General features: G+C 44.3%; 1 protein-coding gene across 1 annotated transcript; it reads left to right on the top strand.

Annotated features, from left to right (window-relative positions):
- The first annotated feature begins 34,892 nt into the window (after positions 1-34,892).
- JAG2 (jagged canonical Notch ligand 2) lies at positions 34,893-103,250 on the top strand. The gene is made up of 26 exons (XM_054634979.2): positions 34,893-35,294; positions 35,578-35,901; positions 60,776-60,830; positions 67,446-67,700; positions 68,438-68,498; positions 79,135-79,265; positions 79,653-79,772; positions 81,677-81,790; positions 82,633-82,746; positions 83,309-83,422; positions 83,949-83,995; positions 84,270-84,443; positions 86,819-86,969; positions 87,240-87,404; positions 87,964-88,077; positions 89,088-89,201; positions 89,567-89,680; positions 90,621-90,737; positions 91,388-91,415; positions 92,265-92,350; positions 94,522-94,635; positions 94,841-94,956; positions 96,177-96,422; positions 96,857-96,988; positions 98,005-98,161; positions 100,956-103,250. The coding sequence occupies exons 1-26, from the start codon at positions 34,950-34,952 to the stop codon at positions 101,426-101,428; spliced, it is 3,981 nt and encodes a 1,326-aa protein (XP_054490954.2). The 5' UTR covers positions 34,893-34,949; the 3' UTR covers positions 101,429-103,250.
- The last annotated feature ends 40,929 nt before the right edge of the window (positions 103,251-144,179 follow it).

Genomic DNA, 144,179 nt, shown 5'->3' with positions numbered 1-144,179 from the left:
CAGGACTGTGTGAATTTGTAATCAGGGCTGTAGACCTGATTTAAGGCCCTATAATATGTATCTCACTATCACATCACAATGCTTTGAATTGAGGAGCTCCAAGTATTGTGTTTTCATGCATATAGCTTGCATCTCAGATAACTCACACCACTGTAAAATAACTGTCCTTTCAAACAAGTCCTTGGCTAATCTGCAGCCTCAGATAACCCAGGGGTCATCCCAGAGTATCAGTTATGTGTGTGGGACCACGAGGACAGGGTGGCAAGAATCCACTCCCCTCCTTCCCCAAAGCCTTCACCATCCCTTCCTGCTCCCACCTCCTTGCCACAAAATGCCAGGATTCCTGCAGTCCCCATCTCCCTTCCCATGTGCAGCAGATGTGAGATGGGACAACAGAGCCAACAGCATCTCAAGCTGCTCACAGCTACCTTCTGGTCCAGTTTTGTTTCTGCATGTAACTGGTGCTGAGCATGGACCATTCCAGGGGCTCCAAGGGACAGTCGGGGGGGTGGCAGCCTGCAACTGCCAGCAGCTCAAGAAGGGAGGGTGGGGGAAGATGGGAAAAGTCACAGGCTGGGCCCTAAAACTGTGCTAAAAAACAAAATAACTCATTCTTTATTGCTTGTGCTTCCTTCTCAGAGATAACTCTGTCCAGATGATCTTCCTGAGCATTTTTTTCATTTCCATTCAGAGTGCAGACAGTGAAGCCTTCTTGATGCAAATTTCCACTCCAGCCTACAGAAGCTTGGCAGAGAAACTGAGCATTTACAGGGATGCTTGCTGCAGCCAGGAGCCTAAAATTAGACTTTTAATGCCACTGCCAGCACCTGAGAGGTGACCTGGTTTTCAGAAATGGGGAGAAATGTCAAAGCCTGGTCCATGTATGGCTCAATGCTCCATGACAGCAGCTGAGTCTGCAGCTGCTCCAGATCAGCTGCTTAAAGCCTGGTCTGTGGCAGTCAGGTCTGCAGCACAGAAAACCCAACTGCCCTCTCCTTAGGGGACCTGCCTGCAGAGCTGTGTCATCTGTGGCAAATTTATTCACCCACCTTGCCTCCCCCAACCCCTTCTCACTCACAAAAATGTCTGATCATCCCTTTCTAGTTCTGCTGTTGAACAATATGGCACATAGGCTTATTCTGCTGACAAGGTAATGGCATGGTGTATTTGTAAACATCAGCTCATGGGTATTTCCCAGGCTATGGGGTCTATTTAAAACCATAAAATGTATATTCCAAATGAGCCAAAGGAATAGCTCCCTGCTATGTGACAAGACAGTGTCACATAAAACCTCTTTTAAAATGAAACCTGTGTTTGTATCAACGCCCTTGCACGTGCTGCACCTTGGGGCCTGTTTTTTTTTTGACCAAGGTCATCACATGAATTATATCCTCATTGCAGGGTTTGTTAGAAAGGTCTTTGAAAGCAGATGGGATTGTGAAACACTCCTTTACTACACCTAATGCATTGCAAATAGCAGTGAAAAAACTGACAGCAGGCTGGAATGCTGAGAAAATTGCTTTGCTAAACTAAAGTGTTTAAAATAAACTTTAATGTTATTGATTTTAACCCATGTCGGGAAGCTGAAGCAAGAAACATTCTTTCTAGTGTAAATGAGTTCAGCTTCAAGTCTCTGTAAAATTGAAAAAAGCCACAACACAGGGAGTAAGAATTAATCTGTGAAAAACTGGAGATGTGTGAGCACGTCAAGAGAAAATAAACACAGGCTGGGCATCCCTTAACACTTGCTCTGGTTTTATTATTTTCTTTCACCAAGAAATATGAACATCCTAGCTAAGGCTCTGTGCTCCAGCTGGATGAGGGATGCAAAGGCAGCCAAAGCCTACTATGCACTGTCCTTTGGGCAGGGAGAGCCTCTGAAAAGCTTGTGCCAGGCAGAACCAAAGGGCCTGGAACTGAGCCAGGAGCCTTCCAGAAAACATGTTTTAGAGACATCTCATTTGGTTTCCATTACAAAGCCACCTCCATGTCTTTGGGAGTTTCTGTAAGTGCCACAGGGAGATGGTGTTCCATGGTTCAGGCACTGAATCTGAGCTGGCACAAGCATGTTCATCACCAGGGAAGGGCAGTGGGGAAGGGGCAATGCTGAGATCACATGACATTTTCTATTCAAGCTGTGAAATGAGAAATCAGCACTTTCTGGCCTTCATCTCCTCCCAACTCATCCCCATCTCGCTGGGGATGTGGGAGTTGTCTTTGCAGCACTGCAGAGAGGGAGGAACACCAGTGACAATCTCAGTCAATGTGTGAGGTAAGTAAGTGTGGGGGTGAGGCTTAGACTGAGCTGTACCAGGAGTTCCCCAGCCCGGGGACAGCCCCAGGGCCGCCGGGTCCAGCAGCAAGCCAGGCGAGGAGAGGCAGTGCTGGGAGCAGCTGAGGGAGGGTCAGATGGCCCCGGGGAGCAGTGGACGGGCAAAAATGGACAAAAAATGGGCAAAAAATGGGCAAATGGCTGATGGGAAAATAGGCAAGAAGTGAACTAATGGACAAATAGGCAAGAAATGGGCAAATGGGCAACCAGGCAAGAAATGAACTCATGGGCAAATGGGCAAGAAATGGGCAAATGGCCCATCAAAAAATGGGCAAAAATGGACAAAAAATGGGCAAATGGCTGATGGGCAAATGGGCAATAAATGGACTAATGGGCAAACGGGCGTGGTGTGTGTGGTGCACAGCTCACCCTGCCCTTGGTCCAGCAGTTTGTAGGACAGTTTGCAGGACAATTCGTAGGGCACTTTGCAGGACAGTTCACCTGGCAGTTGGAGAAGGGCTGCTCTCTGACTGTCCCAGAGCAGCCAAGAGAGGCAGCAAACAGTCTCCTGGTCTGGAAGGATGAGCATGAAGAGCTCCTTGCAGCCCATTCCATTGGCATTCTCAGTGGAAGCTAGCACAGGGCAGCTGCCCATGGATGCATGGCTGAGGACTGTGCCACACTGGGATGAGAAATGGGCCTGGTGGGTCAGGCTCACTGAACACCAGTCCTGCCAAGCAGAGTGGAGGGCAGCCAGAGCCATCCCTGGGCACTGGGATACCCCCTGTGCTAGCTGTCTATGTCCTCTGGATCATCCCTCCTGCCCCATCCTGGCACTGATGGAAGCCTTGTCTGTTTCTTATATAAGCAGCCAGTGACTTGCTTTCAGGAGTGAGAGTGAACATATTACACTCTTCCAGGAGCTTTTCTACTTTTCAACCTTCCTCTAATCCCATACCCCCTTTCTGGCTGGGCAAGTTCCATTTTTGCTCAGGGCTTTTCTTGTGGCCATCCACCTCTATTCGATGGTGACCCAAGCTAAACATACAACGTTTAAAGAGCCAAAGAAACTCTGGGAAATACAGCCTCCTGTCTGGGCCATGTCACAGAGCTGGGCTGGGAGTGAGGTCTTAGAGCTGACCTTGCATTTGAGAGTTTAATGCCCCATCCTGCTTCATGGCCCAGTCTCCTTGCAGGGGCCCTGAACTGAGAAGAGGATCAGATTTGAAAAGGCTGCTTGCTTGCTGCTTTTTCCTGGAAATTTCCCAGCCAGCTGCTGCTGTGGCCTTGTCTTGTTTGGCTCACAAGGTCTGATAGGATCAGAGCCTGAGATAGTACCCAGATAGGCCAAAATGACTGGTATCACCTGCTCCTTGCTTGTAGGAACAAACTCTCTAAGACTTAATGGTGACAGGTCTGTGAGGTCCCTCTTTGGTGTCTCTCTGGCTGAAACACCCTTCTCTGCAGAGAGGATGTTGCCAACACATCTTCTGGGTCTCTCCTTTCAAAAGAGCAGAGAATAACCCTGCATTTATCTCCAGGCTTTAATAGACATTGTAATGCAAAGCAGCTGCTCAGCCCCTGAGGGATCTGTGCTCTCCTTTTGGCTCAGTCTCAGGATGTGAAAGCAAGATAAAACCAAAATCTCCTGATGAAACCTCCCTGCTGGACTGAGGAACTGGGGACCCATGGTGGGAGTGCAGGACACCCAGCCCCAGCCCCATCTTGGCTTGGGCAGCACAGTGGTGTCATCCCCTGTTGTGACTTGATCTCTCTCTGCCATACCTCCACTCCACTTTCCTGCAGCAGCTGAAGCTTTGGTGCTTTGATTTTTGCACATACAATACAACCATGCTGGGTATTAGATCCTTCCTCAGGTCTGAGTTTTTAAAAATACGTATCAGTGTGCATAATTCCTGAGAGCCTGTTTGTGTTGGATTATGGGGATGTTTGAGGGGATAATAACAACAACAACAACAACAACAATAACAATAACAACAACAACAATAATAATAATAATAATAATAGTAATCTCAAATAAACTTGTTTAGGATCATGACTAGTCTGTGGGTGGTCACTGCAGTCAGGGCCCCTCGTGACAACATCCCCCCCATCCTGTCCCATCCCAGAGTGTGCTTGTGGCTGTGGGACTACCTCCATTTGGAATCAAATTGCCAATTGTGGGCCAAAAATGGCAGAGCACAGCATAAAAAGAGGGTGTGATTTGGCCCTGGAGATGTATTTTTAGACTTTCTATTTTGGACTACTCATCTCTAGCATAACATCTGTTGGATCATTTTATAGCTGTGATTGTTTACTGGTGACCGGCTGCCACTGACACTGCAGGGATTTGATAATAGTAGTTTTTCTGTGGATCTGTGGATATGTTACTAGAAGGCAGCAGGGACTGGTGAATGAGCTGTGTTTAAACACCACAGCAAAGGGAATAAATTTTTAAATCAATCATTTTCTTGCTACTTGTAGGATTGTCTTGCCTGCAAAAGACAAAAGAAGGGATTTTTACACTTATGTTTGCTGTTCAGAGATTACCTTGAATTTGACCCTTCTGCTCAGTTTACTTTGTTGAAGCTGCTGAAATTGTCATGTCCTAATGCCACAGAGTCAATTAATCCCAACTGCACAGTTGCAACTCTGGCCAGGGACTCCATGGTTTCTGCACTGTCGGTTCCTGTGAAAGCCTTATCTGCAGGGCACATCAGAGAAAGGAGAGTGATGGGGTTTTAAATTATAAAATTGTGGTTTATTACAACAAAAAGGAGAGATAGAGAGGGAGAAAGGAAGAGAGGACGGGCAGTTGCCATGAGAGGAGAATCAATCCGGGCAGAATTTCCAGCAAGGCACATTTAGAGGCGGTGTGTAATTGAGATTACATTGATTTTCCTCCATTTACTGTAAGGTAACTGCGAGTGAAACTGTAACAGGAAACTTAGAAATGCTCTTCACAGAAGCTATATTTAGGCAGACACACTGACATGATACCACTGAATAAAATAAACATGCAGGAGACAACCAGTCCTGAGAGACTTTCAGCTCCATCCGCCTGACATGAGCAAGGGGAATGCATTATTCCCAAGCCATCTATGTGACCTTTACAGTAGGAACCTATAGAAGCCAGCAGGCTGCTGGGCACCTTGGGTAAACTGGGAGGCATCTCCTTTAAGCACAAGGGTTTTGCCCTTCCCTGCTAAAATAAAATGCCTGCTAGCTGGTTTGAGCACAGCTCCCCTGGCTGCTGCTCCCTTTTATAATGGGATAATTTATGACTTGTTGTCAACAGAAAGAGCAACAATTTGTTTGCTGTGCAGGCTGGAAGAGATGAGTTTTCTCAGAAGTCTGGGTGATTTTTGGAATTAGGGGGCAGCTGCTTCTTTAAAGTCCTTGGCATGGTTTCCTGGGTGAAATTAAGCCGTGCATGAGGTACAGCCTCCTGGTCTCACTGATGCTATCACAGTGCACACAGGGCCTGATTTTATTATGGGGCACCCAAAGCTTTATCCAGTTGTCTATGCCAAATTCCCTATTGCTCCTTTACCCTTGGCAAGGGACACCATTTCCCAAAAGCATGGCTCCCAAAGTCCCAGGGGAAGAGAGCAACCCTGTGCCCCAAGAGCTCTGATGGATTTCAGGTCCTGTTAGGGTCGAGATCAAGCATGGAAGAGTCACTTAACTCCCCTGTAAGAGGGAGGGATGATACCTTCCCTCCTCCCCATCTACACGTGACACACACTATGTAAATATTTAGTATTTGAGTGTACTCACGCTTGCCGGAGCAACACAAGTGAATATCAGATCTGCAAACATTAAATCCAGGAATGCAGCTGAGAATGCTGTTTATTTTTATCAGCTAAGTGCACACCTTCTCCCCTTGGCTGCAAAGACTGCTCTGTGATGGGAAGCAAAAGCATAAAATACCTGAAAAAATTTCAAGTTATTTCTCCTTGCACAGTGTCCACACTGAAGTTACCTTCCACAGGCTTCTCAGCTAAATCAACTCTGAATCAATAGTCTGCTTCTGCATCTGGAGGAAAGGAGCAGCAGCAAATCTCACTGCTGATACAGCAGCCCAATATCTGTATCCAGCATGCCCACTTTGGCACCAGACCATAGGGTGACTGATGCACTAAAGGTAGAGAAATTCAGCAGAAATTAAACCCTAATGAGTTGCAGCTCATCATGTGAGATAAGATGGGCAGAGTGCAAATAGGCTGAATTTCTGATTAGAACCAATTCGGCACAATAGGGCTGGGGGACTACAATAAGAACTTGCACAATCCAGATTCTGGAACACTATGCTTTATTGAGAAAACAGGAAAGCAGGGATAAAAACACTAACTCTCCCTACTGAGCATATCTCCACTAACTGCATAGTAACTACTTATCAGTTGCTGGGGGATAAGTGCACTATCTACATATTAACTACTTAAACACGAACTACTCCTAATATATACTAACCTCATCAGGTGTGAGCCCCCACAAGCTCAGCTCTGTGTGTTGGGACTCCTCTCCAGGACTTTCTTCGTCACAGCATTGTTTCCTTCACCTTTTGCAGTCTCATCCACATTGTTGCTGGATGGATCTGGCCACTGCTCTCTGGCTCATGGCTCCTTTTTTGGAGGAGAAAGCACAGAACCAAGAGCAGGACCAGGCCTGCAGCAGTGGCCCAGAGTGGCCATTGCTGCAAGGCAGCCCAGAGCATGACCCCCCAGGAGCTGCCACTCTGCTCCAGGTCGCACAGCAGCCGAATCCTCTGCCACTCCTGGCACTCACACACACTTCCATGCAGACATGTCTTCCTCTCCAGCCCTTTCCCCACCACCTGTGCATACTGGATAGGGCTGTGCACAAGCCAGACCAGGATGATGATGGCCGCCATGGCCTACAGGGCAAGGGACACAAGGGGTGAGGGATGAGGATGAGGCTCTGAGGGATATAGGTGGAGGGGAAGTGGCAATAGGAGCCTCAGGGAAGTGGGGGCAGGAAGGAGAGAGAGCCAGGCAGCTGGCAGGCACCAAAGCCTGGCCACTGCCACTGCCACAGCCACAGCAGCAGCCATCCTGAGCTGTGCCCAAGAAGCTCCTGCCAGGGACTGGGTTCTGGGTGCAAGAGGGGAAGCACTCTCTCGATGCCTGAGTTTGTGCTCTGGCCCTTATCCAGCACAGCCTCCAGCCTGGCACAAGGGACATCACAGACAGGCCAGCCCTACCCTTACTGCCACCCCAGCTCAGCCCCTCACAATGGCCTGGAGCACCACAGCCCTGACAGCCACAAATGCAGGCCCACCACTCCAGACTGGGCACCCAGGGCTTTCCTTTCAAAGCAGGATGAAGCCCCCATGAAACCTTGTCAAAAATAAAACAGTACAATGTGACCCAGGGATGCTTTGCTCCTTGACATCTCCTGCCGTGAGACAGGATTGTTTCCCTTGGTGCTGATGTCTGTGCTTGTGAGGGTGCTCTTGGACCTTTGATACAAGGGCCCTAAGTTTGATGCAAGGCCCCAAGTTTGATACAAGGGCCCCAAGTTTGATAGAGGGCCCCAAGTTTGATACAAGGGCCCCAAGTTTGATAAAAGGCCCCAAGGTTTGATAGAAAGGCCCCAAGTTTGATAGAAGGCCCCAAGTTTGCTACAGGGGCCCTAAGTTTGATAGAAGGCCCCAAGTTTGATAGAAGGCCCAAAGTTTGATACAAGGCCCCAGGTTTTGTACAAGCCTCAGGAAGCCACTGGCAGAGGCAGAAACATCTTTGCCACCTCTCTGGGACACTGCAGCACCAGAAGTGCTGCGATGCAAAAGGAACCCACTGACAGGGAGCTCACAGACACTGGTGGCACCTGGATATCTTTGAACAGGGAAAGGGTGGCACCACCAAGAGCTGATGTGATGGGGCACAGTGCTGCAGGAGGGAATTGGAGCTGCAGAAGGGTGAGGCAGGCGTAAGGAGCCGCGGACACCACACAAGCCGTCGAGTGCCATCTGCTGCTGTCTGGAGATGATGTGAGCTCTGCGAAGGGCACGACACTTAGGGGTCTACCTAATATGGAAGAAAAAGCAGGAATGAGCTCAGTGGTGCTGCATCTGCTCTCCCAAGCTAAGGACGAGGAGGGAAGGGGTCTGGCAATTGTATAGATCCACCAGCTGGCTCAGCACAGTCTCAGCACAGACATCAGCCCTGCCCCAGCTCTGCACAGGAACATCTTTCCCAGTGATATTTTTCTTGCCACCAGAGCTTAATAATGTTTTGAGGTTTTTGGAGACAGGTGTCTGCTGTCCTTTCTCTCCTCACTGCAGAGCTCTGTGGTGACATTTCTTGCTGCTGCCTGGCTGGCTGGTTGTCTTGGCCCTCCCTGACACCCTGCAGGGCCTTTGGCAGTGCAGAGTGCAGAGCATGGCTGGCAAATGGCTTGCAGGAGCAAAAGGGGATCTACAGCTCCCCAAATAAGTGGATTATGCCATTTTGGTCCCCATGGACCAAACCCAGATCCATACAGAGTGATTCTGAAGCTGTTTCAACAGCATTACCTACTTGCACAATCCTTCTTTGCCTCCTCTGGATGGATGGAGCTGCTGCACCTGGATGTGACCTATGGGCCACCAAAGGAACCTCAATGGAAAAAGGATGTTCAACACACAGGTGCCTTCCCTCCTCCAGCAGCCCACAGCTCCCCAAATCATGCCTTGAATCATGGTAGGGTTTTGCCAGAAGACAGAGGGAGACCTTCAGTAGCAACCAAGCAGAGAAAATCCTCTCACCCATGCCTGACTCAAGGAAATGCAACTCTTTACCTTGGCTTCCTTCCTGCTTGACCTTCCCCTAAATGCAAAGTGAGGTCCAGCTCTGGTGTCCATGCCTTGACTAGAGGCATGGTGAGCTCTACCCACAGGGCTGAGGCTGCTGGATTACTTTACTCTCAGGCAATGCTTGAGCTGCAATTTTTGAACAAGTGCTGCAGCAATTTTTTCATTACAGCATTGTGTGAGTTGGCCCCTCCTGTCATTCCCTTAAGAAAGACTGACTCAGGAGGAGAGCAGGTTCATTTGTCAGTGGTGTAACAGCTGCAGTTAAACACAGTTCTCATTCCCACTGTGCAGCTGACCAGCTTGTTCACAGGCCTGACCTGACCACCCAGCCACGATGCCATTGCCTGAACTGTGCAGTGAAAACTGTGATTTCTGAAATGTGGATGCATCACAGAAATTATGAGACAGTTTCTGGATGGAAAAAAATTATGAGACAGTTTCTTTGATTTTTTATGCCAGAACCCACCTTGTGCACTGCAAACCCTTTTCTTCCTCATTGAGAGAGAAAGCAAACAGGAAAATTGCTTTTTTTCCCCCACCTAGATGGGTCTTTGGATGTTGTGAGCTACATCATGGTGTAATTTCCCTGACCCCACCAGCAGCAGGACAGGCCTGGGCAGAATCCCTCCCCAGTGCTGGGGATGGGGGATACCAGAGGAGCAGTGCTGGGGCTGGGTATGGGGGCAGGGGTGGAGGGACCAGCACCTGCTGCCTCTGCCAGCAGCACCTGCTCACGTGTGAGTCAACTGCACGGTGGGAGGCTCTTGAGAGAACATAAGAAGGAAAGCAGATATTTAAGAAATTAGTCACAAACATAATGGCTCAATCAAGAGCTTGTTGGAGGCGTTTGGGTGCCATTTCACCAGAGGCTGCTCCAGCCACCTGGGCCAAGATGTGGGGATGAGGGGTCTTGTTCAACAGCGTGGCTGGTTCTTGACATTCCTGCATCTCTCCACACCTCATCCTGTGCCAGCACTGGGGAAAATCCCTCCTGACACATACCTGCCCGTATAGCGTGTCTGTGAGCCAGCCTAGGAAACTGATCCAGCTGGAAAATAACACAAGGAAGGAGAAAAAACCCCCACATTTTCCCCACAACCAACTCTGATCCCTGACATTGTCCTCACCAGACCCCAGTATCCTTCCAGAAGCATGGCCAAGAGGATGGAGCAAGAGGGAGGGAGGGAGGGAGGAGTGAGAAGGGATTTTTTGGCTGAAACTCAGCATGGCCAGAGATAATGAGCTCAGAGAGGCAGGTTGTCACACAACCCTGTACCAAGCTGATACCTGGATCACCATGCTCATCCATGTGGGCATCACCTTGAGGCCACCAAAGGCTCCAAAAGGGACAACACAGGGGTGGCCTCCCCTCCCTTGTACTGCCTGATGCTCCTTTAGCTGTTGCTGTTTGTCATAACAGCAGGTTATATTTGTATTTATAATGACAACCTGGGTACCTTGGCAAACCCAGGGAGCAGAAGGATGAAATGCTGAAAAGCATTTGATGTTCATACTATTCATATTTGGCAACTTCAGTGCAAAATGAATATTAAAGGTAAACCAAGTGCATGTACTGAACAGGGAAGGAAGGATTATTGCATGAACAAAGAAAATTCAGAGGGAATCATGTGAACATAAGAATTCAGAAGCTGAAAGGAGTTGTATTAATAGCTGTCTACTTCATTTCAAGTTCTGTCTGGAATATATTCTAGTAATAGATAGGAACAGAGGCACACTGCTATTAGTTAATTTAGTCAAAACATTTCTGCCGAGACATTTTGGCTATAAGAAGCTGGAAATTTTACTATAAAAAGTGCTTCTATATTCTATAAGAGAAACTAGGTTTTCCTGAGGAAAGCCAAAATGCTTCACTGCAGCTAAAACTTCATTTTGTCAAAAAATATCTCAGTGGGAAAAGGGCAGGAAGAGATAAGGAGAGGATTTTCTTAGTCTGCTCTAGCCATTAACCACTTTGAGGCTTGATATCTTGATTTCATGACCTCTAATAAAAAGTTAAGCTACAGGACGAGTCCCTGCATGGTGAAATTATTTTTTTCTGAGTCTACAAAAGGCTTCAGAAGATGTCTGGCACGATGCAAGAAGTTCTGATAAGAGATACTGTCAATAAATTCCCAGCTGCATTAGGATGTAAACATAAAAGACAAGTATTACCAAAAAATAAAATAAAATAAGAGCATTTATGTTAAGAGCATTATGTTAAGAGCATTCAGAATAAAAAAAAAAAAAAAGAAGTTGGTGTAAACAAAGCTAGAGGTTTGAATTAGGTCCCTAGTTTGGTTAGTCCAGCTACTTTGATCTGGCTCAGGCACTGAAAGCAGAATCTGGCTTTTTCAGTGTACACTTAACATTTGATTATCAGGTCTATGAAAATGTGCTATCAAACTTAAATTGTTACTTCTCATGTCTTGCCTGAATGCAAACCCTTTGCACAAAGAAGTAAGACTCTGTGGCTACATTTTCCTTACAGTAAAACAAACGGGAACAAGGAGGGGATAAAAGCCACCAGCAAAACCCACTCCTTCTGTTTAAAATTATAGATGTAAGCAAAGAGCCCAGGGAGCAGCCCATATTAGGCAAAGTGCACTCTTTTCTTGTAAAAAGTTTGAAGAATTGAAGGTCTGCTCTCCCCACTTAGGACCGTCAGTGTGCGCTTGTGTACTGGGAATGAAAACAAGAGGAGATGTGAGGATACGGCAGCGAGAGCAGGGGCTGTCAGCTCCCAGCTGTGGGCACTGAGAGGAGGATGGGCTGATGAGACCTGCACAGAAGGAAATCATGAGGCCACCTGGGCTCCAGAATGATCCCCATGGCCAAACTGGGGTCAGCATCGCTGCTGCACTCGCTCTGCCACCAAGGGGGACCCTGTGCCAGGGCAGCTGCAGGGAGAGCCCCATCCCCCAAGTGGCTTGTGCAGCTTGCCCAGCTCTGTGCTGCTGGTGTCAGTGATGGGCCATGCTCAGCCCCATGCCTGATGATGCTTTGCTTGGAAGCACCATCAGACAGACCCAAGACAGAGCACTCTGTTGTGATGACCAAATCAAAGCTTGTTTTAGCTCTGAGAGCCTCACTGAACAGCACAGCGCTGGGTAACCTAGTGAGGACATGGCGAGTAATCCACCCTGTCTGGAACACTGTGTAATGCTACACCTGGCTCAGGATCCCAGGTAAGGCTTCTGCCAGCTCTGCAGCTGAAAATGTGCCTTCTGGTATCTGGTCTCTATCAAGCTTCAGGGATCAGATTGGTTTATGAACCTGCTTATATTAAGAGCAAACAATTTATCACTGCAGATTTTCCATGGAGTTGCCTCACTGTTCCTCTGGTTCCACAGCTACCTGCCCCCAAGAGCTCAAACCTCAACCCTTCTGGGAGCTGTGCAGCATGGGGTGACTCTGTGGGTGCCTCTCCCTCCTTCTGCCCTCAAGGCACAACTCAGATCTGGCATTTTAAACCTTACTTTTTAATTTTTCTGTCATGCAAGGTGCTTTTGATCACAAACATCACATAAAGAGTCCTGGTGTATAAATGAGTGAGAATGGTGCACTCTCTATGCTTTACACAATTTCTTTCTTTACCTGCCATGGCTTTTGGGTTGGTTACACCATGATCAATAAGGTGTGTTTTGTTCCAGATAGACTCCACATACCATACCATGTGTTTAAAATTGCTGCATCAACAAATCAAAGTAAACAACCTTCTCTCCCCTGTGAGATGATGAAAAACATAAATTATGTAGTCTTTAAACAAATGGTAAAGAGTTTCCTTATTAGGCTTCAGGGTCCTGTGTGTGTATATGCCCATTGTAAAATCCTTGTCATTCCTGGGTCTGTAGGTCTGTATAATGTTCCTCACAGGTTCAATTGAGTGGTCAGCATACCAGGCTTGGACTGGGGGATTTGACATTGACACACACATACACACATCCATGTACACACACACACACACACATATATATATATATAAATTACAATGTAAAAGTTAAAATCTCTGCTGTTTCTTTAACAAAAAATTTCTTGATGGTGAAAGCTTGTCTTGCTTTCAGGACAATTTTTTCTTCCATTTCTCTTCTGGAGCATTTTCTCAATTTTTTGGTTTGCATAAAATTATCTCTTACATTCAGCATTTTGCTTTACCAGGTAAGAAGAACAGATCATCCCTGGCTGGTTACACAATGCTCTCCTCCCCATCCATGTGAGATCTAGCCCACCTCCATGTCCCATGACCCAACCACATCCTCACCCACTGCCCTTCCCAGCCTGCCACCTTCTCCTGGCCACAGCCACCAAAGCACCTGGAAACCAGGAAGGACCTTGGCTGAAAAGTGAAAAAGGACACTGAAAACACTGACTAAAATTGAATCAGCAGCTTTGCTCAGTCTCATCATGGCCAGCTGGGCTCTGGCAGACATCTGGGTGAGGTTTCCAGGGACAGTGGATGGGAAGAGCCCTGAGGTGCTGTGCTCACTGCCCCAGGCTGGCCATGGCTGTGACCATCACCTACCTGAGAACACCTTCAGGTTACAGCACCAGCCATTCCCTTCATAAATAATTTTGCTTAAACAAATAGCACCAAGTTAATTTTACTTGTTATGGGAATTATCTTGAATAAGGCAAATACTGAGGTTATCACAGAGATATGTCTTATCTAAGGCAAATGGCAATTTTTAGGGGGGTCATCACTGTTGACTTATTAAACATGTTCCTGATGGGATGTCTGCCATGTACTTATCCTTAGAAATGGCTCACTTTTTCTGAGTAGCCTTTGAGAACTAGAGCATGTCCTGGTCTCTTGCCCAACTTCTATTTCCCATGCAATTACCTGTTATCTCAAAGCAAATGTGCAACAGAGGAGGAGAACCAACAAGAACTCTCCAAACTGAGGTGCTAGACCACAGCTGAGCCTCCAAGTGTTACAGCAACACAAATAAGAAGTCTGTGTAGCTAAATGGACTGGATATCTCACCATCCTGGCCATTCTCCATCTCCTTTCTACAGAAGCTTTCAGCCCACCATTCTGCCATCTCATTTGAGATGTACCTGACATTAGACATAGAAAATCTTTCAAGTTATTTTAACTGAGTCAATGAACAGCCAGCCCAGGATCAAACCAATGAACTGCAATCTGAGGATAATCTTTTTCTTTCCCTCTTAATTCTCATGGACTGTTAAGGAACAGTTCATATCTTTGAAACTATAAATAGGACTGGAAAACCAAGTACTGCACAGGTAAATCAGCAGCTTTAAGGATGTCTTTAACTACATCAACACCTCAATTTTCATGAGTCATTCAGACTTTGCAGTAGCTGAGCAGGTTGCCAGCATTGAGGAGCCCACCTGCACCTCCCTGAGAGACTTGGTGATATTACCTCTTTTGGAAAGCTGAAAAAATGAGAAACTGGGACATTAAGGTCAAAATTGCTACTTTCCAGTTGCTAAGAGTGCTCAGCCTGAGATTTTTCTGAATGTTCCATGTTTCATAGCATCAAGCAGACTGTGGTTGAACATAAAGACTTTGCACTGCCTCTGAGCATTCAGACATCAGAATATCTGAAGTATTAATGCAGAGCTTGTGCCCTTACATCCCTGCTGAAGCACAGCCAAATCAGTGGATATCTCCCACCTCTCCACTCCCTTCCCACATGAGGTGCACCTGTGCATGCCTGTTCAGCAGACCCACAAATGGACAGGAGAGACAAGAGGACAAAAAGAAAATGATCATTTCCATCCAGGGACTTCACCTTGGCTCCTCATGTGGAAGGCACTCCGGTGGTATAAAGTGTGGTGGCAATGCATCACAGTAAAAGAAATGAGTGTCTCACACTGTGCACAGAAAAAATAGAGGAATACACCAAAAAAAATGCATGTGAATAGTTTGCCACAGCTTGTGCAGCTTGCTTGAGGGAGGTGCAGGGAAGAGATGATTTCTCCAGCCTGGTGTAGGAACACCCTCCTCAGACCATCTGTTCTCCCTCATCTAACCCACCACCTGCTTTCTTCAGCAGTCACTGAAAGAGCCCCCCAGAGCCCTGTGTGCTCTCAGTGAGCCCCCAGCCCCTCCTGGACTGCAAAGACTGAGAGCTGGAGGGAAATGGCACACAGAACATGAAGAGTGTTCCACCTCCTCTTACAGCTGGATCCACCTTGTGTCCAGGAGAAAACCAGCAGGAAATCACCTCTGTCACTGCCAGAGCAGGGTTTGCCCCTTGCCAAGCCCCCAGTTTGGCTGCCATCCCCAGGCTGTGGGAGAAACCAGGGAGTGCTTGGTACATGGACACCAAGGTGATCACCATGCCATAGGAGCAATGGCCATGTGGGAGACATCCCAGCTGCTGAATACAGCCTTGGCCAGATGGAACAGGGCTTGATGAAAACAAGTCTTTGAGTTTAGTTAAGGAGATTGATTTCAATTAAAAGTGTGTTTTCTAAAGTGATGAGTAATTTGAAGGTGATTTTGGCTCTGATGTCTCAGCACATACTGCAGTTGACTTCTTTAACTCCCTGCTCTTTAAGCACATCAAGGTAAGACTATCTGTAATTTTTTCCCTGATTTTGGCACTATCAGTCTTTCCTGGTGCCACATTATTTTTATCTGATTACTCCTAATCAGATGTCCCTACCCATGGCAGGGGGGGTGGAATGGGATGAACTTTAAGGTCCCTTCCAACCCAAAGTGTTCCTTTATTCTATGATTCTAATTTTACCTGTCCCCCTGGAGTATCAGCCTTCACATCCTCGCCCTTGGCTTTGAAGCAGAAAGGTTAATTATCTGGAAAAGTAAGAAAAACTTATTTACTGTGTAAAAACAAAGAAACAAAGCAGCTCATGCAAGGAAAGCTGGAGATAAGCATATAAAAATCTTAAATACCTGACATTTTACCTGAGTTGAGATTTTTTTGCCTCAGCTAATTCAATGCAGTTTAACATAACATTAGGGACCTGACTCCTGTTCCATTTATCTCACTGAAATAAAAAAAAAGAATAAATCCATTCTATTCCAAGGAACAAAACCATTTTAAAAGGGCTGGAGGTCACCAGTAGGCGTATCAAATCCAGGCAAATTTACATGGTGTAGGAGTCCCCAGCTTTTGAGCCACAGTGTAGCTATTAAGTGAAGGATCAGGGGTTCATTATATTCATCTGGCACTCGGTACAAGGCAGCAGGTGACTGGGGAGCACGTTTCAAGCAATCACTGTGAGTCAGATTTAACTCAGCTTTCTTCAAGGGCTGCTCACCATCATCTCCCACAGAGACCTTTTCAGGCATCAGGGTCAGGGGAACATGCACCAAAACACTCCCTCTCCATGGATAGAGGGATGGGGAGATGGAGCAGGAGGTTGATGCCTGCATGCCCATATCCAGCAGGAACAGGCTGGGCTCTGCAGGAGGCAGCCCCTCCATGGACCAGCAGGGCTTCAAAGCCCCATTTCAGCATCTCCTACCCAGGGTGGGAACTGCTGCCCATCCCTGTCCTCCCAGGACTGCTCTTGCTGGAACAGCACCAAGAAGTAGATGCTGTTTACATCTCCACTTCCTCACTCTCAATCTCAGGAGGGTTATGGGGTATATTTTGCTTTGATGTGCTGTGTTCCTGAGGTGCATCCTACATTTCCTGCTCTTGCTTTTGCCTATGCATGCACTGCCTGTGTGGATACTGCCTTAGCTTTATCCCAGCTAAGCTTTTTTATCTGGACTCTACTGTTTATTGCTTAATACATCCCCATATAGCCATTTGGATGATGAACACAAGGAAGAAAAGAAGTAGAAGGGCACTTAAAGTAGATTTAAAACTTATTACAGTAACCAGCAATTCATGCCAGATACTATATAGCCAATGCACTGAAAAGGATTTCAAACCCTACCATAACCCAGAGATTTCAGGCTGATTTTTCTCTCATTCCTCTATTTATCATTAATAGCTCAAAATATGCTTTTCAGCATAGAGGCCTGTACGAGTGCTACTTTTGCATATGGGTTTAAAGAGAGACCCCAAGTACAAGTGCACAGTTCTCCCGTGGAGATGTGAATTTGCAGGTCTGTGCTTCCAAGCAGGTCCCTGGCAGTGCTGGAGGCTGGGGGAAATGCTGTCATGAATGCTCAGGGAGGAGGAGCAGCACCCATGACCCAGCAGTCTGCCACAGAGAAGAGCTGCTAATGGCATTTCTTATCTCTTGGCAAAAGCTGCTGCTGATTCTAATTTCCATTTCCACCCATTCCAACCTCCTATTAAGCCATTTTGTCTCCTGCAGCAAAGCAGAATAACATATTTGTGATGCTGAAACACAGTCACCTCAGTAGCCAACAAGGAAGCCCCGCAGTGCAACTTATTTAGAAAGTTATTGCCATTATTTTGAGATGTTCTGGTATTTTCTTTGCTTCTTCCTCACTCATCCTTCTTCAGCCCTCTGTTTTTTTTGCCACAAGGACTGCTGTCATAATTTCTAATTTCCACCACAGGCAGAAGCACCTGGAGTGACCAGCTCTATCTTGTGTGTGGCTCAGCCTGAGCTGACACCTGCACCATCAGGTCACAGTGCTTCCTGCACAGTCATGGGAGGACTTGGAAATAGTGAAGTATTGCTGTGTCCAGTGTTCAGATCTGGGAACAGGGCTGACAGTCCCAAATCAGGCACAGTACCTCTCCAAAGTGCTTTCTGAGCCCAGCTTGCAGACCCTGCCTTCCCAGGAGGTCCCCAGAGGGAAGCCAAGGGCTTGCATTGCTTATGCTGCAGACCCATGTCAGTGTTGTTTGGTGGTGAAGTCACGTGTGCCAGCTCAGTGGATGTATGGAATGGTGAGAGCTTTAGGAAGAAGCCTTTGGGGTGATGGTGACTCCTTATGGTCACACTCTTGTCACTTCTCCAGCACTGGGTGAGCCCCAGCTGTGAATCTCTCCATGTACCAGGTTTTCTTTATCTCCCACAAGGTGTGTGCAAAAGACAGCTGTCCTGGTGCAGCAGCACTGCTCCTTGCTCTCCTTTGCTGGGACAGAAGGCTGGCAGGTGGGCTTGGCTGCAGAGCCAGGCTGGCAGCCCCTCACAGGGCACTGGAGTTCAGATGTCTGTTCCTTCAGCCTGCAGTGAAGGCAGAGCCTGTTTGCAAATCTGGATTTCAGCAGGGCCCAAAAAGTCACAAGTAAAGACATCCTGTGGTTTAAATAGGGCATGTCTGACTTAAATGTTCTCTCAGAAAGGAGTTTAGCTTTTCATCCTTCCTCCATGAGCCAGAAGGCAAGGACCAGTCCCCTCCATCTTCCCTCTATTGTGCAGCCCCCTCTGAAAGATCATCAGACCCTCAGGGATGTTTATTTACACTGGTTATGGGCACATCTTGAACTCCTCACAAAAATAAATTTGCTGTGAGTATTATAAGTTAGTTGGGGATTTATTTTCTTTGCAGCCCAAAGCCCCACCTCTCTGGTGTCTGTGTTGGTTTGAACATGACTGGAAGGCCTCGTGTCAAACTTGGGCTTTGAATAGGATCCCACAAAGCATTTGCTTCCTTCAGACCCCAAATGTGATGGCGAGTGCCCAACAAGTGAGTCAGTGAGGTTCTGTGAATCTGTTTATCAGACAGCAACAATCATTTGTGGAAATGTCTTTGGTAGCAACAGAAGAGTCTATTTGATGGTAGCACTGACTAATGTAAATGAGGATTAATTAATGTTTTCCTGCAGTGATGTTGGCACTGATAGTGCCTTATTCATGTAATTTAATTTCTATTGACAGGCTGCTAATGGAAATGGATAGCAATGGTTGTCTCTTCCATCAGGCATGCTCTGCCACAAAAATAATTCTCCAAACTGGCAGTTGGACTCATTCATTGCTGAAAACGTGAGGCAGTAAAAGAGGATGAGTCAGGAATGGGAAACAAAGCAACTTATTGTCTCATTCACAGCAGTCGACTCCCAGGTATTTGAACCCAGATGAATTTGGGGGTTTGGGTCTGGTTTGGGCTTAGCTGCCTGTGAAGCCCAGCTTCAATTTAGCTCCAAAACAGGGACATGCAGCTTCACAGTGGGAAGGAGCATATCCCAAGTGGGCAGGTGGATGTGCCCACAGTCCCACAGCTCAGGACACAGCAGGGGAGAGGCTCAGCTCCTGATGTCTGCCAGCCCAGCACAGGGGCAGGGAGGAAGGGTCTAGCAGGGTTAATGTGCACCAAGCTGGGCCATTCCCTCCCCCTGGAGAAATCCAAAGCAGTCTCTGCTGTGAACAGGGCCCCAGAAAGCCACCAGTGTTATTCTAAGACAATAACCAGAAACAACTGCTGGTGTTAGGAGATGGTTTGAACTCAGCAAAGACTCAGGTTGAGAGACCTCTATGGATTGAGAAAAACAGTCTTCTGGTTTCCTTCCAGCCTTCAATTCCACAATGTCCTCAATTGCTCCCCTCAATGTCTGGAAGCGCAGTTGAAGAATTGCTGCTCATTAGAAATCATAGATATTGGAAAGCAGAAAGAAATACTCCAGTGGAAAAATATCTTCCCTCCTAGCTATGTACAAAATCTAATTGTTCTGGGTTAAACCATGACACATTTTTTTTTCAGTTTAATTTAATAATTTTGCATATTGCTTATGTGTTGAGTAAAGATATAACTTTCAAGTCTCCTTTGCCCATGGGATGAATTTCTAAGGGACTGCAATTTTCCCCTGTATTGAGGAAGCTCCACACAAGGATGACTGAAAGGTCTCCTGGGAAACTGGGAAATTACCATTCCAGCAGAGCCTGACACATGCCATCACCCCTCTCCTTGCAGATCTGAATGGCAGGGAACCATCTTTCAACACCTCTGCATCTTCAAGCCCCACCAAATGTCTGACACTGAAGAAATTTTAGCTGTTGAAGGTCTTCCCATGATCACCCTGAAATATTCATGACCACATTTTGTCATACTCTTGCTTATATCACAGTCAGTAGAAAAATACTTTGAAATGTGCAACGTGCCTGTTCATAATAAGTGGTAGGGCTGGAACAAGAGCAGCACAGAGCAGCCTGCCATGAGTAGCCTGGAAACAGCAGCACCTCTGTGAGAGGCAGCAGCAGCAGCCCCAGGAAGAGCCCCATGGCCAGCAGCTGCCCCACAATTCTGCCTGTCCCCACATGCAAGGGCCTGCAGCTCTCCCTCTGATCTGATCACCCATTCACCTGCTCCCCATTAGCATTTGCTTAATCCTCATGCCTTCCCTGCACTCCATCCTTGTCCCTTCAAAGCAGAGCCATAACCTCTCCCCTCCGGGCATGCTGCTGCTGCTCTCCCATTCTCTGTCCAAACTGGAGGCTTTAGTTTGATACTTCTGCTGTGGTCTCATTGCAGAGGGAGTGAGGAGAGTCTGGCACCTTGGAAAATGAGGTCTGTGCCAGCTAAAGTCGAGCATCCAGGGAATACTGAAGCTGTGGGGGGCTGTGATGCCCAAGTGAATCACAATGGTACCCTCTACATCAAAGTCTGGGTGTGGGTGAGATCAGCAGGGCTCAGAGCTGTGGCCTGGCTGGTGGCAGCAAAGCTGCAGTGGCTCAGCCTGCACGAACCTTCCCAATGGCCTGGTAGCTGAACCCATTGCTGCAGTCTAATTTATTCCCCACTGCCTTCTGGGCTCTCTCCTTGCTGCTTTGGACAGGGAGGAGGCAGCCGTGGGGATCAGACTCCCTGGCTGCCGCTGTGGCACACTCAGATGAGGAGCCAAACTCACTGAGGGTCCCCAGGAGGCCATCCACACCAGGCTGGGATGGTGTTCCCCATCCCTTCTCCCACTGATGCCAAAACAAAGATAACTGTGCCGAGGTGGGGAGAGGAAACAACTCCCCAGCCCCATGCTCAAGGCACCTTTAAGGAAAGCCCTCTGCATTTAGAATTGAACAGATGTGGCAAGATTTGGGGAAACAGAGACAAGAGCACAGGGCTTTCTGCCTGCCATTAAACAAGACCAGGGCTGTATGGAAGTATAGTGACCCTCATTAGACAAATTCACATGGTTAGGGAAAACAGGCAAGTTTAGAGCTCTAACATCTCTTCTTTGTGTTTGGAAAAGAAGGAGCAGTTCCAGTCTAGGTATATCTGAGCACAACTTATGGAGTTTAATTTTGTTAATTACCCAAGGTAAGTGAAAAAAAGGGTTAGCACCTGCACAGTAGTGAGGACTGTTTACAAGGTGATAAGGTTAGGGGGGAAAAAAAGGCAAAAATTACTGCCTAAGGAAGGGAGAAAGGTTAGTTCAAGGTATGACCTGAGGAAAAGTGTTAATAACAGCATGCAGAATCCTCAGCCTTTTGCAGCCAGCAGAGCTGTGGGGGCTGGCTCCCAGGCTCACCTTTGTCTCAGAGGTATTTCTCCCCTCTGCCCTCCCTTCCTACAAGCCCCTGCCTGCACAAAGTCCTGAGCGTGCCAGCTGTGACCGGACACCTCTTGTGCTCCCTAAGGGGCAGAGGGGATGGTGTTTGGACCTGTCCCTCTTCTGAAGTGCTCTAATTAGGTGACTGCAGAAAGTGACTTCAGTCCACCTCCTGCTCCCTCCCTGCCTGGGGCAGGGACCCAAGCAGCAGTCCTGGCCCCTTTTGGAGGGAATGCCAAATGAGGAGGGCACACTAGGACTTCTCTTTCCTCTTCCATCATCTTACAGCCATGCACTGCAGCTGCTGCCTGGGCTGGGGTCCTCACTGCCAGCCACATCCCAGACCTCAGGGGTGCTCTGGCAGCAGGCAGGGGCAAGCAGCAATTCTATCCAGATTGGAGGCATGCAGGGGGTGTGGAAGAGTGGTCAATGCATTCATGTTCTGGATAGAAACTCCAGTTGTGTGCCATGGGATGCTGGGTACTCAGTGTGCAATGCTCCCAGTCCATGCTCTGGCCATGCCTGCATGTGCTCCTTCTCCACGGATTTGGCTGTGCTGAGAAATCATTAGTTGATTTTACAGGGCTGCCTGAAGGTTTTGTGACAGGGGGACACCACAGCTTGGAGATGTGCATGAGCAACAGCCTGCTCCTGCCTGAGCAGTGGTGGGTGCCCAGCAGCACCCCTGTGAAGGTGCTGAAAGCCATCACCCCAACAGAGACACTGCTATGGAGGCTGGACAGCTGTGGGGTGGGAGAAGAGGTTCAGCTGTGGTGCTTCCTTTTATTTGTACCCCTTGCTGAAGAGCTGACAGCAGCTCTGCAGCAGGTGATGCCCCACTGGAAGCACAGGGCTGCCCAGAGGCTGGCAGATGCCACACTGCTGGAACTGAAATAGCTGCACGGACAATGGGATATGTTTTCTAAAAGTCACTTTTGCACTCTTAGGTGGTTCTAACATTTTGGGTATTGACAACCATCTTAAAAACCACTCCCACATATTTGATCCCTGAGAGACTGAGCACTGAGCCTCTATCTGCAAGCTTCAGGATTTTCTGCTGGGGTACCAATAATTTATTCCCCTGTGCATTTGCTGCTTGGTAAGCCCATGAGCTGACCCCTGTGAATGATCATTTAGCTCATCTGTCAAGGGCATGTGACTCAGGACTCTCTTTTTGCTGGATCCATGGAGAGCACGTAGCAGTGTCTGACAAGCCTGCTTGCTGATCTTCTGATAATAATACCGTGTCACCCTGCATCTTCAACACTCCCATCCCACACAGGCTTCCCGTATCTGTTTCACTTACAGAACACAGTAATTATGTGTGCCACATGTGAAGTTACGATGGCAGCCCAGCATTGTTCAGCTGGCAGTGTTTCAGCTCTGGTTGTAGTCGACTCTTGCTGCCCAAGAGGTAAACAAACAGCCTATTTAATGAGTACCAAATTCTGTCAATGCTGGTAGTTGCTATGGTGAGAATTCCCAGCGCGACGCTGCAGCCCTTGGTCACTCCAGGCAGAAAAACGTGGGCGTTTCGGATCACAACACTCTGTTTACCAAGGTAGGTCTGACATGCACAGAAGGGCAGGGGCGGAGGCTGCTGGGACTGGGAGCCTGCTAAGGAAACTGCCAGAAACAAATACTCATGGATGGGAAGATTTAGGAATAATCAGAAAACCAGCTCAGGTCAGCAGCGCCGGATTCAGCGCTGGCTCAGAGCTGCTCAGTTGTCGTTGCATTGGTATTTTTCAGGGCAATCCGGAGCATGCAGGGATCCAGAGCACAAAATCCCTGGCCACAGCAGTCAGCAAAGGCACCAACCAGCAGCTGCAGATGGAGAAATATCTGTGCTTTCAGCCCTCGGGGAAGGCTGTGCAGAAGAGATGAGAAGGCTGATAGCACTTTGCTTGATCTGCCTGCTGCATCCTCGCTGCTCCAGGAAGATTGCAGGCTCTGGGGCTGTCAAGCCGTCAACTTTCACTTGGTTTGACAACAAACTCACTTCACATACATGGTTACACTTAAAGAAAATAAGAGGAAGAAAAAAAGAAAGCTGTTGGAGCAAGCAATGCCCACAGATGCTTCCTAGAAGTAGAACGTTATTTTGCGATCTGGCACCAACATTTTAGCAGCCTATAAAAGGTAAAGTTGGTACTACAGCCAGCCATTTGTACTGTACAAATAAGAGCTGTGAATATATTCTGGAAGTAATGTCAAAGAGGACCAGATGGGAAATGAGCAGCATTCATTCTAATTTAACAAAGACAGCTAACCCAGAATATGCATTAACATGTAGCATTTTTCATCTGCCTCCATTCAGAACAGATTCTCAGTAACATTTCCAAGGAAAGGAAATTGAAGGAATACTGACTCCTTGGTGAATTACTGCTCTCTCATAATTGGAGAAGTTTGGCATCCAAAGCTAGGTGTAATATGTTTTCCCTGGAAATGTATGCAAAGACACAATACACCCACAACCCCCTGCATTCGGGCGTGCAGCCAGCTCTGTGTTTTGGTCCATGCTGGATGGATCCAGGGTTTCAGAGGCCTTGGGCACATTGCTGGCCTGCAGAGAGAGGTTTCACAGGGCAGGGCAGTGAGGGGAGGCTGTGCCAGGTGTGCAGAGGGTCTGATGCCACAGCTGGAGAGTCTCTGTCCAGCCCCAGGTCATTTTGCACATTTCAGTGACAGCAGGTCTGATTCCTCGTTTCTTTGCATAAGGCCAACATGGCTTGTGGGTGACATATGCTTTAGACACATGCTTTGAGGGCTGAACCCAAATTCGAAGGCTAACAAATCCTAGATGTAGATCTAAAAAATGCAAGCTCGTTTTTGACTCTTCCAGGATGCACTGAGTAGGGTGAGCCTGTTTGAGGGAAGGGATCCCAGGATACAATATGTTGAAGCATTCCTTCATGTGTTTAGGAGAACCTCTGATCCTATTTTTAAACAAAGCACTATTTCCATTCCCTCTTTTTTTCTTCCTTAAATATTTAGAAGGGATTAACCACAGAAAACAAGCCACATCCTGAACTTCTTTTTTCCAGCATAAATTCAATCTTTTTATTCAAAATTGTTCAGTGCTGGAACCTCTCTCAAATTCCAAGTTCATTTGTGTAACATTTCTCTTTTTGAAGTCCAGAATTGCCACAGTTTCCTCAAGCCCCCCATCCTGACACATCACAATGCCAAAGTTTTATGCCATTCCACTCAGTGGAGCTCTGCATTTAAAACGTGCCATTAATTTACAATGAACAAACAGGTATCAGCTCTGTTCCACAGCACTCTTCCCTTGCCAGGGAGAAATGCATAGACACAACCCATGCTGGCTTCTGGAGCTTTCTGCTGCTCAGCAGTGTTTTCTCAATATTTTTGGCATCCCCTGGGCTACGTTCTGCCCCATGAGTAGTGCTGATCCAATCCTGGGGAGCCCTGCTGCAGAGCCTCTCTTTTAATAAAAGCAAGCAGAATGGAAGCCTGAAAACCAGTTGAGGTCAGACCAGATCCTGACCACCAAGTTCCTGTCTGACCTTGAAAACCTGATAGAAATGCACAGCTCTGGCTGCAAGTTGACACTGTACACAAAATGCTTTTTGTATGGCTGCTGTGCCTGGTTTAATGCATCCCTTCAGTCCCTCAGCTTTCTCTATGCAGAATCCCATTTTAGAGAGACTACATGTAACTCCTGGCCAGTGATCTGCATCTGCACAAATCCTAGCTCTCTCAGTAATACTTACAGTTTGCCCATTTGGTATGCAAAGAAGCCACTTTCAGAAGCAGAATAGGATCTCCAGCTTCCCAGGCTAAGGTTTGGTCCTCAATCCCAGGGACAGTTGTGCTGCTTTGCTTGCCAGCAGAGCCTGTGCACCACAGACAGACCAAACCCAGCAGCAGCAGTGCCTGGCTAAGGTGTGCAGCCAGCACCACATCATCCCCACAGAATCACCCCAATCTCTGCCCCTGCAGCCCCTGGTATGGGGTCACTGCACTGCCATGTGTGTGCTGTGCAGTTTGCTGGGAACAACACAGCAGAGGCTGCTGGAAGTGGTGGCAGCCTGTTTGACTCCCTGCTTCATCACTGTTTGTGTGCTGGGCAGGTGCAAACCTGGTTGTGGGTGAGGGAAGTGAGGCACAGGCTGTGAGGCTCACCTGTTCATGGCTCTGAGAGTTTTATAAAGCAGCTCTGAACAATATGAGACTGCTGCTGTGTGAGTATTCCAGGCATCATCACCACCAGGAGCCAATACTGCTGGAAACAAAATCTTAACCTGCAGTGCAGTGCACCAAATCCTCTACAGCTCACAAGCTTTCTTTCCTATGCTTTCAGCCTCTGCAAAGCTAAGGTGCAGGTTGTTCCCTGTTCATTAGGGCTGGAGTAATGACTTACAATGGCTCCTGAAATCCCTGGCTAGGGCAAGGGAAGCCACATGAATTTTATAAGCAAGAAAGACAAATAATCTTTCTCCCTTCCTCTAAAATCCTCCCTCCTCTCCCGGAACAAACACACCTTTTAAAAGGCTTTTAAATAATCTCGTGTTCCTTAACAAAATTACAGCAGCAGTTTCCTCCTTTAATAGCACTCTTCTTCTTAGTAATCTTGTTTTAGCTACAGTTTTTGATGGTGAGTGCTAGTAGATGAATCATCTCTCACCCCTCTTGGTTATTTTGCCTGGCTTCAGGAAGAAGGAATTCTGTTTTGGAAGGAATTCTGTTTTGGAGCAAAGTTTCCTGTTCAGAAGAGGAAGCTCCATTTATGTGTGCTTTTAACTAGGAGTGATAAAAAATTTTATTTGAATGGTTAATTGGGGCATAAATAGATGAATTGTGAATGGCAATCTGAGCCATCCCAGTGATGAATTGAGCTGTCTTCTGCAAGCTTGAGGTCTGCTCTGGCACATCACCTTCTTATGGAAAGTGCTGGAAGGCACTGGCTGAAGGGAACAGAGACTGACTGAGTTCCCAGTGTTAATGCAGACAGGGGCACAAAGTATTTTAGTTAAAGAGCTGTGATAAGGACAATCACTTCTCTGACAATCTGTCATAAGAGAAGTCCTAAAAAGAAAACTTTTATAAAGTTTATTTTGCAAAACATAAATGGCTGGAGGTGTCAGTGAGAGAAACAGAGGATTGCACAAACATGTAATCAGATCAAATTGCACATTGAAGAGCAATTCAAATAAGTTCATTAATAACTGGAAAAAATGATAAGAATGTTGTAGTTATTGTCCTTTTTTTTCTCCTTCTTTAAATCAGCGTCACTGTGTAAGTGCACTAACAGATCCTTGCACTGGATGAGCTTTTCTTGTGCCTCTCTGCTGCTGAGGCTGGACTGGCAGGATGCTCACACTGGGACATCCCCAGGTCATGTTCAGCAGTGCCAGGTACAGATCTGCATTTCCTTAGGTCTGACTGCTCTGGCACAAATTGTCTTACAGCTGTCTCTACATGACAGAGGATGCGAACAAAAAGTAATTCCTCCTCCTCCTCCGATGCTGGGTAGGTTTTCCATGTCACCAGAAATAATGAACATTATCAGCTGCTGGGAAAGAGCCTAATATCAGTGAGGAGTGCATGAACCTTGCTCTGCTGACAGTGAGTAGGATACTCTCAAAGAAGATGGAATCATAATTTTAAATACTTTTAATTCCCTCATCTACCATACTCTCCATTTTACCCACATTTTGGTTTAACAAGGTGTGAGCTGGTCAAACCCAGACACATGACTAATGTGGAGAAAGGACTACCTCTGTATGAAGAGAAAATTACCATTATATCTAGGTAAATACACCACAATACATTGCACCATAGCAATTTATTGCATAGACAGATGTCTGATTTCCTCCCTACTCACTGAATATGTTGTTTCCACAGACACAAACATTTTATTGCATTTTCCTGAATTCTTCCACCTCTTAGCAGAAAAACAGCATCTTCTGGTCAGCGAGAGTTTCTGCTCTGACCAGTGGTCCAGACACAGGAGAGGGATGTCAGACCTCCCTGGTCCCACAACAGGTCAAAGATGCCAGTGGCTTACTCTAAATCTAGATTAGGTTTCAATTAGATAAACTGTTAGCTGTATCTTGGGTAATTTCCTATGATTTTTCCACAGCAATCAGAGATCTGATGTGTTGGCAGTTGTCTAGACTCAGCATATCCAGAGTGGTTTTCTTAACACCAGTCAGGCTAATTCATGGATTAAAGGAGGAAGGGAAAATTCCTTCCATGAATAAAGCACTCGCTATTTTGGTCACGAGTGGCATCAGCTACTTATAACTCTATTCCTGGAAATGAATGCATGGCTGTGCAGGTGGTTTTGGCTTGCTTGAACCTGGATGGATGTTCCAAGAAAAAGAGCTGGTGATCAGAGCTAGCATGGAATGCAAGACAGGAAGAGCCTCTCTGTGCTCTGACCTGCTGGATTAATGAAACCAGGATCCACAAAGACTGATTGCAGAAGGGAGCAGGTAAATACAAGCATCAAGTACTTGGGCAGAGCCACTATAAATGAGGGGAAATACCATTACTCATTAGAATATCATTGGAGGGCTGCTGAAGAGGATAAGAGATCATCTGATGGAATCATACAAACAGCATAAGGAATAAATAAAAAGAGATTAAAATCTTGATACATAATCAAAATGAGAACTAAGTTTGACCGAAGAGAGGAACCACTTATATCATGCAAGAGGAATGCAGCTTGGGTGAAAATGACCATGAAACAACATAGTTCACAAGCCTTAGGAAAGGAAAAAAGGAAAACAGCAAAATAAATACAATGGACTTCCAGAAACCATATTTCAAAAACCTCACAGTACTGATAATAAGTCTCAGAGAAAAGAGAATTCAGGAAAGTTTGCAGAACCTTAAAGGAACAATGGTAAGGGCATCAATTCAAACAATCCCAGCAGAGCAGGGAAAACAGCTTTTGTAAGAAAGAAACTCTTTTCTTAAAACATGACCACTTCATTGACCTGTAAAGAAAGAAATGGTTTATTCAGAAAATGGAAGAGAGATTCACTGGCATGGGAATGTAAATGTATAAGCTGAAAATGTAGGGACCAAACAAGAAAAATCAAGATCTAAAAAGAAATACAACCAACAGGTTCGAGAGCACATCAAGAAAACATAAAATACATTATCAGGGACAAAAAGGCCTTCTATCAGAAGAAATATCCAACAGGAAAGTAAAGCACCTGCCTTCTTCACCACAGCTTTCAGTAAAAAGACCACTTGTACCCAAATGGTTTGCACAGATGGTGCCATGGATGACAGGAGAACATCTCAGTCTAGAAGGAAGAAAGAATAAGCAAAGAATACTTGCCTTGATTACATCTAATGTGCTTAGACTGCTTGTTAAAGCAATCTCATGGCTGTTAACAGCTCTCTGGGATCCCACAGAGCACCAACAAGGTGTCAGAATACTGCAGAAGTGAGACATAACTCCTTTTGGAAAAGGGAGGAGCTTAAGAATATGGCCCAAGCCAACCCCATGGGAATTTCCAGAGAAAACTGGAATAAAGAAATGCTGTTGAAACATCTGGAAAATAACAAGGAATTGAGTAATTGCTAACACAAGTTCATTAGACTACCTAGATATTTTTCCTAAAGCTCCAAGACTAAAAGATGCTCAATAGATGGCAAAACCAAACTGAAGTCAACAACACTGTGCTGTTGCAAGGAAAAAAAAAAAAAAAAGAAAGAAAAATTTATTTAAGCAAGCATCATGTGGCATTTACAACCAGGAGTGATTTCTGCCTGGTGTGTGATGTGTTCCTCTCATCTCATCCAGTGCTGCAAAGGTCTCACTGGAATGCTGTGTCCAGTCTGGGGCACTGGATTTTAAGTTAATTGAGGAAACAGGACAGAGAGACCACAATAGGACCACACAAATGATGAAAGGTCTAGAAAATACAGTCAACAATCATGTAAGACCCAAAAAAAAAATTATTTCAACTGTAGAAAAGAAACATCAGAGAGAGGCACAACACTACTCTTCAAATACATAAAGGGTAGCAGCAGAGAGGAAGGGAATTTGCTGAGCTCCATATCCATTGCAAAAAGATCAAGAAGTGGGATCAAAAGGTAGTAATGAAGCAGCACGCATTTTCTGATGGTTAACCATTAGAACAGGCTATTACAGCTAAGAAATTTCTATCTGAGGATGTCTTTTAATCACTTATTATGCAAGAAGCAGGCACTGGGTTTTCCTTCCTTGGAAATGGGATAAACTAGACAGTCTCTGGATATCCCTTCTGACCTTGTTCTCTGTCATTCATGCACCAGGAAAGCCATGGGCAGGTGTTTCTTTGAGGGTGACTGCAGTGACCCTGAGGAGCAGAGGCTGGGTGTGGGCAGCAGACACAGCACGGTTCAGCCAGTTTAGAAAAGGTTTCTCTGAGGGTCTGTCTTCTGAAAACCCACAATGAAGATAAAACCACTAGGAGAGCAAGAACTTCACTTTTAAGGGAGTGGATTGTTTCATAGAAGTCAGCTGAGCTGGTTTTCTAATTTTTTTTTTTCCCCAAGTGACCAGTTCACACCTCCACCCTCACCCCAGGTGTTCCCACTTTAAGCAAGGCTCAGACACGGGTGGTGGTAAGTTGGAAGTAACTCTCAAAGGCTGTGTTCAGTGGTTCTCCTCCACTTTATCAATGCTGGTGGCCTTTAGTACCCAGAGTTGCACAAACTGTGTCCAACTGTCTTCTTGGGCCAGACCCAGCATATGCTTCTCTGGCAGAAAACCAGGCCCCAAAAGCAGAAACCTCACCAGGCTGCAAAGTTAAAATGATAGGAAACCACCTCTTTTCTGCTCTACAGCCCACAGAGACCAGTGCCAGATCAGAGCTGGGCAACCACTGAAATAGCAAAGGGTGCTGCCAAGATCTCAGCTCCTTTCCTGGCACAACTTCCATCAGGAATAACTTTACTTTCCTAGTCATAGTCAGGAAGGAAGACAAATAAAAGCACTACCTTCTGCCTTCTCCACCTGGTCTTGTCTTGGGCTGTACAGGCAGCTCAATCCTAACTAAGAGAAGCCACTCCCAGGGCTTATACTGGATAATATTTTAAATCAACATCTTTGCAGTTTAGATCTGGTTTGCTTCCATGAAGAGCAAGCACATGCATGTACACCCTTATTAATGACATTACACAAGACATACAAACTCAACAGGAGTCTTCTGTCAAAGTCAAGGGACAAGACATGTCCTTGTCTGCCAAGCCCAGAGCAAAACTCAAAATACCTTGCTCCAGTCAAGTTATACAAAGAACAGAAAAAGAAGATTCTTCTCTGCTAGTTACCATCTATCTCTGTTCCTCAGCAGTATTCTCCATCCATATCCTTAACCCTGACACACAAGGCTTCACATGGAAAAGGAAGGAGAGAAATTAATTCTTCACAGCTGGTTCTGTCCTGCAATGCCTTGCTCTCAAGGACAGGCAGCTGTAGCCTTTCTGGCCACAGAGGGAGGGTTAACTCCTACCCTGCCAATTTTCAAATGGATAGCATCCAAAGTGATCTTGCCCTTAACTTTCCCAAGTGGAGACATTCTGGCCTGGGTAAGTGAGATGTATGTCCATGTCCATATGCATACAGATAAATGGCATTCCTGTACCTCTAGGGCACATGGATAAACCCTACCACTTCCTAGCTGCTGAGATCCTCCAGGGATATTGTATGCAAATTATTTAATGAGCATACTTCCAAAGGATTTGCATGCAGGCATAACCTTAGCACAAGTGCAGGTCTAGAGCACAAAAGCTAAAATCCTGGCCCAGAGGGCTGGGAAGGAGGAGGTGTGGGATGCTGGGATTCCACCCTGCTTGGGGCTGGCAGTGAGTGCATCCCTCCCCTGCCAGAGGGACCAATGTTCTCCAGTCCTGTCCCCTGTGCAGGATGAGTAACTGCTGGCTGTTAAAGTCAAACTTGAGTTTTCTCAGCCTTATTTTCACCCCTCTGTCATGCACAGCCCCTGGTTCCCACTTGCTACCATCATCAGGAGTTGCCAGAGAAAAGGAGCAAAGGAACAGCAATGGGAGGATATTTATGTTTTTTTAATCTGGATCTTGGCAGCCCTTGTTTTGATGAGGAGGGAGCAGAAGTACAGCACCTCAAAGCTCGTGCTCAACACAGGGAAATTTATATCAACTCCCCCTGAGCACTAGGCAGGTGCCTGCACGCATGGGACTGCATGGACAGCCCCGTGACCCAACACAAAGGCACAGGGACCCTTCTCTGGGGAAGGTGAGGGGACAAAGACCCCGCAGAGGGGAAGGAAAGGCCTTGGCCTCCCCCACTGGCAAAAGGATGGCTGCTGGCGCGGGGCGCAGCCAGATGCAGGATGGCCGAGGGAGGCGGCGGCTTGGGTGACAGCAGCCTGGGCTGCAGGTGTGTGTGTAAGAGGAGACACTTGCTTACACTTGGCAGCCCCGGGAGCATGCAGCTGATTGGGAATGAGTTATGGAGCCAGCCGCCTCCTGCAGGCTCGCTCACAGTGGGGAAAGCCGGTCCTGGGAGCTGTCCTGCAGCAGGAGGAGCAGAGCAGCCCAGAGCCCGGGAAATGCTGGAGGAAAAGGGGCAAATCCTGCCACTGCACTCCTGGATGCACTCCTGGAGTTTGGTGGCCTGCTGGAAGCGACCAAGGCACCGAACTTCATCTCTCTCCAAAAGCCAGAAGGAGGCAGCCCCGGTGGGAAGGGAGGGACAGTTCCAGAGGCTGGACTTCCCTCCTCCAGGGCTGGTCACACACTGGTCATTTGATGCACATTCTCCAAGGGATGTCTCCTCCTAACCGTTCTCAGCATTCACCACCAGATCTGGCCACTAGGCTTTTTTAAAAGCTCAAAGTTCATTCGCTAATAAATATTCTTGCTGCACTACCTGAAAACCATCACTATCTTTACATAACTGCAATGAAACTGCTTTCCATACCTGAAGGAGAATAGAGTGAAATTCCACAGCACTCAAAAAATAATAACCACAGCAAGAGAATGAAGGAGTTCAGGCTGAAAACGGGGCTGCAGCACCAAGAAGAATAAAATGAAAATTTCCCCAAGCAGAGAGAATGGCCGGAAATAGCTGCACCTTCCCTCTCTGCTCCTGTGAAGTCAGGTTACAGTGAGAAAAGGAATTTTAAAATGGCACCAGAGTTTCTGAGTACTGTGGAATATTTACAAAGGCAAAACCAAAGCAAAAAAAAAGAGCACACAGTGTGCTCAAGGTAACAAAGAAATTCTGTGATACAGCAGGTAACCGAGCTTGGCTCTGTAGAGACTGAGCATATGCTGTAACTACTGGATCATCTTTCTTCTGTATTACATTTGCTTAGCTTGGTGATAAAAATATATGTCTTCCTCCACAGGCATATTGACCACATAGTGCTGAAGGTAGATTGTGAGGTTTTATGTTTGTTTATCATGATACATGCAAACAAAATACCTGTCTTGCAAAATATTTTGGCTGCCATCCACCACGAAATAATCTTTAGGCAGAAAGCTCATCTAAGAAACTCCTCCTTTTCAGCCACCAGAAAGAGTAATTAAAAAACTAAAAAGCATTTGCCCGTCCATTTGGAAGCCAGCGAGCAGCTCAGCTGGGCAAAGAACATGGCTTGGTGGAGTTTCTGATTAACAAAATGCAGCAACTTTAATAGGAGACTTCAACCCAGCATAACAATCCTCCCTCAGCTCTCCCCACTTTCCCCCGCCGCCTTCTAAAGGTGGTTATCCCAGAGGTTATCTTAACCAAAAAAATGCTTGAATGCAGTTATCTTGGGAGGCACGGTTTCAAAGAGAGGACACATAAAATAATTAAAAGCAATATTCACCTCTCCACTTCAGAGAGCTCCTGTTTGAGCTCCAGAGGGATGAGGGGGAAAGTAAGGGGTGCTTCCTAGAGAGCAAGTAAGGTGAACCAGGACAGCAGAGGGGTAGGCTCAGGACAGTGGGGAAGATAGGAAACTGGAGCAGATTGTCGCCAAGTGGGAGACGTGGTGGGGAAGGAGAAGCAGGTCTGTAGGTGGGGAAGCAGGAAAGCAAGGGGAGTGGGGCGGACAAGAGGATTTTGGAGAGCGGCTAGCCAGCTGGCACACACATAGCAGCTGCTGCTGTGTCAGCCTAGGAGAGTAGCTGCAGCTGCACGCTGGCCATGAATAGCAGAGGAGCAGCGTGCCGGCTGGCTGCTGGAGGGATGGGGGCAGTGGGGCGCTGAAAAGGCAGGGGGAGGCTCTCTGAAAGCTTTTCTGCACGGGCAACTTGACAGCCCTTTGATTTCTGAGCTGTTTGTTCTCCAATTGTCCACTCCAGTGGATGATCAGTACGAAAGAGTTAAACGGGGAGAGGAACAGTAGGAAAACTTAGGTCCTAAATGCAGATCTGCAGGGCTTTGATACTGTATCCATAGCATGCAGTTGTTTGTATGTATAGCTTTCATAGTTGTCAGCGGGGATCAAAATCACAGGGTGCTTAAACTAAAGGAGAAATCTCCTCGCAGTTACCCTCATATTGCTTGAGCCACCACTGGAGGAGGACATGATCCAGCACTTGGCCATCTGTTCTGTGCGCCGCACATGTCACTCTGCAAGCCCTCCCGTGTGAGCTCCTGCGGGGCTGTGGGTTCACACACCCTTTGTGCCTCCCCACGAGGATGGGTGCGCACACCCCGTGCGCTGTGCCACAGCCATATGCGGTTCTACATAGCTGTGGGTGCGTGCACCCCACACACTCCTCTGGGGCGGTGGGTGTCGCCAGCCCCAGTGTTCCTCAGGATCCACGGGTGGGTGTGTCCGCCGCACACACTCCTCCACAGCTGCGGCTGCACACACCGTGCGTGTTCTTTCACTGGCATGGATGATCCCGTGCTCTGTTCTCCTCCATGGCTACATCTGCACATACCATGCACCTACATCCCTGGAGGCAGAGCCAACCATTGCCGTCGTCCATGACTGAGTGCACGCTGCTCCTGCACAGCTGTAGGTGATCTCCCCTGAGCACCCCTGCACAGCTGTAGGTGATCTCGGCTTGAGCACTCCTTTAGAGCTGTCGGTGATCCCACCCTGAGCACTCCCGCACAGCTGTAGGCAATTCCCTTCCAAGCACTCCTGCACAGAAGTACCAATTACTGCGTTATTGGGGTACTCCCACCCCAAGCATTCCCTGACTGTATGTGCTCTTCCATGGCTTTCTACACACTCCCTGGGCAGTTCTACACGAGCGTGGGCGCACACATCGCCTGCTCCCTCACAAGCAGAGGCGCACCCACCCTACTCCTCCTCTACGCATCCCGTGGCTATTCCTCCAACACCGTGGGCTGCGTGTCCACCCCCCACCCGCGGCTGTCCCGCATCTCTCATCCCCCTCCAGCACCTGGCGGACCCCGCTGCGGTCAGTGCAGGGCGGAGCGAGAGCCGCCCGCCGCCCTTTAAGAGCCGCGGCGGGAGCGGTGCTGGCCCCACCCGCCGGCCGCGGGGCCGGGCCGTCCCCCTCATTAATATGAAGGCGGCGGCCGCGGCGGCGAATGGGTAATGAAGCTGTCACTCCGGCACCTACTTGTTGGGTGTCCGCGGAGCCGAGGCGCACAGAGGGCGAGCGGAGCCCGCGGGAGGGGAGCGGCGGCGGAGCGCTCCGGGCGGCCCCGCCGGCAGCCCATGCCCTGCGCCCCCCGGCGCGCTGCGGGCGGCTCCCCCACCGCCCATGCCGCGAGCGGCCGCCGGTCCGTGGCCGGTGGGCTCGGCGGGCTCCTCTGAGGCGGCGGCGCGGAGCAGCAGCGGGAGCAGGAGGCATGCGGGGCGCCGGCTGGCCGAGCCGGGTCCCCCGCGCCGCCGCGCTCGGCCTGGCGCTGCTCCTCGCCTCCTGCGTGCAGGTAGGGACGGGGCGCGGGGGGCTGCGCTCCGGCCGCGGGGCGCCGCGGCTGCCTTCTCCCTGCTCCCTTTGCACCTTGCTCGTTTCTTATTTGTGTTTGTGCCTATAGTGCTGTGTGCGTGTATGTATATATATGTACGCGTATGTATATTGCCGTGGCGGGGTTAAACCCGCAGCCGGCGAAAGTTGTCGTGGGGAGCCGGGGACCCGCAGCACCGCGCTGCTGGTGCTGCCCCCGGCCGCGGTAGTAACGAGGCTGTCTCCTCTTCGGTTTTTATTTTTAGGTGTCCCGGTCCACGGGCTATTTCGAGCTGCAGCTTAACTCGGTGCGGAATGTAAACGGCGAGTTGTTCAATGGGGAATGCTGCGATGGCATGAAAAGCCCCGAGAACCTGGACTGCTCTCGGGACGAGTGCGACACTTACGTGAAAGTCTGCCTCAAGGAATATCAGGCCAAGATCACCCCGGTCGGACCCTGCAACTACGGATTCGGATCTACCCCCGTTCTCGGTGGAAATATTTTCTATTTGAACAGCAACAAATACTCCCACCAAGGCAGAACTCCCGAGACGGGCAGGATTGTTATTCCCTTCCAGTTCGCGTGGCCGGTAGGTTTTTAATCGTGCTCTCGTTATCAGCCCTTTTTTGTGTGGCGTTCCCCCGCGTCCGCTCCCGTCGGTGCCGCTCCCGCTCCCCCGTTATTGAGCGGGGCCAGCTGCCGGGGCGCTGCCTTGGGCGCGGCCGCCGCTTCCCGGGGCTGCGGGGCACGGCCGGCGGCGCGGGGAGCGGGGGCGGCTGCGCGGCGGGAGCCACCGCGGGCGGTGGGCGCTGCGGGAGCTCCGGGCTGGCTGCGGGAAGAGCCGCGTCCGGTGGTGGCCGGGCCCGGAGAGGCTGGAGGCAGGAAAATCACAATAACGGGGAGAGCCCCCGCGTCCCCGCCCGCATCGGAGCCCGACGGTGCGGCCGCGGCGCGCTGGGTTCGGTGCGGGGCTGCGCCGGCAGGGGGCGCTGGCGGCGGGCGCAGCGCGCGGGGCGGGGGCGGGGCGCGCGCCGGGGGGTCCCAGCACCTGCGCGGGGCGGGGCCCCCGCACCTGGGCCGGGCCCGCGGCCCCGGCACCGCCCGGGCCGAGCCCGCCTCGAACCCCGACTCCGGCGCTGTGCCTGAGGGGCTCGGTGTGCCCGCCTGTGCGGGACCCCGCGGCCGCCCCCGCTCCGCCCTGCCTTCCGCTCCGCGGCCTGGGGCTTTCAGCGTGTCGCCCCCGCAGCAGCGCGCTGTCCCCTCAGGCCGCGCCGCCTCGTGCGCCGCACGCAGAACGATGCGGGCTGCAGGGGACCTGAGGCACCGAACAGTGTGGGCTGGAAGGGACCTTAGGGGGCCGGCCGGTGCGGGTCGGAAGGGACCTCCGGGACCGTCTCGTTCCAGCCCCGCTGCCGTGCGCAGGGACAGCTTCCGCTAGCCCGGGGTGCTCAAAGCCCCGTCCAGCCTGGCTTTGAACGCCTTTAGGGGATGGGGCATCAGGGGGCTGCAGGCAGTGCTGGTGTTGTCCTTGGAGCCTGCGTGCATCCTCCTGCTTTTGGGGGAGCTGGGTGCGGACAGCGCCCGGCGCTGGGAGCGGCCGCAGGGAGGGAGGCAGGGAAGGCTGGGCTCCCTGCCCGGCTGCAGGCAGGTAGGATCCTGCAGGGAGTTTCACAGCTGTTGCCCTCAGCCCGTCCAAGTGGGCCACGGGGTGGAAGCTGGCAAGTTGCGAGGCGCTGAGGAATGGGGATGGTGCAGTGCCCCGGCTCGGTGGGGAGATGCGTATCGGAAGCCTCGGTACCTGCGGGTTGCGTTTGGCACCCGCTGACTAACAGATGAAATGGCCCTTGCTGACCTCTCAGACTGTAGCTGGCGGGATCTCACTTACTTAAAGAACGCCTGCTAGGAATGGTTAGGGACAAAAACGCTTCATTTGCATTTCAAGCTAAAGGAAGCCAGTCTACATAAATCATTTCATTTTCTGTGCTACCAGGGACCCTCCAACCTCTGATGCTCATGCCCTGCAATTTTAGGATTGACTGAGTTTGCTGCAGTTAAATGTTTAAAAATAAAGAAGGTAGAACTGATAAATTTTTCCATGCAGAGGTACTTAAGTTCTGGTTGCCAGTTTGGGGTGTTTTGATGGCCTTTGTTGGTCCTGTGCCCTCTTGAACTTGGAAATGTTCCTGTTAATGGGTATAGTCTATACCATAAACCCAGGGCATTTAGAACTGTGTTCTTAAGTTATAAGATCAAAGAGAAAATTAGGATTCTTTCTCCTCTTTATTGGCCGTTTAATACAGACTTGATGAAATCGTAAACTCTTCAGCAGGCGATTTCAGTAACGTTAGCACCTCAAACTTTGTATGTTATCTGCACGAGGAAGTAAAGGTAATTTAACTCACGCTTTTATTTTGCCAGTTTCTAGTATTGCTACTTGAAACACAAGGAGAGTTTGATAATCCTTGCACTGCAGGTCCCTAAGCCCAGCCTTCTTTGAATTTTTCTCTGTTGGAATAAGCACATTCTTACCTTGCAGCTGCCGGATATTGTCCTGTGCTCACCCAGTCCCAAGTAAGGCCTGTTTGACCTGCCTCTTGCAGGTGAATTAACTCAGTGTCCCCAGCCCACACTGCCCTGTCTGCTGCTGTTTCTTGTACTGTTGGCTCCAGCATTTAGAGGGAATTGAAATACTCAGGGTATTTCTTTTTTCCACCATTTTTTTTTCCCTGCAGCTGTTGCAGAGTGGGCTGTAATTTACTTAAACAGTGCCACTGCAGTCTAGTGGGTGGTTAGCTGATTTTTGGACGGTTTACTGAATACTCTCCCAGCCCACCCTGGGTTCTAAAAATAAGCTGTGGAGTAGTTTTACTTACAACAGTCTGTGGATACACCTATGGAAAGAAGTCCCTCCTGTATGTTGTAGTTAGATCTTGAGCTCTGTGTTCAGTCTCTTGATGGGGAATACAGCATCTTTGTCATAAGCTGTGTAGGCTTTGCAAGGAGAGGCTTAATTGTAGTGCTGGTTTATCACGAGGGGGTTTTGAAGTAGATTGAGTTCCTGGGTTAGGTTTCAACTCCCTGGGGTAATTTCTAAATTACTCTCAAATAATATTCTTTCTCTATTCAAGTTTGCAACTGAGAAACAACAATATGGGCATAGTCTTTTCCTATGAATTTTATTTTTGCTGTACAACAGTAATTAAGTTACTGTTTCTTTAATATGATGGGAAGGAGCAAGAGTAAAGAGCATTGGAAATTGTGTCCTTCACTTATGAAACAAATTTGCTTTGGTGTTGGCAGTGAGAAGAGGATTTATTTCAGGAGCTCTAGCTTGAATTTTTAAACTCCATGGTAAGGAAAACCAACATGAGTATTTGCAGAGTTTTTGGTGAACCTCACCTGAATGGTAACTCCCTCACTTAGAGTTATAATACTGTAATGCAGTATTGTATAAATTGCTCAGGGTGGGAGGGATTTTCTTAAAGTATGTGTGATACTACAGTGTCCCAAGCTAGCAGTAGCTGTAAAGCAAGTAATTTCTTGAAGAGTGATTTGTTTTGTTTTACTGATTTTCCTTTTTAATTTCATGAGGTAAAATCTTTCAGTTTGGACAACTGTCTCTTCTATAAAGTTGCAGTACCAGAGTTCAGCGACTTCCAGTGTTTGAAACAGTGTCAGTTATCCAGCTTATTCCTATTTCCTGTCCTTTTTTTTTTAATATCATTAGTCTGATCTCTGATTTGCAAGAGGGAGCTTGGGATACTGCCAGAAAGTTCTTAAAATTGCTACCTTGGGATACATCATCCACAGAAATCTGGCAGTGGGAGAGGATGAGGAACAGCTAGAACAATACAGCTGTCTTCTTCACCCACCTACCTCACATTTTTTTCTTTGCCTCCTGCTGTAAAACTTGAAGCTTAATGCTTGTTTGTGATTGTTAACAAACAAATGATGCAATTAAAATTTATGTGCGACTTTAAAACAAAGAAGACAGAAGAATTCAAATAGCTTTGAAGTTGATTCTGATCAGTTACAGTTTAGGCGTGTTAGTCTTGAGTATTTTTTTTTCCCCTAGCACAAAGCTGTTTGTTCAGACACTGAAGCTTCACAAATACCTGACACATTAATATTTATCAGTAGCCATTGGCAGAATTTTAGATTTGGGGTTAATTGAAGGTTGCTTCTGAAGATGATGTTTTAAAGTTGGTTGTTCTGTGGGATGGGTTAGGTGGAACCATTTCTTGTACTCCTTTGCAAGATGCCATGAAATGGAGTTGTGTGTGGTTTCTCCCTCCACCCTTTTCTTTCCCTCAGGGAATTCAGAGTTTTTCCTGTACCGTAAATGTTGGTATGGCATCCATGACTTCAGTTAATTAGTCATATAGAGGAATTGTTCTGACTAGTTGAGGATGCTGAAATCATGTGTTGCAGTATGTATCATTGGCTCCTCTCAGCCCCTCTGTTTTTGAGATCCTGCTGTGACTGACAGCACACCCATGGGCACTGTATACTCTGAGCTCCCCAGGTCCACTTCAGTGTTCAGGGTCTTGGAGATAAGCAGAAACAAGCATTTGCACCTCTCCTTTTCCTTGGTGCTTAGCTAGGACTCTGTAACCAATCTGAAGGAGAGATGGTAGAGGTTCAGGCAGCAAATTGCTTGGATAAAGGGTGCCTTCCCTGCTAGGATTAGGCAACTAATTGATTTTTTTAATTTTTTAGGCACTTAGTGTTTCTTCCTATTTAGAGTGTGACAGTAGCACCACTCTGTAACCTTCTGAAGTAATGTTAACTCTCAGGTAGATAAAAAATTGTCAATTTTAAAGTCCAGGCTGTGAGTTTCATCTGTGTGAGTCCATGTGTAGATCTTATCCAAATACCTGGAGGGATTCAGTCTTGATCTAAAACATACACAGGAGTGTGAGCTATCAAATATGTAAAGCTGTTGAGAGGATAGCTTGGCTGCAGCAGTAAATGTTAAATTTCTTAGAAAGCAACCTGCCCCTTCCCCTGCCAAAACCTGAGCAGGAATACTTGACCTTGCAGCTTTTATTGCTTAATGGGTACAGCATTCTGCCTGGCACTTTCTCATGTTGTCTGGTTAACTGTAGGACTCTGCATCAAGCTCTCCCAGTGTTTTTAATTTGAGAGATGAAGGTGGTTAAGACATCTAGCCTTCAAGCTCATTATCTGGGATCCTTGGTGCCTCTAGGGAACCAGATAGCCTGGCTGTAGGAAATGCTATTGTCTATTTTTGTTTGGCTGGTAGACCCACAGTTGGTCTACCTCCTGTCTCAACACAGCCATCAGTGCTCTCTGATCAGGATCTTGAGGCTTTGTAATGAAAATATCCTGGATTAGATTACTCTCTGCTCCCTGATAGAGTAAACATGCATCCTGTCATCTTGGATGACAACCCATCGGGACAGATATGCTTAAATTAGGCAGGTTAAAGTTAGGCCATTTAGCACTGGAAAAACTTGTGCTTGGCTGTACCAGAGGAACAGTAGGTATGTTTTTTCTTGTGAAAAAGATTACAATCAGGAGAGACACACTGCAAGCTTTACCTGTAATTAGTTGTTCTTTGCTCCATTAAGACTCCTTCTTTAGGAAACTGCTTGCAAAAGCACAGTTCCAAGCAAGACCTGAGGGCAGGGAGTAAGAAGTGAGAGCAAGTGTGAAATGTGAAAGCAAAGCAAGCAAATGTGAAATTCACCTGGTTGTGATGGGCTGTGATGTACATGCATCACACCTGGTTAGCTCAGGAAATCAGGATGGAAAAAATAATCTAGTTGGTAGCTGTATATTCATGATCTATGTAAATGTTTAATGTCTTTTTTACCAGTAGCCTTTTTTCCCCAGGTGGAAGGCTTTGCTTTGACTTTCCCTCCCCAAACTTGGTGCATGCTTCCTACCGCTGCCTGGTGGGCTTGTCAGCAGACTCTGGGCCTCCTGTGGAACTGCCACACCAAAATATTTCATATTTTGCCAAAACACCTGCAGTCCTTGTGCTCATAAAGCCTTCCCTGGTTGTTGCAAATCATGAGCAAATACACTGTGAATCAGAAAACATGGATCCATGTTTCCTCACTTTTGGGGAGGTAGATCATGGAATTTATATGCTTTCACCTGCTCAGTACTGCATTTGCCTTGAAGCCTTTTTGATCAGAAACAAAAGATTGAGGAAATGGTTTATTATAAAAATGATATCCCTTTGGTCTCAAGTGACACAAATGCAAAAGGTAGTTTTCAGGTTTTGTTTTGCTCTTTCTTAAAAGAAGATAATGAGATGATGTTTTAGAGAGTGACTTCAGCAATGCTGGGAAGTGACAACTCCGGTTGATTTCAATAGCAGCTGCAGGTGTCACCTCTAAAAAAGAACCAAGGCCTTAATGGTGACCACTTCAGAACCACTCTTTGAAAAAGGGATTTATTATTGGCATGCTGTGTGTGCCAGCAACTATTTGCAGCTTGCCCAGAATAGAAAGTCTAAAGACTTAAGTTTCATGTAACTATAGGAAATCTGTCTTCTAATTTTAAGCAGAAGTGCTCTTTGCACTCTTAATCTTTCATGCATTCATGTCACTAAATCTAGAATTTCTTATGTCTTTGAAATAAATATGCCTCAAAGGACAGTATTCTGCTAACTATTTAAACTTTATACCTTGAAATTCTGGGGGTTTTTTGAATGTCACAGAGATGGTCAGATAGTAAAGAACACTTCTATTTATACTCCTTGAAAGTTTCCTTAAATAAACATGTGCTTATTTATTGGAAACACTGAGGCTGAAGTCAAAACTTGCAGACGGAGTCCCTCACCTCCCAGTCACTGACAGTGTGCTTGTACACCTCTTGTCAGCTTTCTAATCTTTATTCCAGAAGGTGCTTCAGGCAGCCTATCTGTGAAATGCTACACTCCTAGCCACACAGCTGGTGTGGGCATTAAATCTTTGACTGAAAATGGAATAGGTATTAAAGTAGTCAGGATTACTCTTACACGAGAGGATGTGAGGTAGAAGCAGAGTATGTTTGATTCACTGCAGTGCAGTACAGGCTTTGTGTCTGGGCTGTTTAAAGATGTTCCAAATGCTGTTTTCTCAATTTAAAAAAATCTGCATAGGAAAGGTTTGCTAGAGACATGACCAGTTGTAGCTTTATCCTTTAAACAGTTGGGTTTATCTTGAACGTAGTTGGGGTGAAATTATAATTGGTTTATGTTACATCAGACCTGTGATATTTGGCCTAATTAGACTGTGTTCCCCCTGTATTTTAGGTGTTTTGAGTGATCCTGTGAGGCTCAAGTGTGAGTGTAGATGTTGAGAGGCTCTGTGTGGCAGAAGCTGCCCTCTGTGTTTGAGGCCACTGCTTGTATTTCTTTTGCAAATGCAGCTTGCTTTGGGAACTATTGCAGGTTTGCTGTTTTTCAGTACAAAAGCTGCAAAAAATTAAGCTTTTGTCAAACAATTAATACTGTGGAACAACTATGTTTTCTGAATTTAGAAAATGCCAGAAATGGTCTCGTGAATTTTTAGTATATTTGTTAATATGTATTTCTGTCACAAAGCTTTATTTGTATGAAGGGGGATTTGAGACAGATGTGTAAGGTAAATAATTTTGTTTTTTAACTTTAAAAATTACTTTTGTCCCCTGTGGCCAGCTCTGTTGAGTAATGCCTTTGAGTCATTTCATGTAGGTGAGATGAGTGGAATTCATCTTTTTTTGTATAGTCTGACTCCTTTGCTTGTTTTTCCTCTAGGTGTTGCTTTGTGTTGGCTCTGAAATACATGCTATGGGTGTACTTTAAAAACTACCCTAAGTTCATAAAGCAGCTATGATCACATTGGATACTTAGTCATCTGCAGAAGCTTTAGGTTACTGTGTGCCAGAAAGCTTCCCTCCCTGCTCTTCTGAAAACAGGCCCAGTGTTTTGTCAACTCTCTGTGGGCCCTGCTTGTTGCCTGCTCTCTTTCGGAGCTGCTCAACCTGTAGAGGAGACATCATCAGAAAGTGACCCTGCCTTTTCTGCCAGCACACCTATTTGCTCTCCCTTGTTCCTCTGCAGTTCCAGCTCAGTAATTCTCTCATCTGGAGGGAGCTTGAGAGCATCAGCTGGGAAGGAGAGAGGCTGCTTCAAGGAGTGAGGAATAAGGATATACTGCCAGTGCTTCTCACTCCTTGATGCTTATTCATTTGCTTACCTGAAGGAGAGTTGCTGCTGTTCCTTGGTAGTAATTCCACTATTCCCTCCCTCTCCTGTACTCTGCTAAACCTCTGATGGGCTTTTTGCTAGAAATCTGCTCTGGCTCTGGTCAGTGGGTGTCTAAAACGGGTCAATCTCCGGTCAGAGGTGACTGCTGGAGGCATGTGCTGTGTCCATTCAGTGCTTTGGAGCTGTTCACAGGAGCAGGAGGTGTAGCCTGACCTCCCCACCCTGGCCCTGCTCCCAGGGCTGGGGAATGAACCAGTGTGGGTTGGTGAGAGCATCTCTGCCTGTTCGTGTTAGACACCACTGACCTCCTGCCCCTGGTGGGGCCCCCTGGGAGCTGCTCCTTCCCCTCTGTGCACCTGAGCAGACCTGTTGGGAGGGACACAACTGGGGACAGTGCTGTGATGGCTCTGGTGTAGATCACCTCGAGTCAGGGAGGGGTGCCCATCCCTGATGGAACCAGTCTTTGGTGCCTTTGCTTGCTGTACAGGAAAAAATAGTCTGTATAAATGATTGAGTGCTGTCTTCAGCAGTCTGTCATGTGCCCATTGGTACTGCAGACAAGCAGCAATGCTAGACTAGGACTGAACAGATGAGTTTATTTTTTGATTACTCCAATGCTTTTGCTTTTTTTTAAATTTTTTTCCTGGTCTGATGGCCAGACTCTGCTTGAAGGTTAATTTTAGAAGTCCAGTGTATATGCAACATAGTCGACACATTTCAGTATCACCAAAGACTTAAATACTATTTAGCTCTGAGAGAAATGCTTGCTATTTACCTGAAATGTCACTACCACTGTTTTTAATATTAACCAGTTTTCCTGTTATTATATTTGGGGAATGATTTACAGTAATAAAGTGTTGTTTAAGAGTTGAACTATACCTTATGCTCATTTGTTAAACCATTCCTAAGGGTTTTCTTCATAGTTGTAGCAAGCATTTAATTTGTATATAAAGGAGAAAAATGAAATATTTATTATGACTGTTTCAGATGCTAAATAAAGTGTAAAAAACATATTTAACATGAGGATCTTCTGATAACAACAACTCTGAATCATGTAGTAAGCCTGGATTTTATCTGTGGTTGCAATGACTGTTTGCTTCTCAGTATAAAGCTACATTAGATGGAAGGGACAAGGCATTTCAAGGCTAAATGACAATCTTAGTCTTACTTGATTAGAGGTTGCTAAGAAACAGCCTAATAGTCCTTGAGTAACCAATTATATGCCCCTAGGACAGATGCACAGGTGCTCATTCTCTGAAGTTGTTTTTTTTTTTTTTTTTGGTTGGGTTTAAATTTTTAAATCTGAGATAAGGCTGGAGTATTAGTACACAAACTGCAATCTGTTTACATCCTGCTTTGGACTTGAAAGTCCTGATTATATATATCTTGCTCCCAGCAGGATGTGCTCTGGTGGGCTTTGTTTAGTATGTTACAATTTGATTATTATTGTTACAGTGCTTCTTCTAGTTCCACATAGTCCACTGTGTCTCTAGTCTCTCCAGTACTTTCTAGTACTGTGAACATATCATCTTAAATAACTTTAAGCATATAATGTTCAAACTGGATAAATTTTACATTTTCAGACTCTTAGTGAATCTTAATACTGGTGCAGTATCCTATGGTAGGTAGAAAAATATTCTTACCCCTTCATGCAACTTGGAGAGAATTATTGTATGAGCTAACAGTTAACTAAAGCATCAAATAGGGTTCTTTCCTTTTTTTCTTGCTTTTTTTTCTTTTTCCTGAATATGTATGATGCTGTTTATAGCATTGCAAAGTTCAACAGTCTACTTTGCAGAGACAGAATCTACACTTTTAATGTAATAGGTCCTGGATTCCAGCTGGAGAACTTAAGATCTAATTAGGGAACTTGTTCATACTTGGAAGACTTGATTGACATATGCTTTAAGCAGTAAGTTGAGAAATATTTAAATAGCTTAATTATTGATCTTCAGTTAATTTACTGGAGTAGAAGCTTTTTAGAGTGTGCAATTTTTGATACTATTTAGTGTTCTTCCTACTGACTGAGGACAATTTTAACAGCACTTGTCTGGTAACCTGTGCTACTGCTTAGTAGTTTTAGCTGCTGTTCCTTTCTTCTTTTTTTTTTTTTTTTTAGTAGTGGTGATTTTGACAGTTCTGACTCTCTTATGGTACAATGTCATGATTTTCCTTGTATCACAGCATGGAATTTTTACTGTAACTGGGCACATGTAATCAGCAAAGTCTAAAAGTCAGACCATGCTTACTTAGACTGTTAAGGGCAGGTATATCCATGTGCTGCCCCTCAGTGTGACTGGTTTTTGTGCACCACAATGACCTGATAGCACCCCTGTGTTGGTTATAAACTGTTGTTGAAATCATATGTTTATATATAGGCCCAGAATATTTTAGTGTTGTGTTTGGCTGTTGGGTACCTTTGTAGAACAGTATTTTTCCATGATTCATCCACACATATTGGTGCTTTCTCCTGTCAGAAAGTGAGGAAGGGAAGGAAGTGGGGAAAATGAAGTGTTTGGACTTGCACAGACATGTAAGGTGTTGGTTGTCAGATATTTAGTGCTCCTGCAGTGCCTTCTGATGTTTGCTGTTCAGCTGTGATAACTTCAGGGTTGTGGGGAAATGACCAAGCTATAAACCACAAATCTCTTATTCTGGAAGAGGTGAAGGTAAAGTGGTTGCCCAAACCCAGCTGGTGGCAATTCTTCAGAGGTTAATTTCTAGAATTCAGATTCCCTTTATCTAAGACTGTGTGTCCTGGACTTGGACTGAGGGCTGTCAGAATGTTAATTGTCACAGGCTCAGGCAGAAGTACAAACTGTTGTGTATCACCAGAGCTTCTCAAGCTGCTCGTATCTACTCCCAGATCACTGCAAATGTAAGGTAAACAAAATAAGCTTTGGCTGGAAAGATAGTCTTGGCTTGTGGCAGCTTGCTACCAGTGATAATTTGTTTGTCCCTAAGCCATTAGGATGGATTTTAAAGATTTGGTACTCAGTGAATCTTCAGCTTGCCAAGGAATGTGGAGAAAGTTGGAACAGCAGGGAGTCAGTGGCAAATGAAGTGCTGAAACTGTAAAGTAGTCACTGGGACATATTTTTGATTTATGGCTCCAGCTTTGAACTTAAAAAATTACTGTGACTTTTTTTAATGTTGGCCTACTTTCCATGGCTTTGTTGTGTTCTCTATTGATACTCATGCTTATGAGGAAAGCTATAACATTGTTACCCACCAGAGGAGCAACTGGGGGTCAGCAATGAAATAAATTTGAAGACTTGCTGACATAATCTCCCTTTCATAGCTTCTAGATCCATGTTAGTGGGAGAAGGGGAAAAAATAGACAAGTGTTCTGAATTTACATGCTTAGAGTAAATTTGTAGGGCCTGTGCTTATTTTCAAAGGCTGCTTCATGTACTTTTCTATCATTGTTACAAAGTTTTCCTTCCAAAGGTGTTCCCATTTGTGGTTTTTGTCTGATTTATAATAGCATAAAGCTATATCAGATCCCCTCCAGTTTACATGAATCTGGAAGAGATTATTGGATATTGAAGTTCTGATGCTGCTTTGTTGGGATTGATCATGTCTTGGTTGTTGTATATTCAAATAGCTTGGAATGATGGGCTACATATGCTATTTTATGCTGTGTTTCTTTGCTGCTGTAAGCAATTAATTTTTAATAATAATTAAATCCAGTATAGTGGTTGGTGCTGCAAATGTGATAAAGATTTACTGTAGCCACAAAGGACTGTTCAGAAGATTCAGTCCTGCTGCTGAGATATGATTGAAGCATTTGTTTCAGGGATGTGTTTATGAACTTAGTTTTTTTCACAGCTAACCTCTGGCTCTACCTTGTATATTTAACTGTGTGCATAATCCCTGTTTAATCCTTCATTCAAGTTCCTTGTGTGTGTTGATCTACATGAAAGAACTTGCACCCACTCTTGGAATGGTGACTCTTATTTTTCTGCTCAACTTATTCTTGTAAATTTACAGAGAACTAAAATAAGGTGTTTTATTTCTGATTGCTTCCCTGGCAGCCTCTTTAGCATGTGCAGAAGTTGAAAACGTCTGAGCTGGTGTTTTGCTGGGGGCTGAAATGAAGGACAGCTTGGGTGTGTTGTCCCTTTCTTTTGCATTAATGACAATTCTGTTCCTAGCCATGAGCAGTTCTACACTGTTTGGTAAGCCTCTTGTGGAAATGTGAAGTTCAAATTGACTGAAGCTGTTGTGTGACTCAATGTAGCAATAAAACAGAGACAGACAGAACCACAATATTTGTGTTTCTTATTGTTGAGAAGGTTTGTGGTGATACCTGTGCTCAGAACCAAAGCCATGGGAGGAAGAGAATGGATTTTGTTTAGGGTTGCATGAGGGTTTGAGCCACCAGCTCACAGCCATCACTGTGGCTGGTGGAGTCTTTGTTTCATGTCCCTTTTCAGCTGTGGCTGCTGCTGCCCAAGGAGCTCTGGAGGTGACTCAGTTGGGTAGGACTGATGAGGGAATTGAGGAGGACTTAGAAAAACAGTGCCACAATCTCTGCTCCCTTGGGAACAGCGGTTGAGTGTGGGCCTCTCCTCTTCCAAAGGCAAGGCATCCAGAGCTCATTAGCTGGAATTGGTTTTGTGGGCATTTGCTTTTTCAAAAACGAAGGGAAAGATTGCAGTGCTATTAGCAGCTGACATTATTTAAAAGGGTTAAGATTAAAACATTACTCTGTCTTCCTGGGGTCTTTGCATACATAGAACTTGGGGGCATATCTGTTTTTTTATATATTTGCTTACCTTCTTAGTATGCATATTTCCAATACAAAAGAGTGCATGCAGGTGTTCTGTGTTTAGAACAATAATTAAAGTATGTTATTACATAGTTAGTTTAATTCCCTCTTGACTTCAAGTTGAAATTATAATGATGCATGGCTTCAAGTGCCCAGAGGACACTAATATCCATGCCACATGGAGTGCAGAGGGGAGGGGAAGAGCAGTATTAATTACTAGTTCATCTTTGAATTCTAAATATTAGCATAAAACAAGTCTTGCACTAACCATTAATGGGTCTTCATGGTTGTTACATACACTTCAAAAGAGACAATCTAGCTATGCTTTCATTAATGCAACAAGAAAGTGTGTGTATAATGGGCTTAATTTATCTTGGACTTCTTCCAAAACTTTAGGAAAAGAGTAGGACGTGGATACTTGGTTAATATCAAGTTTGTCTGAAACAGTTCAAAGGTGGTAGCAAGGCTGAAAGCTTCCTCTTAAATCTAATAGAGTGATGTTCAGATGGTCCCCAAGTGTCTGCCTGGTACTGTTCTTGTACGTGTCTCTTTATCTAAAAGTCTTTTTTCTTTGTTCCCTAATTTCATCAATACTTTCTTCTGTTCTTTGCTATTGGATTAACTGGGTGGGTTTCTGGAAACTCCCAGTGCCAGCTCCAGCTGTGGTGGAAAGGACTGAAGCATAGTAGCTGTGAAGTCACGAAAGTATCTTAAGATGTAGCTGGATTATTTTCTGTAACATAATGATTGGGCAAAATGTGTGTTGATACTTAATCCTGTGATCCTCTATCTAAACCAGTGGATTCTGATTTTTTTTTTTTTGGTCCACTAAAACTGGATACTAGCAAACATCTACTGGAATTGCCACTCTGGTGCTGCATGTAATTTCTGATTTAATTTCATTTCTAATCTCAAAAATCAACAGCTTGTGTTCTCCCTGAATAGGATGGAAGGCTGTTATTTAAGATTCAAATATGTTTTCAGGATTGATGCATGTGGAGTTAATTTCATTTTCCTTTCTGCTGCTTTTGCTTTACAACTCTCAAAAAGAGAAATGCAACTGGGGGATGTTAACTAGGCTCTCCTGTTGGAGAGAGAGGCAGAATACAAACTGTGGTATTTGTTTGACAGTTATCAAGTAGGCTACTAGGATGTTGTCTCTTCCTTTTATATGGTTGTAGTGTTCCATACCCAATCCTATTGCTCTTAAAATAGTGTTGGTAATTGGCTGGCTTCTCTCTAAAGGTGTAGAAGAATATCTTGCTAATGCTATTTTATATTCCAATATACTTTTAAGAAACCTCACTGGGACAGGCATAGTAACACCCATATCAAAGGATACCCAAATATTTGTGAATTTTTAATCAGACTTCACAAAGGTTTAGTGAACATAGATGTCTTGGGTAAATTAGCAGAGGAGTGCTGTGCCTTTAGGAAGAATGACTAATGATTCTTCTATAACTGTTTTGTATTCTGTGCTCATCATTAGCTCTTACCAACTACTTGAAACAAAGCTAAGTGATGAGCAGGGTGGCTTAAGACTGTTTTCAGGTGGATTTTACCTTGTGTACATGTTATTCTTCTCTATGGTGTTGATTTTTCTTTCCCAGTGGCGCAATGTCTAAACAGAGCATTGCTGCTGGGGCTGGGACAAGCTCTCCTTTTTTGAGGCGGTTTTCCACATGCCTAAAGCTTTTTATGGGATGCTAGACTTCTGCCCAGCAGATCTGAGGATCAGCTCCAAGATGCTTTTGCCATGGTTTTTGTTGGAGGTTGGAACAGAATTGGTGAGTTGGGCTTCCTTTCTTTACCTGGGAGAAAAGCAGTTTCACAGAGCTTTCAAAGGCTATTGAGTTTCTGTAAGTTTTTTCCAGGACTTGTTGGAGACCTGCAGGAGAAGGCCTTATGTGCTTACTGACAAAAACTTAAAAGGCATTTTTTTTACTTACTGGGGAGTGTGAAAAAGTTCAAATGAAAAACATTACCAGCAGTTGGTTTACCTGCATATAGGTTTGGCTCCAGAAGACCTGTGATGTCTTAATTCCTGCTTCTCTACTCCTGTTTATTTTGGTCTAAAATGTGTTTCCTTAGGTCACTAAAGATTCTGATCTCTGCTCAAATTCAAAATTTGTGTTGTCTGAGGCCTGGGCTGAGCCTGTAGCAACTCCCAGGCACAAATATATTGAGGCCCAACCAAATGGCTAAATGATGTTTCTACTGTTTCCATTTATCAGGAGTACTTCAGGGGTCCAAGCAGAGTCTCTAGAAACATCTTTTGGAAATCTAGCTAATTAATCTGGTTTGCTCTGAAGAGACTGGTTCTTCCAGGGGTTTGTCTGGGCTCTTGTGTAATGACAAGGATTCCATGTGTGATTTTAAGTTGTGTTTTATGGAGAGTAGTGTTGCATTTGGGGTGGTTCAATCAAGTAAGGGAAGTCCTGTATCAAGTCTGTGAGTGTTTTTTACTTTTTATTCCCTTTCATCTTTTAAGTCCTAACAATTTTAACTGTTATTTCCAGACTGTCACAGATGCTCTTGCCTTCACAGCTTCTGTGCCAGTCATGCTAAACTAATCTTTGCCTTTCCTATTCTATTCTTCCCTTAATTCTCCCTGGAGAATAAAGATGCTGTTTTGTTCCTTAGGCTGGTTCCTGAGTGGCTGAGAGGCCCAGCTTTTAATGGGGGAAGTATTTCTTGCTTACTCTTCAGCTGGTATGGAATAACATGTGTGGCTGGTGTGACACTTGGCTCAGTGACACACGTAGACAGTGCAGAATCACTTTCTCAGTGGAGGAAGGTTAATTAGGAATAGCACTAGCCTTCATCTGTGCCACATGGAAGCCAGTAGGGGGTTGGTTCTGGCTAGTGTAAATAGAATTGCTAAAGTTTGGAGAGGAATTGTGAAATTATTTCAGTTATTTTTCTGTGTAAACCTTGGTTTACCAGTCTTCTCCAAAACAAGTGGTGTCGTTTTTTTCTTATAGTTAAACCAGGATTTTTGTCACAAATGCACTGATGAATTTTTGTGTGAAAAATTGCTATGAAATCATTAAGCTTTGTATTTCACTTGACACTTGTCAATCTTCTTCTAGTGCAGTAAGTGCTTGCTGTATTTGAGCATTTCTGTTGTCTTGCCTTGAATGACAGTATGTTCTGCTTTGTGTCACCTGACTTAATCACTATTAAAAGGCTGTCTGGATTACCTTTTCCTCAGGGGAAGTTTCAGAAGCCTACAGTCTTCTAAATCTTTATTCTAAATAATAAGATCTCCCAGTTAGTAGATGTAGCTCAGCTTGTCTTTTTTATCTGAACAGCATTTGTTGCATTCACTGCAACAGGTACCTGACTGAATAGCATGCATGGGTTGGTGCTTTCTGCATTTGTTCTATTTCATGTGACATTTCAGTGTTGCAGAAAAGAGAATCTTGATTAGATTTTTCAATTATGTCTTCTTCTGTCATGGTTTTCAATCCAAGATAAAATTATAAATTTGATTTAGAATTGTGCTTTGTTTCTCCTGACTTCCTTTTCTTCCCCAAACACTGCTTGGTCAAAATTTTGATTATCCTGGGATGGATGGTAATGGCTCAGGCAGGTGTGCAAGATTCCACAGTGTCATTGTTTTATTAATTTTAACACTGTCTTGTTTTAATGTCAGCCATCAGAAAAAGTGAAATGCTTGCTTCAAAACCACACCTGTACTGGAACTGGAGTTCAGGAAATTTTAAAAATGTTCATAGGAGGCTAAGAGCAAGAATGTAGAAAACTGCTTGTCATTGTGCCTAGCTTTGTTTTCAACCTGAGAGCCTCTAGAAACAGTTGTGGTTGGTCTCTCCAAAGTATTTGTGCCAGTTTGCCCTTGGACCCACAAAACTCTTAAAACCACTTTTCCCTTGGGCCACCTTTGTAGCGTTCAAGTTCTGCCTAAAATGCCATCTTCTCTGACTTCATCTCTTCTGGCCATGACTCCTGTTAGCTTCCCTTCTTACCTTTTAGTTCTTGCCAAGACCATGGAAATAGATTATCTACTCCTGTCCCATCCCCAGGGCCTGCTGAAGCATTTAGCCTTCTGCCACATACTCCTGTTGTGTCTTTTCCAGGCTGAGGACTTTTGGCCAATTCTTTTATTTTTCTCATGGAAATAACTTGATTCTTTGATCCTTCTTCCATTTCTCTGGACCTTTGATTTCTACAGTCCTCCTCCTGGAAGATTTTTGTTTTTCTCTAACTTCTTTTCCTATCCAGGGTGCTCTTTTCAACAGACTTCTAAATATTAAGTAGTCAGGACATGGAAAAGAGTGGGAGGCAGATCTCTTTCTGTGATCAAAGAACTTGTGCTGAGTTTGTGAAGGGAACTCGCTTAGCTGGGAGAAGCTGCATGGCTTTGGTGGATTGAAGGAGTAGCTGGTTGTGGTTATCAAAAGATCTGTTTAGTGAAACCTTGCTTATCAGTGCACATTTGCACAGAAGAACAAGGTCACAGGTGTCATTAACCCAGGGTTGTGATGGGCTTTATGAAAATTAGTTTACATTCAACAAGGTTGGAAGTTAAATGAGATTTGCAGTGCTGTACTCCTACTATAGCAGAATTCAACAAAGAATTCTGAATGCTACCAGGGAAAGAGATAAGAATAAGAAGTTGTTTAAAGACCACCTGGAATGTCATTGTTCTAGTAACTAGAATAAAGTTACTGGTCATTCATCTAAGATGAAATTGATTATTTTTTCATTAGCATTAAACTTGCTTAATCAGTTGGGAAAAAAAAAATCTTTCGTCCTTGATGGATTGATTAGTTTTATGAGCCAATACTTTTGTTGAGACTTGTGTCACAGAGGAGGTGCCTAGAAATGGCATGGGCAGAAGGCATTTGCAGTAAAACAGAAGTGTTTCAAGAAAACTGACAACTTATAGCATCAATTGCTATTAAACATTGATATTCTTGTTTCTTGCTGGAAAATATCAAGAGAGGCAAGTTATAATGAGAGTTCTGAGTAGCTGAATTTTAACTGATTGTTTTGTTTTGTTCTGAAAGTATATGGAAAACAGATGATTTCTAAGTCAATCCTATGGTGTTTGCTGAAATTTAAGTGGCCACAGTTGGCAGCTCGGACTTCATAGTTGGAACTTAATCTCCCTGAACAGAGCAGAGATGTGTACATGCTGGAATCAGGGGAAGGGGGATGGATAGGGTGGGGATGAACAGCAGACAGCTATAAAAAGCAGAGGCAAGCATTGCTGCTGTTCCCTTGGACTAGCATTACTGCTATGTGTGTAATGGTGAAAGGCACTGCTTTAAAATAGGGAGGGGCTCTTCCAGGAGCTGAGAGAAGTCAGCAGATGAGCTCTTCTTCAGATGAAATCCTCCCATGACTGCTGCCTGGTCACATCTCCTGTGGGTTTTTTCAATGAGAAGCTGATTACTTGTTTCTGGTGCTGTGAAAACTGTTCTTGGGGTGCCTGTTTCCTTTTTCCTCAGGGATGCTGCTGCCCTGGCTGCAGCAGCTGTCTGACAGGTGCTATCAGAGGTCAGGGCCAGTGCTGAACCAAATGTGCCATCTCTGATTTGCCATTTGTCACAAGGTTGACTTGGTTGAGATCTGCTTTGAGTTTCTGTCTAGAGTGCTAAATTACAAGAAAATTGTGGAATCTTTATTCCCATGGTTTAGCTTCCCATATGCAGATGGATCTCCTGAGGGCTCTCATTTTGCTTTTATGTGGTCTGAGGTGACTGTATTAATGACCTGCCTTGAGGAGCTCCAGTCTGTCATGGCATTTTGGGCTTTTGTGAAAATGGTTCTGTTTCCTACAGGCAATAGTCAAAGCTAGTATTTAACTTGTGATGATTTTAAGAGCTCCACAGCCAAAATGTTTGCTGTTCCTTGATATATAAAGACCCCTTCACACTGGGAAACTCCTGCTGCATTCTGCCACTGCAGAAGGATCAGAGTATCTTCTGAAGATCTTACTACAAATGTGTTCTCTGGTAAGATATGTCAGGATCCTGGTGGTTTGATCACCCTGGAGAGAAGCACACTGCTCCTGTTTTGTAAAACACTAGGGACTGCCAAATAGGTGTCGTAATACCCCTTTGAGTCCCTCCTTCAAGTTGTTTTATCTTTCAGATGCATGCAGCTGGTTGTTGATAGGATTACCTCCACCTAGTTGCTGGGTAATTTTCTTTACCTGAAGTGAGTCTCTACCTGGGTGTTAAATTTGATCTATTAACTCCAGGACTGACTCTTATTCACCTGTTGTTTTTATTTGTGCTCTTTTTGCAATGAAATTATCTTAATAGTCTAGATTTCCCTCTGCCACCCCCACATGCACACACACATACACACTCCTCCAGCTTAGGTTTTGCTTAGTTTGGTGGAGGAGTGGAATGAGTGTTCAGACTCATGTAGGAGGAGATATCAGCCTGTTGTCTGTTAACCATGGCAAAAAATAGCCCCTCTCACCCCTCCCTGGTTTTGCAGACTTCCTAAAGATTGTCAGGTGGGGCTAATTCACAAAGAGCTCCCCTCACACAACAGTAGGGCTCCAGAGTTTGTAAACATCATCTTGCTTTTGTGACTGGGCCAAGAGGAGTATAACTGAAGTAATTGCTCTCAAATAGAAAACTTGAACTTGCTCAACTGCTTTCTGCTATCTGCTGCTGATGTTTGCAGGACTCTAACGCAGCTTTCCATTCCTAATAAGATGGGGTTATTTGGCCCTGGTTTCCAACAGGAAGATTTAGGACTCACTATGCTTACTCCTTAAATGAAAAATGAAGATGTAAAGGATGGTCAGCTTTCAGATTTTGGATGGTGACTGGTCTCTGAATTCAGCAGAGAAGCTTCTTGCATGCAAGTGGCTGAAATATCCTTCAACTTTCAGAAAAAGCCTTCTACCCTGTCCCTGGCCCCAATCCCCATGTTCCCCCCTGAATGGGGATGGTTTACTCCTTCAGTAAAGGTCCCTATTATGGCTTTATAATGTCTGTTTCTAAAAGATAAACCTGCAGCCCTTAAACTTGTATTCACTGTGAGTCCTAGATCTTCTCAGAATCTTTCTTCATTTTTTTCCTTATTCACTTTCCACCTCTGGGTTATTCATGAGGAAGTTGTATGAACTTGCTGCAGAGTTCCTGGGGAAGGAAATGGAATATGCTTGCCTTGAAGTCAGCTTTTTCCATGGCAAGCAGACTGCCTGGGGGAGGGGGAGAGGTGCTGAAACAAAAAAAGAGGGGAAAGCCCCCAGACCTGTGCTTGTCTCACTTGGCTCAAAGTTTCTTATGAAAGCAAGTGTGAGAATTGACTGTGCTGGTCAAGACTTGGTGGACTTGGCTGTGAGAAATATTGGTGGTGGCTTGTTCCAGAAGTTACAAAAATTAACCTGCAGTAAAACTAGTGATATGCTACACAGTGTTTGGACATTTGAAAGGTTTGAGTACACATGTTTCCTGTGCTTGATTGAGGTTTGAAAAGAAACAGTATTTACTGGAGATGACACCCTGCATTTGCTGTGTGACTGTAGAACAGGAAGATAAGGTGGGCTTGGGATTTGCTTAGGAGCAACACTTTTTTCTGCTTCATAGCTGATTCTTAAAACATATTTCTGTGTAGACAATACAATCAGTCCTTTGATTCATGTGAAGTTAATAACTTTTTGCCTGTTAGCATAAAAGTTACAATAGAATGTTATTGATGCAGAAAACTTCAAGTATTGATTTCAGCTCACGCTTCACCTTTGGCATTTTTCAGACTGTGGGTTGGAGACTCTTAAGTTCTATACCTGACTGAAAATGCTGTCACCAGATTGATCATCTCTCTTGGGATGAAAATTCTGACATGACTGGTTTGCCAGAAAAAAACCCCTACCTTTTGAATGTTGATTTGCAGATACCAAGGCGATAGTAACAGTTCATGAAAAGACAGTGCCAAACCAATATTACAGGTCTTGTTTCCCCCCTCCCCAGAAAGGAGGTCTCTGGGATAGTATGGGGAGTGTTTTGTTTAGTGTAAACAGAGGAATAATGCTTTGAAGTTGCTTGTGTCAACACCAATCCTGAGGAAAAAAAAACACAACTGAGGCAGCATCACCAGGATCAACAGACTTAATTTGTATCTTTCCAAGCTACTTGGCATATCTGTTTAGTTAACTCCTACGAAGTGCCTCTTGCATAAGCTGTGCTCTTCTGCAGAAGTGCACTGATGTTTTTCTGCCTTGTAGCCTTTAACATCTTCTGAGTTTTGATGTGATGAGCACAAATGATGATGTTGTGTGTTTAATTCTTTCAAAAAATCACCAGAGTCAGTAGATTCAAGTCTTGTTTCCAGTGCTGTATGTTCCATACCCCATCCCCTCCCCCTCAAATCTGTGCCATGGTCACTTTAACATTTTTTTCTAAATATTTTGCTAATACTGGTTGAAATGAACAACAGATAATACTTCACAAAGCTTTTTGTAGAGATCAGAGCAGACTGGAATATACATGTCCTGCTGTTCTATTAGCCTAAAGCAAGAGTTGTGTGCAAGTTAAAGCAGAAGGTATGGTGGTGTGTGTGTGTGTGTATTATGTGTCAGGCTTATGATTTTGGGACATTTTTAGGATACTTGTGTAGTGTTTTTTTTGTTAGATTTGTGCATGAACTTGAGCATACTTACATCAACAGTCTCTGGAGAACATGTTCTTAAATAACTTTCAAGCGAGTCTGTTCATATTAAAGATACATCAAAAAGCCAAGACACTGCTGGATGATGTGAGGGGTTAAATATTTGCTGTATAGGTACTCCTTGGGTTCTGGACCAGAGCTAAATTAATGCAAGTTCAGTTGCTGATTTCTGTAAGCACAATTTAAGAAAGATGTCAGGTGTCAATGTCTCTGCTATAGAGGAGTTACTTGCAGCTGGTATCAGTGGATGTGGTGGTTAGTTTGTGTTAAGACTTTCTGTAGAAGAGTGCAGATGTGACTAATGTCAGCTGATGGTAGAGTTTTCATAAAATGAGTATGGCCAGTGTGAAGCTGAAAATATGCTTTAAAATTTATATGAATTAGTGTTATTAAACTTCAGTTCTTACTCTGGTTATTAGGTAAGGTTACACTCAGGGTGAGTATATGGATGTTAAAATTTCCACTAATAAATCATTTTAGTAGTAAAATTGAGCCATAACTGGGAAGCTCTCAGTGCCACATATTACGAACATATTTAGTAACACAGATGCTTTTTTGCAAGTTTTCAGCTGTCATTTTACAGTGAAGTGCAAAATTCAAAGATGTGTAAGCAGATCTAGTGCAAGACTTGGTACATGTGGTAGTGGGAAGACTGGGTTTTTTGAACAAGTGGGTTAAGGACCAGTTTTCTCTTTTGAGGTGCAGTAGTTATGTGATGATCCATTGCACTACCACAGGGAGGAATTCCTCTTTCAAGTTATTGGCCAGCTGGAGATGAGGAAGGGTGACAGGTTGGGTTGGTAACCTTGACTATCTTCTCTAGAGGTAAAATAGCCATAAAAATCAGTTTTACAGCTGCATTCTTGCTATGTCTGTTTGGGGCTTTTAATGGGTGACTGTGTAACTCATCAGAGCAGAAGTTGCACAACTGAGAACTGTCCCAGCTGAAACTGACAGTCCAGTAAATACACATTTGTCTATCAATACTGTGTAATGTCATTTGATTAACATCTCTAATCTCCTGCAAGTGTGACTGCAAGCCTTCCTGAAAGGTTACACTCCAAATGCTTGCTCATGTGTGAACAGCCAAGTGCCAGCCTGGTCACCCATAGAAGTAGACACAGGGAAGTGAAAGGATTTAAAAGGCTTTGTCTTGTCTTTGCTGTGTAGGTTCTTTAAACTCATTACAGGTGGGCTGTGGCTCTTGACCTGAGGGAGGATGGTCAAAGCAGATGCTGGGGACCAGGCCTGTGGGACCTGGGGCTTACAAAGCCACGAGGAGGCAGCATGAGCTGTGTGGGCTCCTCCACATTTTGGAGGAGCAGCTCTGCACCAGAGCCATAGCTGCTCATAATGTGCTATTAAGTTTTTATAAGATCGTAAAGCAGTATTTTCTGCTCCAGAGACTATGCCAGCTTAGACATGAGGTTTGCCACCAGAGCTGTGGGATTTCTTGTCTTAAGCATCTTAAAATGCTTATTCATCCTGATTCACACTATCCAGCGTGATCATGCTGGAACAGTGCTTTGCATGGAACTCTTTACCCATCAAAATTCTTTAGCATCCTGAGCACAGATACAAATCTGCTTTCAAATGGTATGATGGGAAAGCATAGATGACTGGTCTGTTTCCTAAGACAGCAAGTCCATCTTGCATTTTTTGCTGCCTTTTGTGGGCAGTCAGATGTAACAGCCAATTTGCAGTAGGAAAGACCAGCCCTTATATAAGTAAATGGACATCTGAAAGCACTTGAGCACTGGTCTATACTTCTAATACAAATCAATGGAACACAGGAAAACTAAGGGATATGTTAGAAGGTAAGTAGTTAAAAGTGGAAGATGTGGATAACTTTGGACTTTGCATTGATTTGCAGAATTTTGGATTAGTTAATAATTTTGATACAAAATAAGGAGACGTGCTGTTGCCAGAAGATGATGTTTGGGCAGTACTATATAGAAATTATTTTTTCAACAATTCAATCTATGGGTGTTTTTTTCAGGTAGCAGATAGGATTCTACTGTACTCTGAAAACACTACCTGCAACCCCTCTTCCTATCTGCTTCCCTAAGTGTTGAGACTGGGGAGTGCAGGGATTTGGAGGGTGAAGCTACTAAAATGCTCTGCTAATGTTTGTCTTTAAAATTGGGTGGAGTTGAGCTGTGCTATCATAACTCAGCAGCAGAACCCTTTGCTTTCTCAACTCATCTCTCAGTTGTTCATTTGCAAGGGCAGTACAAGCTCAAGTATGTCTCTGTCCAGTGTGGTCACTGCTGAGCTCCCTTTCCCCTTCCTTTCTTTAGTCTAATCTAAATAGTCACCACTAAACCTGTTTGTTTCAGTGATGTAAAATCATCTTCCCTAGTATATGTCTGAACCTGAAAACACAGTAGAAAAACTTCTTTTCAAAGGCTGACTTGTGGTTTGTATGTTAATGTAACTGAGCAGTGGAAAATAAGCACTCAAGTGCTTTAGTTCTGAGTAGAATGATCTTTGCTGTAGTCATGGAAGACCTCAAACAGAGAGCCCTTCTGCTTGGGGTGCTGCACTGATCCTATTGTTGCTGCTGCTCTAAAATGGGGAGCTTTCAGTGTTATGATCAACTCTCCTTGGTGTAGAGTTGGGGGTTGTGTAAAGTACATAGGGAGCTATCTCAAAATAAAAACACACTTCTCTTGATGTAAAAGTAAACTAATCCTAATGACCCTGTGCAAGATGGCTGAATTCTTACATAATCCTCTTCCAAAGAGGGTCCTTGCAGTTTCTTGGCTGAATGTCCCCATACCCATGTGGGTTTATAGATCATTAGGCTGTGAACTGTGCACACACATCAGGGCTTGGCTCTGTATGAAGATGTGTATAGGAGGATTTTAGGATAGTGGTGCAATAACTCTTTTCTGTTCTTGATGGTTTTTCCATGATTTTGAATATATGTAATCCTCTCAATCTTACTTGTAGCACTTGGAAACTATCAAAGCTTAATGGTTTGACAGCTATTCTTGTTCAACTCAAAGCACTTAAAAATTACCTGTATGCATAACTTTTTTCTAAATAAGTTTAGTATTTGAATATTAACGTCTGCCCTACATTTTTGATCATAAACCAAGAAAAATGCCTGAAGCCTTAGTTTAGTGAAGTAAAGGCTTCTTGTTTTTTCTACATCATTTAGGAACTGTCTGAAATCATGGGTTTTTTCTTTCCTCAGGGAAAAAGTACAATGCCAGGTGTGCTTACTGTAATAATTGTTTTTGCTGTGTCTTTTGTAGTTCTGTTTTTATGCTACCCTTTCATGAGAAAGAAGTCTAAATTTCTGATGGATGCAGGGTGAATTGTGTGTTTCTTCTTTAGATATGTTTTTCTGTAAAACAGATCTGGTACAGACTTATCTTTCACATGCTTTCTAAAGGATGGCTCTCATTCCGTTTTAGGGGAGGTGGTTCAGTTGTTTAAGTTTTAAATATCCCAGCTGTTTCCCAAGGTTCAGAACCTCATTTCATTTAAACCTTTTAGGGCTGCTACTGAAAAGGGTTACTGTGGCTAAGCCACAGTGGGAGGAGAGTAATAATAATTCAGTCCTTGATATGTGTGTGTGTGCATGGAGTGTTTTTGTTTTGCTGGTAGCATGGATTGTCCCACAATTTCCAATGCAGCTATATTTCATGCTTTTGAGAAGATGCTTTCAAGGGCTTTCACATGACAACAGAGAAGTGAAATTTGCTACTGGTTTCAGCTAGATTTCTTGTAGCAGTAATATCTGCTTATTTCAAATCAGTTTGTCTGGTTATAAGTTTTTTATTACTGTCTAACTGGTGTCTTGTTTTTTTTCAGAGGTCGTTCACATTAATATTAGAAGCATGGGATTGGGATAATGATACAAAAGCTGGTGAGTATTTATGTAAAGCTTGAATTTGTACTTATTCTGTGCTGTATTTGTGCAGACTGGGGAGGGGGGAAATTGTATCCTGCTGCAATCAGCCATCCCTCCAGATCAGCTCTAGGCAAAGCTGTTGTCTGAGAAAAGGGCATGTACAAATCCAAAGAGTGAGTATTGGGTTAGGAACTGTGAAAAGTTATTGCTGTATAGGAAAAAGAATGGACAGTGTAACAAAAGGGTGTAATTACAATGACTTTTGATAATTAGTTCAAAAAAAAGTTTATAAATCATGCTAGGCTTTATTTTTTTAGAAAAAGGAAGATAATTTGTAGAGTTGCGCTTCAAATTCTCCTCAGTCTGCTTGTGATCACGCTATGCAATAATTTCCATGATCATGTGAGCAATTAAGCACTCTTGCTCCCCATAAGGAAAGTGTACTTCATGTTTTTGTTGAAATTGTTCTAAATAATGGGAGGATCCATTCTCTGTTTCTCCTCAAGTACTGGAGCTTACCTTGCATTTTCAGTCTGTAAATGCTAATACTCAGTGTCAAGGCAGGGTTATGGATCTGAAGTGAGAGCAAGATTATTTTGTAAGTATTTCAAAATCATATCAAGGTGCTGATTGCCATAATGCTGCTAAAGCAGGACTCCACCTTGAACCTACTCTTTGTAAATGGTTTACAAATATGTCCTAAAATAACCAATGCTTCTGGCTACAAGAGAAAAATGTACCTCAGGCTTGCATTTTGGTTATTGATGGACTCTTTCATTTCAGTTGGAATCAATGTAGGGGAAGGTAAGTGTTTGACCATTAAGATAGTGAAAAGGTTGCATATGTCCCAAATCATCATCAAATTCTGTATCAGTAATGATGAGTTTTAGTTTAACTAGTTCCTGAACCCTTCTGCTATTAGAGTTAACCTTGTCTTGTTTAACAGCTCCTTTAGCCTTTTTTCTATTGGCTGTGTTTTCTTTACATCTCTGTTAATGTTGCTGCAGCCCTTCAGCTGAGTTTGTCCACAGCCTTCTTGAATGGCACTTCCTAAAGTGGGGCGTGGTATTCAAAATGAGATCTCGTGTGCTGAGCAGAGTAAGCCCAAATCTTGAATAAGTTTAGATATCCTACACAGTAACAGATTGGAGGAATCCTCTTGAATGCTTTGCTTAAAATACACTATGTGATGTTAATTAATTTAAATGGTTTTCAGCTTTGGAATAGTTTATCTAGGTACAGCTAGTACAGCAAATATTAGAATATTCATGCCCTAGTTACAGAGGGCAAATCAACTCATAAGATTTTGTAGAAAGGACTGAACATGAAGAGACAGCCTATCCTGTAAATCATCTGTATGCATTCAAGTGCTGGATTTCATTTTTTAATGAGCTTTGTAATAAGTAATAGTATTGTAACCATTCTGTTAATTTCTTAGAATTTTCTGAATCCTCTTGCAGATCTGTAGCTTTAAACCCCAGATTTCTTTTGAATACACTTGATAAGAAGGCAGTCATCTCAGGCTTGTGTTAGGTCTTTGTTATGCTTTTTAGCTTAACAAGCTCTAACAAATCTCTTTACTTGCGTTCTTTTTTTTTTCCCCTGAACTTGAGGCCAACAGGATATAGAGTGTTTTCTGGAGGCCCAGTGTGCCATCTCCTTAAATTAACAGTTTCTATGAACTGTGGGAGAGTATATAAGTGTCAGATTACAGTTTAGCTCTATGAGAAACTGCTGATGGAAAGTGAACTTCCCTTTAATTTAGGCTGCCAGAGAGAGGTACTGCAAAGTTGTATTGCAGCTGAAAGCTTGAAGGCTTGTCAGGTGAATTTAGGAAGGCTTTCTTGGCCTGTAATTTGGCAGAAGACTAGCAAAGTGCTTGTCTTGGTTTAATGTTTCTCTAGTCAGTTTTCTGGTTCTGTTATAGAGATGTGTTGCTTTGCTGTGCTTCAATTTAGATTTGCATATAAGATTCCTGGGAAGAATTCCTTAATGCTGAAGGTTTTCTGGGTTTTTTTTTGAGGGATCTTGGCAGTAGGTTTTGCCTTGTGAATCTGTCGAGACTCAAAAGATGCTTCAATTCAAAGATGTATTTTTTCAAGCACCACTCGACTGCCAAACAGACACAGATCAGTAAAAATTCAGATGTTAGAGAAGAGGAAAGGGAATACAGCAGCTCCTCCAGAGAAAAGACCATATCTGGTCCTGGAGGGGTGAAGTGAATGTCTGTGGAAAGCTTAACTCCCTGTCAATCCTGAGTGCTGTGCTGATCTGGGGATCAGGTTACATGTATCTTCTGTTGCTACTGTAAGATAGATTAATCAAAGTAATTGCCAGAGTCTGTTTATAAACTGATTAATTAGTTCTAGAGTCAGGTTTTGCTTTCCTTTAATGGGGATGAGTAAGGCTGAAAGTTAAAAGTAGGGTCTGTGTTCCAGCTTGGACTCTAAAGTGGGTATTAAAAACCAAAACAACAGCAACAACAAAAACAAACAACAAAACCCAAACAAGACAACAAGCAAACAAAAAACCTCCTCTAAAACCTAGAAAGAGAGGCTTCCAGTGAACAATTTGAAGGTTCTAGAGCATTAGTCATTGTTCCCTCCCTGTGTCCAAGCATCCTTCATTCTTCTTGCACTCAGTGAAGGCAGGGGGACTCAGAGCTGACCTGTGAAGTTCCATCTCAAGAGCAAGTCTGCCACAGCAAATGTTTCCCCTGTACAAATTCCTAGAGGGTCTTTCACCCCCAATTCCTGAACTGCTGGTGTGTTTTTCTCCTCCTGTGTGCAGCAGGGTTGGCTTGGGGGTAAGCTTGTGGCAGTGTAGTGTTACCACTTGTTTGCTTTGGGAGGGTGGAAGAGGGGGAGAGGAAACTGGCTTAGATACAAAGTCACTGCAGAGGGCCTGCTCACTGTCATCTGTCAGCAGTTCCACTTTCCAGGTAAGTCACTTGACCTGGCAGACTTCAGCAGAGCTCTTGGCAATGCCCAACCCAGCCCTGCCTTGACAAACAAGCTGGCATCTTCATGTAGGAAGTAACTTTTTCCATTTGATTCTGTGTCTGCTGCAGGCATGCAGTGGTTGCTTTGGTCCTTCCCATTAATCTGTAGGAGACTCATCTGTCCATAGTGCTCCAAAGATATTGCTGAAGAGAATGTGCTTCCTGAGATGGGCACCTCCTGCTCCTTTGGGTGTGAAGTTCATGTGATGTCACTGTCTTGTTCCCTTACAAACAGCTACCAGCATCCCCTTTTGTACAGCCCTGTGGGGAATGTCTGACCTCTGCAAAGGTTGGGATGCTGATGGGCAGTGTTCAAATTTGTTAAATACTCTTCAGACAAGGCTTTCTCTTCCAAAAATCAGATGGTCTGGGAACATTAATTAAAGAACTACCTTTTAGGCATCATCTCCTTTTATGCAAACATCTGTCTCACTATCTGCTATTCTAGAGAGGCTTGTAGAAAACTTGTTAATCAAGGAAATTGCTTGGGGGCTGTTTTTGTGTATGTAAGTTTGAGTCATGAATGATGCTTTTTTGACCAGTAACCAGAGAAATTCAGTTGTGCCTTTACTGAAGGCTAAAAGTAGTAAGTGTGAACCCCTAAGGTGAACTTCTATGGCAAAGTCAGATGCAGGCAGCAAACTTGTGTCATCAAAACAGTTAGGTGAGAGAGACTGAATATCTTCAGACACGCTTTGGTATTGTGGGGGAGGAAGGAGAAACCTTGACAAACACGTTCCTCCCTGTGTTTACAGATCTCTCTGGAAGATGCACCTTCCTATCTAGGATCAGTGTTAAATTTGAAGTTAAACAGAACTCTCATACTTAGTCTGGTATTTAAGAATTTAGTATTAGAAACGAAATGGCTTGGAGCTGCTTCCCTCATGCCTTTTGTGGCTCAGGGTAAATGATTTGGCTTGCTTATTCAGGCTGTTAAACCCTACTTACACTGATACAAGCTTGAGGAAAAACCCTTAAGACTCTGAATACATTCCTTTTCAGAGGAGCTTGTGAAGATAAAGTTGGAGTGTTCAAAAAGATAAAAAGAGCACTCTTGGGTTATTTCCCCTGTTCTTGACCCCTGGTATCAAGAGGTCTGTTCTGCATAGGTATATTTGCAGTAGCTGTAATGCTTGTTCCAGTTAACTGGGTCTGATGAATCTCCATTAGCCTGAAGATGCCTGATAAGAATTTTATTATATGAGCCACTCCTTTAATCTCAGGACCTGTTCTTCAGTCCATCTGATGCACTTAGAGGAAACACTTTCACAGCAGTGGCTGCAGCAGCTGTTTATAAGGAGCCTATGTTGCTTTTATAGCAGGAAAGCAGCTCTGTAATATATATTTGCTATTTGTTTAATTTTCCTTGACCATCCAGTGATTCAGCATGTTTTCCTTTATAGTTTCTCCATAGTCAATGGAGGAAAACAAGATTATTAAAGGATGCTGAGATCTGCTCGTGGAAGTGGTGGTGTCACCATCCCTGGGGGTATTTGAAAGATGTGTAGATGTGGCAATGGGGGACATGGTTTAGTGATGGCCTTAGCAGTGCTGGGTTAATGGTTGGGCTTTGATGACCTTAAAGGTCTTTTCCAACCTAAAAAATTCTGTGATTCTAACTAATCATTAAACTTTCAGTGGTGACTGGTGTGATAAATATCCCGTTGGTCAAAAATAAAATGAAGGCAGCCTTTTCTATCTTGCACATGGTGCTGGATGACAGAGCAGCTTATGCACAGGAATGAGAGTTACACTGAGGCCTATTCCTCTTCTTTATCTTGGCCAGCCATAAGATGTTTCGTGCACTCTAGTCCAAGCAGGCATGACTTACAGGTTATGCATGGCAATACCACTTTTAATAATAAAGCAGAGAGATACTGTAAGATCTTAAAAACTGGAGTACCTTTCAATGCTTAGTTAAAAGGGATTCTTTTTAAGTTCAGTATTGTTTTCATTTCAAGAGGAAACACTTTTATAGAAGCCAGCTTGGAAAAAGATGCCAAGAGAGCAAGATACTTTGGAGAGCCTGATACTTCTGTAATTATTCTTTTCTCTTAATATTGCAGCAGCTGAAAACACTTTGCTAAGAAATGCACAGGATTCCTCTAAACTGTCAATAATGTTCTGGTTGAGAAACAGTCACTCCTTGGGTTTTGTTTTCTAAACATATGAGGGTAATGAGCTCTAGAAAGCAACTGGGTGGTAAAATGGATTTGCTAAAGGTGGTAGCTTAGTATTGCTTGCTACCAGCTTGGCTCGTTCTATATTATTAATAATTTGAACTTCAGGCTTTATCTCACTATCATCTCAGCCTCTTGCTGTGTGCAAGTTTTTGGTTATTCATTTCTTTTAACATGTACTTTACAGAATCTTTATTTAAAGAAAATGGGGGCTGAAGCTCTGAGCTGGTAATATTATAGCTATTTCATAAATGTGTATGAAATTAATATGTTCAAGTGAAGCTTCTGTACCTTTTTCTCATCCTTGAATAGTGTTTGTAGTCAACTTGCAGTCACCCAGAAAAGCTGTACAGCAGGGTGGTAACAGATTTGAATGAGGAACTCATTAGAAAACTCCTGCCACTGGGGTTGCTCACTGTCTGCCCTTACCCTCCCCCTACTGAGCTTTGCTTATTCTCAGTATTTGCTGAAGCAATTTTGTAATTTCATTGTACTGGCTATAATTGTCTCACCTCCTGGTCTTGAAGCTTCTATACAAAGAATTACATGGATAAAGATACAAAATGAATATTTACGTAAATGAAAATGCTTTGTGTTGGCAGTTTCTGTAGTGTTACAGCCTGGAATCCTCTTTTCTCCTGGGATGTGTAATTCTTCATGCAGGATTGGCCTCAGTGAGTGGAGCCTGGCAGTAGCAGAGCTTCTGCTTTCCATGGGGACTAGGCAGGATGCTCACAGAGTGTGCTGCAACAGGGATCATAGTTATCAGGAGTTTCCCTGGGGTTGATGATAAGGAGGATACAGAGCTGGGAATGGCCCTTGACACTCCTGGGTTCACTTGTTTATTTCTTCTCAAAATGTCAAACACTAGCTGTCTAGTGTTCTATGGGATGGTTGTTAAAGGTGTTTTACCTTTATTGTAGAGTGAATAATGAAATGGAAACAAGCTAGTTTATGTATATAATGCAAGCCTACAGGAGCATTCACTATTGCTCAGTGATTTTGCAGCAAATTGAATATATTGTGTTTTGCTTTATTTTTTAAGTGAAACTCGCAGCAGAGAACTTTATCTCAGCTATGAAATTATGCAGATCTTGCAATTTTATAAGAACAAAAAGGAGGCAAGAAGAGCCTCAGATCAAGATAAAGCTGCTAGTTGTCAGCATGTGGGTGTGGTATGTTTGGCTGCCTTGAAAAATAAGCTATTTCCTATGGATTATGTTCCAGGGTTTTTTAATATTTCCTTTGGGACACTTTTTTAAATTGGCCTTCCTGTAATGAACTTTGCAAGGCAAAGGAAAATTCAGTTATACAGTAGATCTTTATCATCTTAACGTTTTCTTTGCTTGGTTTTCCCTTAACCAGTTGAGTACTTCTGATTGGATTCCACATGTCATTGTGTGCTATCAAACTTAACCCCCTGTTGAATTTACCTTTCTTTCCAAAAAGGTGAAAACTTGTTAATAGAGCGAGTGGCACATGCTGGCATGATCAACCCAGAAGATCGATGGAAGACCCTGCAGATCAATGGTCCTGTTGCCCACTTTGAAGTGCAAATAAGGGTGAAATGTGATGAAAATTACTACAGTGCTCTGTGCAACAAGTTCTGTGGCCCTCGAGATGACTTTGTTGGTCACTACACTTGTGATCAAAATGGAAACAAAGCCTGCATGGAAGGTTGGATGGGAGAAGAATGCAAACAAGGTAGTAAAACATCCTTTTACTAATTGATTTTATTCAATGGTGGTATTCTTTCAAAGCAAAATGAGGCATTACATCTGTTAATGTAAGATTTTATTGAAGTGATATCATCACTCACAGAGTAGACTTCAATCCTGTAAAAATGCGCCCATAACACTGTTTCTGCAAATGAAACAGTTTTAAGTGTAAAGTGTGCAAAGCTGAAAGCTTTTTGATGGTTCTTAATGGGAAGAGAAATTCAAGTGTAGTTGTGTCTTTTAATGTACCACTCAATCAAATATCTCAGCATTTTACCTCCAGTAATTAGTGCTAAAATTATTTAACATACTCTTCTTTCTGCTGAGGGCATTTTGATTTTGTGTTCTGTTCCTTTTCAGTAAAAAGCTTGTTAATGATGGGAAGGACTGTTTTTACAGCTTACTCAAGGTCATGTATCACTTAAAGTTTGGGATTTCCAGCATAATACTGGTCTTATACCAGGTTTTAAAAACAACTGCATTTCATAAAAGCTTGAGTGCTGACACTCCTGCTGCAAAGCTTTTTGGCTGTAATGGTGCTGTGTTCTGTGAAATAATTCTCTGGAAAGAGCAACTATTGGAACATGGCAGAAGGCAATCTGCTTTGCACACATAACAGACAGGCTAAATGACAGGAGCCCTGCCTGAGGAGCTCCAGATTGCTGCTGCACTAATGGGTACCTGGCTGCCCAGACTGATGCCCAAATCTTTTTGTGTCTACAGCTGTGTGTAAACAAGGATGTAATTTGCTCCATGGGGGCTGCAGTGTACCTGGGGAATGCAAGTAAGTCTGCATGCTTGAGTATATTTTTTTGGGGCGGGGGAAGCACTGATGTCTCAAGTATCCTCATTGTATATTGCTACTTTCCAATAAGTCTACTTTAAAATGGAAAAATTCTGTACAAGAACATGGATGGAAATGGGTTTGAAGTAGATGTCATGTGTCTAAGAAATGCATATACTCTGAACTGTTTTGTGATGCTATGCTATTTTTTGCCTATATAGGACTAAACAGATTTGCTTCATGTAGTTCAAAATTGTGCCTTTATTGAATGAGAAAATCAATATTTTTTTATTATTTTCAAAATCTTTAGGAGTTTTAATCTCTATATATTTATTGCTCTCAAATGGAAAGGGAAAGCTGGCTCTTTGGACTGTTAGATGGGCAAATGCTCAGAGTCCTCGAGCACTCAATATACATTTTGATCACCAAAAAATAAATGTTGCTTTTCCAAGAACAAAAGGGCTTTAGTAATAATAGAGATACAGTAACAACCCCAGCCTAAACTTTCTACCCCAGGTAAACTTTTGGTCCCTAAATGTGAGAGAACAGAGTGGAATGTTCCCTTAACTTTGTGATGCAGCTGAAGTAGACTGTGATAGCAAGGGCAGTTGATTGTTTTCCTGTAGAGGTTCAGGCATTCAATGTAGTAGGTCAAGGGGAAGTGGGTGTTATTTTTACTCTGTTGAAGAAATGGGACAGGTCCACTTGCAAGTTTGGGATCCTGTGTAAGTTGTTGAATTTATTTGTGGTCAGAGTGGTATGCACCATTGTAAGGGTGGATTCACATGGTGGTTCCTTATTGAGTTGTGTTGAACCTGCTTGATTGGAATGATGTCAAACTGAGCTGTGGCTGCCAGAACCCCTGAGAGCTGACAAATACCACTTTGTGACAAGCTGTGACAGTTTAAGGCAATTTGGCTTCATCTTTCTGTCTACTGTAGCCTCCACAGAAGTGGCAGAAATGGGATGCAGATAGTCCAGCTTAGCTGGGCTTAGGGTTGAGCTGGGCTTGAGATGCCAGTTCATGAACTGTGGTAGGTGACATGTCCCATCCTGCTGCAGAGCCTCATGTTTTTAATACTGGGGGATGGCAGATAACAAAGCAAACCTTAAATCCTTGCAGCACAGAGTGGTTTCTTACTGCCCTGAAACTTCCATCAGATGCTGCTGACTTCTTAGAAGGTTTGTTGTGTTGTAGCACTCTGGTCTGACTGAGAGCAGTAAATTTCAAGTGCAATGCTTCAGTTTGTGTGTGGTTTCACTTCTCAAGCTATAAAAATTCCTTTAATTTTTTTCAAGGAAAATGTTTAAATGATGGCTTCCCTTTTGTGTAAGAATATTTATATATAAAGTTATTTGTCATTTTTCCATATCACTAAGTATCTTCCTTGTGATTTCAAGTATCGGGGGCTCCTACTGCTGTTGGGTATTTTTTGTTACAAGTAGAGTTATTGTTGAGAGCTGGGCCAGTATCGTTTCTGCCTGAAGAAGAAACACTCCTTCCCTTGAGCCTTCCAAGAATGCATTTGTTCCCCTTGAGAGCCTATTTTAATGAATTTTGATTCATGTAAGGGTCTCTGGTGTCCTGTAGGTGTCAAAGTAGCATCCTAGGAGCCTCTGAATATTTGCTTTTTGAATGTAAGAAGTCTTTGACTAAATACGTAAAAGAAACAGATTCAAACAAATACAAAGCAGTACCTTTGGTTGAGGTTTTTTTTTTGAATGGGGGTTGGTGTAGTTTCCTTTTTGACTTCCTTTTCTCTGTGATACCAGCTGTATGTGAGAAGGCAGAAGCTGGAGAGGAAGAGGGAAGTTTCAAGAAGGGAATATAAAACCTTTCAAGCTGAGAGGCTGGGTGCTGTTACCTTTTCAAGGGGGCTGTCAATAGGTGATCTCACATGGCAAAGCCTTTTCTTGCAGCCTGGAGCTGATGGGAAGAAGCATTTGGGGTTGTAAATGCAGGTGTTTCCTTGCAACCCACCCAGCTAAACTGAGCCCACAAAAATAACCCTGAATCTACTGAAGAACTCTGTCCAGGTATCTCACTATTGTGATGGGTGATTCTCTCACCTGAAAGAAAGTACTGAGGGAAGGAATAGTGGATTATTGTGTGCAGTTTACCTCATTTCTTGATGCCTGTCTGCTCAACTCAGAGCTGTGATCAGCAAACTGAAGGACAACAGTGGCTTTTCTCTGTGTTGCCACTCTTTATAATATTGCAGAGAGTTCTTAGCTGTATCTTTAATTGTGATTTGGTAGCTGGAGTGTGTTCACACACAAGCTTTAGATTGTGTTTTTAAGTATTACTTTTTCATAGTTATTAGACTATATTGGAAGTGTTGCTTGTAACCAAAATGGATAATACTTTCTGTAGAAAAATGATGCTGGCCTAAAAATAAACAAGGCTTACAAACATGACCTTTATCTTCAGCAGTACAAAGGAAGCTGTTATTTAAAAGAAACTGCTATGTTTGGTGCTATTGAATTTTAATCTAGATTCCTTCATCCTGGTTTCTGGACAGCTGCCACTGTAATTTAACAGGTGAAAACAATGTCCTTTTTTAATTCAGAAAGAAAATGAAAATGTGAGAAAAAATATGGGTGTGAGGTAGTTGGGAACCAGCTGGTGCCAAAAGCTACTTAATTGCCAAAACTTGCAGTGCTGTTAGTAAATAGAAAAGCTGGAAAATGGCTTCCATCTTCAACTTGCATAAATGTGGAGGTAACTTAGAGGTTCCAAGGCTTCAACCAAGGTCTCAAGATCTGTCCTCCATCTTTTATGTTCCAGTGTAATTTAGAGTAATTCTTGGATTAAAAGTACACTACAATCAGAAGTAGCTGAATGACCTGAGACTGTTAATAGAGGCTGTCACTTGTTCTGGGTGTGCATCATCTGTTGGTCAAAGTCATGCACCTATATGCTTTGAGAAAGTTAGTGTTGAGATGTTTTTCCATTTCTTCTGAGTTTACATCAAATGGAAAATAACTAGGGATTACCAGAAATCTCAAAATGACCTGGTGTAGGAAATGCTTTTGTGGTGTGGCTGGGTCTAGGTGTTGTGTTTTTGTCATTGTAGAGGCAATTCAGCAAAAATAAAAGTTTCCTGAATAAAGATGAAAAAATACATCCTTGAGGAAATCAAAGGCAACTTAGCTGAATCTTGCAAGGATGGAAGAATGCCACCATCCTAAAGAGGAAAGAAGCCAGTCTTTACCCACAGTGCATAAAGAAAGACAATAAACTTTGGTCTGTAGTGGCAGGTTAAATTGTCTTTTTTTTTTTTTTTTTTTTATTGATTTCACCAGGCCAAAGAAGTAGGAGGGATTATCAAAGACACAACATTGCAGAGCCTTGATGCTGGTACTCTTTGTATGTTTTTGCATCATTTAAAGTGCTTTGTTAAATCCCATTAAGCTGTCTGGAGGAGAATGAAGTTTGATCTAATGGCTCATATCTGGCTTGGGTTCAATGACCTCATGAAATTAGCAGAGTTGAATGTAAAGAAACCACCAGTGACAGTCTCTTTCCTTGATTAAAACTGCTGAGCTGGGTATGTTTGGTACCACTCATAAGCTGTCACTAGGCTTAACAGCTCAATCTTTCACTTCCTTGTTATCCAGAGTGGTATGGCTTTGGTTGAGGTCCAGATAGGCCTCATATCTGGCTTACATTGTCATAGCCCTGCCAGGATGTGGTATTTTCAGAAGTCTTTCTACTTTTCTCATTGCCTTTGAATGTTGGTTTCTCATCTGAAAACAAAACAAGAAGAATTGAATCCCTAACACTGCTCAGCTGTGTTCTGCAGCCATGGTAAGAGCTAGGTTTTGTCCTGGGAAATGCCAGTCTTACTTTCCACAACTGATACAAAAATTTGTTTAGAGTGAAATGAATTAGAAATGGGATCATTAATAGTACTCTAATGTGAATTCTGTGCAAGGTGGACAAAAGCAAGTGTACTATTTTTAAAGAAATTTCTAAAATAAGTTAAGGTTTGTGTGGTTTGAACTGACTTGTTCTAGTACTATATGTGACAGTTTTAGTTTTACGGTTTTGGTGATTTTATATTTGTTTGGTTTTGTTTAAACATGTACCTTATCTTTGCCCCATGGAAAAAGTTTTCTCAAGCTTTCTGTCCAGTGCCATGCCTTTTGTCGTCCTTGTGTTCCCCTTCAGCAGTCCTGCAGTGCCTGCAAGGGCTGTGGGCATCTCCCAAGTGATTTTGCTCCCTTCATCTGTCACTTTACAAGCCAGACCCTGCTCAGCTGTTATCCAGTACTTTCTTTAGAGATGCAGAAAAGCTGGAGCTGCAAAATGAGCTACAACTACCTGGAGTATTGGTGGTGTAAAAAGTGTTCTAGTGAGTCTTTGTTAAATCTTGGACTTCTCAGAGGCTATCCAATATCACTGATGTCTCACTTGTGGTTTGTGATGGTTGGGTGGATAACATGTTTAACATCAATGCTGGGGAACTCTGTCTAAACTTTTTATTTAAAAAAAACCCAGCAGCTGGATTCTTGTAAATTCATTCTTGGATATAAAGTGATCTTGTGAGGCTTTTCAAAACAGGTTGTTATTGAAAGACTGTAGAGGACTAGCAAAAGGTCCTATGGAATTGAAAGAAAGGAATAAAATTCCAACTTCTAAAAATTGGGAGAAAGTAAGAGGTGGGGATCTCTCACAGGTGTTCCAGAATGGAATTATTAGAAATCTCATAAGCTGCTCTGAGCAGTAAACTAGAAAAAAATTTTGTTTGGACAGTGTGCTTAGCTGCTTTGGCATCTGACCAGCTCAATTCCAGCAATGCTGGGCTGCCCATGTTCCCTAAAAAGTGTGAGGCTGCTGTTTGGCTCTGCAGGAATGCACTTGGTACCATGACTGGAACCTCTCCTGTCTCCTCTTTAGTGTAAAAGATCCTATCACAGCTTCAGGTCTCCAAGGTCTTGTAAAAGTCTTACCATTGCTGTGTCTTTCCTCATGTTGAGTTCTCCTGCCTGCTGTTACAACCAGTGTTGCTTTTATTTATTTTTTTAATGTCCTAGTGGTGAGCCCTTAGGGAATGTTGGCAAGCCTTTCACAAGTAGACACCTTAAGTTAGACAAAGAATCTCATGTTTTGCTTCTTTATTGGTCAAGGAACTGAGGCTTGCTCTGCATGAGTGGGTTGGAGGGTATAGAACATATCCTAAAGGTGGATCTGCATCCAGGAGCTGTGAGTGGGTGTGCAGGAAGTAAAAACATGTAGTGCTTGAACTTGTGTCTACAGCAGTGTGGGGAGTGCAGCTGAACTAGAACAGTAGATCAAAGCAGTGCACAGAACTCAATATCACACTCCAAACACTTCAGGACTTTAAATTTTAGACTCTCTAGTCTGTTCTTGTGGCCTGAATGCCTGTTTGCAGCTGGAACACATTGGGTGTGCTCCTGGCATACATTGTCTGATGTTACCTTAGTTTAACCTAAGAGGAATCCAATTCCTTTGTTCCAAAACAGCTCTGTGATGTGAACTAACACACCAGCAACAGGAATGATCAGGCAGTTCACGTAAAAAGCATGTTCCTGGTGTGAACTAATGCAAATACAGGCACACCCTTAGAGCCACTTATGTAAGTTAACTGAGCAATGTTTTGGCTAAAAACTTTTGAACCATCCCCTCTTTTAACTTGTTCTCAAAACTCTACAAAGTACTGGAGTGAGACTGTTAGCTTTCAATAACTTCCTTTATTAAAAGAGAAAAATGTTTGTAGGGAAAGGTTTATATCTTTTGGTGTGATAAGAAGGCTGGGGCTGAGAGGAAAAGATAACAAGCTTTCAGGTAATTAATTATTTGAGCTCATTAATGAGTATGTTTTCCTTTGCTATTCACAAAATTATCTTGCCTATTTTGAAGGTAGGAAAGTGGGCAAAGTGTTTCTGTGACAAGTTTTAGTGAATGAGTACTGTACTGCTTATTAACATTGAATCCAGATGCTCAGAATTGTAGGATCTAACAGCTGGGCAATATTGCTGCCTGCTGTGCAACAAGTAATCTCCTAAAAGTTTAAACAGACTTTCTTATGGTTATTTTAAGTAAATAATTAATATAAAGCTATTGTTCTGGCCTATGCAACACCATCCTGTTCACGTCACTAGAAAATTTAGTGGTTTTCTATTTAAGAGGGCTATTTTCCCCCCACCCCTGAATGATGCATTTTGCTTCTGCTCTTAATGTCACTGTTTTTGCTTTGTTTTCCTGTATTGAGTGTTTTGGCCCTAGCTTTCACTTGAAACATGATTGAGAGAGGCTCCTTCCAAAAAGTCTGCTTATCAAAAGGTGTAAGAATACCTCACAATGATGTTGTCTTCTCTCTTTGTGTGATGAGCAGTATATCAGTGAGGTGTAACCTGTGATATTTAATGGCTTGAACCACAACCTCCCTAGGATTTTTTAAAATTTATTTTTAGGCCCCATATTCTTGCATTGACTTCAGGAATAGATTTCAGTTTGGTGGTTCAGGTGTATTAATGCATGAAGTGCTGACAAAGCTCTGTAAGTAGGTGTAGAACAGTAATAATTTAGGTATCCTCTCATTCTCATGAATTACGGAGCTTTTTTTTTAAGGTTAACCAGCATAGATTAATCATTGGATGAGGTGTGCAATATGAAGTTTCTCAGTTGAACTTCCTGCACAGAAGGATCAGGACTCTCAAATAACCAGAACTGGGTGAACCAGGAGAATAAAGCATGTATGAAGATAATACAGAAGAGCTGAGTTTAAGCTGACCACTGAGGGCATCCTGACTTTCTGCTGTGGTGGCAGAGGCATCCTCCTTTTGGATAAGGAGAAGTTAATCATTCAAGGTGCTGAGGAGCCATGGTTCACAGACCTTCAGGATCTGAGTACCTCTCTTCACCTTTCCACATCACTTCTATAATTGCCACTGTAGGATTTGACATAAATTTATGAAGTTTGGGCAACATTTCCAGGGTCATGTAGTCCCCTCTTTGCCCAAGGAGGTCTAGTTAGACCCATCTGGTTACTTCCATCTGGTTTGGAAATGTTCAGTTTCAACCTCGCTCTTACTAAATAATTATAACCAACTTCCTCAGAGGAAAGCGAAGGCTACTGTCAGCTTTTTCCTTAATTATATCTCTTTCAGAAGAACATAAGGAAAGTATATTTCTGTAGAAAAATCCTGTATTTGACTTGATAAGTTTTGTTTTTTAATGACCCAGGAAAAATAAAAACCCCAAATGTTCTGTTTCATGCTTTTTTACCCACTTTCCCCTCTCTCTGAGTACACATGTGCCTGTGAACTCTGTGTGTTCAAAGTCCTGACTTTGAACTGTGTGTAGTGATGAGTGCTTTTGTAGGATTCCCTGATGTTAAATTTACCTCTTTAAATGCACTGAAATTTACTGTAGAAAGTCCTTTCTCCTGAGATTTAGCTGTTTGAAGCCCCGCTGAGCTGAATTATTGTGGCTTTTTCTGCTTGACAATGACAGTAGTATTTTTTTCTGCACAGTTGCAGTTTTTCTAATCTGACGATTGAAGGGTTGTCTAGAATTTTTGCTAATGTTAACTCCTGCCACCCCCACCTCCAGCCTTTTGTTTGAATTCTTATTTTTCTGTTGCCCCCAGACTCTCATCTAAGGAAAATGGAAGCTGTGAAGTGTGCCTGTAGAATTACCAGATCTCTTCTCCAAGTTGTTGGTTTCAAGATAACCAACAATTGTTCTTCTCTCCCAATTACACTCTGTTTTAGTTGTGACCCAAGGGGATGCTTTAGTCTGGGAGCAGATGCCTGTGCTTCAGCCTTCCATCAGGAAGTTACTAAACTGTAACAATCTATTTATGGTAGTTTCTTTGTACTCCTAATAACCCAGCAAGGGCTAAGATTAAGCCAGGTCTGATTTTTGTTTTGCGTGTGCTGGATTGTGAAGACAACTTTGAGCTGATGAAGTCAGCATAGGGGAAGGACAAAGGAAGTAGAATCTTGATTCCAATAAGAATTTTCTTTGTCTGTTGAACAATGAGAATCCTTATAGATTCTCTATATTTGGCTTTCTTATTTTGTCAGATGTGAAAAATTTAGAATTGCTATTTAGTTGATTCTTGACTGGGATGGGAGGGCAGGGAAGAAGTAACTTTAGCCCACTATTAGCTGCACTGACTGTTTCCTTTTGGTTTTTGCACAAGTGATTGGTACTTGAAAAGGAATTCTGGTTTGAATTTTTTGGGGTTTTTTTCCTAAATGATGTTGAATTTGTGTTTGTACCATTTGGGCTTCTCATAGTAAATCATTAATAATTTTCATCTTTGTTTTTTTTTCTTGATATTTTTATCAGAAATGACACATCCGTACCCATAAATGACAGAGAACATACCCATTTCTGAGTTGGTTTACCTTTATTGATCCCATCTTGCTCTTGGGGTGGGCTGAGATCCATATCAGCATTATCTTTTCAGAAGGAAGTGGAATTAATGCTGCTCTAGCACCTGTTAATGTAGGATGCGACCAGACTTCCTGTTCAAGAGGAAATCCTAATTTACTCTTCCTTGTAAACTGAAGGCTGATCAGCTTACCACATAGTAACCTTTTGACTTGTAAACATTGTGTTCTTTTGGACTGCTTTTAGCCTCTAGAAATTATTTCCCTCAGGCATGGTGGTAACTTTAATGCTAAACTTTGACTGTGTTGAATATCATGAAAAAGCAGCAATTTTTTTTCTGCTGAACTAATTTTGATGTCACCAAGCATACCTACAAACTCAAGTAGGTGCTTAAGATGCCTTCAAGTTCTAGAAGATGGCTGTATTTTTCTTTGCACTCTTAAGCACCGCTGCAGTGTCAAACAAAGAAACTTGTTATCCATGGGCTATGGAGAATAAATTGAGTTACTGTGATTATTTGCTTTGTGATGCAGACTTTCAGCTCTTGAAAATGCTTGTTGTATGTGGGTGGGGAGTTGGCTCTGGCTGGGATAGTCATGGTGAATCACTGGCAGTAGTGCCAGGTTTGGCATGGATGAAGATTTGGGTTGGGGCCAGTAAAGTAAGTTGCAGTGCTTTTTTTATTATTACCATCCTCTGAAAAGATTTTTCTGTCCTTGAGGAGGAAGGAAGAGATCAAATTTAGCAAGAGCAGTATTTGTTTCCTCTTGCTGCTGCTGCAGCCAAAGAAAGAGGCTTCTAAAATATGAGTGTTCTCCAGGCTTCTGCCAGCCCTGCTCAGAGGAGCAGTTGAGGCCTCTGGACTGGGTTCTCAGCTGAGGCTCTTCTTGGAGATCTTGGAGCTTTTCAGGGCAGGAGCAGGTATTGGGACAAGAGCTCAAAGTAGCTCTAGAACTTGTATGAAAAGAATGGTCTTGCAGAGACTCTGCATCTAGATTCCTTACTTCAAATGTAAACAGTAAGGGATTTAAATACTGTCCTGCCATCACAGCTTGATCTGTTCCTCTGGGGATTGATCCAGGTTACTGAAAGTGGAAGGGGATTGATTCACAAGGAACCAAGACTCCTCATTTATACTTCTCTTCCTTTTCTTCTCTCACTGCCCCCCCCAAAGACTTAATTTATTTTCTGCTCTTTTATACTATTTAAATCATGTGGACAATAGAATGGTAGTGGCAAATCTAAAAAATGTAGTTTAATTTCTAATGCTTTTTTTTCCTCTAGGCAATAGGGCTGGACTGTTATGCATGTGCCCAACTCTCATTCAGTGTGATCTCTTTGTTGCTCGTATGTTTTTTGAATTCTGTATAAGAAATACACTCTTAACAGACACAACATTTCTTTTGTTTGCCCAAAAGAGCAAGCTTATTATTTCTTGGTACTTAAAATATGTGTGAAATATAAATATGTTTTAAAAAATCACCCCCCCCCCCCTTATTAGTTCAGATTTTAATACTTCCCTGTATCATAAACAGTTGCTTCTTTTAGTGGAGTTCTGATACAGATTAACATAAAGATACTGGTCTCAGAAGAAATCTTGTGGGGAAATTTCAACTCTAAACCAAATGAATTATTAATGGCCTTTGTTTCTATTCTCACTCCTCCTTTCTCCAAAGAATACTTTTTCCATAGTGCCAGTAGAGAACACTGACAATATAATGGAATAAATCTGTGAAAAAAGGTTTTTTTGAGAAACCAGGCATTGAGAAAATTGTCAAGACTGCTGCCTTTCTGGCTGCCCTGGCCTTTTAAGGCTGTAGCACTCTAGAGCAAATTGGCTATTATCTTGAAATCTCTTTTCACAGAAAAGCAGAGTGCTGCTCAATGCTGTAAGCCAGCAGTCTCCTGAAAATCAATTTCAGCTTTTTGTATCAATCACAAGTTTTGTCCTCGTGTGAGATGATTATGTGAAGATGGGACTTCTTGTGAAAGACCGACTAATTCATGTCCAGTTCTCATAACGTGTACTGCTTGGTGGTGTTTGTTGCCATTGTGTGTAACACATTTGAGCAGGATGAGTTCCCATAAAGGATGTTCAACAGGACTAGTTGTGTCCCTTCTAAACAGGATAAAGTTTTGTTATCTGTTGCACATTGAACAGTTGGCCTTGTTCTTGGGAATGGTAAGTGTAGTGTTGTAAATACATGTAATGCTGATGATGAAGCATCATGTTGCTAACTTTTAACATGTGAACTTACATCTTAGGTGTCATTATGGTTGGCAAGGACAGTTCTGTGATGAGTGTGTCCGCTACCCAGGCTGTGCTCATGGGAGCTGTAATGAACCATGGCAGTGTAATTGTGAAACCAACTGGGGTGGCCTGCTCTGTAACAAAGGTACTTAACATTAATGTACAGGAAAAATAAGTTAAGTTGCATGATTAACTGATAACTCATTAACCCCTTTTCTTTTCTGCTAGTGTGCAACTACCCGAGTGTTTCTGTGCCTTAATTCTCGTGTGGCAGATGGTGCCTAGGCATCAGAAGTATAGGAAGTTCAAGACAAAAGGCTTGGAATTGTCCTGACTCTTCTAACTCCTGCAGTTGTCTCTTGTTCATTCTTCCCTGTTCTGTGGATAGTTACCAGATCACAGGCTAGCCACTGGAATATGGGGATGATGTGGGTTGAAGGATGTTCGAGCCAGAAAGGCATCTGTGTGACTGAGTAGGGACTGAAATGGTGTGATCCGTGTTCCCTGCTGACTGGGTCTTTTCTCTGTGCAGATCTGAATTACTGTGGGAATCACCACCCGTGCCTGAACGGCGGCACCTGCATGAACACGGAGCCGGACGAGTATCGCTGCGCCTGCCCCGACGGCTACTCGGGCAAGAACTGCGAGATCGGTACGTGGGACGCCTCTCCTGGGACACTGCCTCAGCGCTGCTGCCTTGCACTGGGCATGTGCTCCACCTCTCCTTTCTGGGGTCTGAGCCTGGCTGTTCAAAACATCACCAAAGACAACAGAAATGCCGCACCAGTCTCCCTTTAGATAAGGCTGAGACTATTTCTTCCCTTTAACTTGTCTCCCTTAATCCAAATATGCAGTTGGGCTGTAGTCTCATGAAATAGGGAGAGCCATATGTCTAACCTGTTGCCTTACTCCCTGCTGCCCCTTTTCTTGTCTTCTGGCTTGCTGGCAAGCATGCATCTTTTCCAAGCTGGGGACCAAGAAAGGTGGAAGTGATGGACACTTCAGTTTCTGCTCTGATGTGGGGCTTTGGCCCCATTTTTAGTTGGCTGAATGTGTTGACTATGCTTTTTAATTAACTGAAACTTAATCTTTTAATGTGGGACTTCTGATACATTTGGATTAATAATGAAAAGTTAACTATTATGGAAATGTGCTCAGACCCTCTTACAGAGTCACCTTGATCAGTCTGAACAAAAAGTGTCCTCCTTGTGCCTGATGGCAAAATGGAGGAGAGCATTTAAACCACATTTGTGAGGAAGTATGGCTTTGCCTTTTAACAGATCTGTGTCTTGAAAAACTGCTTCCTATGTCAACCACAGTACAAAGATAGCATGTTGCTTTTTTCTATCTGTGTATGTGTTACACAAAGACCAAAATGTTCATGTTCTAGGGACAGTTTTTGTCTCTGGAGACTTTTCTTGGTTATTTTCACTTTGGAGGTAAATGGACAGTGTGCAGTTTCTAGTTCTTTCATATTTTGCTTCATATAGTGGTTAATTGAATGCTCTTTTTCTTTGTCATGATGCATTGTTTAATCCTTTTTTTGAAATTTGATATTCATAGCTTCTCACTATGAATTTTGCTGTTCCTTGATAGTTAAAATTTTAGATGGAAAGAACTTTTTTTTCATCTTCACTGCTTGGCCTTAATCTCACTAAACTATTATCAGCAGAAGGTTTTTGGAGTTAATCAGGATGTAGATCTTTGAACTTCCTAAAGCTCTATGTGGTATTAAAGATACCATCAAAACTTAAATTTTGCTTCAGCTGTAGAACATGATGTAAAGTTTAGGCTAAAATGGAGGAAATCTTGCCATAGCTTGCCCTGAAAGCTGTGGGGGAGTAGCTTGTCTTTTCAGTGAGGAGGCAGTGAAAAAGGGAGCCATATATTTTTTGACATCTACAGTGATTTTTAACAGTAGGTTGGTGTGTGAGCTACTTTAGGTACTGGTACAAAAAGGCTTCCTTGGCTTCTGAGAGGGGAAGTTACCAAAAAGAAGTTACAAAAAGCTTGTCCCTCCTCAACCTGATGGTTTTGTGCAGCCTCTGCCACTGTTACAGCCCTACATGGAGTGACAAGGAGCATCACTGCCTGTGAGCACCTCTATTCCCTGCTGTTTGCAAGGAGCAGTGCTAGGATGAAGCTAAACAGACCTTAAACTGCTACAACTCAGACTTCTCCGTACAGTATATCAGTTTTTTCTCACTGAATTTAAAAGAAGTGCTGGAGTGCTCTGGAGGTGGAACTGCATGGCTAGAAGCAGAGTGTCAGTGGGGAACTTAGCTGGAATTGAATAGAGTGAGCTGTCTGTACTTAGGCTTTCTAAGCATTAGGTGGGAAGGAGGATACATCTTCAGTGAAATCCTGCTTCATTTTCCCTCTGGGAATCTTGACTCTCTGCAGGTGGGAGAGGAAGGCTCAAAACTTCTGTACTGGTATCTCTCCACTGTTATTTCCCTTGGTTACTTTTAGCCAATGCAACTTTTAACTGCAAGTTCTCCTTAATTGGTACTGGAAGAGTATTTAGCAAGAATTTCTTTCCTTCTTTCTCCCCAGCTGAGCATGCTTGTGTATCTAATCCCTGTGCTAATGGTGGAATTTGTCACGAAATTTCGTCAGGCTTCAAGTGTCACTGCCCGTCGGGGTGGAGTGGACCAACATGTGCTGTTGGTGGGTATGGGTTTGCTGGTGCCTGACCTGTTGGGTTGGAAGGGTTGATGCTTGGTGATAACATGCTCTGTGGGTTTGGAATTTGGTGGAAGTCTTTCACTTTCCCTGTCTTTTAACAGCTGAGCATTGGCAGAGTGAAAAGAGGAGGGTTCTGTGCAGCCCACAGTATTGACTTAATGCAGTTAATATCTGTTATCAGAAAGTTATCAGAAGCATAGCTGGACTGTATCCAAAGAAATGCCCTGTTGCCAAAGCTTGTTTGTCAATTCCTGACTCAGCCACTCTGGAGCAAAATACAGAATAGTTTCATTTTGAGAAATATAAATGTGAAGGTTAAAGGTTCTCCCTTTCTTTAATAGCAGAAAAGTAGATTTGCACACTTAAATGCTTAAGTGTCTGGTTCAGAGGACAGAGAAGTGGTTGAAATGTATTGTGGGACTGTATTGCAGTTTGCATGTTGCTTGTGATTTGGAACACAGGTGGCTTACCTGTTTTCAAACAGCAACTGTCCTCAAAAAAAAACCCAAAAAAAACAGCTCAAAAACCAAACCAAAAACCCCTGAAAATTACCAACCACAGAACCAAAACTGGCAAAATATGTCACAATCTAGGGACATGACTTTCAATGAACATGCAAATCATAGGTAGGTTATTAGGTTATCTGATTCTTGTTTGCTGATCTTCTCTGTCACAAAAATGTGAGAAATCCCAAGTAAAAAATTAGGTTAGCGGTGCCTAGGCTTGTTTGCACATTCTCCCCCTTCATCCCAAAGTAGCTTTGAAGCAGAACCTGTTAAGCCAAGCTTTAGGCTGTGTGATGGAGTCCCCCCTTGTCTTTGCAGATATTGACGAGTGTGCCTCGAACCCCTGTGCTCAGGGAGGGACCTGCATTGATGGTGTCAATGCATTCGAGTGTATTTGTCCACAGCAGTGGATTGGAGCAACTTGCCAGCTTGGTAAGTAATTCTACAGCTTTGGAGACCACTGGAGATTATTCCTAAGCAATTAATAACTCTGTGTGTTTCTGGCATGGTTTTTATTGAAGAAGATGTGGAATATGTGTGTTGTTATTGGTATCTTAGCTCCTCTTTAGCAGATCTCAAAGCCAGAAGTTTCAAGTGGATCTGTAGCTATTTAAGCCCCAATTTAAGCTTACTTGTAATAGGTCTTTTAGAATGCCCCATAACTTTTCTGTTGCAAAATGCAGCACTGGTGATGGTAACTCCTTTTCCATGGTGGCAGAACAGTGACTAAGCTTGTGGAGGCCAGAGAGGAATTTTCCCTGACTAACAAATTGCCTTTTTGAGTTTTGGCCAAGGGAAGAGTAAGATAACATGCATGTGCTACTATAGGCAAGTGTGCATTAAAATCCTGTGGTATGTAAATGGTTTTAGTGCCCTACCAATGTTTAACGTGAGCTTCTGATGCTGGGATTGCATGGACACTTTGCTTGGTGCTGTGGTAATCTGTTTCTGGGTTTGTTCTTTATTCTATTCTTTATTTTCTCTTCTTTCACAGATGCTAATGAGTGTGAGGGGAAACCCTGTGTTAATGCTTACTCTTGCAAAAATCTCATTGGTGGATATTACTGTGACTGCATTCCAGGATGGACAGGAGTAAATTGTCATATCAGTTAGTATTTCTTTAGTATGTATGTTGACAGTAGGATGCTTTGTTCTTTAAAAAAAATATATAAGTGATAGTATACATACTTTAACAAGAAAGAAACACCTGTTGTCAGGATTTTTCTAACTTCTAGCAATGTAAATTGAAAATACTGTTCAAAAATGTATTTTGAACGGTAATTGGTATTAAAGTGATCTTAGAGACACACTTTAATAAATCTCTTGACTCTTACATATTTCTTAATGATATATACTGGTTCAATTTAAAATACTTTTAAGCTAAAATGTTAGATATGAAATTATATTGATATCTCATGTTTAGTACAATGTAGCAGAAATATAGAATGTCATTTTCTATTGGTTATTTTTTAAAAATAGGGATCTTTTAAGACATCAAGAATCCTTCCTTTCCATTGAAACATCTAGAAAAAAACCTTTTTGAAAATTACTTGTTCTCCATTTTTATGCTAAACTTATACTTTACAGCTTAGTCTTTCAGTCTGAATTCTAATGCTTTGCATGTTTTACCATAGATATAAATGACTGTCATGGACAGTGCCAGCATGGAGGGACTTGTAAGGTAACTCTTGTTCACTACATTCTATGTTGAAAATTAATCTTTGTCTGACTGGTTAGGAGTTTTATAGTTTGCAATTACAGTTTGGTTAAATGAGTTCAGATGTTAAAAATGTAACATTGTACTTTCAAACTCTTGCACCCATTTCACAAAATAAAATTCTGTGGTGGTACTGCTGCCACAAATCCAGAATAGAGAAATAACTTGAATTTTTGTGTGCAAATTTTGTCAATAAACAAATCCTTCTACTTTTGCTTCTTTTCCCTGCTCTGTGAAGGATGAAGTGAACGGTTACCACTGCTTGTGCCCTCGTGGTTTCACAGGAAAGAACTGTGAGATAGAAACCAACGAGTGTGAGAGCAATCCCTGCCAGAACGGGGGCCGCTGCAAAGACCTGGTGAATGGATTCACTTGCCTGTGTTCCCAGGGATTCTCAGGAGTCTTCTGCGAGGTGAGGGCAGTGCAGACATTACTGCAATGCTTGTCATGGACTGAATTCCTGAAAGAAATATATCTCTGGGTTTAAATGGGAGTAACCCAAGGCTGGAGCGTCACTGCCTGTTGTAGCTGTTACCTGATACTCTGAATAAGCAAATTTGTTGTGCAGTGCTGTCATAGTAGCTGGAACACTTGAATTTGCAGCCTGATAAACTGCAAGTTGTTGTATACAGGTGTTGGCCTTCCTAAGGATTTTAAGGCTGCAGGTATTCTTTAAACTTGAAATGTTTTCTTTTGCAATTTTCAGGACCTTTGTCCTTTTGTTTCACTGGAGTGCTTTAGGTTCTCATCCTAATAATGCTGAGGCACCATAATTGAATTACCCTTCAACTAATCCTACTGCTATTGGTAGGAGTAGAATAATTGATATGTAATTATTTGTATTATATATAATGGTGATGATTAACATAATTACTAAAGGCAGGCAGATAGACAAGTATTAGTTCTCAGAATTCTGTCTGAGATCATTTTAGGAACATGGAGTTCTAGTGCTTAAGGACTCAGATCTGAAATATTGAAGTCTTAGTGGTAATTCCTGAAGTAATTAATGGTAAAGAAGATATTCCTCTTTTCTAGGGAGGACATTAGGCTTTTCAGGGTAAAATTATTTTGCATTAAGTATTCACTTTCTGGCTTTTGCTGATAGTCAAATTCATCTGGATGTTATGCTTAGTATCAAGTGGAGGCACTGGGCTAGGATTTTGTTGGATTTGCTCCAGAAATTTTTGTAGAGGATATTGGAGTGATCTCTCTTAAACACTGAACTAATTTTATTCTACATTATTTGCATCGTTAAAGAAGTAGTACCCTCATTTTATTCAAAATTTAAAAGGACTGCAGATACCAACCAGTTTAATCAAACTGGTGCAGCACCTAATAGCTCATGAACTGTTTCTGCATAAGGATCATAACTTCAGTGCTCTACTCTGGGCTGATTCATACAATACTGTGTAATTAAAGTTTTAGCAAATGTGCTTGAATAATAGGGGGGAGTTGGCTGCTTGCCTTGTGTGCTGCAGGAAATATCTACCATTGATTCCAGATGCTAAAGTACCAGCTACTGAACTTGCATTGGGAAGGGGAAATTTACACTAATGGAAGGAAACAAATGGAGACATCTGATAGAGGAGATCTGAGAATCTTTCTCAGACCATAGCTATTTTTTTTATAGCTTGCTTTGAATGTTCTGTGTAAGAGCACGAAATGGTTTGCTAAAAATTTTCTGTTGTGACTGGAATTGTATGTGCTCCTCTGAATTAAATACTTAACACCATTTGTGTTCCTTCTCCTTTGGCTAGTTCGGCATTTTTCTCCTATTTAGCTACTGAACTGCTAAAAATAGGGATTAAAACCTATACTGGACTTAGCTTTTCAACTTTACAGACATGAAATTATCTTTCTCCCAAGAGAGGTGTGAAGAAGGAAAAACTGACTGGAGGGGAGAAAAGCCATCCTTAAGAAAAATAATTTGGAGGAAAGACACTGTGATGTAAAAATATCCCTTTTGAGGCTGCTTTGTGGATTTTGAGACCAATTTAGGGCATCACAAATCAGTTGATCTTGTGTGTCAGTCTAAAGCAGAAAGCAGCAGAATTGTTTTGCCACAGCAATGTCTATGTTAAACATTGCACTATGAAGGCAAGGTTTAAATTTTGATCTCAGGATCAGATGGTCAGATTTCAAAGTGCATTTCATGTAACTATGTGTAAAGTGGTGTAGTGATGGTATTTTTTAAAATAAGGTCCTGAGAAGCCAGGTCTAACTAGACCTACTTTGAGCAGGAGGTGGGAAGTAGCTGACCTCTAGAGGTCCCTTCCAAGCTGTGTGGTTTTATAATAAATTCTATGTGTTAATTGAGATGGGAAGAGAATTTGCTCTAGGGGATGGGATTTTGTTCAGGTTCTGTGCATTTTAAGTCCCTTGCAGACAGAAAGCTGGCAAGTGCACTGGTGTTTAGCTTGCCTTGTGGCACTTGGTATGTGGGTGTGAAGGACAGACAAGTGACTTATAATGATCCAGAGAAGTTGCAGTAAGGTGTCTCCTAATGGCTTAAGTAATTATTCACTGAGTTACTGCAAATGTGCTTATTCAGCCTCCTCCAAAGGAGTATTTTTTTAGCAGTGTCAGAAATGCTTTGTATTAGGATAGACTAAAGTAAGCTGAAGTTTCTCTGTCTTGCGGGGTGGAATGCAATATTTATGATTCATAAACCTTAAAACTTGAGGTTCCTTGTACATTAGCTTCATCTGTGTCTCTGGCAAAGCAGATAATGCTGCTTACTCCTGGGAAATGAAGCAGCTGCTGCTAACTGTGGTCTCTGTCTTACAGATGGATATTGATTTCTGTGAACCTAACCCTTGCCAGAATGGGGCTAAATGTTATGATCTGGGAGGAGATTATTACTGTGCCTGCCCTGATGACTATGATGGAAAAAATTGTTCTCATCTCAAGGACCACTGCAAGAACAATTCTTGTAAAGGTATCTGCTGTTGTCCATAAATCTGTCTTGATGGTGGTACATTAAAAAAAAAGGCATTTTGGGGAATAGTATAATGCAGAAATGTTTTTATTGTACTCACTTTGACTTCATAAAACAGTGAGGCAATGAGAGGAAGTTATGAAGAGCTGGATGGTCACTTACAGCAAACATAAAATCATGTTTAGTTTTAATTCTTGTAAAGCTTCTTTTAAAACTAAAATCTGGTTGGTGGTACAGATCATTAGTCTAAAGACCTCACTTCTTTTTCAGTAATAGACAGCTGTACAATAGAAGTCTTCACTAATGCTACCCAAGAAGGAATTCGTTTCATTTCATCCAATGTTTGTGGGCCTCATGGACGGTGCATTAGTCAGCCAGGAGGGAATTTCACTTGTGCCTGTGACAGAGGTTTTACTGGAACATACTGTCATGAAAGTAAGTAGGAGCTTGTAAAAGATTATTCTTTTTGCTATAAATTTATTTGAAAGGTAATGTTCTGAAGCTCTGCAACATAAAATAAAAGATTTAGATTTCAGTAAAGTTGCGTAAGGTGCTGTTTCAGATGTACTGCTCGAAATTTTCTTCTGGTAGCAGTCTCTGTAGTGGTTTACACTTCCTCCACTGGTTTTAGTCCAGCTTCAGTGTAAATGTGTCTGTAGCCACTACCTTTATGCACAATCTTACAAGCCACAGATTTCTCCAAAATGAGAACACAAAGAGGGGACCAGGACTTGTATTGTTGGTCTGGGTGTTTTTAAACCCCTGGATATTCTTGCCAGGTAAGTGTAATGCTCTGGTTGGACTTAACTTGCTCTATGAGAGACAATACAGCCAGAAACCCTACCAGGCTTGAAAGCACATCTTAAAGCTTTTCTTTTGCATGTACAAATGCAGTAACAACTTTGTGCTGCTTTTCCTAGAGGCACAAGTGTAGATCACTCCTCTGAGTAGGTGAAAACAGTCTTGAGCAATAATTGTTGACTTTTTGTTGCAGATATCAATGACTGTCTTGGGAAACCTTGCAAGAATGGTGGGACATGTATTGATGAAGTTGATTCATTTAGATGTTTCTGCTCAAGTGGCTGGGAAGGAGAGCTGTGTGACACAAGTGAGTACTGCTCAGTGTTGCAGGGCCAAATGATGCAGCCTTGTTGTAACAGAGATGGTTGGTATGTGCTTAATAATGGGGTAGTTTCTCTGTTCCCTAATTGTCTTATTTGCAGAAATATTTTCAGAAATACCTTCAGGTAGCTGCACTAAAAGCCTCAGCTCCTTTAATAGGAGCAGAATCTGATTCTTTGGTATAGTTCAGCATTTATTTCAGGAGGAGAAAGCTTTTTGTCCTGGGGATAGGCAAGAGTGTTGGCCAGGAAGTGAACTGGGCCAGTTCATGGTTAAGACACCTCAGAGGAAACTGCAGTTGTTTATTTTTCTGCTCTGAATGAAGCCTGTTCTAAAACATGATGGCAAGGACTTGCTGAGACTTATTGCAGGACATGCATCAATTAAGATGTGAAATACATTCTGAGCAGCTTTTGGCAGCTATTGCTGTCAGAAGAGCCTTTTGTGTGGTCTAGATGAAATCTGTTCTGGAATAGTTATGTTTCCCCTATTAAAATGTTTGTCTCAAGTGAAAGGAGCTTTCTCTAAAATCCATAATTTTGTAATGTGTGCACATATGTATGTATGTGGCTAACCCACCTCTAATGGCTGTAAATCTGTGTTTTAAAACAGAACAGAACAAGGGAGCCTTAACTGTCTCTTTGATCTCCCAGCATGTCCTGTGCTGGTGCTCCTTTACAGGACATGGTGGTCCCTACTAGGAAGCTCCTTCTGAAGTTCAGAATACAATTTGCTGTTTGTAAAAGCAAAGCTACTTTGGTGCTTTACTGGGAAGCCATACTGAATGGTCCTTCTAGGCAGTCAGAAAGTTATAATTCATGTTGCTCTGTACTAAATCAGAGTATTTTCTTTGCTTGTATAAAGATAACCTCATAATAATGCCTCTTCCTAGGTAGTACAAGATGTATTTTCTTTATAAAGAGATTTTTTGTTTTGTTTTGTTTTCTCATGGCCTTGGCTGGGCTAGATCATCTAATTTGAATAACTTTTTTTTAGATTTCAATGACTGTTCTCCTAACCCATGTCACAACGGTGGCCGATGCATTGATTTGGTAAATGACTTCTATTGTGAGTGCAAGAATGACTGGAAAGGCAAAACTTGTCACTCACGTAAGTGTTCCTTGCTTTGATCTTTAGAGTACCCAAAGATTTATTTTCTTCTCGTGGGACTGGAGTTCCTGAAATTTAAAATAAAACAATCACAGTGGGAAAAAATAGGTGCACTTTCCTTACCCCTTCCAGTTTCCCAGTCACAAAATGGAACATTTAAAAAATGTATTCCTTCGTGTAGTTGAAACGGTTTCGTGAGAGATGTCCTTAGCTTCCATTCTTTGGGTTGTTTATTGTAATACAGCAGCAGAACAATGTGTTTCTGGTACTGGTGCATTTAAATACGAAGTCTCTTTAATTTTGTGATTTAAAAGTACCTTCAACAAGACCAATGGAAATGAAAACGTCTTTGTTGTGGTGTGTAGGTGAATACCAGTGTGATGCAAACACTTGCAGTAATGGTGGGACGTGCTATGATGATGGGGACACATTCCGCTGCTCCTGTCCTCCAGAGTGGATAGGAAGTACTTGCAACACTGGTAAGCTTCTAAAATTTTCTACAGATGAAGCACAGAAATGTTTAAATAAACAACTGTTTAGTAAACAGACACACTGTTTTGGCTGACCAGTTCAAAGCTGTTCCAGTTGGGTAGTGACTGAAATTTCAGTAATTTCTTCCACTTATCTAACATGATACTGATTTTTAGGAAACAATTCTTCTCTGGCTTCTTACATGGTCTTTTCCATAGCTTCTCTCCTAAGCAGTTTTAGAAAACTTGGGCTTGTGTCTTGACTTTTCTTTTGGTCTTTAGAGGCCCTGTGTAAAGATTTTCCTGGGAATTTATTCCCCTGCTTGGCTTGCAGAGTCCCAAGGTTTGTCATCATGAGGTGTATGAGCAGGCATACCCAGGAAAAATGAAATTAGGAGGTTCTTCCTGAGGGATTTGCAGGGTTAATGCCTGCTGTAGGGAACTACTTGATTTTGGTTTTTTTCCCTTTGGAGACTGAATGTAGTATCTGTGTTGCATCTTTCTGAAAATGAAACTTCCATTATGATCAGGAAGTAAAATGAAGATAATTTAGTAGAGTTTTTCTACTTTTTAGATACAATTGCAGCTTTTAACCAAAACCTGAGCTTTAAATACTTGTATTTTATTGCAAAGAACACCTCACAGCCTGGGTAACTCACTGCCAAAGTAATAATTTAGCAGTACTTGAAGAATGCTTACACAAATGGGGCAGAAAGGAGGTAATTCCTTTTTATTAAAATTTCATGGTTCAGTTAAACAATTGAATTGGGACCATGGTGAAGGTGGGTGAGCCACTGTCATGTGATTGAGTATTTCTGGATTTTTTTTTGATATTTTGTAAGTTTTTAACTGTTGACTTAAATGCTGTTTAGGATTGTGACACTGACATACCCAGATGATAGGTACTCTTTGTTTTCTGGGCTAACAGACACTTCTTCTGTTTCCAAAGCTAAAAACAGCAGCTGTATTCTGAACCCTTGCATGAATGGTGGAACGTGTGTTGGCAGCGGGGATTCCTTCTCGTGCATCTGCAAGGAAGGATGGGAAGGACGCACATGCACACAGAGTAAGGCTTTTCTCTTTCTTCCCCTGCATCCCCCTGGGATATTGGGAGTGTCTGGCAGAGAGCTGTTAACTGAAACAAAGCAAGTTTATGGGGTTCATGTGCCAAAATATCTGAATCATTCAGAGTGGGAGGTAGGTAAAGAAGACGATGCTCGAGTAATGAATGAAGAGTTTGTCGTGCTGCTTTTTGCATCCAGTCTCTGCCAAAATAAGACTCTCAGCATTCTATAAAAATACAATTTTGGAAATGTATGCAGAGCAGGAAAAAAATAATAATTCTAATAATGAAGAGTATCTGGAAGGCAGGCAGTAGTGTATAAGCCATTTTCTCTGAGAATAGCTGTTAACTACTTTGACATACCAAGACAATGAATTGGTTAGGTGGAGTAAAGCCTGCAACCTTGATTTTTATTTTTTCCCCCAGGGTGTAACTTTGGGAGTGGGAGGGAAATTCTAAATTTGAGTTCTGTTTTTATGCTGCCTACTGTTGATATATATGAAAATTGAACTTTTTTATTCGAGTGTGGAAGAAAACATTCATTTCTGTATATTTCTTTACTTATCAAATATAGTGGCTTCTGAACTATAGTGTTTATATTTTAGAAAATAAATTGTGCCACTATTTACACTAGCCAATATTCTTTTTTCTAGACACCAATGACTGCAACCCTCATCCATGGTAAGTACATGAACTCCAGTCCTGTACCTATTGTGAAAATACAAATGAGCACAGTAATATGGATTTACATTACAGATTGGAACTAATTTAACTCTAAAATAATTGAAGCCAGCCTCTGTAAAATATCTTATAACCATTTTTTTTTGCTGTGCCATATTCCTTGACAGCACCAAAGACCACAAAACCATCTTGAGTTGATTCATGTATGAACAAAGAAAAGTATTTTAGTGTAGTCTCTATGGTGGAACTGACCAGTAAATTACAGTGATAGGAAGTGAATCACATATGATAACATTTGAAGCATTTGTAATTGGATAGAGTAAAATATGAGAAATCAAAACCTGTTAGTTTACAGTTAATAATTTTAAATAATATAAAAATGTCCTGTTGGACCAATTACTATGTATAAACATGTTTAAAAACAAAACTGAATTTTTGGGAGATAAAGTGGGAATATTTTAAATACAGAGGCTGATATTTATGGTTGAAGGGGGGAAAAACTGATGTGGATGAAACAATCTGCCTTGTCTTTCTCAGTTGTCCACTCTGATGCCATCATCTGTGCTTCGTGTATTAAAAAAACAACCAAATTTGGAAAACCTAGGGCTTTCTTTGTATTCACTAGAAAGTGCTGTTCTGCCTTCTTGGATGTGCTTCCTCATGCGTCTGTAGGATGTTGCTGTTTAGCTGCTGACTTGCTAAGCAATATTGTTTATCTAGCTTTATGCTTTTGCTCTTGATAGAAATAAATTGTCCCCCTGAAGAGCAGCAGAAGCTTTGATTAACAAAGCTTTAATTGACCAATGAAGCAATGTGGATGGCTTGTTGAGCACCCTTTTTTATTCACAGTTACAATGGAGGGATCTGTGTTGATGGAGTGAACTGGTTCCGATGTGAATGCGCCCCTGGCTTTGCTGGTCCTGACTGCAGAATCAGTAAGTACCTGCATGCTTGTACCACTCTGCACAAATTGGAAAGAACACCTGGTGACCCTTTTTACATTAGCTCAGCTGAATTCCAAATAATGAAGCAGAAGCCACCTGTTAGCCAGGTATTGATACCTTGTAAATAATAGCAGGTTATGTTCTGTTACTCATTTCATTGCATGGCACTGAAATAAGTTAGCTTAAATCATGCTTCAAGACTTGATTGCTGGATTTTCTTGGATAATTCTGATGTTTCTGGGGTGCTGGCTTCATAGAAGCTTAAATTTTAAATAGTTCTCTGTTGATAAATATCTTGTTGGTAAAGATGACATATATCTGAATGTGTTCCACTTAATGTAAGAAACCAGAATGCACTGAGACATTCCAAATGGAAACAAAAACATTGAGTGTAGTGCTGGCACATGAATAACAGAAGTGTGATAAAGGTCTTTCAAAGCTAGAAAACAAACCTGTTACACTGTAATTATTCTGAAGGGCAGAGGCCAAAAAGAAGGAGAAAAACAGACCCTAAAAGTATTTTGAAGTGTTGTGGAACAAGCTGATGGGGGGGGTTTGTTGTTTGGTTGGGTTTTGGGGGTTGTTGTGGTTTTGTCTTTTTGAAGGAATTTTACCATTTTGACTTGAATGGATATATACCTTTTTTTTTTTACTTTCTGCTTTGGAAGTTCAGACTTTGAATATTCTGTAGCCTCAAGGCTTCTGGGCTTGGTCCTTCCACTCCACCAGTATGGTGATGTGCTTTCAAGTTGAGACTTCATCCTCATTCTGGCATAGAGCAAACAAGCCAGCACTTCTGGTTGGAGGGCAGCACTTGTGGAAGCATCAGCTTAGTGGTATCTCAGTACAGAAAGAGGCATAGCAATCATTGTGTGTCTAGATCCAGATACCCAGAAAGGGATATTGAATTCTCCTTGCCTGCTTCTCTTCCCCTTAAGGCTAGGATGTCACAAATACAAATACTGTGCCTTTATAATGGAGCTGCAGACATTTTTTTACTTGTTTAGACTGGTATAGATGGAAGGAGTAGCTCTGAAAAAAATGCCTTTTGTGGCTGATTCAGAAACAGAGTTAAATCACCCTTTTCAGTATATGGAGACTGGAGAATCTTAAACCTATATAGTGTGAAGACAGGAAAGAGTTGAAGTTTAGATCTTACTGCACTTTTGAAGGAAGTTAAAATAGAACCCAAAGCCTTTCTATATCTGTTGGATTGTTTTGCATTGCCTACAAGTGTAACAGTCTCACTGCTGCCATTTTTCATGTTCACTTTCAAAGTTCTGTACTTTGAAATGAGCTGGTACTATGTATCAGACAAGATCTAGTGTTTAGACAGTTTTCTCTGGGGTTGGAAAGGGCATTCATACTCAATGGAAGAAAACTTTCAAAAGATGCTTTGGAAGAGAGATGTTTCTGGTTGAAAATGAAGCAGTTGGTGCCTGTGGCTCACAGCTTGATGAGCTGGTTTCTGTTGCACAAATCAGTATTGGTCACTTCCCCAGGATAACAAATGACACATTGCTGTCCATCTGAATGGACCATGCTTCCCTGCCTTTTCCCATGGTTTTCTGTGGCTAACCCCTTTGAAGGTTTTTCTAAAGAGGCTTTTATGCTAAGTATCTATGTATTAAATTAATCTACTCGCTATTTCAAGGTTATTAATGTTCATCAAACGTGTGTTGCGAACTAAACTGTTACTCTTCTGCCTTTTGGTCAGTTGTATTGCAGCAAGTCACTTCTTTGAGCATTGTTGAGCAAGATCATTGTTCAGGTCTTGCACTCTGATAACTTCATGCAAACACATGCTTTTGTGTGAAGCCTAAATGTCTGAGATTAGTGCCAGAACAGGATGTGGGACTTGTTCTGTAGCTGAATGTGGACAAGGCATTAACACCTTCAGCTGTCCAACACCTCTGCTCTGTGAGATGAGTCAGCATATGACTGCTGTTTTGATTACCAGAACTTCAATTAGGGTGCAATTATGAGAAATCTGTTATGGGGTATTGCTGAAATGGCAGAACTGTTTAATTACAAGATTAATTCTGTAGCCACGCTGTCCTTTGCTTTTACAGAAAGAAGGTACTGTTAGATTACACCTCAGTAAATTATTAATTACAATGTCCTGTGTCCTTGTCACTGAGTTTTACCTATTTTCTGTCCAGATATTGATGAATGCCAGTCTTCTCCTTGTGGGTATGGTGCCACCTGTATAGATGAAATAAACGGATACCGATGCACTTGTCCCCCTGGAAGAGTTGGTCCTAGATGCCAAGAAGGTATTCTGATATCTGCTGTCAACCTTTACCCAAAACACAATAGGGCACAATGTAGCCAGTATAAAGTTTATATACAGTAGTCTGATATGTAAGGAATAGTAGCCAATATTTTTAATTTAAATTTGTATAGTATTTATTATATAACTTGAAGAGGTTAAGTGTCTGAATGTGCTTTTTGTTTGGTTTTTTTTTTTTTCTTCTTTAGTGATTGGAATTGGAAAGCCTTGCTGGCTTAAAGGAATGACCTTTCCCCATGGCAGCCGGTGGGAACAGGAGTGCAACAGCTGCCACTGTTTGGATGGACGTATTGACTGCACCAAGGTAGGCATTTTGGCCTATTTTCTTAAATTCCTGTGGCTGAAACAAACTCATTGTTCTTCATACACCAGTTAGTCTTTGTCTCCTCTAAATTTTCTTTGTTTTTTTTTTTTTTTTTTCAAACAAGAAAAGTGTCTTCCTGTAAAAGTAGTTAGGGATTTTCTTTAATGCATAAGTTACTGTCCTGCTGTCAACCTGCTAGAACAGACTCTCTAGACCACTTGTTGTAGAAAATAAAATATGAGCTGGAATAAAGGATAAATGAATCACACTGCTGAAGCTTTGCAAACACAGTTTTAGAACTCCTAATTTACTGAAATATGAGTTCCAAGGTGGAGGACATGTAGGAAGAAATTTTTCACTGAGTAATAACTGCCTTTTTGTATTGTTCAGTATTTTTGTGTTGTTCTTCAGTAGCTTTATGAACTGACAGCTTTCAACCTTTGTATATTTATAGTGGACTAGATCCTGGTGGTTTTGTGACTGAGCAAAAGAAAGACCTAAATGCAGATTGAACATGTGCCTTAAATTCAACTCATCCATGTGTGGATTTCTTCCATGTGTAATGGAACACTTGCATTTTTTTGCAGACAATTGTGCTTTAAGAAATCCCTAAGTTCCTAATAGCTGTGCAGTACTATGTAGGATCTTAAGGGCTATGTGGAATTGTAGAATATCTTGAGTTGGAAGGGATCCCCAAGGATCATCCAAGTCCAGTTCCTGGAATGGAACTGTGTTTGGAAATTGCTGCACCCCAGTAATTTGTGGGTACCAGCAAACTGTTACCTTTTGGGAGCATGGTTGGAGTGGTTGTGCTTATCACCAATGTGCATCAGGTCTTCACATATTCTGCATTCTCTGGCAGGGGTCTCAGTTATGAATTTTGAAGAAATTCTTCATGGCAATGTTGCTCTTGCTATATCTTAGAAGCCTAGAGGACCAGATTAAAATAAATGCTAAGTTTCTATATAACTCAGTTAAGTGGGACAGATCCATAAGCTTCTAAGAGATATGCCCTGTCAGTGGTTCCTCAGATTATCTTTGCACAGATTTTTACTCTTGTGACTGTAATAATGTCGTCATTTTGTGGAAGAGCAGCTCCATCTGCTAATGGAACTACAGCAGTATCAAAAGACAGTTATTTTTCTGTGTGAATTGCTTATTTGGATTTGATGCATGAGAGCAACTACCTGTAACAGATCTTCATTCTTTTTATTTCCTAGGTGTGGTGTGGAAAAAAGCCTTGTCTGTTACACAAATACTGGGATAATTCCAATAACCAGTGTCCCATGGGTCAAGAATGCCAGGAGAAATATATGAAATGCTTTCAGCCACCATGCACAGACTGGGGAGAATGCAGTGCCTCTGAACCTCTGCCTATCAATATCAAGTGTCTGCCTAATTCTGGGTACTTGGACAATGACTGTGCTAGAATTACTTTAATTTTTAATGGAGACAAAGTCCCCCAGGTGAGAATGGAATTTTTAATGAAGTGTGGCAATATATGTAGGGATCTATTCTATGTCACAGCATGCAAGATTAAGGTTTCTAGTATGACTCCTTGCTATTATAAGCTTGGAAATTTTATTACTAGACTCCTGTTGCTTTTAATGGAGCTTTGTCTAAAGGGTGTGGCAAAATTTGGATTGGTATTGAATATTCTGTCTTCTTGAGTCTTGAAGAACTATTTACATTTCAAGTTCAGACTGTACTAACATAATCATGCAAGCTCAGTTTTTTGCCCTTCATTCAAAATGCTGTGCTTCACTTTTCTGTCCTTTCTTGCTCCCATCTTTTCTGCCTTGATCAGTTCTTAGCAACTGCAAGAACTCTGAAGATCCTTATTTTTATGTGCTTTTTCTTACTTCAACTAAAACAACACAATCTCCCTTGCTTCTAACAGGGCACTACAACAGAAAATATCTGTTCTGAAATCCGGTATTTACCAGCTACTAGGACTGTTTCTAGGGACAGAACTCTGATAATATTGTGTGATCCATCTTACTCCACAGAGAATGCAGTGGAAGTTGCTATTGTAAGTATGAGATGTGTGTGTATATGTATACAAATATGTTTTCTTATTACTTTTTGCTGGAGAAGAAGTTGTTCAAGCTTGTTTTACTTGAATTCAGGTGGACCAATCTGTGGCCTGGTCCTGTCTGCAAAGCAATTTTGTGATCTCACAATTTCCTACACTGCCAGAGAGCTAAAACTGCAGGTTTTGTTAATGACAGATGGCTACAACAAGCTCATGATAAATTACTTCAAAGACCAGTTCAGCCCAAATTTAGTGAACAGGTGCCTACTTGTTCTGTCAGAAATCTTGGGCTCTTGACCTTCTCAGTAAGGAGCTATGGTTACAGGTGGCTGGATTGTTCATGTGAAGAGGTTTCTGCTGTGCATTTAGTGCATGGCTGCTTCAGGGATGTTCTTTAAACATGAGGTACTAAGTGAGAAGTGGAACAAGGTGCAAGTCAAGTAGATGAAAATAACTGTTGCCCTAATGAACTAAAGACTTATTTTAGATGCATTTAGAGCTCAATCCCTCCATTACTGTGTATAGCTTAGTTTTCAAGAAAGAGTTAATCTTCATGGTAAATGTTTATCCAGGCAGAAGCTGGACTGTATGTCTCTGCTAGTACTGTAAAGAACATGCTGAGCCATGATGCAGGGACCAAAGTGTATGGTATAAATAGAGCAGACTGTTATTAGTCCAAGCTTCTATCTAGATAATCCACATGTCTTGAACTGCTCCAAACTATGACTAAGTTTAGCTCATCAGTTTAAGTAACATGGAAGTCACTGCCTATGCTTTGAGGTATGTTAAATTAACAAGTAGGTGTGCTGCCCACCAAGTCTGACACTGCATCTGCAGTTTGGGTAGAGCCAGCCATGCTGTTGCTGTGGTAAGCTTTTAGAGAACTGTTTGTAGCTACTGTCAGGCAAATTCAACTGAGTGAACTCAATTAAAGTGTTGCTAGATTTAAAAAGTACATTTCCATGGTTAGGTGACTGCAATAACTTCTTGCTTTCCCCCTTCACTCCCTTTAGTCCTTTGTCCCACACCGAGATGAACAAGATAACAGCCTCATTCAGAATGCTGCTAACACAATAGTCAATGCCATCACCAAGCGACAGAACAGCACGGTCATGCTGGCAGTAACTGAAGTCAAAGTGGAGACCATCGTTGTTGGGAATTCATCATCAGGTAAGGTTCCAATGCATACCTCCTCTGTGGTGTGTTTTTTGTTCCCCTGCTGTCAGACTTATCTTTCTGTACACATTGGAGAAAATGATCCACTGGGTTGTGTTTTTAGTTGCTGTTACTCACTGAAGAGAAAGCGGCTTTGAGATCAAGGTTCTGTCCTTGTGTGCTAGTTTAAACTTAACCTCATCCCTAAGTGATATGCCCAGATACTCTTGCCATGGTTGTGGCTCTGACTGCCTGTCCAGTTTTCCTATGTTAACCTTAAACCAGCCTCAGCCCTTGATGCTGCTGTACTGAGGCTGTGAGGAAATGAAAATTCAGGAGAGAGAAGGTGTGGTGTGATACCATTCTCTTCTGAAGTGCTTATGTGCTATTTATTTACCTTACCAGGAGTTAAAGATGTCTAGTTTCTTCCAATACTTGGCCATGATGTAAAACTTCGCTCTCCTTTTCAACATGTGTTTCTCACTAGTGCACAGCTGGCTTGAAATGCAGCATTCATTCCTCTTTAAGAGGATATGGTGTGATTGGAGACCTTTATCTCCAAGAGCTGTGCCAAACTGAGCGAGTGGAGGTTTTGCATGCCTGTGTTCCTGCCTGGGGGAGGCAGGAGATGGGCTTGTGGAAGACCGCTGGTAGGCTTAAGTTCAACCAAGCCCCAGAGTGAAAATCTTACAATGGTAGGAGGCTCTCCCAACTTTTTCCTAGACCTCCCCAACATAATCTTCTGGAAGATCTTCTATCCATAGTCTAAACAATTAGGAGATTGCCTGGTTCCACTTCCCTTGCATTTTCCTTCTAGGAAATGCCTTTCATCTGTTATAGTCTTGGCAAATGCTCTGTTTCCTCAGCTTTCCTGAAGGAGTGTGCCTGCCTTAAACAGCAGTTGTGTAGGAGATAAGGATTTGAGCTGGGATTTGGGCATGCCTCAGCCCTCTGGCTTTTCTGATTGCTTATTAAATTCTAGGGCTAAAGGGCTGCAGATTACTTTGCCTCCCACCTCAATAAGATTTAAAGAGTCTCCTAAAATAGTGAATTAATTTGGATCCTCTTGCAAAATGGCTTCCAGACTCCTCATTTGAATATGGGGGCTCAGTATTGACCACTGGCCCTTAGTTCTTAAGTGGAGTTGTTATGAAGCAAACTGTAACCTGGTTTTGGATTGTATTTGTTTTACTGCTGCCCCTTAATTGGTTGAGGTGGGTGAAAACCTATCAGAAAATGTGCTTGAGAGCCCTACATGTTGAGAATCTCATTTGCATGGGATTTTTGAGTGTAGGTGAAGTTGATAATTTAGATGCTTCATTGATTTCCTCTAGCTTTATGAAAAAGTAGTCTGAATTTGGAATCTGTATGCCAAAAATTCTGTATAAAGAACCTGTTACTAAGTGAACTTGGATCCATGGCCATATGATGAAATAATAGATGTGATAGCAGTGAGAATGCAAGCTTTGTATTCTAATCTTGGAGAAGCTGTTATGAAGAGCTCCTTTTTCTTTGAAGTATTTCTCCCATTCATGATTTAATGTTAGGTTGCTTATGAAAAATCAGGAGAGAATAGCAGTTATTCATGTGAGTGCAACCCTTCCCATAACTGTTAAAATACAATTTTGAGATCCCTTGAGGCCAGCCATGTTGGCAGTGTACTCACCTTCCTGTACCAAAAGGAAACGTTTGAGAATGTGTCACATTCCGCATAAGAATGTGCTCAGAAGGCACTTGAACATTGGAGGGAAGGATTGTGGTGTTGAAACATTGGTTGTTTTTGTATAGTCATTTCCAGGTTATTCTGTAAGCAGATGTCTTAAAACTGCTGAGGGTATTTATGTTTGGATCAGGCATTAGAGTGGTGGGTTGACAGCATTTGTCTGCAGAGCTGTTGAACAATCCCATTGCTCTCTATAAAAACAAAGCACCTCATCTATTGTTGCCCCTTACCATGTGTGAGTTTTTGCTTATCAAGAACAGAAAAAAGCTGTTATTCTTTCCTAGCTGTACAGCTCTTGAGGAAGGGGGGCAGAAGAAATCCAAATATACGTAAAATTTCCAGAAATGTTTTCCTAGAGAAATAATCTGTGTCTATGTGGGGGGACACTATAGTGAGATTTGGATTGAGAGATTGGAGAAAAGCAATTGCCTCAACAACTTTTGTTTGCTCATTGAGCAGTGAAGACTCTTCTCCCTAGGGCAAATATTCTCATATTTCATCCTGAGGTAGAAAAGGAGCTTGCTGAAGAATTCATGACCCATTTGGTTACGTAGCCCTAACCTGGATGTTTTTGGAGATCATTGATACATAAATGTCTGTAGACACTGATGGTAAAGGACTGTTCTTTCTGATGATAAATGCAGGTGCAAGTGCCAGTACTCTAGAGCAACTTAGGTGCACAGTACTCCATTGTCTGCCTCCTGCTAGGATAAGGATTTTCTTAGAATAAAAACCTTGTCGTAGCAGGATTACTCAGGTTTTCTTGGCCAACTTTGCATAGATGCTAGAGAAAGATGCTACTTATCAAAACTATTTTGTCTGTTGGAGGGGACAAAAGATCTCAAATGGAGCTTTCCTCCCTCATCATTAATCATGTAAAACTAAACTAGTAAAGAGCACTTTCAAATGGACCTGGTGCATTCAGGCAGTTGTTATTGTGCTGTAAAAACATCTTACTTCCTTTGTCCTAAAAATGGTTGAGGGGATCACCTGTAGTCAAGTATGGATCCTTCTCTTGCAAATGTCCAGTGCTATATATTTTGTTCTGTTAACACAAGACTTTATTTCTTTCCATTTGCCCTCCAGATTATTTGGTTCCAATTCTTTGTGCGGTGTTTAGCATTGTGTGGCTGACTTGTATCATCATCTGCGTGTGGTGGACTCGGAAGAGGAGAAAAGAGAGAGAGAGAAGCCGTCCTCCCAGAGAAGAGGGTGCCAATAACCAGTGGGCACCTTTAAATCCCATAAGAAATCCTATAGACAGATCTTACAGTAACAAAGACATTCGTTATGAATGCAAAAACTTCATATCTCCTCAAAAGAGAACTTGTGATGCAGTGGAGGAGTATGTAGAGTATGAGGAAGAGGAGGATGAAGAGGAGGAAAGAGATGAGGAAATGGACAAATTCCTCTCTCACAAACTGGCAAAGCCTTTGCCGACAAAGGTGTCTGACACATCAGAGAGCAGTCCAGTAAAGAAATCCCACCAAATAGGCAAAATGGACAACAGATCTGTAAAAAATGTGAATGCATCAAACTTTGAAGGCAGTAGAGACTAACCTGTATTTGGGATGTAGGCAGACTGCGCCTGCTGGGGAGGGGAAAAATTGACATCTCCACTTTGCATCAAGGACTAAAGATATCTGGAGTCAAATGTTCATAGTTTCTTTATTTTGCGTAAAAAAAATAAATAAAAATAATAAATAAAATTTATTTTGTTTCTTTAGCCTTGTATAAATTATTCAATGACTGTCAGATGAAAAAAAATGAGTAATCTTTGATAGTTGCTATTTTTGTAAAGTTTACTTATAATACACTCGCTGTGTGGCAGAGGAGAGGTTGTATTTTCAATATGTGTAAAGTTTATTACAAAAGACTGTACACTGTTTACAGAATGTATTTCTTTTTATTACTTGCTCTAATTTAATGGTGGCTTTAAAACCTCCTGGTTGAGGAAATTGTGTGAACTTTAAACTGCTTTCTTGACTTTGAATCTCTATTAATGGCAGCTCACTGCACTTGTTACGTTAGTAGCTTCTGTAAGATTTTTTCCAAATTTGCCTTACACACTTTGTAATAGGAACAAAAAAAAAATTATAGAGATCTTTCAACTGTGGTTTAAAAGTGGCCTTTTTATTTCTGTTGAATTACTTTAGAATTGCAGTATTGAAGCATGTGACAAGTGCCTTGAGATTAAACTTTTTCTATAGCAACTGTCAAAGACTGCCATATCAATATAGTAAAATTGTGAGAACTCTAGGTTCCCCAACTGACACAGTTTATTTTCTAATAGTGAAAGTGCTTTTTTGTAAATATGTACATATTAAATGAATCACTCTGTATATTTGATTTAATAAGTTAAATATTTTGGTCTTTTTTTTTTTTTTTTACATGTCATTCCTTTTAATTTATGTTGCAGAAAAGGAGGTTCTATGGCAGTTTATAAGACTTTTTTTTGGTATTATGTCCAGATTAGAAAATGATGTTAATACAATCAATGTTAGGAATCTGTTGGTCATTTGTATTTACATAGGAGCATAACCACTTACGTGTAAATAGATCCAGAAATGTTTGTTTATCCCCATGTTCAGCCCATCTCAAGAACACTAACGGGTGCATCTACTGTACAGTACCAACATAGAGAGGCATTGTTTTTTCTTTTGTGAATATGTTAATTACATGTGGTATTACTTTTTTTGCGTTTAAATACAGGCCTAATGAAGGGAACAATATTTTCCTCAGTGTTGTTTCTGTTGTGCTTTATTCATCTTTCGCTCTAAAGGAAAAAGGCTGGCAAGCTCAGAGGATGGGAGTACCTCAGTAGAAATGGTTAAATGTTTTGGAAGGCTTATGCTTTTTTTTTTTTTTTTAAGGCTTTTATTATTGCTGTTAACTGGGCAGACTATAAGTTTATTTTAATTACTGAAGAAGCATAACACTACATATACCTAGTTACCCTACCACTGAGAAGAACGGATGTCTGAGAGTGTAAACTCTGGCCCACGAACAATGTAAACATGAATGTTTTGAAACCAGTTATTTTATACAGGAATGCAGGATTTGCTTTGCAGGATCATCTGTTTTAGTACATTTCTTTGACATGTTCTTAAAAAAAAAACCTTTCAGAAAAGAAACTATTTATTAAAGCATTTTATAATGATGTTTGTTGTAACTTTTTTACTTGTGCTAAATATTCAAAACTTATTTTGATAACCTGGTTAGGAGTTAGTTTAGAAAAGGGTACTATCCTTCTCATGTTCCCCAGTATAATCCTGAGTATTTAAACCAAAAACACTTTTTTTCTGCTACTCTTGTAACTTTTTGTACTGTAATGCTGCTGTCTTCCATAATCTAATAAAATGATTCCCTCATTGTGTGTAAGATACTCACATTGTTGTTTGCTTTCTAAGTGCTTGGAGCTCAGGTGTGACCAGGCTAAAGAGAGGAGGAGTGAAAGTCCAGGTTTAATTCCCGGTACTTCCCGTAACCCCAGCGTGCAGCACTGAGCTCCAGCACTTCCTGAGCCATGGGCAGCCTGCAGAGGAGGTGCTGTCCCCTGGGCCTTAGGGACCCCTCCAGCTCTCCCTGCAGAGCACAGGGGCTGTGTTTAGCTGCCAGCAGTTGGACTGGGTGATCCCTGTGGGCACATCCAGCTCGGGATGTTCTGTGTGCTCCACGTGCCTGTTCTGCAGTGGTTCTCCTCCTGGCTGCTCAGTGAAGCCTTCTCTGAGCAGAGCTTGGCTTCCTGGGGTGAGAAGAGGGCTGGCTGAACATGCAGGAGCCTGAGGAGGTGTCAATTCCCAACTGAGTTGGATTTTGAAGGAATACCTTTCTCTACTGTGCAGCCATTCTGAGCTTTTATATGTCATGCTCCAATCTTAGTTGAGGTCTATTCCTGTTTCTCATTTGTATATGATATTTTACATAGTAAAAGATGAATTCCTGTAAGATTATATGGAGTATAAAAGTTTAATTTTTCCTAGTAGCTATCAGCATCTGAGGCAGAATTCTAGGTTCTAGCAGAGGTTTTGCTCCAGTCATCATACAGCTACTTTTTATTGCCTTTTTTTTTTTTTTTTTTGGAGTATTTGCTTGTCTTCATCGTGACAGAAATAACTCTCAGCTGAGTCAGTCCTTATAATCTAATTCTGTTATCTTTCTCAAAAGAAGATATAATAGGTTTATATATGTTTAGAATAAGGTCACTGCTGTTCTGTCATCTGGTCACGAGCTGGCTGACTGCTCCCAAAGGTGCCAATTCTGCTTCTTCCCAGTACTGAAGTAGCAAGGGGCACACCAGTGGTCATCAACCACTGTTCTGAACAATGGGACTTGTCCTATGTCCAGGAGTTGTTCCTCTGCAGATTCACCAAAAAAACACAGGCAAATGTTCAATTTTGTAGTGCTCTTTCCCTGCCAAAACCAAGAATGATTTGATGCCTCCTTCATGTGATGAGTGACTTATGTACACTGAGATACGTGAAACAAGATTAATAAATTTAGGAGGATAAACAAACAAAAAGTAAACTTTCTGACTTCCACAAATTAACCTTGATCAATTTTATGCAGATCCTATTTCTGTGCTGCTCTTAAATTAGTTGTATGTCTCCACATGCCTCATCTCACCTTATTCAGTAGTTTTGTTTCATCTTGATTTATTTTTACAGATGTTGCTCTTGCATCTCAACTTCTTGCTGATGCACATGTGCAAAGCATTATGGTGCTGCCAGAATCCTCTCTGTTACAAGAACTGCATTATGAGGCACACTAATAAATGGACTCTTGTGATTTTTCTAAGCCATGAGTAGTTCTGGGTTAATTTTTCTTCCCTGATGCTCTTTCCAAGACCTGATGTTAACCTGAAACACCTGCTGAGCTCAATTTCTCTTTTGGCCATTTGCTGTTGTCTGGTTTGTTCTCCAGCAGGCCACGTAATTATTACTCTTCAGATCAGACTGTGCTTGCATGGCAAGTTAATGTATCCAGCAAAACAACTCACTCTGCCCATACCTTTCCAAGAACAAGCTAAGGGTTGAAAGGCATTTCAGTCACTGCCTTGAAAGCTGCAGAGGACATCAGCTGCAGTTCTAGATGTGGGGAATCTTAAACAAAAGGGATGGGGTTAGCATGTAACAAATTTGCAGAGGAATTTATGGTAGAGATATGATATGTGTGAGTGAATTGAACTCTCATTGTCATTGAGGGCTGGTGGGCTGTCCTAGTGCTTTGGATGCACTGGAGAAAGGATGAGCCTGAAGAACAGTTCACAGTAGCTTGTGAGCTGTCCTGGGCAGTCTAGTAGTGACCTTTAGGAGGTTTCTTGTGCATGAGGGGAGTAGAGGTTGTCTTTGCTCTTTCTCTATTCTCAGCACCAAGGCTGGTGCTTGTATCAAGCTTAGAATATTGCTCTTGCTGTGAAAAAAATATGTGTGACTCTGACTTGCTCTGTTCAGTGCACCAAAGCAGTCCCTGACTAGCCCTGTGTTCTTATTTCATTACAGGTGGTGAGGTAAAGAATGGGCTTATAAAACAGCAAAGGAACAAAAGGTGCCCTTAAGAGATGACTAAATCCTTCCCAAGTTCATCCTTGTTTCTCTATGAATATGTGGAACTCTTTGCTTTTGCTCTGTATACATGAAGCTCTGTATATTTTTTCAGTGTGACAGGGACTTAGTGCAAAAATGTCTCTTCTTCAACCACTCAATTGTAAACATGTGCTTGCAATCAAAAGTGTACAAATGAATGCCATAGGTAATATTCCAAAATCGGAAGTTTTGGGTTTTTTATAGGAATCATTAAGTTTCATAGTTCATTGGGTCACCTTTTCCCTTGGAAAAGCTAGATTGCATCCATCTAGGAAATCTGGATGGTTTATACAAATCTCCTTTTTATATTGTATTTACTATTTCTAGAGCAAGAAGAAACAGACAATGCACAGGGCAGTGTACATTACAAATGAGCTGAACAGAGACCCACCTGTCCTGCTTCAAAGTTAATAACCTGGGGTTTTCTGCAGACATCCAGCATGATTTTCTAGAAATCCTTCTCAAAGGATACTTTGCACTGTCTTTATGAAAGGAGTGCATAAATCAACTACCTTGAGGGACCAATGAGGCAGTCTTTAGAAGCTCAGAAGAAAAGCTCTATTTATTTTTTTTCCCTGGCTACAAAGCTGCTCCATTTTTTTTCTAGATGGGGAAAAACCATGGAGAAGTTATGCAATATTGAGGAGATGTCATGTTTTTGCTCATATTAATGTACTCCATCCATATTACTCTTTAAAACCGCTGAGACACAAGGAATAAATGTGCTTTGCTGAAGTCAAACTAAGATTTCTTGGCTTCCAGTGGTGGATAAAGCAGAAGGATCACTTTTGAGGTGTAAATGTGACATTCTGTAAGGATACAAGACCATGATTAGAGAGGCATGATGTTTTCTGACCTTTGGGTTCCCAATAGAGGCTTTCACATATTCTGGCAAAAAGAAGAACCAGCCAGCCAGCCAAATGCAAATCCTTCAGCCCTGTTTGGTAGGGAGAGACTTGCTAACCTGTGAGTCTCTCAGCTGCTATCCTATCTTTTCTCCCACCCATCTGAAGGAGGCTTGGGTTGGAGGGGACTTCTCCCTGTGGCAGATGTGCCGTGCTGATAGGCTGTGAAAGGAGGCTGGGCAGGGAGCAGTGGAGCAGGTTTGGAAAGTGCTGTGGCAGCGGCCTACAGAAGGCCCTTTGAAGGCTTGGCCATCTGCCTGCAGGCATAGCTCTGGGCATAACCCCACCTGCTCATTAGTGAAACCCCACCTGTGGGTGGAAGGTGCTCAGCCAACAGCTGTACTGGTGCAGATCAAAGGTCCATCTCCTGTAGCATCCTCTGTCCTGCAGTGGCCCGTGGAAGATGCTTACAGAAAGTGCAAGGCAGCAGCAAATTGCAGCATGAGCCCTTCTCACACCCATCCAGCTCTTTCAGTCAGCATCTCTTCTCTGTAGCATCATATCGTGCTTTTTATGCTTTTTTATTGTGTGCCAATGAGTTCCACAACTGCACCGTGAATTGGGTGGAAAAGCACTTCATTCTCTTTGTTGTGAACCTGCTCCTCAATAAGGTGATGTGAAAACAGCAAGCAGTTGTTCCCTCTCCAGCTCCACAGCATTTGGGGTTTACAGTGCAGACACCACTTTCTCCCTAAGTTTTGGAGTTCAAACTCACAGTCTGTTCTCTTTCCACTTGCAGGCCTGTCCCAGGTCTCCATCTGGTTTTCCTATATGACCTCTGTGCCCTTCCAAATTATTCTGTGTCCCTTTGGAGTCACGTTGACCAAAATGACCAGTATCTGATGTGTGGGCACCCCACAAAGGCCAGCACTGTTTTATACTCAGCTCAGATCCTTTCTTGACCATGTCTGGTGCACAGTTTTCTTTTTGACCCATGTTAGCTTCAAGACTGATGATGAAGAAGAGGTGCTTGTCTCATGCCTTGGCTCTGCATGCTCCTGGTTCTTGTTAGAGCAAAGCTGTCTGAATCCCACTGTTCTGAGTGCTGGGATCCCTCCAGAAGCTCACTCTACCATGTCTGCCTGCAAGGAGCAGCACTGGGGTGTGGGGGTCCACAGTGGGCCTGGGAATTGTGATCCTGTTTATTTGGGGCAGGGCTGGAGTGGGTGGATATGCCAATGGCAAGGATTTGTGCACACCAGGCAGTACAGGAACAAGCCCTGCAGCCTTCCCAGCAGCCAGGAAGCTGAAAAGGATGTGGGCATCAGTGAGTGTGGAAGAAGGCTGTGTTTTGGGGAATGCTACATCACTAAGATCTAGAGGTGAGGGTTACATAGGTACCACATTGCACTGGTTCATCCCTCTTCAATTGCTCTGCTGCTGAGGAGCTGTGCCACAAGTCACAGCTGGCACAGCCTGTCCCAAAGTGGTGAACCCCCAGCCCTGCACCCTTCAAGGTGAGGTTGAAAGGGCCACATTCATACTGCACCACCACCACGTGTGGTTTGCTGCTGGAGAGGCAGCAGGGAGAAGGAGGAAGGGGTGGGTGGCTGGTGGCCACTGCCCTGTGCCCAGCCCTGGGTAGACCTGTGGCTGCTCAAGCTGTGAGGAGAGCAGCCCAGGAGGCTTCTCCCCACCATTATCTATCAGCTCTGGTTCATCACTGGGCAGCCTCTTGTGAAAAGCTTACCCATGTGAGACAACTGCTTCAGACAGCTCATTGTTTAGGAGCAGGAGAAATCCTTTGGCAGGGCTTTTCTAGGTTCTGATACCTGCAAGTGCTGCAAAAAGCAGCTGAAAATTAGTTTTGTGTATCTCTTTTCAAATAAACATGTAGGTGTAGCATCATTTCAAAATAGTGTATGATAACTGTTGGGAAGGAGATTATCCCTCTTTTGTACCTTTTTTAGCTGTGGGCCCAGGGCCTGACCTCTCTGTGAGTTAGAAATTATGGGACAGTTTGTATCTGCTTCCCCTTTTGCCATGTGGCTTCTCTGAGTGCTTCCCTCTTTGGTGGTCCCCTCACTGATGTGTGTCTGCATCACTGGGCTCCACTCCAAGATCCTCCATGTGTTTCTTACAAGGAGGTGCAAAGGGCTGGGAGAAAGGGCTGCTCATGCTGAACTCACAGTCAGCCTGGGCAGGGAATGTGCCAACAGCCCTTTTTCTGGCTGAGCTGATGTCCCTGACCTGCTCTGCCTTCTGTGGGGCTGAAAATCCCCAGGCAGGGCTGTCCCTCCACAGGGCCCTGCAGGCTCAATGGCTGCTGCATTTTCTCATCCCCACCTCCCAAAAGAAAACAGAAGTGGTGAGTGCAGCAGCTTCTCAATGGGAGGTAAAACTGCTGGAGTTGAACACTTGGGCAAGTTAACAGGTGAGTGTGGATGTGCAAGCTCTCCTCTCCATTTCTCTTTCCTTTTTTTTTTTAATTGAATTATAGCCAAAAAAAGAAAGAAGAGAAAAAAATCAACAGTGAAGAGCTCTGCTCTCTCAAGACACACACTGGGAAGTGCAAGGGTGCTGCCTGGGCTCCCTGGCCCACCGGGATGTGCCTGGATGCCACCCTCAGCCTGGTGAGGCTCCCTGGCATGCTGGCACAGAGACATCCCTCATGCACGGCCCCAGGACAGGGCAGGTCCCCAGGGAGGTTCTGACAGTCTGCTGACATGGCTTTCAGTGCAGATAAAGCAGTGAGGTTATCTCAAGTGCAGCAATATCCTCTGAAAAAGCGAGGAGGAGAAGCCTCTTTGCACCGTGTCACCCGGGATAAAAGCCTGTTAGTGGGCAGGGGTGGTGGGAGCAGAGCCAGCACCTTCTAGGGGCATCCTGAGGAGCAGCCTGGGTGTGTGGGACCCCCAGCACAGGGCAGTGCAGGGAGCACATGGCAGACATTTTCCAGCCTGGCTGTTTGAATTTTGCTCTATATTTAGTGCCCCAAAGGAGTGCTTTGATTCGCAGTGTTCCCAAGCACCTGCTGCTCCCATGGACTCTGGTGGTCTATATGGGTCCCAGCGAGGCTCGGGGTTCAGCTGCTCCCTCTGCATGCCTAAATTTGGGTACTAAAGGTTGGTGCTGCGGGTGCTATATTCTGCTGGGGTTTGTGTTTCTCCTGCTGTGGGGCACGGTGCTAATCTGGGGTTTGTGGGCAATGTGTTTTCAAAACAAGGGTGGCTTTGATTTGCCAGTTTCTGGTTCAGCTCGTCTGCGCGATTAATCGTTTTTCAGAGCAGAGAGAGATTAAAACTTACAGAAATAAAACCTGAATATAGGCTAACTGCTTCTTCCCAGCAGCAGATGCCTGGCACACACAGTGTGTCTGGTGCAGGACATCCCTCTTGCAGTGGGAGCACTTTCCAAGGCCTGTTCCCTGCACACCCAGTGGAAAGGCTGAGCTCTAATGCTGAGTGTGGCCACCCTGCTGTCAAAACCTCCAGCTGGCTGTGACAGCTCAGTGGGACACTGCTACAAGTGGCCTTTTAAGGAGCCCTGGTCTGGGACTGGGCATAAACACTTTTCCCCTTCATGCTCATTTCCAGGGCAGGTAATTTATGTATCTTGGTAAGAACTGGCAACCATGTCCATGCTTCTGTCCCTTTGTAATATCCTGTTGTTGCTTTCCAGAGAAAAAATACCAGCAGACATTCAAGGTTACTTCCTTGGCATGCTCTGTGTGTTTTCAGCCTGATTGTATCTGCACTGTGTGGATGTTTCCTGACGTGCTGCATCTCCCCCACTCTTGCATCACAGGCTGAGCATTAACTGTGCATGCTTTGCTGCAGCAGACCTTTCCTTTCTGACCACAGCCCCAGCTGCCTCTCAAAGGCTTGCTCCCAGCCACATCCCCTCCTTTGTCCAGCTCCCAGATTGCTCCTCAGACTCTTCATGGTGCTGGATAGACCTTGGAGCAGAGCAGGAGATGATGAGTGACTGTGGCACAGATCAGATGCCCACACAGCTGCTGGAAAGGGGCTTTCTCTTATTGCAAGAAAAATGAGGTGTCTCAAAGGTGGCTTTAAAAAGTGGCCCTCGTGGCAGGCTGACTGCTCCCAGATGTTGCTCTGGGTCCCTGCAGCAGCTGGATGAGGAGCAGTGCCAGGATCCTGGTGCACGCTGGGTTCCCTGAGCTGGCACTGCTCCTTTTGCCCATCCAGGCCTTGAGCAGTGTGAGCCCAGGTTTGTTGTTCCTCATTGCTCCAGGATGCCTTGGCATTCCTTAAGGAGATCAGAGCTCGTTCCCCTCTCCACTGCCAGGCCTGGGCTGTGGCAGCACGGTCCAGCCCCAGCACAGGGCCTGCATGTGATGCTGCAGATGAAAGCTGCTGTTTGTTTACAAGCTCTCCTCAATTAGAACTCATTTGCTGCTCACACACTATATTTACAAGCTCATGTTTAAATCAGCACTGGTGATTTAGGAGTGCCTGTTTTGTTTTCTTTCCTAGATACATACGATAATTCCTCCACCTGTTAAAAAACTGTTGCTAATATTTGCTGTCAGGTTTTTTTTTGGTTTTTATTTTTTTTTTTAGTCCCCTGCCAGGATAGCCAGAGGCCTGCAAGTGTTTATTTAACTCTAGCTGTTTACTTCTCATAAATTTCTTTGCCTGAAAATCCATTTGGGATCAGGCAGGAAAAAGCTTTGCAATCATGCTGGATTAGATTAAAATAGACAGAAAGTTTCAGTTTGGGCATTTTGGCAGCTCTGGATCTCTTCAGAGCTACTCTCAGGGAGGCTTTCCAACACACAGCCCCAGTGGTATGGAGGGGATAAGCTCATGTTCTGGTGCCACTTTGTACCCCAGTGTCCTGGCCAGTGCAAGTGTCCCAGGAGCTGGGGCAGGGCAGGAGCTCTGCCCATGGGATGCTTCCCTGAGCACCCTCCATCCTCAGGGAACTGCTCCAATCAGAGCCACTGCACCATCCCACTGGGGTGTATGTGACATTTTAGCCTTAATTTCTGCAGGTCAGCTAAGTAGGGAAAAATATTATTTTAATTTTTTCCTCAAAGTTATTGTTTTTAAAATTTTCCTGTAATTTTTTTTGTTCATTTTTCATTAATTTTGTTAATTCATTGCACACTTGTCATATAACTGATGTCTATGTATACCTCTTTTCAGAATATCAAATCAATCAGATCAGATTCATCCATGGGATGACAACTTTAATCTTTCAAGGAAATTTTTGTCCAGATTGCAAAACCCTTGCTATGAAAATTGTATTGGGTGTGTGCAGTTGTTTAACTGCACCTTTACATGAATGAAACGTGTGAGAGCTCCTGAGCCAAATTCTGGTGTAAAGTTAGGAAACTCAGGGTAAGCCCAGGACAAGAAGACAAACTTCCTCACTGTGCAGATGAGCTGATCCAGCAAGCTTCCAAGGAACAGGAGCATACCCAAGGTTTGAAACCTGTGGCTTTGGGTTCCATCAGTCATCTCTTTCCACAAAACCCTGTCCTGTCATGGAACTATTTGTAGAATTATCCCTTTCTATAACTTTTTGTCCACCTACTGAATTTTCATTGAATGGAATGTTTGCAGAGACCAAGATGGATTTTCCAAAGGGCTATGGATTGGGATGCTGAAAAAAATGTTCCCATGTATGTATCTGATTGGGACACACATTTGTTTCTTCCAGGCCCCTGGGCCTTCCCTATATTTCATGCTTCAGCCAAGGGCCAACTCCCCAATTTCCCCAGCTTCTACGCTTTGGAAATCAGCAGAATCATTCTGGATTCTCTGCAATGTGCATGAAAAAATTTCTTTTGTTCCTTTCATAATTTTTAGAACAACTCGAATGTCTTCAGGGATTCAGTCAGGAAGCATAATCTTGAATAAGATAGAAACAAGAAAGTCAAGTCCTTGTTGTATCTTCCATGCTATTTCCATCTCCAATGCATTTCCTCTCTCAAATTGCTTCTCTCCAGAGTCACACTCTGCCAGAGATAACTAGGTGGCAGTGAGTGAAGAAAGGAACAGCATTGTCTACAGCTTTGAACCATGAATAGCCCTTGGAAAAACAGCAGCAGAGAGAGATACAAGTTCAGGTTGATAAAGCAGGTTGCCAAGTGACTGAAGGCTTGATCCTGTTTCACTGAAGCTGGCGGTGAACTCCATGGATGTCACTCTTATCGCTGCTCCCAGCCCATCTTGGGTGCCATCCCCACCAGCCTGGGCAGAGTGTGGCTGCCAGGAGCTCTCTGGGGATGGGGCTGGGTTTGCTGGTGGAGCCTCCTCCTGCTGCAGCTGCTGGGGCCAGGCTACCAAGCACCCTCATGAAGCAAGGTGGGTCAGCTGAGGTTCAGCATCACGCTGGTTCTGTGCAGTGCCCTCTGGCCTTGTGCTGTTGGCAGAGTGAGCACAGATGCACACACGTATTTACATCATATTTATGTATATCAGGGCCTCAAAGTTGTAAGGAGAAGTCCTAGAAACAGCTGCCATTTAGCAGTCCCCAGTGATGAAGACTGAGGCTCTGAGCTCTCTGTTGATATTGCAGCTCATCCTCAGCTCTGGCTCCATCAGCCAAAGCCAGCTGGCTGTATGGATCCAAGCCCTGGTACACTCCTCAGAGAGCACCACAGGCTGATCCCGTGCAGAGGGGTCACCTTCTCAGCCCTGTACCAGACCCACAACTGTGCCTTCAGCAGGTGATGGAAGAAAATGAAGCCATTTAAGGCCATTTTGACAGCTGCCCTCTTCCCTACCACCCTCTTCTGCCTGCTTGGTGCACATGACATGAAACATTGGGCAGCCCAGCAGCACAGCCACTCACTGCTGTCACTGAGACCAGCTCACAAAACCCTGCCCCAAAGAAAAACCACTTCATTTCAGTGCCTCCGGGGGGGCTGGATGAATAGCTGAACTGCAGCAGCCTAATGGCCTTTGGAGGGGGGTGGGAAGCAGGATGGGACATGCAGCAATTTGCAGGGAGGCGTGTGGGGAAATGTTGTTGCAGCGATGAGGAGCGGGAGATGGAGTAACAATGGCTCCAGTTTACATTGTGCTGCGCCGGCGCTGTGATCTGCTGCCAAGATCAACCCTGCAGAGAGGAACTTGAAAATAACACGAATAGTGTGGCAAGAGAGATACCCTACAGCATATCCTGCTCCCTCGGACTGTGCCTTTGAGTCAGGAGTGAAATATTGGAGCTATTGTGGTGAAGTGAGACTTAAAAATAGAAGGAAAAATTGCCGCTTTTTCTCTTTTTTTTTTTTTTCCCCTCCAAGGGGACATTGTTTTTAAGTTGTGGTACTTCTAGTTTGAGTCAAGGAGGAAAACACTTGAAGGCATTGAAAGGGCTAGAAATCATGTCACTCATCAGCTGTGGTGTGAGAGCTGCCCCTTATCTCCATGGCCATGGCGATGCTGCTGCTCTGGTTACTCTCCCCGATGGGTTTCACACTGCTCCTGCATTACCCTCCACACTCAAGATCCTTTCAGAGGAGGCCTGGTTAATACCAAGAATCTCACAAAAAAATAGTGCTGAAAGTCAGGTGAGTTAGCAGCGTTTCTGGCTGCACATGTGTGTTACCTGCAGGGAACAGAGAGAGGGCTGGTGCCCGGCATTCCTGCAGAGGAGGTGAACCTGAATTCCAGACAAAACCTGGAAATTCTCTTCTGTCTTGCAAGAGCAACAGTCTGGAATCAAAGTGGGTTTAGGGAGTTACAAAGTTTATATTTCTTGCAGGGTTTTACCTCATTTGGATTTTTTTGTTATTCCAGGGATCAGTGGGCTGGTAAAGCTTAGGTCTCTCTGGGTTTTCTAAGAACTGCATTTATATCAATGTGAGATGAAGCAGAGCAACATCAGATCTGGTCACAGCCATGTGAATGCTGTTTATCTACTGCCTTCAGAAACAGCACTGCCCTCTGTGTTAGGCTCCTGGCTGGGTGCTCCAGGATGCTGCCAACACTGGACCCCTTGCAAGTGCCTTTCTGAGAGCACAAAACCCTCCCTCTCTGCCTCTGAGCTTCCTTGGGAGCGGAGAGGCCAGGCTGGGATGGCAGCACACCACTACAACCAGACAGCTGTGGACAGCTTCCAGCCACGCTCCCAGGGATTGTCCCCCCATCCCAGACTTGCTGCTGGCCTTTGATGAGTGACTGCTGCCACATGGGGAGAGGGCTGCTCCCGTACAAGGAGAGAGCTGCACTGCTTTGTATAAATATAGCACGTGACATGTATGTCTGAGTTTACCAAATTCGGCCCTTTCCCACTGGTAAACTGTGAGAACCAGCAGGGTCGTAGTGTTTATGGCCAGAAGGAATTGCTAAATCTGGATTTACACAGATCTCTGAGCTCAGTCACTCAAACCCAGCAGCTTGTTTCACTGAAGCTCGTGTTGCTTTGAAGCCAGTGGGAGATGGAGCACCTCTTTCTCTTTGTCCCACAAACTGGTCATCATCATTGTTCACTCATGAGCTTTCCTTCTGGTTCAAAAATCCTTCTCCTTCTCTGCCTTGGTAATGTTGCAGACCCCAGAAGAGCTGAATCTATTCACCTCTTCAAAGCATATGTATCAGGCTGTCTCTCCATCCTCTTTGCTAAAATTAAGGAGGCTCTGGGCCTCTAAGGTCTGCCTTTCTCCCCTGCCTCTCACATCCATGATGGATAGCATATATCCCTGCCAACCAGCCTCAGAAACCTGGTCTCCCACAAATGATTTCCAAAACTCAGGATGGTTCATGCTTTCCTCAGACCTGTCACCAAACTTTGGGATAAGGCCCTCCTGTGGCTGAGATCCTATGGGCAGCAGGTGCTGGGCAAGCATCTCCAGGGTCGGTGGCCACCCTGGACAAGGAGCTGATGGTTTCTGTGGGATGGTGCCCAAGTGCAGGGTTCCTCCAGGAGCTCAGAGGAGCCACCATGCAACGGCTCATTTCTGCAGCAGATTAAATCAGCAAAAGGAAATGAATAAAGAACAAACAACGGGTTTCAAAAGATGGAAAGAAAAGATAGTTTTTTTTATCTATGTGGAGCCTGACAAAATACCCTTGGTGCTGTTGGGAGATGGCATGACTTGATAAATGTGATGAAAATACAACATGAGGGCAGAGAAACAACTCAGGGCCCAGCACTGCTCTGGATATGGGTGTTGGCATCTCAGACGTTATCCCTGACCAGCCAGGACAGGTTTGAAGACAGTGCAGTGCTGTGGGGAGCAGTCTGAGGTGTTTTGAGTCCATGCTGGAAGGACAGGTATTGACTCAACACTGAAGGTGGAGCAGGCTCTAAGCATTAGTGTAAGGGCTTTTCTAATGCCATTGAAAAGGAAAAGGATAAAAACACCAACAGCACCTGAATGCTGGAAGAACAGTGTCTCCCCATCTAGAATCTGACTATTTGTGCACAGTTACAGCACTGCTTTTAGGGCCTAAATCTCTGAGAGAAGACTGGGGTGAGAAAGTTCAAGATGTAGGACTTGACAGCCAGCACTGTTCACTGGAGAAAGAGGTCTCCTTTCCTTGTGTTTCTTAGCTCAACACCAAAAGGAACCCCTCATGCAGCCTTCATTCTGTGTTCAATTTGGTGTGCAGAGTGGGCAGACAGACACCTTCCAGCTCCCCTCCACCCCAAGCAAAACCCAAGTGCTGCACTCACCTCACTGTGCCTTTGGTGGTGTGCACCAGGGACAGGGACAAAAGCCCCCTCTGCTCCCTGGCCAGCTACTGGTATCTACTAGGACAGAACAATTAGCAGCTCAGTTTGTCTCCCATTTCTATTCACTGGACACAATTATTGATCCTCACTGAATTGTCCTTCCTGCTACAGAAAGTCCTGTGTCAGTGCAGGTCCTTTGTGAAGTTTTATTCAGCTCAAACTTAAGCCACATACTGCATTTCTCATCAGAATGCACCTGAAATTCCGACAATAAACAAACAAACAAACAAACAAAAAGGTAAAAAATGCTCTGCACCCACAACTTGCCAAGAAAAACCCAAGGCCATAGTCAATAACTCCAAGGAATTCTGAGAGACCTTGCTCACATTCACCAAACAAATTCCTTCCTGGGAATTATTGGCTTGGTTGGAAGTGTTTTGTTTCCCTCTGTGCAGTGTTGGGTCTCAGGTGACAATTTAAGAATCCTCTGCCCACAGCTGGCTGACTCCAGTGAAGAACATGTCACATTTCTTCCACCAATCCACAAAATAGTGTTGCTGAAAGGGGGCATTGTGTGGGGTCGGTCAGGTTGTCAGATCATTCATTCCTCCTTTAAAATATAAAGTCTTTGCACAGGAATACTCACACTTACCTTGCTGTGAATCCTTTTGTCTTCAGAAAAAGAAACATTTCATATTTGTTGCTTCCAATCTGGACAGGAGACCAAGAAGCCTTCTGCAAATCTATTTGGATGCCACAGAGCAGCCCATGGCTTAGAAACAGGACAAAATTGTCTTCCTTATGAGTAATAATAATAAAAAAATACCACTCTTGGGTAAAGGATGGAGGTGATTCAGCAAGCACTTCAGCAATGGCCTGGGTGGCATTAATCAGCTCTCATGTCAGAGATGTTGTGTGCAGTCATCTCACAAGCCAAGCTCGTGGCAGCAGCTCCTGCACCTCTGAGTCAGACACAGTTTTGAAACCTCTGAGTGTGAAGTTTCCCAAGTGACCTCAGAGTGGTTTCCCAAATGGGGAGTCAAGTGCAGAGGGTTTGGAGCCCACACATCTGCAGTGGCACTGGGACACCATCCAGCTGGTGAGTCAGGCCTTAGGGACTCTCTGTGCAGGACAGAAAGGCACAGGAGAGGAGTGTGTGTTAAAAACTTACTGCATAAGGCCAGCTCTTAATGCAGCTCCTTTCTCCACCTTCCCCATTCTGTCCAGAAGCTGAGTTCTTGATGGAGAGTTACTGAGAACTTCTGAGAGCACCTGCTTGGTGTCTGCCCATACACAGAAACATTCCCAGGCTTGCTCCCCAGGCCAGGGCTGGGGTTTGGGTGTGGGACAGCTGTGAGGGAGGGATGGCCAGCCTGCCTTTCACCTCAGAGCATGCCCAGCACCCCAGCTCTGTGCTGCTGTGTGGGCCAGCCCTGGGCATGGGCAGCACTTTCACAAACACTGTGGTGTGCAGATGCTGTATTCATGGAAAGCCCTCAAATTTTGGAGGTGCAAATGAGAGAACCTGTCTGGCAAGTGTCCCATGGCCCAGGAATTTGGATCCTCTCCAATCAGATCTCCCCTGTGTGCCTGCACTGGCCTTTCAGCTGTTATCCTCTCTGCAGTCTCCTTCCTTCCTTCCTTCCAATTTGTGACTATGCTGATCAGCCTGCAGTGAGTCCTCCCAGTGCCAGTCTGACATTTCTGGGAGTGGAGCCACTCCAGGAGCAGCTGAAGAAAAGCACCTCTGAATATTCTGCTTTTCAGGAGTTCTTTTCTCCCTATTGTGTTGTGCTATGAAAATTGATATCCCCTGGCTCACCCTCCAGCCACCCTCTGCTTTTCCATTTCTGCCTGCAGCTCCCCAGGGATGGCAGCCAGGTTGTCTCCTCTCAGAGGTCACCAACAGCAGGGTTAATACAGCCACAGATCTGCAGCAGAGCCCTCCTGGGCCAGAGCCCAGACCACAAAGAGCCTGTTTGGGGCACTGTTTGGAGAGAAGGCACCAAGGGATGCTCACAGGGTCTCTGCACCCTGCTGCCTTCTACTTTTCTCACACATGTTCCCCTAGGAGTTCTCCCTGCAATCATATTGATGATAACTCAAGTGGATGCACATATTTGCAGCCCTGTGTCCTCAGTTTGGATACCTGTGGCTTTTCAGTTTAAGGATGTCCATGAAGGGGGTGGGTGGTGCTTGTTTCCTCCTTGCAGGCTTTCCCATTCCTCCCAGCCCATAAGTGGCTTCTCCCAGCTCTGCCACTCCTTGTCCCTGTGCCTGGCAGCAGAGCTGGTGATGACACATTTCACCGGTCTGTGGGAGAAGTGAGTGACATTACACGGGATGAGAATTTCCTTTGCTGATGATGTAGAGGGATACAAATTTACTTGGTTTTCAAACCTATCTGAGTTTGAAATATTGTTTCCAAAACAAAGCATAATTAAAAAGAAAGTTTGAAATCTCCTTGGGAAGGTACAAGTGGGACTTCAGTTGACAGAAGAACATTTTCCATTAGTACAATCAATGCTCCTTATTCCAGGCTTAGTGTTTTCTGAAGTACACTGCTGTCTGTAATAGAATCTGCATTAAAAATTAATGAAAAGTTGTTTCAAAAAAAAAAAAAAAAAGGCTCTTCTTGATAATCAAGATAATATCTTGACCTTGGCAAGAAAATGCCAGTGCAACTCTCTGCGAAGTCACTTTTGGTTGAAAGCTACATGTTCCCACAGAAAGTTTGAGTTTATTTAAGGAATGGCATTTTCTTTTCCTTTCCTTTCCTTTTTTTTTTTTTTTTTTTTTTTTTTGTTACTGACAGATTAGGACTCAACCTGATTATTTGCAGGCAGCTGTCTAAATAAGCTATGACAAAAATGTCTTCTTGTGACACTGAAGAATGAGCAAAAGTATTTTTAGTTACTGAAGTGGATGTACTTAATATCACACATTTTCCCTCTACACTTTTTCCAGTGTATTTCCCAAAGCTGCTGGGCAGCACATGTCTCTGCTCAGGAATTTCATCACAGGGTTTTTTCTTTCCCACCTGAGCATCCTGCTGCCATATTGTCCTATTCTCATTCCCTCTTTTCTGCCCCAATGTGAGTTGATTGCTTCTTCCCCCACTTTTGTCAGCCTGATAACCTTTTCAGGATCCCAGCCATTTGTTCACTAAGTATGTATTGGCGCCCACAGGCAAATTTTAAGTCCCTAAATCCCCTCTTAGATGCCTCAGTGGTGCATTGAATCTGGTTCAATAGCCTCTTAAGAAACAGACCCTCCATAAAGAGCCAGGGGACAGGCACATCCCTTTCTTTCCGCTGCAGTTTGCCCTCCAGGATGAATGGGAGCATCCCAGCTTGCAGCTGATTATTTTTTTAACACTTGGAGACATCTGCCTGGGAAAGTGACTGCCTCCCTGGGCTCTGCACGTGTTTGTGCATCAGATGTAAGTCAATGGAGGGCAATTCTCCAGAAAAGATCCTGGGCATGTGTGTGAGAGAAAGAAATTGCAGGGAGGCCCTGATGAAGCAAGGAGAGAGGCCCATGAATGACCTTTTCCAGAGAAGGAGGAGGGGGAGGGCAGTGAAGAAGAGGAGTGGAAGCCAGTTCAACCACAGTGCCCTTCCTCCTTCTGCAGAAAGGAAAGGCAAACAAAGATGTGAGTGTGGGGAAACCCTGCATTCATTCCCAAAGACAGGGCAGACCCAGTGCCTGAGCAACCCAAGCCCTGCAATTTTCTCCCCATCTTTGTGCAAACAGCTTGTCCCTTGCTCACCATGTCCTCCTGTGGCTCAGCCACCATGGCAGGGCTTGGCAGTGCCTTTCCCTGCCCACATGGCTTGTGCTCACACACAATGCCTCAAAGGAATCTTATAAAAGCTGCAGCAGGGATGGTGTTTGGCCCTGCAACCCCTGACCCTCCAACAACTCGGTTAATGATTGTGGTTATGAGATACACTGGCTCAGCAGTGCATCCATCACTGGGCTGACAGGGATTCAATCCCACAAGGGGAGGCACTGTGCAAACACATTCAACCTCAGCCTGGCCAGCCCCCAGCGTGCCTCTGCCCCTAAATCCAAGAACAAACAGAGAGTTTCCAGGGGAAGAGCTGCTGTGATTTATTGTAAAATAATAGACAAGATGGACCTGTGGATGCTGGCAATGCCTCAGAGGCAGGACCAGCCCATGAGATGCAGCTTAGCTGTTGATGCTCCTTGCAGCACACCCAGAGGAGGGCAAACAAGCAGTGGTGCTTTCCTTTCCATGACACTTTTGCCTGCTCCTCTGCAATATTTTACTTGCTTTACTGGATTCAACCTGAAGCCAGCAGCTTGCTTTGCAGAACCTGAGGCTTGTTCCTTGCATCTGTACTGTTCCAATGTCCCAGCTCTGCACTAAAATCCCCTGCCCCATTTGTTTTCAGTCCCTGTCCAGGACACTGTGACCCCCTCTCCCCATCCTGACAGTTCTTCCACCCCTTTTCAATAGATTATTCTGCAATAAATCACAGCAGTCCTCACTGATGATGGAAAACTGTTTGTTCTTGCATTTGGGGGAGGTCCATAAAGATGCTGTCAGCCACAGCAGCCCCAGGCGTACCAAAGGGAGGAAGATGAAATTCATGCTGTGACAGCAACAGTCCTGGGTCAGTTCATCCATACTCCATCCATCCAGCACAAAGCTTGCAACTGCTGGCTTGTCCCTGTGTTTTTGAATATCACAGTATTTTCATGGTGAGAAAGGTCTGAGACAAAACACTGAAATACATTTGCTGAGCTCAACAGCTTTTTTTCTGAGAGGCTTGGGAAAATTTGGAAGCATTCCCTCTGCAGTCAGAAACAAGCCTGAACCCAGAGTTTCTGAAGACCAACCTCTCCTTCTGCTCAAATGCCATCAGAAATTCCCACTCCTGTTTCATTTTCTTGCCTCGTCATGTCACACGTGCATGGAGCTGACAGCAGGGAAGCACTGGGCATATCTCAGAGTGGGAGTTTCCACCTTCACAACCCCTCCAGATGGAAAAGGAGAGCTACAGATGAAGCACCACCAAACCCTGGCTGACCAGGAGCACCAGGGGACAACTGACAAAGTGGGCATTAACCAGCTTGGTGTGCCTCTGTTTTAACTAGCAATTATTCCAAATATGGCCAGGGTTAATTAGCTGCTCCTGGTTGCCACTGCCTGGAACAGGCCAGCCCCTGTGACAAGGGCTGAGTACAGAGCAGACCTGGCACTTGCCTCCACTCCTGATCAGAAACTGGGCAGGATTTGGAGGGGTAGAAAACACTGTGGTGATGTTTGTATCTTATCTTGGATCCTTCAAGCAGTCCAAAACTTTGGCTCAGCTTTCTCCAAGCTCACTGCTGAGCAGATGACACGAGCACAGGAAGGCTGGCTGTAGGATAAGGCAACACAGGCAGATCCTGGCTGATGGGTGCTTTATAAAGTGCCTCATGTCAGGGTGTTTTGATGCTCCCTGGACAGGCTCATGGGTAGCCAAAACCTCCTTCCCTGGGGTTCACAACAGGACCAGGCCCAGTTTTTGTATGCTGTGCTGCTTGAAGGGAGCAGCTGGCCTCAGATTTGGAACTCCAGTGAATGCACAGGATTTCCCCTGCAGTTCTCCCTTCTCTCCATGCTTTTATGGGATCCTCAGAGAAGCAGAACACGGCTGTCAGCACAGGGAGGAGAGCCTGATCCATTCCTGGGTAGTGATGCTGGAGTCCCTGGTCCCACGCTGGCAGGGTCCCCGAGGATCCGCTGTGCTGGGGAAGCTGCACGGCAGCGCTGCGTGATAAGAGCAGATAAGAGAGTTCCTGCTCTGATTACAGCATGACCAAACAAGTTTCCTGATCCCATACCTACAGCAGCCACTCCTTGAGACAATACTGTTATCCCAGCAGGGAATGTGCAGGCAAGCAGGAGCAAAGCAGAGCTGCAAGCCCTGATGCCCCGTGGCAAATAAACGTCACGGTGTGCCCTCATCCCGGGCAGGGTGCAGGCTCAGGGACTCAGGAAGAGAGATGGAGATTTCCAGGGGAAATAGCCTGGCAGGGCATCAGGCTTGGAAGAGACAGGGAGAGGAGAGCTACAGTGAAAAGAGAACAGGATGTGAACCAATGTGGAAAGTATGACAAAAAGCAGCTAAGATTACACAGCAGCAGTTTGCAGTTGGGTGCTGCAGGGGAGCTGAGGCTCACAGCAATGCAGATGTTCTTCACTCCATCAGCTCTCCCCAGCTCCTCCAGGGATGCCATGACTGCACCATTGGGGTGGTCCAGCACACCCCAAATAGCTCCAAACCACTATGGCCTGACTACCTAGTCCAGAAAAGCTCTCTGCAGCTTTGCATGTGTGCTGTGGGCTTTGTTGGCTTGGCTGCCAGGGGAAAAAGCCTGTCTGGCAAACTGGACCAAGCTCTGACACTGCAGTCCCTGCTGTCTCAGGACAAGCAAGGCTGGGGATTCTCAGAGGTGGACTGTCCATTTTCATGGGCACTGAGCTGGGAAAATGTTCTTACTCAACATTAAACACATCATTACCAGGCTGATATTGGAATTTTAGGGTAGAACATATGCTGACCTGTGGGAAAGGACTTTGATGAATTAGGACCTCACTCACAGGGTTTCACCTGCCTGATTTTCCTTGAGTCATTGAGGGAAATCATCACTCTCCTTTTAAGTGATCACAGGGGTTTCTGGTAATTCATAGCATGCCTAGCTGCTGTCCCAGCAGCAGGCTGAAGCAGAGAGCCCCAGACCTGCTCAGGACTGTGCCTCTCTGTTTTTTTCTGTACAGTTACTTGAAGGAAACAGATCTGATTTTAGGAGCAGACCTCTTGTGCCACTGTTGTATATTCAAGTAATCACACAGACACCATGGGATCCTTATCATGTTTATATGGCAGTGAAGCCATTGGGGCTAAGCCAGTTGGGAACTTGGAGCACAGGTGTGATGAGGGGCAGCTGTGGAATCTGGGGTTGTTAAACCTGAAGAAAAGAAGGCTGAAGGGGGAGATTATTGCTCCCCACAACTACCTGAAAAGTTGTAGATGGGAAGAGAGTCTCCTCTCCCATTTAACAAGTGATAGGGTGAGAGAACACGGCCTCAAAGTTCCATAGGGGAGGTTTAGATTGGATATTAGGGAAAATTTCTTCATTTAAAGGGCAGTTAAGCATTGGAACAGGCTGCCCAGGGAAGTGGTGGAGTCACCATCCCAGAAGGAATTTAGAACACATGTAGATTTGGCAGCTGGGGACATTTTGGTGGTGGCCTTAGCAGTGCTGGATTAATGGTTGGACTTGATGATCTTAAAAGTTTTTCCCAACTTTAATGATTTTACGACTTTATGAAACCGATGCAAATGCAGCCCAACCAAGACCCATGCCCGTGTGACTCGGTGTACAGCTGAAGGTGGTTTATGAACCTCTTGTTCTCACAGGCCCAGTGAGTCTGTGCTGATTTAATTCGGGTGCCCAAGTTGCAGCCTGGACAAACAGCACCACATCATGCCAGGGTGTGCATCCAGCACGTGCAGCCAGGACAAAGGAGCACACAGGGGCCTGTTAGACCATGGTATTTAGCAGAGCCCACAAGAAAGAGCTTTCCAGCTATCTCAGAGGGTTCATTTGCATGGGAGAGCTGGTTTCCTCCTCTGAGCTCTTCCTGGCCTGCCTGAACAGTGCCACCCCAATGGCTCCCCAGGAATGTTTTAATAGGGACCACTGGGCAACACTTGGCAAGTCAGAAAGGTGACCAGAAAAAAACACCCTGAATTGTTTTTTTCTCCCATTAAGAGCTAATTTGCATAAAGAGGGACCACCAGGGGTTTCTGCTGTTCCTCAAGCTGACTTCTGCAAGGGACTCATGAGGCAGAGACAATCTCTTCCCCTCAGCAGCAGTGAAAGTTCTCTGGTAAATACCTCTGCAGCTGTCCTGAGGTGAAATGGTTGAACACAGGCTTTGTCATGAACCCCCATGGGTTGCTTAGTCCTGTGAACACCTGCTGGGTGAGGTACCTCCTTTCATCCTGAGAGCTGGGTCAGCAATTGTGGTAGACCTTCTCCTGGTGTTTTGTCTCTTGGGAATTGCACCTTGGCAAGGGGCTGGGAGGTCAGAAGAGAAGAAAATCGTGTGTGTCATTTGGCCAGCTCAGACCCAGGAGATGAGGAGGTGTGTGAAGTAAAACACATTAAGGAAAGGCTCAGATGGTGGCAATGATTTCTACTTTACTGAGGAACCACCTACTGAGTTTCCTGATCTCTACCACTGCTCAGCAGATAAGCAACTCTAGTGTCAGAAGCTTAGCAATGGTAATTTATCATGTTTGAAGGTGCAATAGGTCTCTCTAGATGTAATTAAGTGCTCCCTCAAAGGAAGGGACTATTGCTAAGCCTTCTAGGCATGTTTACTTGACCACAGAAGGCCCTCATCAGAACATCCAGTACTAATATATTATCACTAATGATGACAACCAACAATTTCTTCTCCACATGAATTACAATTACACATTCTTACTTGGCTGAAGAGTTCAATTATCCAAAAGGAAAATTTTTCTCTCATACAGGACAAGAAATATTAGCAATACCTACAGGTTGGTCTTTCCTATCTTCATTTTTTTTTTAATTTGACTCTTTGTTTTCCACCTCTAATTTGTTTCAAATTATTTCCAGCATTATTAGATTGGTATGACTGATCATCCACCACTTTTCTCTTTTGTCAGCCCCATGTGCCTTTAGATTCTCCACATTTTTACAGTTAGCCTGAAGGCAATACTCGATCTCTCAAACCAGCCACCACAACAGAGTTTACCAATCCTTATTTCATCACCAAACACTTCTTCAGCACAGCATTTGACATCTGAGCTACGTGCTCCTCTCACCTCAAGTTCACCTTCTCAAAGTGTTCCTTCTCCAACAAGCACATTTTAAGGACCACTGCCCTGGTGGCCCATGGTACGTCCTACACTTGACATAACAAATTGCTCCATAAAGATCATAGGAGGCTGGAGCAGTTTGGAAGAAGGCTGCTTATCTCAAAGCAGCCCAGTGAGCTGGAGGAGGCTATTCCCCATGTGTAGCAGTGATTCTGTGACAGAGCCTCCAAAAGCAGTGCCCTAGGAGGCCTGTGACCCAAAGGAACAGCAGCAGCTCTTACCTCTGTTGGAGGTGAAATGTGTAAAGAGGCACTAGTGTGAAGGAGTTTAGACTAGACCAAAAAATGGGTGAGCTGGCACAAGAAGGAAGCCTGAAACTGCAGGAGAAAGTCATGGCAATCTCAGCAGCCCCTGACAGGCAGCACTGATTCCCTGAGCTGATGGGGGGGATGGGGAAGTGTTGTGTTATCTGGGCTTAAACCACTTCCCCAGCTCCTCTGTGAATCATTTTCTGAAGGGCACAGCCCAGAGCTCAGCACAGCCACATCCCTCTGGACTGCTCCTGAGGGAGGACAGAGGGCTGGTACCACCCAGGGAAAGCACATCCACACCCAGCATGGCAGCCAGCACCTGGTCCAACCTTGGTGTCCCTAGCAATGAAATTCCTTCTGAACCAGATTTGCCTCCCTATATTTGCAAGACAATCCCCAGGCTAGCCAGGCTTGCTCTGGTACACTGCTCCATCACTCATCTGTTTCCATCTGAGGGATGGAAACACAAGTGTGTCTCCTGTGACCAAGCTGCCTTCTGCTGTGATGCAGAGCCCACACCTCAGGTGTGCTCTGAGATGTAAACCCGCTCTTAGGTTGTGTGGGTGCTCATTCTAGGCCTCTCCTAGTAAAACTCCTCTTTTATTTCTATCTTCCCCACCACCCCCAAATTGTTACATGACCAAGTAAGTGCTTAATCAAGGAAACTGGAGCGGAGCCAGCACCGGGCCTGTTGTTTGTTTTACCCCACTTAACTGTTTTGATGTAGTGAGGAGAGCTCATCTCTGAGGACAGGCTGAGGTTTATGAGCCCCCAGCACCCCCCAGCCACAGCCAATATTCCAGCCAGTGTTACCCTCTCTACTCTGATGATTTTGCTGCATCCTGTTAATCAGACCTGCCTATCTAACACTTCCCTGATTAACAAAACTCTGCAGCCTCTTCCCGCCATCATTCCCATTTCAGCGCACTGAAACCTGCTGGCAACCTGTCCTGATTTCAGCCAGGCAGATGGCTCTGACCCTCAGAAACGAGGGCATTGCAATCAGGAGGGGTTGTTGCCTACAGAACAGACCTGAATGTCTCCCACATTCCTCTTGGAACCTTCCTTTGGCTGGCAGGCCCTGCTCCAGGCCGGCCCGGGGCCTGTCTTGCCCAGCAGTGTTATGAGTAGAAAAGTTGCCCATCTTTTTTAAAGGTTGCAGAGTTCACAGGTTGGGCCAGTTGCTGCCACAGTGGAGTTCTAACTGGTTGTTGTTGTAATCACCTGTTGTTAATAGTTTTTTGTTAACTACCTGTTGTTGATGATTGGGAATTCCCCTTTTTTGTTGAGTGGCACCCTGCTGCTTCCTGGAGGATGGCACCCGGGACGGTGAAGAGGAGGGGACATTGGGGTTGACATGCAAATGACATCGGGACTGGCATGCAAATGAAGAAACCCCTCACCAAACCTAGCAAAAAACCCTAAAGACAATGAGCCAATATGGAATTGAGGGATTGAAGTGATGTCTAGACATGAGGAACAGAATCCAGTATCCTCTAAGACCCTTTTTACCCCTCACCTTAACCTAGGAAAGAGGACCTCGAATGTCAAACTGAAACACTGGGAATCTCCTGATGCTCCCTTGAGGACAGAACCCCCAGCTCTGCTTGCAGACCAGCGGACACAGCTGCACTCTTCTTCCTCCTCTGTGCCACTCCTGAAAGCAGCAGCATGGGCATGACCTGTCAATTCTGCCCACCTGAGCTGATTCTTAATAAAGGCATTAAAAGGAGAAAGATCTCGTGCCCTATTTATTTCAAGCAGTGCCCTCCTTCCCTCCAGGCCGGGGCTGGGAGCGCTGGAATCTCATTCATGCATCTGCTGTGGCACCACTGCTGCCAATCCAGGCAGGGCTTTAGGAGAGAAGAACATGATCACTTCATGGGAGCCGCTGGAGTCCCTGCACAAGCAGAGGAGACCATCTAATCCTTGCATTCCTGCAGGAAAGAAAGCCCCCAGTGAGCTAAACATAAATGGCCAACGGTGTGTGTGTTATTTTTAAGTCCAAAAGCCTGAAGGCAAGGTTTAAAGGAGAGTCTCATGGCATATTTTTCATGAGCTGTCTTAAGTCCCCTTGTCTCTTGCCTGGATTGCGTCAGCCAGCAGTGACATATTTTGGTGCAGGACCTGTCTCCGTCCCTGCTCACAAGGCACTTTAAGCCTGGCTGGAGCAGGCAAACTGAGACACGGAGCAAATGCTGGCTTCCATCTACATATCTTGTCATCCAGGATTGACAGAGACCACAAAGTGGCCTCATAAAGGGATAAAGTCAAACGATATGGCTGCCTGATGTTCCCTGTTACACCCTGCCTCTCGTCCCCCGAGCTGAGGGGAGGGTCACTGTGCCCATGGTGATGTCCCTGCCAGCAGCCAGCTGTCCCTCTCCAGCCAGAGGCACTGAAGCACCTCTGCTGTGCCACACCACATCCTCCCTGCCACCCTGAGTACTGACTGGGACCTGAGGATGCAAAAGTTCAGCACATATCCTCCTTCCCTCCCAGCTTTTCTGGCCATGGAGCACCAGAGCTATGCCATGTCCTCAGCATCACTGCTCCTGCTCCTGCCTGCTCAGCTCCCACAGCTGCCAGAGCATTGTGCGTGTTCTGGCCAAGACAAAAATTAATGAATTCACACTATGGATGTGTCTAAGTCCCATGTTCAGCAGCTTTGTTGCTGTGTGGGGCAGAATTAGTGGTAAAATGTGAGCTGCAGCTGCAGAAGGCTGAGGGAATGCACCCAACCTAGGCAGCAGCGTGCTGTCCTTGTGTGCACTCAGCCATAACTGGGCATCCCAGGTAGGCACTGGCAATGAGTGGCATTGAGTAATGGGTTCCTGTTCAACCCTTTCTCCACTGAAAGCAGCTGCAGAAGCAGTGGAATGGTCCCCAAAACTCCACTCTCTGACCCACTGGTGTTTCTATATGCCAGCAATCATTTCTGACAGCAATGCTATTTTGGTGAGGCTGCTTCAGCCAGCTGACATAACAATAAAGTATAACCAGCTTTGGCTTTTGCAGTGTTTCCTGCTCTAAAATGAATATTTTTGTTACTGTGCAGACAACTCTTGCTGAAACAAGCAGCTATTCAATCTGGGAGGAAATCTGGAAGGTAGCTGGGATTTTGGTTTTTTGGAAGGAAAGATGACTTCTGGGAACAAGGAAGCCCAGGTCTCTTCACATATAGAAAGGATTGGGGCTGAAGTCAGAAACCATCATGCCCCAATGTCAATGAATGTGAGAGGTGATGGGAGGCAGCCTCAGGGCTGAAGGATGAGTGTGGTTTCAACCCATGTTTCAGGATGGACTCACCTGTGCATACTCGAGCATGTGCTGACACTTTATCCTTAAATCCCAATATCCCTGCTCTGTGCATGCTGTTGCTCCCACCCATACTTCTCAGTGTAAAGAAACAAAGACATATGACACAGAAAATTATCATTAGTGCTTTGTTTTTGTATGACAAGCCTGTTCAAATGAGCTTTTGTAGCTTTGGCCGTCACATCCTCCCAGTTGCTCCTCTTCTCAGTGACCTCATGTTCATTTTTGCTTTTCCTAATCCACCTTTTTCTGTCTTGTCTTAGTCCACCTGAAGACCCCAGCTCTCACAGTCTACACAGATTACAGGTTGGGAAATAATTGCTCCACCACCAGACCAGCTTCTGACATTCCCTTTTCTCTTCTACTGCATCAGGCTGGCACCTGTGGGGCAACTGGCACAAAAAGGGCTGATGTGGAAGCAGCATCCCCTGCAAAGACAGGGGAAGAACCTGGTCATATGGACCAGCCCCTGCATCTCCAGAAGTGGATATATAAAAGCAGCAGTGACTCAAGGGTGGCAGCACAGTGTTCTGCAGAAGCACTAGATCTTCTAATATTGGCCTCATCCCTGCTGGGTGAGGTATTGGACATCATCTTCACACTCCCTTGGAACAAAGGACTGCTTCTGATGTGATGAAGGAAAAACAAAGGAAAGGAAACACCAGCATCATTTTGGGGATGGAGGTGACAGGGCCCTGTGTCTGAGTTTTTAAATTAGTTGAGTCATGAGAGTGAAAGAAAATCAGTTTAAGGAAGCCAAACTGATTTAATTAGCAATATGATTATGAGTGCACTGCCTTCCCAGGCATAGGAAAGGTTCTCATCCTCACCAGTTTCATTAAAATAATGACTCATACCCCCTCTTCCTCCCCACCACCCTCACCACAGGTCCTCCCTCTCCCATGCCTGTGACTGTGCTGGGATATGCCCTCGATAATCTTCTGCTATCCTGGGGGCCTGGAAGGCAGGAGGGCCATGGAAAGAATCCCAGCGTTTCCATCTGTCGAATTCCCGAGCGGCAGAAACCCAACCCCGCACGGAGCGGGACGCGCTGCATTATTGCTGCTGCGGCAGAGAGAGCCCTTGTCATGCATTATTAAGTGAGCTCAGAGGGGGAGAGACACCGACGACGAGAGGGTGAGCGAACCTGAAAAGTGGAAAAGTCAAAACTATCCCCGTAATAAAAAATAAATTTCAAAATAAATCCAGCCCCGAGCAGCCTCAGCAGCCGATGCGGCAGCTGCTCCCACGGGCAGGGCAGAGCAGGCACAGAGACATGACAGCCATGCTGATGGTTTGCTGCAGTAGCCTGGGGTTTTTCCATGGTTTTAGCCAATTTGTAGCCTGGGTGAAAAATGAGGCAGTAAATGGTAAAGTCTGCCATACACTTGTTTCTGTCCTAATTTGCTGAGTGCTGCAGGAGTGGGAATATTTTGCTATTGGATGAGCTGCCCTGGAGCCAAACCCCACAGATATGGGGTGGCACTGCTGTCACCCAAGGCTGCTGGACACCTTGGATGGTCAGCACATCCCTTTGGTCCCAAAGCACACATGGGAATGTTGGAAGGGCCCCTGTCCCTGGCAGAGCCCTACCATGGCCACAGCACTCCTAAACCATCTGCTGAAACACATTCAGCTGTGCAGCCCTGCTCCCAGCCAAGCTGCTGCCCTGTGAAACTGCATAGTGTGAAGTACAGAGGAAGGGTGTGGATGCAGGGTTTGCCCTCTGGGACTCCATCACCCATAGAGGTGGATGGGATCTGATGTGGGGTGAAAGGGACACCCCAAAAGTCACCTGCTTCTGCACCACTGATCAGTGTCACAGCACTGGGGGCTTCAGGAGGGCTTCAAGCAGCAACCACCACTGAGCCCCCCTGAGGGGAAAGGCCTGGACCAGCCATGCACTTTTGGGCAGGTATGCAATCTCATCCCAGTCTTTCTCTGAGCCTGTTTAGTGATGTTTTTATGGCTGCTTTTGCCAGTTTTCCAGCCCACTGGCAACTATTCCTTTTATGGAAAAACAAGAGCATAGAGAAACTTAATGTATTTCTAGCTGCTTTTAATGAAATTAAATAACTTCAGCAAGGAAGCAGAATCAGCCCAACTAATTTTTTTGTGAACCCAGAGCCTGTAACTGGAAGGCCTGTCTGAAGCAGACCAAAAATGGCCTCTCTTGTTATTTGCAGAAGAGGCAAAATTGCAGAGGGCCAAGTATTGCAAAACCCCAGGTTCTGCAGAAGGTGATTTATAGTTACCTGCAAAGACGTGACTAAGGAGCTCAGGAATCCCAAGCTGAACAACAGCCCATTGATAAGCCCCAAGACACTGCAGGCCAAACTCTTGGCTACCCCCCAGCTGACCCCTGGCAGTGTCCTGCACTTGCCTGAAAGGCAAATGTGTGCAGGGGAGAGAGAGTGAGGAGCACAGGGCACTGCTGCAGGCCAGGGGCTCCACACGCCAGGCACTCCACATGACAGGGCTGGTTTGTTTTTGTCAGCAGAGGATGGACCAAACCCATTGCTGGAGGCAACATCTCTGTCAAGGGGCTGAGGGTCAGACCTCTGCTAATAGTGTTGTGAGTTTTTTCAGGGATGTTTTCTTTCCACTTGTGCTCCTGGAATTGCAGAGGCACATAAATAGAAAAGGACAAATCAATAAGCCTTTATGAGCCATGAGAAAACTTTCTTCTCGCTCAGGTAAAATCTTAGTTGTGCTCTTTATGTGGCTGGGATGATTCATTGAGCTTCCCTCTCCCCCACAGGCAAGCAGAAATAAACAGGAATGCTTTCCAAATTCAGGAAGGGCATCCTCCCTCCTTCCCTTCCTCCTTCCCTCCCTCCCTCATTTCCCCAGTATAAGTAGATTTTTCTGCAGACAACTCAAATGGTTATCTCTGAAAACTTCTAAATTCCTGCTTGCTTCACTGCAGCACAGCCTGGAATACAGCTGGATGGTCATCCTGGCCATGGATATGTCCCTTCATCACACATTTCTCTGCATGCCAAAACACCTCTCCAGCCCAATCCAGTCCAGTCCAGTCCAATCCCCTGAGCTCCACTTTTGCTGTCGCTGTGGTCAGAGGCAAAACTTCCCCTGGCTGCAGCGGGAGCAGGAGCAGGTTTCACCCAGCACACCCACCCCTATCACCATATGTTGCTTTCTCTGCTGTTGTGTTTTCCTTTCAGCCCTATCTGCTCCATCAGACGGGAGCTGGTGGCGGTGGCGAGCACTGTTTGCACAAAGGCGGTAATTCAAGCCCTGGCGGGAGCTGTTTTGGCAGCGTAGCCAAGGCACTGCTCCTTGCTCCAGCTGACCTCTCCTCTGCAGCCCTGCCTGCCCTCCTGGCTGGGTGCAGGTGGCTCTCACCCCAGCCTTTCCCCCTGCTGTGCTTCCTAAAACCATTTTCCTGTGACTCACCTGCGGATGGAGCAGCTCCTGCCCTGCTTAGCAGGACACCTGAAAACTGTCATGGGACAGTTCACACCCTCGATTATTTTTAAGACCCTGTGGGGCCAATTGTGCAAAGGCAGCAAACTGAGCCATTAACATAACACACTTATAACAGCACTAAGAGCAGGTGCTGACAGGGATTTGACTGGTGTAGGTCTTGGCTTGGGCAGGAGAGTCAAATACTGCTCTCCACACATCATGACCTGCTATCAGTGCCTCCACCACCTCATGCTGCCAACAGGGATTGCAATTCAAAGGAAATCATGGCTTTTTGTCATGTGACTGCCCCATTTGTTGGTGAATCCTCACATGGATGGTATCCAAGCCCTTTTGCTCATCCTTTGCAATGGCCTGGAGCAGTGCTTTCTGGCCTTTCCTTTGCAGAGACTTTATTTTGAACCTCTTGCCACACTCCAAGGTCTCTCAAGTGGATTTGCTGCTCCTGACGAGCTTGGAGAAAGTACAGAGTGAAATTCCCTGTAGCTGCACAGCTCAGTTCAGTTTATCCCTGCTGCAAGAATTTCCAGGATGGAGAACAGTCAGATCAAAGAGAGACAATCCCAGCTGAAACATGCACGATTTGCATATTCCATTAAAAAAAAAAAAATCAAAGGGGAGGGTGTGTAAAATATTTGCGCCCTGGAGCATATACATTGTATGCCCCAACAAGATGCTCCATGTAGGGCTTACACTTATTTACTCTGATGCTTAATAACAAAAAAAAAAAAAAAAAAAAAAAAAAAAGCTGTTGTAATTTGGACATCCCAAAAAATTTTGGCTCATCTGATATGCAGACCATCTCCTTGAAAGCACAGATACCCCTAAAGATCTCGGGCAAACTTTTGACAAGATGCTTACTTTTGAAGGTCAAACTAAATACATTCCTTGTGCAGTGGGAGGTCCCCATTGATAGAAATCTTTATTGCTCTGGTTTTGCTGTTTCATTTAGCATTTTATAGGCTCCAAACACAGGGGAGGTGAGTGGAGGATACATGGACCTTTCTCTGCCAAATTTTAGAATGGCACTGTGAAAAGTCAAATTGGCAAAGCTGAGTTGATTTTAGGCTGAAGAAAGCATGGGCTAAGAGTTTAATTCTGCTTCTGGCTCTGTGGCAGCCAGCTGGATAACAGTGACAAGGTCACTGCTCTGTGCCACTGTTTCTCCATCTATTAAAAAAAAGTTATTGATCCCTTTTGGTAGTATTTTGAGACCAACTGCTGGAAGATCTGTGTGAACCAGACACCATTACTGTTAGCATTAATATTCTTGTTGCCTTTTATTACCCCAGTGGTGGCTTCTAAGGCTGTGAGCCCTAGAAGTTGCTCTACCCAGGAGTCTGAGCACAAGGTGGGTGATATTCCTGAGTCCAGTGACTGTGTCCTTCTTTCCACCTCTCAATTCCAGCTTCTCAGTCTGCACTGAGTGGCACTGCCTTCCAGCAGGAGACAACAAATAAAAGAGCAGGTTAATTGCAGAGGTGGGTCACAGGGCTGCTCTGCTGACCCCCATCTCCAAAGCCTTTCTTCCAGCAGTGGTTTGCCCATCAGCATGCCCTGGGGGATGCAGGGTGGCACACAGAGAGGAGGGGCAGGGGAAGATGATGAGTGCACGCCCAAGTGGAAAACACCACTGTATACAGAGCATCTCCTCCCCCTTGGGACTGCCCCAGCCCATCCCCAGGCAGGAGCACAGCCCTTGGCTGTCCCATGCAGAGCTTTGGGCTGAAGGAAACACACTTCCCCTTTTCCCTGTGCGGGTTTTCTCTGGTAAAGCCCTCCTGTGCCAACACCCCACACTGAAACACCCACCCTGCCATGCACTCATCCTGCAGTCCCATGGCCCTCCTCCTTCCCTTTGAAGGGACCAGGCACTGCAGCCATGCATGGACATGCCCTGAGGAAGATGCTGGCTGCCTCCCACCGAGTGTTCCTGCTCTTGGCACTCCACAGCAGCCCTGCATTGATTTGCTTGAAGGCGACGGTCGAGTCCCTCATAATTTATTGAGAAGCAGCCGGGTGCTTTTTGCTGACTCCCTCTCCTTATGTGGCTCACATCAACCCGGTGCCAGCAACAAGTCATTGTTGCGAATACAATTCCTCTCACAGAGCATCTTCCAAGAAAAAAATAATACTCAGGAAGAATGTACTTTGAGACATCAAGCGTTTTAGCGCTGGTTTGTTTGCCTTTTCCCAACAGCCTGCCTTTAAGGTACATCATTTCTGGCATCAGGTTTCCTCACGTAGAGACCATTTAAGTACTTAAGGTGCTCTCTATGTACTCAGCCAAATGTTTTGCCAAGAAACCTAGAATTTCTTTGCTTTAGAGGCATAAAGTCTTCCATCTGAGTCCTAATTACAGGGTTGAATACACAATGAAACGGCAGCTAAGCCCCTACATGTATGGAATGTAACACCACTTCACTGCGCCTCACCTGAAAGACAACTTGTAAAAAAGCCACAGATGAGTAATAAACTGGAAGGACACTAATAAGAAAAGAGAAAAGATTTAAACAAAAAATCTCCCTCCAGTAAATAATTAGCTTTTTTTCTGATTTCGCTCCTCCTGATAAAAGACAAAGAGCCCTGTCAGGAAGTGACTCCATCTGAGAATCTACTTCCAGAAAATGTGGTTTTAGTGGTCTAGACCATCTTGTCATGGCCAGGGGAAGTGAGTCTGAAGCTATCTGCATTTGAAGCACTCTGATGTGGCGGGTGACGAAGCTCTCTTGAATCATGCTCCTGGACTGGGTGTCCCAGATCTCTCTGAGGAGGAAGAAGCCCAAAAGCCACTGCTGCTGGGATATGTCCTTGGTGCTATTAATGATCTGCAGTTCTGGAAGTCAACAGGAAATTTTCCTGGGTTTCTGTGGGCAGGAGGTCAAACCAATCTGCAAGGCTCATTCTGCACCTGGGCACGGGCTGAGATATCCTTGAGGATGTGGCAAACACAGATGCTCCTTCAAGGCTGTCCTGGGGCTCTCCAGGGCACAGCAAAGCTGTGGGCAGTGGTGTCATGGCCAATCTTGGGCCAGCCCTGACCATGGTGGCACTGTGCCCACCTGCCTCCAACTCTCCCCCACACCATTTCTGTCACAGGAGCTGTGCCACAGCATTTTGGGGTGATAAAACACTGTGGGTAAAAGGGATTGCCCAGCTCCAGGGAAAAGGAAGGGGAGCAGGGAGTCTCCTTCCCCTGGGAGGGTGAGGGGACAGGCTGAGCTGAGGCAGTGCATGGGATGGGAAGCTCTGGAGAGGCAGCTGCACTCCTTTTGCCACAGCAGCCAGCTTTGCCTTTCCCCTCCTTGTGGGTGCTGTGCCACAAAGAACCCAGTGCCAGAGTGAAGCCCCCTGGATAAACACCTGGCATGGCTGGGCCATCTGCTCAGAGTGAGGCAGGAAGACAACAAACAGCAAGATAAAGTTACTGCTTTACAGAAACGTGTGCTGCCTTTCTTAGCTGGAGAAGCCTCATCAAAGCATACCTTCAAGCAGGGAGCATGCTTCACCCAGAGCACACAGTCTTCATATTTAACCTGTAATTTAGTTGGGTTGTTTTTTTTTTCCCATAGAAAGATCAAATTAGCTGCTTTAGCTCCATCCCTAATTAAATGTCTTTCCTTTTTCCTTTTTCCAAATGGCAAATTCCTGCGAATTCAAACAAGTTATATCACCTGGCAGAATTAATTTTTAGTCAGGACATGCCTGTCATTCCAAACAAATTAGATATCTGAAGGGGAGGGTTTAGCTGCATTTCTGTGCACTAACCAAACCAAGCAGTTATGATCCACATGGGGCCAAAGCCGATATTCTTCAGGTGACAGTAACCCCTATGCATACCAGCACCTCGCTCAGTCAGAGAGTAAACACCCATTGTACCCAGCACATGCTGCTGTGGGTCTCTGAACCCATGTTTAATGACCTTGTCAGGGAATGTGTGTGCTGTACTCTTACATTTTTAAGAAAGCATAATGGTGCTTTTGTCTTCTGTTTTTTCCTGTGTGGCAAGTTGCAGCTAGTCTTCAAACCTAGCTTAAAAACTTCACTTATTACTTCTGGACAGTTCTCTAGCCACTTCTGTGCTTACTTTTTTTTTTTTCTTTTCTCCTTTTTTTTTTTCCTTTTCTTTTATTTATTTTTTTTCTTTTTCAGCTGGGTGTCTTAGCAGATATCGAACTTTCTTTTTTGGTGCTGTAATTGATAGTTTGGGGTCCAGTTGTGTGTCTGTGCACATCTATATCTGCAGACTCACAGTCTCCAGTGCATTGGACAGCCATATAGCAAAAGCATAACCTGAAGACCTAAAATAAACACTAATGCTCCATTCAAAGTGCCCTGTGTTTAGTGTCTCATTCAGGAGGGAGGTTCACTAAGTGGCTGACTTTTAACATGTGCCAAAGTCCCACTAAGTTAAAGACTCTACAAGGTTTTATAGACACTGAGAAGACTGAAAATGCAAGATTCATGACTGAAGAGAAGTTTTCTCTCCTCCCCACCTGGAGGCTTTCAGGAGAAACTTGGATATGGAATGGTAGGAAAAGGGGGACAAGGGAGAATGTGCCTTAAGCTGACAGAGGGCAGGTTTAGATTAGATATTAGAAAGAAATTCTTCCCTGTGAGGGTGCTGAGGCCCTGGCACAGGTTGCCCAGAGCAGCTGTGGCTGCCCCATCCGTGGAAGTGCTCAAGGCCAGGCTGGATGGGGTTTTGAGCAATCTGGTCTGGTGAAAAGTTTTTCTTTAAGGTTCCTTTCAACCCAAAGCATTCTGAGGTTCTTTGATGCCCTTTTTGCCTGTGTTTGTCCTGGTGTGGATATGGGTGTGCAAAGCACAGGTACAGCTCATCAGTCTGCCCTGAATTCATGGCTACAGACCTCAACAGCTGCTGTTTCAGGCATGCAAACCTGCAGTTCTGCTAGAGAAAGGGACACTTCATTACAGGCAAGATAACAGTCTGTGTGCATAGCCCCAGAAAATGGATACAGAAACTCCATAAATTTCTTGGGGCTGCCAGCGGAACTGGGAGGTTCAAGAAGATGTTTGGAATTAGGAGGAAATAGGAACTCTTCAGTCAGAGCAATGAGAAAGAAGACAGGTCCTTTGATGACTTTTCTTAATGCAGCTGGGGATTATCCATAATTCCTTATGGTCTTTTTAAGCAGTTTTAACTAGCAGAGAACATGAGAGTGTTTGTGATTGTGACATGAGAATAGGATTCACCTCACAGCATTTCAGATGTTCACACCACTGCTGTCTCATCAGAGCTCCCTCCACAGCCCTGTATAACAGACTAAAGGATGGCTGTAATTATTTGGGCACCTATTTCAGCATGAGATAGATCCTTCTTGAGGCCATTGATTCTAAGAAGACAACAGCAGGTTAGATGGTAACCAGATAAATGGAGGCACCTGGAGCTAGGGACATGAATTTCACCCTAGGTACAATTAAAGTGTTGAACAAGTCTACCAGCCAACTGCTTTGGCTGCAAAATTTGTAGGGAAATTAGTCAGGGAGCTGGAGGAATCTGGCTGTAGGCAAGGAACATTTCCATGTCCTGGCAGGAAGAAAAGGCACTGGGAAGCAAACAATTAGGAAAGTGGATGAATATTAAAATCCTAATGGCTCCTGAAGGTGCCTGTCAACTTTGCTAAACCTGAATGCAAGGGAAGACAGAATGGGCCTTTATAAAGAGGATGAGGATGAAGATAAAGGGAACTTTTTTGTCAGCTGATTTTGCTTCATGCCCTCTGATGCCTCTTGGGAGCCAGCATCCCACTGGAAGGGAGCTGAAGCAGAGGGACCCAGAGCTGAGTCTCAGCCATGGAGGGCTGCTCACCAAAACCACCTGAGAGCATCCTCAAGCATGCTGAAGGGAGGGAGGGGGAATCCTGGGAAATCTTCTTCTAGGATATGAGATTTGCAGTGATGAAGTCCCAGATCAGCTGATTTGCCTGGAGACTTTTGCTCCCATTGCCTGCAGGACAGCTGTGCAGGAGGCAGGGAGGAACCAGAAAGGAGGGCTGAGGAACCCATTTCTGTGCTCACTGCTCCACCACAGAGTCTCCTTGAGCTGAAAGGGACCTGCAAGGATCCAGTCCAACTCCACCACGTGCCATAAACAGGGGTGTGAAACACAAACAGCTCTGCAGAACACAGACTGGCTGGAGGTGAGGTGGAGGATGGCAGGACAAACGTGAGTGTGGCAGCAAGGCCCTGGAGAGGGTGATTTACCCCAGGAAATGCTGAGGAGAGGACAGAATTCCATCACTCACACTTCAGCTGAGTTCTTCACTCCCAAAAACCCCACTCTGCCCTGTGGATCAGGAGGTGCTGCCTCCATACACCACAGCCCCTTGCTGCCCCACACCATGGACCCTGCCCAGGAGCACCACACCAAGTTCCAGGGATGGACACACAGCTGAGCCCTGGGACAGGCACTGTGGACAGGATGTGTCCCTTCCCCCAGCTGGCATGCAGGTGGCTCAGCAGCCCCAACATCCAGCTCCCTGCCTGGTGGTCACACCCCAAGGCTTCCCAACTTCCAGAGGTCACAAAGTGCCACACTAGGCAGTCTGCACCTGTGTGTGAGCACAGGGCTTCCTACATACCTACAGACAGAGCTTTTCAGATTTATCAACCCAGAAAGCTCCTAAATCTTCCCATGGTGCTATAGGAGACCATTACATATAAGGTCAGTGCTTTAAGACCCTGCACAAGTGCCCCACATGAAGATAACCCTTCCCATCCCAAAGCACTTACAATCGAAACATAAGAGCAGAGGCAACAGGTGGGCACAGACAGCCAGGCTGGAGGGAAGCACACGGCAAAAAAGGAAATCCAAAAGTTCAGGAGGTGCTTATGAAGTTGCACATCCCTCTATTGCTTCTGCCCATTTCATTGCATCAAAAAATTCACACGCTGCATTCTGGGTTGTACAGATAATGCTGGAGACAAAAATGGATCAGCCATCACCATATGCTCAAATATGGTCAAACACTGGCCACTCATAAGGATCCTGTACAGGAGATCCCAAATTAGCTATTTTTGTTTAAATGACACTTCTGCCCTTCCAGCTTTTCTCAGCAGCTGTCCTTTGCAGGACTGTGTTCTATATCCGTTTGTTTACCTACTCTGCTGTAGGAACCGTTCCTATGACAGCTCCTGTCAGAGAGAACACCTGCAAGTCTCAAACCCTGTGCCCCTTGGCTTGGAAATTAATTGTTCATCTCTGTGGGCTGAAGCCTGAATCATTTAAAAAAGGGAGAAATGAGAATTTCCAAAGAGTGGTCAGAACTGCATATGGGGAGCTGCATCTAAAAGATGGCAGCTTCAGATAATGATATCCAAAATTACCCTCTACCAGTATATTAGGGGATGGATTTGAGATGGACTTCTGCAGTTCCTTCCTTTGTTAACTGTCTGATGATAAAGTTTTCAGGATCCCTGAGCTTGCTCTAGCAGGCACTCTACAAACATACAGAAAGGACATAGCCCAGAGTTTACATTTTCATTCTATTCTGCTCTTTTTTCTTTCTTTTTTTTTTTTAATTATGCTCTTTAATAAGAGCTGTGAAAAGGTGACTTGCAGCTTCACACAGCTCTGATTCTGTGATTCTGTGACAAGGCAAAACAAATCTCCCACTGAGATGTTCCTGAGGCCAAAGACATTTCAATAATTTCCTAGAGAGCAAAACCAGGAAAACACTGTTTAGATTTTTTTTCCTTGTTTGTGGCATTTTCCACATGTTAGAACACTGCCAGCACATCTCTAGAAGGATGTCATGACATGAGCATTATCAAGCACACCTAATAGGAGAACTCTGGGATTGTTGAGGGACCTGAGTAAGTCAGGTGAAAGCAGGGTCAGGATGCTTTTGCATTTTCCCATTGCTCCTGTGAGGTGGATGAAGGCAGATTGGGCATTTTGCAGTGACCCCCTTGCTCTGCAGCCTCCCCCAGTGCTTCACCTCTTGGCTAGAAACTCCTCCTCACTGGGGCTTTCTGTGCTCCCAGACTGGAAGGCTCCCTGCACCACCTTTCTTGTCACTCCTGAGCCCCATGGAGGGAGTAAGCAACAGAGAAAAATACCATGCAGTTAAAATTCTGATTTCTGCTCTCACCTGGTAGGGTTCATGACACAGCTCCTTAGGGCTGTGTCTGCAGCTGAGCAGCCCAGGGCTGACACTTCTTGCTGGGGGATGACAGCAGCCTGGAGAGCAAATGAAGCTTCTGCAAGCAAACTATTCTGTCTTAGAAGCACAAACCTAGGCATATTATTTAACATTTTGGCTGTTAAAGTGATACTTCTGAGTCTCAGAAGCATGAAACACCTCGACCAGGGCTTGTCCCAGATCCCAGATTTCACAAATGACCCAAGAGGTCCCTTCAACTCTACTCCCTCCTACAAAAGCCAGCTTGGGAAAATGAGACCCAGGTATCAGAGTCAGAACCACGTGTTTGGATGTATCTGGTGGCCCAGCAAGCTGCTAAAGCAAACACAGGCAGCACTACCCCTTGGCTTGTCCTGTAACACAATACAGAGAGTTCCCAGCGCTGATGCTTGGCAGTCAACCGAGGAACCACTGGACTCTGCTGGAAAAGTAATCCTTGTGGTGGGGCCAGGGGGCAAAGGGGAGAGGGGCTCATTGAGGAGGATAATCCCCACCTCCTTTAAAAATTAAACACTATGTTTCACCACTGGGTAGCACTTTGCTCTGTGAAAACACTCACAAGAGCCAGGAAACTTTAGGTGTGCAAGCTGTGTGGGTGCTACATGAAGAGCCTTCCTGGGTCCTATGCAGGCACCATGGAGGACTCCATGGGAGGAAAAACCCCTCCCAGAGAGGCCAAAACATGGAGAGACATCCTACATCATCCCTCCCACCCATGGAGAGCAAGAGCCTGCTTTGGTCAGAGAGCTCTGTATTTCTAATTTCCAGTATCTTATTGGCACCAGTGCCTTGAGTGACACTTCCCCATCAGGTCTGTGGCTTCAAAGCCTATTCCACAAGCAGTGCTGGAGATCTTGCAGTGCAGGGATGGCAGCCAGGCTCAGATGAGACCAGAGCTGTGCCATGTCCTGGGTAGCTGCCCCTCTCCAGCCTTTCACAGGCTGCCACATCACCCAGGTTATATTTAGCGAGGCATCTGCAGTGACAGTCATTTTTCCAGTATTTAGGAAATGCTAGTGCTGTCTTCTGGTTGGCTGCCAGGTGCTGGGAAACATGTGTTGGGATTATTTTCAGTGCTCTCACCAGCACAGTGCCCATCAATCACCCCCGTGGGGCTGCTCCGAGTCTGTCTGGACCAGGGCAGCCTCACAAAGTCCTCCTGCCTCCCCAGGGCGGGGGGGCACAAGCATGAGGAGGCTCAAAGGGAGCATGCAGATCATTTTTTAAGGAATTCCTGTCATGCCAGGCTTGGCTGAGCCAACCCAAGCCTGCTGCAAAGCCTGGGGTGACGTTTAAAAGGAGTGGGCCAGAGCTGGGGGCATGCTCTGGCTTCATGGTGAAGGCTTCCTCCAAAATGTTTCCCAGGAAGAAAAGCTGAGTGAAATGTTCTTTTTCCTTGATGTGCTGGCTTACAGCAGGGGTTTCAGCAACTGGGATGTTGCTTCACTTCAAAGAAGTTTCTCCCAAGAAGTACCTCTGAGTTTCCTTTCTGCAGGGAACTTCTTGCTCTTTAGAAAGTAAAATGCACCAAGCAATTGCTCATGACTAAGTGAGGATCCAGAGACCAGCAGATGGTTTTATAAGCATTGTCATTATATAATTTATACGCTCTGTTAAGCTCTTTATTTTCTTTTAAACGGGGTTTTTCTTTTCAATGTACTTTGGCCACAGCAGCATCAAAGAAGTACAGCTTGAACAAACACTTCTGCCAGGTCTTGATTACTCTTTCTCCTGGATTGCAAAAGCTTTCCTCCAGCCTTTGGAGGATTCAGTCCTGTCCCATTAGCCACTGCTTAGCCCTGGAGCTTTTCCTTCAGGCTTTTGATGATCATGGATATTCCATCCCAGCCTCTCCCCTTCCTCACATCTATGCTTCCCTTCCCTGCCTGCTCTCCCACACACATTTCCTTGCTATGGGCCAACTTCATGCTGAGGTCAGCCCAGGAATGAAATTCAGGAAGGGCTTTTGCTGCCCTCAGCCCTTGGCAAGGTCTGGTTGTCCTGTGGGTTCAGCACTGTTGGGAAGCCCCTGCAGGCTGGGATGGGGGTAAGTGCTCCATCCCAGACCAGGGCACCCCATCACTGGGGAAGGGGGGCAGCAACAGCAGCTGCCTCCCCTGCACTGCTCCATGGGTTCCTGCCTTCTGTGCAAAACCCTGGGAAAACACATTGCAGTCACAATGTTTAAGGAAAGTCTTCACCCAGGGAAAAGGAAAGGGAAGCTGGCAGAAAACAGCAGAAATCACAGTCATGGCTCAGGTCTTTGCTCCAAAATGTCAACTGAGATTTCTCTCTTTCTCCCACCAAAACTTTCTTCCATTCCTGTTGTGCCTCAATAGTCCTAAAACAACATTTTAATTTTTGTGCTTTGCTTGGCTGATCAACTATTTCTTTCACTGGAATATATACATATATCAAGCTGCTGGTAACTGTAAAATATCTTGTGAATAGTGTCATTAACAGTGAATTTAAAATTATTTACAAAGGAAATCTGGACACTGTTTAGAACAACTGATAAGGTACAGAGTTTTGCAATAGGTGAGACAGAAAAAGACAAAAAATTTCCCAAATACATTGCTGGCAATGGATGGATGGATTCATGACTGTGTTGTCTCTCTTATTCCAGATTCTGCTTTATGTGGGCACAGAGAATCACCTCTTTATGAAAGTGCTTATAAAAGTGTTCAGGTTTCCCTGATGGGAATGCTGATCTGCATTACATATCATGGCAAAAGCTGATAGGGGATGGATTATTTGGATGTTGGGGGTGGGGAGGTCCTGTTTGTGCCAAGAAAGACATTAGATGCAAATCCCCTGCAGCTGATGTGTTTATGATTCAAGTGGGTATGCAGAGGTCCCTTTAGCTATGTGTGGTGTGTGCCAGTGTCACAAACCAAACACACTGTGCTACTCCCAGCAGACATCACTGAAACACACAGTTTGCTCTAGTTAAAGCATCCATGCAAGCATTGAAGCAGTGTCCACATCACCTTTCCACACCTAACACTGATTCCCATATCTCCCTTCTGCTTTGTTCTTGACAACAAATCCCACCAGTTACCAGCTCTACATGAAAGGCTCCTTCTCTGACCAGGCAGGCAGAGGCACAACCAGGGACAGAAAGTTCAGTAAAAGGGTGAATTTTCTACCTGTTTCCCACATCAGAGCAGCACAAATTATCATTCTTCAGCTTGTGGGTCAAAGCAGTTGTTCAAAGCAGAAGATACCACCCAAAGCAGGGAAGACCTTTGGGGCCATCCCGTCCAGCCCCATCAGTCCTGTGAGCATCACTCAGCTCTCCAGTGTTGCCTCTGCATGTCACCACCATGCAGTGCAGGATCAGGGCTGTGCTCAGCACCTAAAAAATTTCCAGTGAAAAGCCAGAAACCCCAGTGTGCCAGAGGCAGAAAGCAAGAGGAAAGAAGTTGTCACCTCTGTCCTGGGCCCACACAGTAGGAGAGCTTTATAGGTTGAAAGTCAAACCAATGGGTTTTGGGTTTGACCCAAAACTCATTGCCAAACCTCAGACAGAACAATCCCCTCCCTGGTTATCATTCCCCCTGGGATTTTTGCTGAACTCTCAAAAAAAGAGTTTCTTATCAGCCTCTTGCCGCCCTCCCCGAAATGCAGAATTTTGGCAATAGCCAAGTTTCTTCACAGCTTCCAGGAGCACATGGGAAGGTCTCTGCAGTTCACATGCACTCTCTCACAGGAACCTTCAGAGTGCTGACAGCACCCCCAAATCACACAGGCCAGCCTTGGTCACCTTCAGGCTGTATGTGCAGCACGAGGTGAATGCATTGAGTGCAGCACGAGGTGAATGCATTGAATGCACCCTTCATGCCTCAGACCTGCTGTGCACAAGAGGTGCAGGAGGTTTGTGTGTGGTGAGGAAGCTCCACGTGTTCTGAATCCACCAGATTTCCTGTACAGTGCCTTTCCCAGGGGCTGACTGCCTCCAGCCCCACTGCTGGACCTCCCTGCACTGTGCAATTTCTCAGTCCATACCCACTGCACCTTGCCCAGACAATTGCATGTTCTCAGCTGGGACAAGCCCACTGCCGTGCCTGAGCTGCAGATCACCAGCTGCAGGCACTTTGAAGCCA

Source organism: Agelaius phoeniceus, chromosome 6 (genome assembly GCF_051311805.1).
Source record: "Agelaius phoeniceus isolate bAgePho1 chromosome 6, bAgePho1.hap1, whole genome shotgun sequence".
NCBI lineage: Eukaryota > Metazoa > Chordata > Aves > Passeriformes > Icteridae > Agelaius > Agelaius phoeniceus.
This window is presented reverse-complemented; position numbering and strand designations above follow the sequence as displayed.

Coding starts and splice junctions, on each gene's coding strand:
- JAG2 (XM_054634979.2), top strand. CDS start 34,950: ATGGGTAATGAAGCTGTCACTCCGGCACCTACTTGTTGGGTGTCCGCG. Junction 91,416..92,264: donor GACTGCAACCCTCATCCATG/GTAAGTACATGA, acceptor TTTTATTCACAG/TTACAATGGAGGGATCTGTG. Junction 92,351..94,521: donor TGGTCCTGACTGCAGAATCA/GTAAGTACCTGC, acceptor TTTTCTGTCCAG/ATATTGATGAATGCCAGTCT.